The sequence below is a fragment of the Miscanthus floridulus genome, chromosome 9, assembly GCF_019320115.1.
Source record: "Miscanthus floridulus cultivar M001 chromosome 9, ASM1932011v1, whole genome shotgun sequence".
In the NCBI taxonomy this organism is placed as follows: Eukaryota; Viridiplantae; Streptophyta; class Magnoliopsida; order Poales; family Poaceae; genus Miscanthus; species Miscanthus floridulus.
In genome coordinates, this window is record NC_089588.1 from 127,544,294 (window position 1) to 127,688,472 (window position 144,179).

General features: G+C 46.4%; 1 long non-coding RNA gene, 2 other non-coding genes and 2 pseudogenes across 3 annotated transcripts; 1 reads left to right on the top strand and 4 right to left on the bottom strand.

Moving 5' to 3' along the window:
- Positions 1-7,266: 7,266 nt before the first annotated feature.
- Positions 7,267-12,487, bottom strand: LOC136484250 (probable E3 ubiquitin-protein ligase ARI8; annotated as a pseudogene).
- Positions 12,488-30,315: 17,828 nt separating this feature from the next.
- Positions 30,316-30,454, bottom strand: LOC136484580 (small nucleolar RNA Z247). Its single transcript, XR_010766091.1, has one exon. It is a non-coding gene; the product is annotated as a small nucleolar RNA Z247 (small nucleolar RNA).
- A 4,531-nt stretch (positions 30,455-34,985) lies between these two features.
- LOC136482931 (protein NUCLEAR FUSION DEFECTIVE 4-like) lies at positions 34,986-94,859 on the bottom strand (annotated as a pseudogene).
- LOC136482932 (uncharacterized) lies at positions 46,938-47,884 on the bottom strand. Its single transcript, XR_010765249.1, has 3 exons — positions 47,749-47,884; positions 47,183-47,659; positions 46,938-47,090 (listed from the first exon to the last, which is right to left on the bottom strand). It is a non-coding gene; the product is annotated as an uncharacterized lncRNA (long non-coding RNA).
- Positions 94,860-118,340: 23,481 nt separating the features above from the next.
- LOC136484434 (small nucleolar RNA R71) lies at positions 118,341-118,447 on the top strand. Its single transcript, XR_010765955.1, has one exon. It is a non-coding gene; the product is annotated as a small nucleolar RNA R71 (small nucleolar RNA).
- The last annotated feature ends 25,732 nt before the right edge of the window (positions 118,448-144,179 follow it).

Genomic DNA, 144,179 nt, shown 5'->3' on the forward strand with positions numbered 1-144,179 from the left:
GTGGCACACAAGTTAGTGACAGACAACAATATTGAATAAATGTCCAGAGCACTTGTCCTAGTTGCTGGCCTATACGTGTTCCTATCACCAGTTGTGATAAACAAGAGAGGAAACAAGGATGAAAGAAAACAAGTATCAAAGGTAGCAACGGATATGAACAAGGCAAAAGGTATCACAAACAATAGAGCTATTGAATGTTCCTTATGTGCTCCTTTTCGATATCTTCTATTCTCTTTTACTATTTTTTTCTTTTATTTTTTGTCCAATCTTTTTTTTCTTGCTTTTGCTCTTTTGATATTTTTTTCTCAGCAAGGAGCACACAAGAATAAACCACAAAAAATTTGAGCTCAATTGAATAAAAGATGTGGCCTATAGAAAATTAGGACTGTGCTCTAAAAAGCATACCAAAACTTGTGGGCCCAGAAACTCAATTTTCCTAATCGAATTTCGCAAATCTAATTTTTGGGAACCCAGCAACGCTGGGTTCAAATAGATTTAAAATTTTCTGGCGTTCTCCATAGATATAAAATTTGTCCCGTTTCGAGTTCGGATACAAAAGTTATGACTGTTTTAAGGAAGCTGCTCGAATCAGGGATTTAGTGGACACAAGATGCAAACCGATGGTGATACGGAATAGCGGCGGGTGAAGGGATCAACATAAACTAGAAAAGAACACAATCTAAACCAACAACAAGACTTTGACCTAGGAGACAAACTCAACAAAGCGGACTCTGAAACTGAATCATGCAAAGGCTATGACGCGGATGGTTATAGGATAGAAAACAAATATGGCATTGGACTATGGGATAAAAGCAAAAACACTCAAACTAAGGGTAAGATGCGAACTTGACGGTATACCTGAAGCTCTGATTACCACTTAATGGAAACGGGGATCCGATCTTCCGTCAAGATAAACAACGATTTGTTCAGAGAGCGACACACCGATCCGGCTTCAGATCACAAAGACCCAAACCCTGCAACCTTAGCACCATGTCTCCTCTGGTTATCAACCGTGTCACAAATCGGTTGACCTCGCCAAGAAGGCTAATCCATGCTGCGAATCGAAGAACACAAGCAAGAACAAGATAAAAAACAACTCAATTAAAGTGACAATTGCAGATGAATGATTAAGCACTCAAAGTTGGGGTCTTGCAAACCGATAACGGCGACTGTTCAATGACAGATTGATCTAAAACAAAACCCAAAACCTAATGTAGGTGGTGGCTACTGATTATATAGTCTAAGGGATGTCCAAGGATCCCTCTTCACGTCCTAAAGGTGTCCCAACACGTTACAAGGCCCAACGGCCCAAAAGACGACGACGCAGCGCCATGACAGATTCTGGATGTCAACTTGTTTCGATGATTTCCATTGATTCTGATGGAATTTTGATGTGGGACCACTTCCATTGGTTTCCTTATGAAATTATATTTCCATCCATATGTGGATCATCAAAAACGGAGTCCGGATGCGTCCTAGGTGTCCGTTTTATTGCAGACTGGTCCTGACGGCCGAGGCAGACTCAAACTCGGATTGGACTGGGCCTCTAGCTTGGCTTGGACGTCCTTTCTGGCCTCCTAAGGTGGTGGCCAAGGAGGAGGACGTCCAAGGCCATCTCTTAGGTGTTCTCCATCTTCTTGGGGTGTGCTCCAACTTGGGCCTGGGTTCCAAGGATGTCTAACAAGTCCATGACGACAGTGTAGCAACAGAATATATTGGTGATTTGGAGGCCTTGCCGACATGATATTGAGATGGGACCAGATCTATTTGACAGCTTATCAAACAAGCTTTCCATCAAGTGCTCATTGACCTCAATCGCACTCCGGATGGATGAGTTATGGCCTTCCCAATGAGGCACTGTCGGGCTGTCGACGAACCGAAAGTTCAACTTTGATGAACTTCCATTATGAAACACATTTAAACCTACAATCAAATAGTGACATGTACATGTGGAACCAAGTGAATTATAACCAAAGCCACTATGCAAATGTAGGAACAAGTGCACCTTATAATCATTGTTCGTATCCGAAGGTGACATGTGCTCATCATCTCCTATAGAGCAAAAACAAACACAGGCAAATTAGTACATGGAACATGAAGTACAGAGCAAAAGAGAAACCACTTAAAACAAGGAGATTGTTTGCTAGCTTCTCCTATTACAAGCTAAAGACCAGAGAATACTTTGTTCACTATGTCATCGGCCTGGGAAGCAAGAGCTACGAAGTTGGCGGCCTTGAAGAAATCCCTGACCAGGTGCTCATGATCCTCAGGGTGTTCGGTGGCTGGAAAACCATAGGGAAGAAGTCGAAGCTCGTAGCCAGAGTGAGCTTTTGCTGCAGCCAATGCCATGGCAGCACCATGATGAAGACCGTGAAGAGCAACCTCTCTGACGCGGTTCGAGACTGTCATACAAGCAAACCACCAGCACAGCACCCCTAGCGTTGATGAATCCTACCGCGTGCTCCGTAGCTGATCAGAGGCTTTCCAACTAGGCCAATAGATCTAAAAAACTCAAGAAAGGGATAATCAAGATCTTGAAGACAAAACTAAGAAGAAACAGAAAAGTGTGGTAGGAATCTCACCCATGATTCTGGCCTCGGCCTCAGCCAACCTCTCCCCTACCTGGTCGGTGGGTCTGCCCCTTGGGGGATCTTGATGGATGGTGGCCGCAATCCCCTAGAGTTTCTTGATCGGTCTCTGAGAGATCAGAATCAGAGGGTGGATGGACACTGAGCCAAAGTGGTCAGAGCTGATTTTGCGATGGAAAGGCTATCGACGAGCTTCTGGCCAGCCCGATCGATAGACGTGATCAGATCGCTGTTGTCAATCTGCTTCCTCGGGTAGCAGGGGAGCGAGCAGGCAAAGTGTTGATGTAGACAACCCTGGAAGTTGAGCGAAGTCAACCCTATGTTCTTAGACAGTGGGAGCATCCTGGGGTGCACCCTCCTAATGACGAAGACGCTGGCATGGTGACACAGACCCGTTAAAGGCCGCCTCGGCAGACCTCTTACTGTTCTCCATGCCTTTGAACCTATGGGAAAGCAAAATCACACCAAGGACATGGAAGGTTTAGGACAAAGCAGGTTGTTTTTCGATCCACAGCCATGGCCCGTATATATAGCCCGGGAGGTGAGAAGATAGGCTTCGCCGGGGTTATGGAATTAAAGTTAGAAATGGAAATGGGTCGACACTCCGGAAATTCAGGGGGCAGATCACGAAGAGACAACAGATTCAGACTTATTGCTTCCCATAATTACAAAATATCATGGGATTGATACGAAAGGTTTACATTAACTAATGATCAACCCACTAAGACTTCTTTGGATTGAAGGGAGTTCGGGTCTCCACAAGGCCGAAGGTCATCATGGACCAAATCATATCGGCCCGCTGATAGAATTGCATTAGGGGAAGAGGAAAGGCCGCTTGCTTAAAAGATGCCCATATACCCAATCGATTTCTTGGTGACTAGGAAACAATGGGAAAGAAAGCCGCCTACTGAAAGATACCCATTTCTCGGTGGCTGGGAAACCGTGGGAAAGAAGCATGTGGTATCCCCGATGGGCATCTGATGAAGCGAACAAGGGGAAGGTGTCCACACATTTTAGCCCTTACAAACACTAGAATAGCTTTGCGATCATGGTGAGAAAACTCAGGTGATGTCACAAGAATTCTTCTAACCGCAGTAGCTGATCCTTTTGCTCGACAAGGCACTGAAATGAGCGACACAATCAGCCTATGCACAAGAATTCTTCTAACCACTTAGGATCCTCATAGCAAGGAATTAGACCATGGAGGGTCTGGTAGAGCCAAGGGCTCTCGAGGAAGGAAGCAGAAGAGAAACATAACTGAGTCATTGAGTTGCTCTCAGCTAGAGTCGGATAAACATTTATTGTCGATCTAGGAAGATAGATCCAAGCACCCAGTGAAGCAATGATGCTCTCGTAAAGCTTTTCGAAGCATGGGCTCATAAGCAGGCAAAAACGGTGACAGATAGTAGACCCCAGATCAAGATTGTCTACCCATGACTACGGACCTATCGGGAGTACAGACGTGATAATTTTAGAATAAAATTACTTTTATCCCAAAATTGGGGGCATGTGTTTACACCAAAATTTGGGAAGAAGAACGTGGGAACTCGAAGCTTCCAAGATCGTGTCATCAAGGAATCGATTGCATAAGGGTCGATATCAGCTGATTCAAATGCAGCACTAGAATTAGCTCTCTTCAGATGGCGCCAAGCAAATAACGACAATGAGCCACGGTTGCCGTCGCGAAAAACATGTTGGACTCTACAAAAAGGGAAAGATTAGGGTCCAAGTTATCTTAAATTAGTAATGTCTTATCTTATGCCAAAGATTGTAATGAGTCAGTGCTTAAGAATGATTTATTCTTAGGTTCCGGGTATAAATATTGGACCGCGGCTATTGTAAAAAGACATCCAATCAATCAATACAAATTACTTTTTTTGGCTTTGGCCAACCCTTAGGAGTAGGAGTAGTGTAGATCTCGGTGAGTTCTTCAACAAGCAGGGCTGCATCGGTCTGACCGACCTCCGACTTGTCTGTAAGTACCATCATGTCTTATACTTTGGTTCGTAAGGCTGCATCGATCCGGTCGACCTCCACTGCGAAGCTCTAGTATAAGCTAGTTATCAATCCTTATCTAGTTCGAGTACGGCTGTATCGATCCGGTCGACCTCCACTGCTCGGATTAGATTAAGATCAAGTTATCGGCTCTACCTAAGAGTGGCATCCTTTGGATAGATTCAACAAGTTACCGATCTTGCTGATGTTCTTATTGTTATTAGTTTTCAGCAACATTAATCTGCCCGATTGAGATCGAACTAGATCAGCCTCATATCCTTTGAGTCCGTCGTTTGCTATGTTACAATACGATGATTCTTACTTTAAGCAACAGATTATGTTTCATTGGTTGTTCTACTTTGATCTTGATTATGCATAGTATGCGGTTAAGACATGTATGATCTAGAAGAGGTTTGCTGGTTAGTTAAATCTGGTCTACGGTTCGCTATTATGGCTGCAACGATCCAGTCGATCACCACTTATGGCACTTTAGATCAAAGGATGCTAGTTGGTAGATTTGTTCTCGATCAAATATGATCTTAACTGTTTGCTATGCTTGCATCGGCTAAATAGCTGATCGCCTATGCTTCAACGCCTACAGTATGTCTGCATGATTTTGTTAAATGTGGATAGATATGTTTACTTTAAAGGTTTGATTTGTTGTCTTTATCACGGCTGCCATCGATCTGGTCGGACCCCACTGTTAGAGATAGCAGATTAAGTCTGATGAGTTCATAGGTTTGTCTATGTTAAATAGTCGATTGTTCACATACTATAGTCCTTCTCCACCTGAATCAGCTATTTCAGTCGATCCGCTTGAGTTTTCATATATATAGCATGTCTTTCGAAAAGCCTATCAATGTATAGATGGTTTTATGGATTCTTGGGTTTTAGTTTGTTATTATCATCATAGCTGCCATCGATCCGGTCGAACCTCACTGTTGATGGTAACAGATTAGATTTCAGAGCATTTGTAGATCCGTTTGTACTAAACAGTCGATTTGTTCGCATGCTATATCCTTTCTCAGTTAGATTCATTGGCTCAATGTTTCCATGCTAGTCATATTTTATCTAGCTGATGATTTTACTTATATCCGCGTGCATTATACTTGTCATCATGCTCACTGGATCACCGGCATGGGTGAGTCAACCACTCACCAGCGTCGCCGACCACAGACTAACGTTGGCCGACCACACACTATGACCAGAGGTAGGACAACGGTGGTTCGTGGTTGGCATCACTAGTGTGTGCTCGGCAAACACTAGTGAGTGGTCAGAGATCTAGTGGGCCAACACTAGCTGCTCCCGAGCGGCACACTTGGAACTGTCTGGGCAAGACCAACATGTTCTACCTTAAATTACTGATAAACTTTCTGTCCTTATCAATTGCAGGTCAAATTGACTGGCACGCTCTCGGGAGGAATACACAGGGTCAATGGGTCCTGCGTTGAAGTCAAGCAGATCTCCAGCCTTGCTCCATCAAGCAGATCTTTCCGGCTTGCTATGTGTCGACATTTTCATGCCGAAAGTTTTTGACATCGTGCGCCCCGCGCTCTGCTTTTAGGAATGGGAGTAGAAACCCTAAGAAAGAAACTGGCCAAAGCCCCAGATAACTCTTGGGGTAATGACAAAGCCACTCGGATGACTTGAGCAATGATGAACGTGTGGTGGCACTTGTCCTCAAATTTCAATTAGCTATGGTGCTCCCTACATTACAAGTATTATTTAGGGATAATTGTCTGTTGGACATCGAAAGTGATGGTCCTTTGCTGGCGGACACCCACTTTGGAGCATTTTGCCAGAAGACACTCTGGTTCATTAAAATTAGGCCATAGGACACCGCTGCCCGATTATAGCCGATTGAGGAGAGAGAAAACTTCATTTTGGATATTCGGTGCCCCTGAACCACACTTGGGTCTGCCCCCAACCTGGTCTGGTTAGACCACAACACCGATCTATGGACTCAGCTCCTCTCTCTCTCTTTGTTTCACGTGGTCCGTGTCCATAGAGAAGGGAAAGAGGGAGTAGAGTCCATGATGGACAGGGCCCACCACCAGGCATGGCTTGCCCCTATTGGGTCAAGTGATGTGGCCAAGCACTGCCTTGCGTCGGTCGTCCTCATCCGCGTGAACGGAACAGAGAGAAGCGAGACAGAGGGGAAGCGAGAGGGAGAGAGAGGGGGGGGGGAGGAGCTAGGGAGCAGGGTGCCGGGGCAGGGGCATAGGTGTCGGCAGCGGCGCTCTACGCCCGTCTCCAACTGAGCGAGAGAGGGAGAGGGAAGGTAGGTGAATGAGAGGAAAGAGAAAGATGAGACGGAACAGGGAGAGTTGGAGAGCAGAGCGACTCCAGCCAATGATGACCTCAGCTCCGGCGAGGTGGCCGACAGCGTGCGCTGGTCAGGGCAGGAGAAGAGAGGGAGAAGTAGCAGAGAGGTAGAGGTAGAGCTGAGGAGAAGGGAGACGGAGAGAGAGAAGGTGGGTGTTTGTGCGTTAAGGTGTGTCCTGACTCCTAAACTAAGCTACTCAGCTAGTGCTTCTGCCTTAGACACTAGATTCTACATCTTTGATGAGGCGCATTTTTCAACGATTTTGGTGAAGAAAGAAACCATGGGGCAATCGCCACATCTCTAGCTCCAAACTACAATACAATATATTAACTACTAGATAAAACCATAGTTGTGGTTATTTAAACTCTAAATCCACCCCGTAACACTATACAAATGACTTTTCTTTAAAATTATCAAATTAATGATTTAGGAAACGTCCTAATCATCAGGTCATTGTATGCCCTTATTAACCCTCCCTACTTCTCTAGGCATGCTGCCCAGCCCCAGTGACCCAATCTTCCCTTGCATCATCATCACTGCCTAATTCTGTACCCACCATCTGAGGCAGCGGTTGTTGCTGGGGCTGCATTTGCTGCATATGTTGCTGCTGATTCTTCTGATGCTGTATTTGTTGCCTCAGTTGTTGTTGATGTTGCATTTGTTGCCGTAGCTGTTGCTGGTATTGAGGTTGCTGTTGCATTTGTTGCAACAGCTGTTGCTGTTCTTTTGGCGTAAATAAAAGTAGTGGTTCTTGGTGTTGAAGTTGTTGCTGGTGTAGTATCTGTTGCTGCATTGGCAGATTTTGAGTTGAGACTTGTGATTTGAACACCATCAAGTTCCAAGGAAAAAGGGCAATATTTCAACAAATGGAAACGAGCATGTATAAGTATATACTTATTTGACTATAATTAATATTACCCGCTGCTGATGCTGCATTTGTTGCATCTGTTGCTGCTGTAGGATTTGTTGTTGAAGACGCTGTAAGTTTTGCTGTTGTTGTTGATGTTGTAGCTGTTGCTGTTGGTGGTGTAGAAGTTCTTGTTGTTGCTGTAGCTTTTCCTGCTGCACTGGTGATGGCTGAGTTAAGACCTCTGGTTTGAACATCACCATGTTCTAGGGAAAAGAGCAGTATTTCAGTAAATGCATGTAAGTATGTATACATGTGACTACAATTAAGATTACCTTAGGGAAGAGCATGCCAATCATGCGGCCTGCTTTGTCAGACATTGAAAGTAGTAGAGTTTGCGATGGTAATTGTATCACAGCACACTGAATTGATGGTACTTAAAGATTAGAACCATATGAAATGATTTCCAAAAAGTTAAGTGTATGAGAAGACTATAGATGAACCATCAAGCAAATATAGAAGGTACTAAAAGATTAGAATCAGGCACTAACCAGCTTCTTCTCTTGTAGTTGTCCAAGAAACCCATGCTGATTTAAAGTCCGAAATATTAGAAAGTCTGTCTTTCCAACATATTGTCTTCAGAATATCCAAGGAAAGATATCACCAACAACACATTATAAGAAAATGTGATAATGCAATAAGTCTGATATTGAAAAGAATGGGAATGAGTTGAGAAACAAACTTCTTGTTCATATGCTCCTGAGCTATGAGGCGAACAATCTGCATAGTTTCTGGCCAGTCTGCTGCAACTCTGCATATGGAAAACAGTGGTTTCAGTTTCCTACTTAGTCTGTAAGCAAAACAAAAAATAGCAGAAAATGGTTCCACTAGAGGGGGTGGGGGGATTTTCTCTTTGCATTATGCACACTGGGCATCAAACTGTGTGTTACATAAGCATCAGCACGTACATACTACTAAGAAAAATGAACAATTCTAATACAACTCATTCCTGATAAGACAAGGGCAACAATAACATCAACTAACTAGGAGTATTGTTCTCAACCACTGTAATCAACATAAAACACTAATGGCATAGAGGTGCAAGAAAATGGACACTTACGTTTTGGACACTGTTCCACTCCAACTCTGTCAGAAATTAGTCAGAATTATTAGTTGCACGAATAAATGTCTTGATACTATAAATAAATAGTAAAAGAAAAACATAGCAAGATTGCATGACCCTAAAAGCACATGGGCTAAAGATCCCAGGTTTGAAGGTGAACACAACCCGTGGCTGAAAATGAGCTTGACAGCTACTAATCAGTCCATTTTAAGGGGTTTAAATTATTTACTAGAAGCATAAGCAATCAAAATTATACATTCAGGAGTTTATTCCAAAGCAAGAAAGTTGGTCAAAGATAACACAAGATTCATTTGAACAAGCTTTGCATGGAAAAAAGATATTTTTCCGTTCGATTTCATACAAACCTACAAAGAGTATAAAAGTGTCAACCATGTCTCAGGAATCAATCATTCAGCTAGTAATACTACAAATTCAAAAAGATATTGGATTCTTTTATAGTTTTTTTTTTTAGAAAATAACACATAATGCTCGGAAGTACAATAATGCAAATAGAGACTTACATCGAGTTTACAAATAAATACAGGCTGTCCTTGTCTTTGCCCGGATAAGGTTCCCTGTAATATAAATAGACTGGCAAACATCAGTTGTTGAAACCCCTATGGCAACTTGGCAAGCATACAAGATAATATGTGCAATATAACTCAGAATTTACATAATGGGTCAGTGTTACAAAAACTGACAGTGGAATCTGGAGGCCAAGGAGAAAGTTTATCCAGTGTTGATATATGCCACAATGTATTGACTGATAAGGAATGAAATGCATGACAGCTGATACAGCATACAACATTTAAGATAGCAATATGGTATACTGAAATATATCATGAAAACTAGCACAATTAATTATCATAGATCCTATGCTTTTTTGATATTAACACAAGTACAGGCTGCTGTACTGAACAAAGCTATGTCCTTCCAATAAACCAGAAGAGGGCCAAATTTTGTACTGCACAGAAACATATGGTCACAGCAGGGCCTAATAAGGCTCCTATATATGAGTGAAGTGCTCTGCACTACACTTAACATTTCTGTGTCACTGGAGAGTTTGGGATGTTGTCTAATGTACATGTAAATGCTAAAGACAGAGAACTCTTTACCTCCCAAATTTGGACATATTTTGGTGGCGGTTGTTGGGCATGGTGATGCATTCCAATAGGCACATTCATGGCAGAACTGAGGGTATTGATTCCTGCTTGTCGATTCATGCCCATGCTGTTAGGCTGAGAGGATGATTCAGCAATATCTGAATTGTCCCATGCAGTAGAAGTGTTTGAGCCAAAGGATCCAAGAGCTGTGCTCTGTACCATCTCTTGGGTACCAATTGGTTGTCCAGGTCCAGACATAGAGAAGGTGACAGGGGGCGTCGATGTCAAGCCACTTGATATCATGTTTGACATGTGGAATTGAAATGGTGTTATTGCTCCCATATTAGGCAGTCCCATCGAGGTTGTAGCTTCTCCGAAAAAAGTTGAGTTCATCGGTAGCATGGCTGCTGGTTCCTATAATAAAAATAAAAATAAAAATTGTAAAGGTACAATTAGAATAAAAATTAGAAACAGAAATGTCAATAATAGTGCAGCTTACCAGTGTAACAGTTGGAGTAGAAATAATGCCACCAACACCAGCTGTTTGTCTGCCCATCGTTGGTCCATTCACTGGAACATTCGAGTGTGGAATTTGTCAGCAATCAGCATGTCAATGTCAAGGTGGGCAGCAACTTTAGAATATACTATACTACTGTAACAAAGCTCTGTTCCATGGAACAAATGATGCAAACCATTCATCAGCAAGAATTTCATATGCACAAGAGCAATCCATTGCATTTACCTATGTGATCGAAATCGAATGCCGGCGTCACCACCACTTCCGGCAGGTTGGTCTTGAACGCTTTCACAAGGTTCCCCATGAATTTCCGCGTCACTCCGGTGAGGTTGGCGACCTTCTCCTTGTACGCCCTGAACGCCTCGACGGTGACGGTGGCGGACTCGCCGTCACCATTGGCACCACCGCCGAAGAGCTCCTTCCTCTCCAGCTCGGCGCAGCTGTGCAGGCACTCGAGCCACCGGTTCGCCTGGCTCTGCAGGTCGTCGAACAGGTCGCGCTTGGCCGCGTCGCGCTCCGGGTCAAGGAACAAAAAGTAGGCGTAGGCGTGCGCCCACCGCAGCACGCGCCGGCCGTCGGCGATCTGCCGGTACGCCTCGGTCACGAACCCGAGCTCCATCGCTGGAACGTCCACCATCCTGGCCATCCTCTCGAGCTCCGACCGCTCCAGCTCGTCCGCGTCCGCTAGCGCCTTCTGCAGCGACTTGCCGTTGCCCGCCCACCGCTCGTAGTGGTACAGGTACCTGTCCAGCGACGCCTTGGCCTGCCTCCGGCGCGCCTCCTCCTCGTCCGCGGCGGCGGCCTCCACCTGCTGCCGCTGGCGGTAGTCGTAGCGCGTGCAGCCTCGGTGGTTGTCCCAGGGGTCGAAGCAGAGCCAGCAGAACTGGTGGCGGCAGGGCGCGCCGCACGTCATGTGATTGCAGCCGTGGTTCTTCTCGATCGGCCGCCGGCACTTGGGGCAGCGCTTGGTGTTGGCCACCACCCAGTTGGCTGTCTCCGAATCGGAGGCGTTCTTGGCAAGCCACGCGCGCACCGTGCCGCACGACACCGGCCGGTGCGCCTCCTCGCCGCAGCCCCAGCAGAAGCCGTGCCTGCACCCGCAACAGAACACGTCCGTCGCCGCCGCCGCGTCGCCGAGGTACTCCACGGAGCGGGTGCACCCGGCGCCGCCGCACCACTTGATCCGCCCGCCGCTCTCCTCCACGTACGACCGGAGCCAGAACCGCGTGTACCGGGCCCTGTCCGCGGCGCCCGCCGCCACCGCGTCGACGAGCTCCCGGACGACGGGCGCCGAGCAGGACGGGTCCGGGCACCGCAGCGACAGGCACCGCGCGCCGTCGCCCACCGCCGCGGCGACGTACCCGCGCCAGCAGCCGTCGCAGTAGTAGTGGGAGCACCCCGCCGACCGCGTCCGCCCGGCGGGGTACGGATCGAAGCAGATGCCGCAGACCTGCGGCCGTGGGCTGCGCGCGTCGGGGACTAGGACTTGCTCGTCGCCGTCTTCCTCCGGAGCCGGCAGGCCGACGGCGCCGCGGACGCGCCGGTCGTCCGTGAACCACTCCTCCTGGACCCGCCCCACGCGCCACTTGAAGTGGCGCAGCAGGACGGCCGCGAAGCCCGTCGGGATCGACAGGACCTCGGCGACCTTGGCCGTGTCCGCCTCTTGCCGCGCGTGGACGTCGGCCTCGGTGAGCACGACGTACCTCTGCTCCCTGTCGCACGCCGAGGCGGCCTCGCCCTCTGATTGCTCGGCTTCGATGTCGTCGTACCCATACATGTACTCCTCGCCGGCGCCGTCGTCGTCAGCCGTTTTGGCCCCGTCCATGTAAGCGCCGGTGCCGTCGCCGCTCTCGCCGTCGTCGTTGGCCCCAGAGCTTGGGCCGACGCCGCATCTCTTGTTGCGGCCGCTCGTCTCGCCGTCGTCGTCGGCCGATCGTCGGTATCTCTTGTTGCACACACCGGCACCGCCTGCCGCCGCCTGATGCCATGCCGCGCCGCCCCGGGTTGCACTAGGCCAGGGCAGTGGGATTCTTGGCGACGGCTTGGACTAATCCTGGGCAGTAGCCACGGTCGATTGGCATCCTGTGTGCTAATTAACCGGGCGGGCATTCCTAAAAGCCGCTTTTTTATTAAATTATTAAATAATGAAATGGGTAATAATATAGGGATTTGATTTTGATGCCCTCTTTGTCATCTCGGTGACGTCAGCAGGCCAACAATCGATTCCATAATAATAATAAAAAGGGCACAAGAACAAAGAGACTATCGAAGCTTAGCTACGAAGCATGGTACTATATTATGGAGTAAGCACTTGGATATATTGGAAAACAAAATTAAAAACAACAAAGACTTGGGCACGGTCAATGGTGTGTCCACTGCGGAAGCTCGTCAGCTCGCAGTTCTCGCTTGCACGGTGTCTGCCAAAAATAAGACACAATAAAATTCTTGTTCTTTTCTCACTTGGCTTTTTGGGGGGTGACGACTGACGAGGCAGTGCTTTTCTTGGTTTAGGACGTGTTCGCTGGTCCGGTTCAGACCAGCCAGCCGGCTGGTTCATCTCTCAGTTTACTGTTTATCAAACCAGTTGAACAGTATTTTTTTTCACAACAATTCAGCCGGAACAGTATTTTCTTCAGACCAGCAAACGGGGCTGGAGCTCCATCATCAGTTGAAGAGATATATTTTTTTACTCTTTATTTAGTATAGGTTCGGGTTCTTTTGGAATCAAGGTTACTGTATGTAAAATGTAACCAGCCGGAAGGGCGCGAGATGAATACAGGAGTTGTTTATTGGAGATTTCTTCTTCTCCTCCTTTTTTATATTCTGTGTTTTATTTAGGTTATCCGGTGTCTTATCTATATGTCTTTTTGGTCATGCATGCATGTGCTTTTGTTTGTTATGATGATGATGTTCTTTTGTAAAAATAACTGTGGTCTGATGTATTCTCGGTTGACGTGAATGATCCAAGCACATAAAAATATATTCTTGTTATTAAAAATATATTCCAAACGAATTAATGATATCTACTTCCTCCGTCCTCATTTATCTGTCGTTTTAGCATTCTACTATATACAAGATTATCTGAATTTAGACATACATGATGTCTAGATACATAGAAAATATTTTAAATCTAGACACCTAAAAACATAGACAACTACGTCTGTTCGCTTGAGCTTATCAGCCAAATTTAACCCTATTTTTCATCCATGGAACAGCCTGTGACCCGGTGCTCATCACTGCCAAGTGCCACCTAATGACATGGCGCTACAAGAGGTCAGTCAGTGGATTCTTGGCAAGCGCTTGGACCAATCCTAGCCGGCCCACGAATCGCCACCCAATATAATTATTAATAATAATAATTGGACGTTTATCCTAGGAGCGACTCTAACTATGTGTTTGGATCGAGGGTCCATCCGGGTTGGAGTGGATTGAAGCCAATTTTCATGGTGTTTGGTTCGGAGTCCGCTAAATCTGGGTTTAGCTGGCTCGTCAGTTCGCAGTTCTCCCTTGCACGATCTCTGTCAAAAATAAAATACAATAATTCTTGTTCTTTTCTCAGTTGGCTTTTTGTGGGTGACGAGGCAGTGTCTTCTTGGTTTAGTGGCCAAAGCTCGCTCCATCATTCTTCATTCCATCATCTGTTAGTGAGATATATTTTTATTTTTATTTTTATTTAGATCCATTAGTTGTTAATAGTTAGCTAGATAATAGCTCATAGCTAATGTTAGCTACTATTACTAATTTAATCTAACTAGTGAGATAGTTGTTAGTTGGGTATTAACTAACAATTAGTTAGACTATTAGGTGGACCCGTTTGATCCAAATGAACTAATTATTGGTGGCTAGGAGTACTATTAGCTCCATGAATCTAAATAGGATTTTAGGCCCCGTTTGACAGAGCTTCCATCAGCTTCAACTTCTCTGACATATTCATTGTTCATGCACTATTTGCGAGAGCTCTTTTTCTCTCTCTTCTCTCGTAAAGCCCGTGGGAGCAGGTGAAGCTAGTTTTTTTTAGCTTCACCCGCTCCTGTTGACTTTGGGAGAGAATGAGAGAGAAGAGAGGAAAAGATCTTTTATGAACAGTGCATGCACAGTGAATGCATCAGCTAGTGGAAGCTCTGTAAAACGGGGCTGAATGCGTCAGCTAGTGGAAGCTCTACAAAATGGCCTTAATAGGTTTGGTTCAAGCTCTGTTCTATCTTCACTGGTTCTGTTGGAGTCAAAGCTACGTAACTAGCCGGAATGCCACGAGATGACTACATGACTTGTTTATTGGAGAATTTTTTCTTCCTCTTCTTTATTTTCTGTTTTTTAGTTATCCGATGTCTTGGCTATATGTCTTTTTGGTCGTGTTTTTTTTTTGTTATGATGATGTTCTTTTGTAATAAGGTCAGTCTCGTCGGTGGAGAGTTTCATTGCATTGTTTCCAAGACTGTCATGTCATACAGAATGAAATAAAACTCGGATGAAACACCTACTCTTAATGCAAAGCTTCGTTCTATAGTTTCATAGACATTTAATTATGTGACTCATATAGAGTTGGTAATCGCGCCAAGAGAGTTTCATCCTCATGAAACTCAATTCTTTCTCTTCATTAAAACTGTTGCCATGCCATCAAAATTGTATATATGGCAGGCTATTAAATGCAAATGAAACTCTCGTGAAACTCCCACTGAGACTAGCCTAACTATGGTCCGATGCATTCTCGGGTGATAATGGTCGAAGCCGGAAGCCCATAAAAAATTATCCTTGTTATTAAAACTAGCAAACATGCCCGTGGGTTGCAACGGGAGAAAAAGTGCTATATACAACTATTTATGTTTTCCTTTTTCTATAAAATTTGAGAGTTATAATTTATTTTGTGACGAAATCCAAAATATAAGCAAATGTTGGCAATAATATGACATAATTAAGCTTATATCAAATTAAAACAAGGTCCTTATAGATTTTTTCTCGCATTGCTAAGCACAAAAATATTTGCTCGTAAATATCAAGTTTTACGGATTCTTTTGAAGACATGTAATTTTTTAACTCAAATTAGTGTGGAATTAGTTATGGAAGCCAAGGACTACTATATCTGATGATTATGACAGAGGCCGCTCTCCATTTACCACATCGTTTCATTGTCGGCGATTGTGTCGAAGGCACATTTTTTTAGAGATAACAAACTACTCAAGATCTATTTTCACTATTTGACTTTTGGAATATCGACTAAATCAAGTTATTAATAACATGAGTTTTTCTTTTAATCAAAATAACATTAATAACTTGGTGGTGGGAATATTTATTTTCCAATCAAACTTCCAGAGTTCAAAGCCTGTATATTGAGTTGTTTTTATTCTTTATTTTTATTGTTATTATTCATCTATCTGTTTCTATATTTAGTTGAACGTGAAAATAACAGAATGGACACGTTTAGTTGAACGTGACTGGAAAAAAGAAATAAAAAAAGACATTGAAGCACATTTAACTGAACGTGATGAATAAAAATATAACTGTCTAAAAAATGAAAAAGACAAAAAAATCAGAAAAAAATTGTTGCCAATAAAATTCGTGGCCGACAAGGACACGGTCCCTACGGGAAAAAGAAAAACGAAAAAAAAAAATCATGGCGACACGATCTCTACGGCAAAAAGGGAAAAACTCGGAACGCTTTATGGACAAAACAGAAAAAAAAGACCCAAACCAAGAGAGTCTCTAGGGCAAAAAAAGAAAAAACGGAAATGAAAAACGTCGCCGATGAGGACACGATCTGTACGTCAACAAACAAAAAAAAGTCGGAACGTTTATGGAAAAAATAGAAGAAAAAGATCCAAACTAAGAAACTTATCGTGATTTAATATTATTAGGAATAGTTCTCTACTCTTATCTTTTTCTATTTGGATTTGGATTAGGATCCTTATTCAACTTCCTAATCAGATTCCATATCACACTATACAAGAGTTATTCGAACTCGTATAAGCACGGGTTATATTATATATATAAGTCCGGACCGAAGAAACTATCCATTGTCTGATAGTTAGAGGGAGACGGACAAAAAAAAATGAATGGACAAAAAAAATAGACTGAAATTTTACCTTTTTATTATTAGATATAGATATATGCAATGAAAATGTATTCTAAACGAATTGATGATATATCTATTTGATATCTTAACTATTTAGTTTTTTTTTTTTGTTGCAGCCACCACCGCCATGCTTATCGCTGCCAAGTGCCACTTGATGACACGCCGCACTGCGCCGCGCTTAAGGTCAGGCACTGGATTCTGGCGAGGGCTTGGACCAATCCTAGCCAGCATTGGATTTAATATAGGCCTGGCTCATATTTATTTAATTAAATAAAATAAATTTTCGCAAAGGGTGGGAAGTACTCGTGCACCGTTATAGAACTCTAGGATATGGCTACTACGAATCCATGTGATAAGCTGTGTGATGAATTTCATGCTCCAGGTTCATTAGGCTGTTTGGAATACTCCAAGGCAGTATGGAAAAACGCAGTGAATAAGTATATGAAAAGTGAAAACTAGATTCAAACCAGACATAAATTTAGCTGTTTGGAACTGATTTTAACATAATCTCTCTTGCTAGCTGAACGGCGAGTTGCTCGAGGCTCCAAGAAAGAGCAACGATCGACTGATTTGATTTTCGGGAAATCGATCCACTACAGTATTCCTAAGGAAATGGTTTGCTTCCTCCTTCAACGTCACCACGCTTCATTATGTGAAACCGTGAGATTATTCATAAAAGGTGTGCTTGCCTTCAGCTATGCACACGAGATAAAAAAAACAGCACCCTCCCTTCTATGTTGAGTTGCTCCCAAGTTTCCTATTCTGATCCTCTGCGCACGGAGGCTTGGAAGAGAGGCCTCCGGAACCACGCCCGTGTCTGCGACACCTGCTCGGGGTGTGTCGGGCGATCAGGTTTGTGGGGAACGTCTAATGCGACTACCCACTACCGATCTACATCGTCTTCTTCCCGGGTGTTCTTTAACCTGCGACGCCTCTGCTTCATCTTCTTCCTGGTGAATGTACGCGGGACTGCACTGCGAACACCTCGCTGCATCTATTGTGGTCCGCGACTTTGAGCAACGCACTATGTGGATTAGTGTGTTTGCTGAATGTATTCAATTCAGTAGAATATTTGCTATGATTAGCATGTTTGTCATATACATTTTTGTTGAATGTATTCACAGCACTGTTGCAGTCATCGTCGTGGCCCTGCACGCTGGATCTAGTAGGCACTGCTTCTGGGAGGGACGGGTCGATGCGCATCCGGCGCATCCTTGGTCGGAGCGCCGCCTCCGCTCCTGTTATGCCCGCTATCGAGCCTGAGGGTGCCCCTCTTGGCAAGCAGCGACGTCGGCTCCTCCTGGCAGGCAGCGGCGATGGCGATGACCCAGAGCCATCGAGCCACTACCTTCGGGCTCTATGCGGGCCTAGGAATTGCCGGAGTAGCCGTCGGCGAGTTGCGGTCACACCCCTACCGCTTCCTCTTCTGCAGCCACCACTGTTTGTGTTGAGTGATCATAGCTTCACCAGAGTTAAAAAGTGTGAGGGAAAGAGAGACATAAGAGAGGAGATATGGCAGTCTACCCCGCCGGGCCGCTGCGCCATCCGCCTACACCGCCGAGACCGCTGCGTCGCCAGCTCAGGGCCTTCGTGTGTAGACTTGCCTTTGCTGAGGCCTCCATGCCAGGGCCGCTGCGCTGACGGCCCACACCGCAGATTGGGAGAGAGAGGTTTAGTCGGGGAGCGTCGTCGACAGCTCTACTCGCGTCGCGTGGTTGGCGCTGTGGCTACTCCACGGCCCTCACTACTAGAAACAGTAGATATGTCGAGTGCCTGGTGGTTTGCTGAGTGCATTCCTTTGGGCACTCGGCAAACAATATCTTTACCGAGTGCCTACAGATAAACACTCGGCAAAATAATTGCACTCGGCAAAAAAACTTATTTGCCGAGTGCAGGAAATAAAACACTCGGTAAACAAAAACAAGACACTCGGCAAAGAATAGACACTCGGCAAAAGACCGCCACGTGTGACGACCATCAACCAGGTTGCCGGCCGTTAGCACTTTGCCGAGTGTTTTTATCTGGTACTCGACAAATAGGTTCATTTGCCGAGTGTTTTATCTGACACTCGGCAAAGAGAGTCTTTGCCGAGTGTTTTTATCTGGCACTCGGCAAAGTTTTGGTTTGTTGCAGGTTTTGGTTACCTCACCGTGCAGGGGAGGTGCTGCCAAAATTTACAAATGACACTATTATGTTCGTTTGTTGCAGGAGAGGCTATTGCAAGGATCATTCCCCACTGTCCTCGACTCGTCACTTTGCAGGATAGCAAGGTAAGGCATCCTACACCCCTCTTTCCATATCATGTTCGTATATCATGTTACCTGGCTAGGCGTCTCCCGTTTGAAAGAGATACGATTAGAAATAAGCAGATCTTTGCATATCTATAGCCGTATCTATTTCGAATTGTCCACACTTTTTGGATAGCCCGAGGATGTGTAGATGAAGTTAGTTTCCATGCTCTACTAGGATCCGAGACAGAGTTTCAGCAGCATCTCCCTATTGTTATCTGGATACACAATCTCTCTATCAGGACGTGTATTTGGAGAACAGCGGGGAGGTGCTGCTGAAATTCTATCTCGGATAGGAGTAGAGCATGGAAACTAACCCCATCTATACATCCTCGGGTGGGATTAGGACCTATCTTCACCTATTAGACAGTATAGGAACCTATAGATGCAATTGATTTTTATATTACTTGCTAATATGTTAGAGGATGGATGATCGTGAGTGGATGTACACGGGCCGCTCTAGTCAGGGTTCGTTGACCGATGAATGGATTGAGAAGACTGATGCTTTCTTGGAACTAGCATTTGCAAGGGTTAAAGGAGCGCATGCCACTTGGTGTCCCTGCAGCATTTGTGCAAACACGCGTTGACAAACAAAGTTGGTCATGGGTAAACATCTTTGCAAGAATGGATTTACGATGGACTATACCCGGTGGATCTACCATGGTGAATCCGATCGTGTGAGAGATGAGGTCATGAGACAACACATCGAGGATTATGATGCTAATGGCGAGGTAGGAGACATGTTAAATGACTATCATGAAGCACACTTCGATGAAGGGCGTAGGGAGGAGGAGCCAGAGACAACCATAAAGGCGTATTATGATATGTTGTCTGCGGCACAGCAACACCTTCACGGGCATGCCAAGGTTTCTCAACTGGTTGCCATTGCACGCCTAATGGCCATAAAGTCCCAATTTAGCTTGAGTCAAGAAGCCTTCGATGTTATGCTAACAGTTGTTGGTAGCCTGCTCCCTGATGGTCACATCCTGCCAAAGAGCATGTATGAGGCACATAAACTCCTTCGTGCACTTAAGATGCCATATGAGCAGATACATACTTGTCCAAAGGGATGCATCTTATTTAGGAAAGAACATGCAGAAGCAAAGTACCGTGTGAAGTGTAAATTGTCTAGGTTCCTGTAGGTAGACTCTGGTGATGGTTAGAAGAGGCAGCTCGCCATCCCCATGAAGATCCTACGGTACCTTCCATTCATACCGAGGATCCAATGGCTTTATATGACTGAGGAATCCATGAAACAGATGACATGGCATAAATACGAACGTCGATACAATCCTGAGAAGCTGGTGCATCCATCCGATGGTGAAGCATGGACAAGGTTTGATATGATTCATCGTGAGAAAGCTCTAGAGGCTCGTAATGTACGTGTTGCGCTGGCAACAGATGGGTTCAATCCTTATGGAATGGCGGCTGCCTCATACACTTGTTGGCGCATGTTAGTTATCCCTCTCAATCTCCACCCTGGCGTCCTCTTTCAACGATAGAACATATTCTTGTCGTTGATAATTCCTTAACACCCGGGGAATAATATGAGTGTGTACATGGAGCCTCTGATTGATGATTTAGTCCATGCTTGGGAGGAAGGGGTATGGACATACGACTGAGCTACAAAGACAAACTTCAAAATGCATGTTTGATACCAGTACTCCCTGCATGACTTTCCGACATATGGGATATTCTACGACTGGTGTGTTCACGGGAAGTTCTCATGCCTAGTATGCAAGGCGTCTCTGATGTTCATTTGGTTGACGAAGGGTGGCAAGTATTCTTCGTTCGACAATCATCGACAATTTCTCCCTCTTGACCATCCATTCAGACAAGACATCAAGAACTTTATGAAAGATGTAGTAGTTGAAGGCCCTGCACCCCAGATGATGATTGGTGTCGTGGTTCATGCTCAGTTAGACGCTCTCGAGGTTAATGATGAAGGAGATCATTTTCTGGGATATGGTGAGCAACATGCATGGACTCACAAAATCGTGCTTGTGGAACCTCCCCTATTTTGATGACCTTCTACTTCCACATAACATTGATGTAATGCACACTGAAAAGAATGTCGCCGAGGCAATTTTTGGTACAATTATGGACATTCTTGATAAGACAAAGGATAATGTTAAGGCTAGAGTGAATCAAGCGAGGTTATGCAATAGACCAAAGCTAGACATGGCGCCTCCCGAAGGCGGGAAGTCATGGAGAAAGCCTAAGGCCGATTTCATTCTGATGAGGGCCCAAAGGAGGGAAGTACTAGAATGGTTCCAAACATTAATGTTCCCTGATGGGTATGCAGCAAATCTGAAGAGGGGAGTGAACTTAGCTACTTTGCAAATCAACGGGCTCAAGAGTCATGACTACCACATATGGCTTGAGCGGTTACTGCCGGTGATGGTTCGAGGCTATGTTTCTGAGTATGTCTGGATAGTGCTGGCAGAGTTGAGCAATTTCTTCTGCCAGCTTTGTGCTAAGGAGTTATCTTGTATCGTGGTTGCAAACATGGAAAGAATGGCGCATGTGTTGCTCTACAGGTTGGAGAAGATCTTTCCACTTGACTTCTTCAATCCGATGTAACATTTGATTTTGCACCTCCCGTATGAGGCACGAATGGGGGGGGGGGCCTGTGCAGGGCCATTGGTGCTATTCAATTGAGAGATTTCATAAGGTTCTTTGAACTAAATATAAAAATAAATGCAAAATTGAAGCATCCATAGCAGAGGCATACATTCTGGAGGAGGTGTCAGACTTCACAACAAAATACTATGCTGACAACGTTCCTAGCGTGCATAATCCACCCCCTTGTTACAATGCTATCGAAGATGAATCGAACCTTAGCATTTTCCGAGGGCAACTAGGAAGTGCAAGTGGTGCGACTAACAAGACCTTGAAATATGAAGACTGGCGCACTATTATGCTATATGTGTTGACCAACCTATCCGAAGTGGAGCTGTACATGTTGTAAGTTCTCAACAAACTTTTTCTCAAGTAGTCACAATTCTATGTCCAACTCCCTTGTTTCTCGTTGGTACAGGGAATTTCATGAACAATTCTGGCGTGAATCAAGGGAAGCTACCCCGTAGGAAACTTCGACCCTTCTTAGAGAGGGTGCGGGAAATGGAATGCCCGATTTCATTTCTTGGTTCAAACAGAAGGTACTGTCCAATTTGGCTCGTACTTAGTTTGGCATTACAAGTTGCTCATACGTGCGAATAATATAACGAACTACCCTGCTTGAACTTGTAGGGACAAACCGATGCATCTATGAGTGCCGAGTTAAGACAGGTTGCCAATAGTTGTGCCTATAGGGTTAGGTCATTTACCGGTTATGACGTGAATGGATATCGCTTTCACACAACAAGCCACGAGCAGAGTCGACCCAATCAAAGAACTACAAATACTAGAGTTTTTACACAAGGCTTAGATGGGGTTGAGTATTATGGAAGAATTGAAGAAATATACGAACTCATGTTTCATGGTTGCAAACCTCTTAATCCCGTTATGTTCAAATGCCATTGGTTTGATCCTGAAGTAGTGAGGCGGACCCCTTATCTTGGGCTAGTCGAAATTTGACAATCATCTGTCTTACTAGGAGACGATGTCTACATTATGGCTCAACAGGCCACGCAAGTTTATTATCTCTCATACCCATGCCAAACTATAGACCGTCTTAAGGGTTGGGATGTTGTGTACAAGGTATCGCCACATGGTAAACTACCTGTCCCAAACAATCAAGATTACAACATAGACCCCAACACATATGACAGAGGGTTCTTTCAAGAAGATGGGCTCGAAGGGAGTTTTGAGATAGACTTAACCGAAGCTCAGGGTATGGAAGTAGACATTGAAAGTGGTGTTGACGAGGACGCCGGAGACGAGGTTCAGAATGTGAAGGACTTTGAATTACTTTAGTGATTACATCTAAGCAACGACGATGATGACGACATTCCTCCTTCGGAGCACGGGGGTGATTATATTGACATGCGTGATAGTGATGATGAGACTTATGATCCAACTAATCCTGATCATGATGATTATTTCTAATACATGTATGATCCATGCTAATTGATTTATTATTTGTCATACCATGTTATTTTCTAAGTATGTTTTGTTTATTTTGCATCTATTTCGATGTATGGTCTGTGCTAATTGGTTTACTCTTTTTAATTGCAGGTGATTGAATAATGGTGGGCGGTATGAGGAGGATAACGTCGCTTTACTCAAAAGCGATAGCGACGCGTAAAGGGTCCAATGCAGCTGAGGGGTTAAGGAAGAGACCTTAGGGTAGACCCAAGGGTCGAGGGAAGGGTGGAGGCAAGACGAGGCCACCGTCGTTTGTACCTTCATCGCCGTCTGAGTTACCTTCCGCTCACTCATCCTCTGAGGAGGAGGAGGTACAGGTGGAGGAGGAGGAGGCAGGGGTGGAGGAGGAGGCAGGGATGGATGAGGAGATAGGGGGTACCTCTTCCTCTACTTCGTCGCATGTGTGGTTGCGAGGTCCCTCAACCCTCCCGAGGCGACCAATACCTCTTGAGAGACGCCCACTGATTCGACCCGATGGAGACAAGTAAGTAACTTTAGATGTTATCACTAATTTTTTATTTGACATGTTCAAAATTACAATAGAAACTAATATTTTATCTTAATCACCTGGGCAGGGGTTGGAGGAAGGTCGGTGGGGGTGATCATGCATGCCATGTGAACGACATCCTTGGTATTTTGATGAAGGAAAAGTTCCCCGGCCTGGTGCAGTTTGGTGGAACTGTCGTGTCGGCCTACACATGGGCCCACTATGCCGCCATGCCCGACACCCCTGATCGGGATGGTAGGGTATTCGCCGACAAGGCGTAGCGTGTCAAGGCCAAGCTTTGGGTAAGTCTTTCTCGCACTACATTGCTCAATACATTGCATTGATTGAACATTCTTGAAATAATGACTGGATACATCGCGTCTATATGTAGGATTTCTTTAGATACAAGGAGGGGTACGAGGCCAAGGTGGATGTTGTGGCTGACAAAGCCACCAAGAAACTCATCAAGGACATGCACTATGGGGCGCGCATCCAGGCCGTGATCCAATACCACGTAGAAATTCTTAGAGAGAGGATCCCTAAAAGGATGACAAGAACCATGAGCTTGACCCCAGAACAATACCTGAAGGTAAATATAGAACAATAATACTTATTTTTCTGATATTAATTATGCTTAATTTCATCTTCTTATATGTCATATAGTTGATGACGTAGGTGCCTCCGTGGTGGTGCGCCTACGATCTGTAGTGCTAGGGCCCGGATGGTGGACAGGTAGTGCAACCCTGCATGGGAGGAGAATCACAACGCTTGCTGGGAGCGACGTTTGCTGATACCGGGTGCACCACACCATCAAGGCAACCTCAACCTCTCAGAATACATGGCTAGATGGGTACACAAATTCATTTCTTTATTCTAACGCTCAACTCTGCATAATTTCTAATCATATTGCTTTTTTTGCAGTCGGCGGCACATGGTGGCGAGCCTTGCTCCCAGTTCATGGCATATGCTTTGGCCCACAAGGGCAAGGCGACGTCCGACGTCGCCTACAACCCGGAGGATCCACCCTCAGCGTACAGCAACGAGTCCGTCCACAGCCGCCTCGATGGATACACATCGATGGCAAGGCTGGTCCATGGCCCAAAGTACAATCCAAGCGCCCATGACCTTGATGGAGAAGTGGTCATGAGGGTAGGAGGAGGCAAGAAGCATGGCCGGTTATGGATTGGCGATGGCACAATCGACACGCCCAATACTCCCACTCTCTCCCAGATTCGAGCACGGAGCATGAGTTCCAGTTCGGCGATACACCCACAGTCGGACTCTACACGATTTCAGATGAACGCACTCCAGGTTATTTCTGTTTTATTCATCGTTCATTGATTTTTACATACTTTTGCATTGCATTGTAACATTGGGATGAAATATTGTAGGCTCAGCTGGAACAAGAAACGAGGCACCGGGAGGAGCTAGAGGTGAGGATGGATGCTGAGCGAGCCCAGATATTTGAATATATGAGGGGTGTTTACACTACAATCGGTCAACTTCCACCACCGTTGTCAGTCTCTCCTCCTCAACCTGCTCCAAATACTGTTTCCTGGCACTGTGAGTCACTTCACAACCTTATAATCATCGTTTCTAGTTTATGCAGAATCAATCTTTTCTCCTTTGTGATGTGCGTATCTTTCTAGTTCTTTATTTCTAATTTATTTCTAGTTTGTAGTTAACCTTGTAATCACTGTTTCATTCTTAATCACTGTAACTTAGCTACTTTTAGTTTCCGCAGAATTAATCATTTTTTCTAGTTGCTAGTTTATTTCTAATACTTGTATGTTTCGTTCTCAATCACTGTGAATGATTTATCTCTTCTCCTTTGTGCAGAATCAATCTGTGGCATCGAATGAGCCTTATGACCGATAGTGGTCATAGTGATCACCGTGGTCATAGTTACTACGTTTATTTGCATTTCTGATGACCCTGGAGAGCGACTGTGAACTATGTACTTATGTACTTGTGATTCTAAAGTTTATTTGCATTTATGATTGTGAAGTTCATTTACATTTGTGATGTGGTCGATATATCTATATGAACTGCCTGTGATGCCTATTGTGAACTATCTATGATGGATGCGATGTTTATTTGAATGCGATACGTAGCTGTGACCGAGCCAAATAAACTGGCTATATGTGGTAGCTTTGCCGAGTGTTACACTCAGCAAAAGGGCTATTTGCCGAGTGCCATGCAAAATACACTCGGCAAAGCGGACATGTGGCCAAAATCTGTACATTCTAGGGACTAAAATGACCATCTTTGCCGAGTGTCTGCGCTGTGACACTCGGCAAAGAAGCCAAAATCTATACATTATGGGCCGGTCTTTGCCGAGTGTGCGGGATGTGACACTCAGCAAAGAAGCCATGTTTGCCGAGTGTCAGGGCCTGGACACTCGGCAAACAAGAGCATGTTTGCCGAGTGCCCAGGCCATTAAACACTCGGCAAACGTGCTGTGACTGTCTCCACGCCGTCACATTGCTTTTTTTTTATCGAGCGTCGGTTTTAGCACTGCTCGATAAAAAACACTCGGCAAAGAAACTTTTTGCCGTCACTGTGTACGCCGTGTGCTGTTTGCGGAGTGTAAAACTCGGCAAAGACTTTGCCGAGTGTTTTTTGGGCTTTGCCGTGTGCCGTGGACACCTGGCAAAGCTCCTGTTTCCCGTGGTGATGGAGAGGATTAATTGCCTAATGATGCACAACTTAAGCGTTTCTGTGTACTATATATATACTGAGACTGATGAGGCGCCTAGCTGTCCCATGCTTGTCACCTCAGCATTCTTATTCTTAATAACGATGATAATATAAAGTTAAAGAGGCGACAATGCCCGTCTTCAAGGAAAGAATATATATTATTATTACTACCACGCATCAACTGCAGTTGCCCTGTTAGGGGTCTCGGTTACATGTTATATATGACGGGAATTGCCCCCATCATGGCGTGTACATGGATCATAGGTTGTTACAACAGATTGGAGATCATATCTATCATCTCAACTAACTTGAGCTACAAGCTAGGAGATCTACAATAGAAAATATCTACCGTGTACAACAAGATCCTTATCATTTTACATCCCTCCGCAATCTCAGCCACTAACACTTGTGAGGTTGAGATTGTTTCTAAACTGCCGAAGCTTGACCACAGGAAGTGCTTTGGTGAATCCATCTGCAACTTGATCACCAGAATTGATAAACCTTATGTCCAACAATTTTTGTGCTACTCTCTCCCGAACAAAATGAAAGTCGATCTCAATATGTTTGGTTCTTGCATGGAATATGGGATTTGCCGAGAGATATTTAGCACCCAAGTTATCACACCAAAGCCGAGCCATAGAAGGATGAGGAACTCGCAATTCAGCTAATAGCTTCTAGATCCACATCATCTCTGCAGTGGCATTCGCTTAATGCCTTGTACTCAGCTTCAGTGCTTGATCTTGACACCGTTGGTTGCTTCCTGGCTGTCCAAGAGATGAGATTATCCCCTAGAAACACCGCAAAGCCTCCTATTGATCTCCTGTCGTCGACACATCCTGTCCAATCTGCATCTGAGAACGCACTAACGAGCATAGACTTAGATGGTCCAATTTTCAACCCAAGACGAACTGTTCCCTTTACATACCTCAGGATCCGTTTAACAGCGCTCCAATGGACAGAAGTTGGTGCATGTAAAAATTGACATACCTTATTCACAGCAAAGCTGAGATCAGGCCTAGTCAATGTTAAATATTGTAAGGCACCAACCAAGCTTCTATACCAGTGTAGAATCTTCCGGCCCAAGCTTGACACCATCTAAGACACTTAGCTTCTCTGTGCTTGACAAAGGTGTCTCTACGGGTTTACACTTGTCCATGCCAGACCAAGCAAGAACATCAGAGGCATACCTTTCTTGAGAGAGGACAAGACCTCCTTGCTTCCTTTTAACTTCAATACCCAAGAAATAATGCAGATCACCCAAATCCTTTAGGGCAAATTCTTGTTGCAAATCTCATAGCAATGCATTGGTTGCATCTTGGGAAGAGCTGGCCACGATGATGTCATCCACATACACAGGACAAACAAATTGTGACCTCCTTTGTTATAGTAGAAGAGAGAGGTGTCGGATTTAGATGGAGTAAAGCCCAACATCTGCAATTTTCCCGAGAACCGGGCATGCCACGCCCGAGGTGCCTGCTTCAACCCGTAGAGGGCTTTGTTTAGCTTACAAATATAATTGGGATGCTTCTTATCAACATACCCTGGCGGCTGTCTCATGTAAACTTCTTCCTCCAAAACCCCATGAAGAAATGCATTTTGAACATCTAGCTGGCGAAGAGACCAACCTCTTGAAACTGCAATAGACAAGACCAACCTTATAGTCGCTGCCTTGACTACAGGACTAAACATGTCCTCGTAGTCAATACCGTATCGTTGCTTGAAGCCTTTTGCAACCAAACGTGCCTTGTATCAGGTCAATAGACCCATCTGCCCTTTTCTTGATTTTGTAAACCCATTTGCAATCGATGACATTTCTCCCCTGAGACGGTGGAACCAGGTGCCATGTATTGTTTTGTTGAAGAGCATGGTACTCGGCATCCATAGCTGAAACCCAATTCTTGTCTTGCAATGCGTCACGGGCCGTGACTGGCTCACTTGTATCAGTGGTAGAGGTCATACACCATCTTACAGTGCCGTCGGTGTAGGTCTTGGGCTTGGTCACCCCTAGCTTGAAGCCGAGTGCCATGTACATGCTGAGGTTGAGACACCGTGGCCACATGACTAGGCGTAGAAGATGCAGCCGCAGCGGATGTAGCCAGAGCCGCAAGTGATCCGATCAGAGGATCCATCTCAGGCGGAGCAGTAGACAGGACGCCCCCACTTGGATCACCATGTGCCGGCACACCCTGCACACCTGAGACCGGTTCGGGGTTAGTCGATGTAGAAGATCCACCAGAGACCGGAGACAGCGCCCCGCCCGCACGGGCACCCAACAGCTGCGACTGTCGAGGCGCCCGATCCGAGGCTGATGCAACGGCGTTCGTAGGAGGAGCAACATTGGCCCCCGTGCTGTCACCGCCGGGGGAGCAAAGGAAATATGAACCATCGCCATGACCATTTTCAGCGCCGCTTGCACTAAAATTTTGCCCGTTGTCCACCGAATTTGATCCTGCACTTGATGAAAGGTTAGACGGCATGGTAGAACTCGACACCAAGTCATGTACTGATACGTTCCCGAGAGATGGATTTTGAAGTATATCGGGTAATAGATCAAGCTCGGCTCTCAACTGCACACCCACATTTGGATGCATAGAGGCAAAAGGAAACACAGATTCGTCAAAAACAACATCCCGTGAGATATATACTCGCCCTTGCGACGAATCTAAGCATTTGTACCCCTTATGTTTATCACTGTAACCAAGAAAAACACATGGTTTAGATCTAAATTGGAGTTTCTTCTCATTATAGGGACGCAGATTCGGCCAGCAGGCACAACCGAATGTACGAAGGAAACTGTAATCAGGTTGTTGATCAAATAGGCGAACAAAAGGTGTGTCATTATCTATGACTTTGGAGGGCAACCGATTGATTAGGAAGACTGCCGTAAGGAATGCCTCGTCCCAGAACTTCAGAGGCATGGATGAATGAGCTAGAAGAGAGAGTCCAACCTCAACTATATGCCTATGTTTTCTCTCGGCAACTCCATTTTGCTGATGTGCATGCGGGCACGAGACCAGATGAGTGATGCCAACACATTTGAAGAATGAGTTGAGAGCTCGATACTCCCCACCCCAATCGGTTTGAATAGCCTTGATTTGTCGATTAAATCTACGCTCAACAAGGTGTTGGAAATCTTGGAAACATTGAAAAACCTCCGATTTATGACGCAAGGGATATAACCAAACAAACTTACTATGATCATCAATGAAGCTCACATAATAATTGTGATGGCCAACCGAAGTTAGCGCAGGACCCCAAACGTCTGAAAAAACAAGATCAAGAGGGCTAGCTGATTTGCTAGTCGATCTTGGGTACGGTAACTGATGACTTTTGCCAAGTTGACAGCCATTACACACATGTTTATTGGACTCTTTTGAAAAGGAAATATTGTGGCGGCGAAGCACCTGCCTAACTACTGGTGTAGAAGCATGACCTAGCCTATTGTGCCATACGGACTCAGACGACTTGGTGATGCTATAGACTTCTTTATTCTCTGATGATGACTGGCTACGAAAGGGGATCAAAGGGTACAGGCCTCGTTCACATCTGCCTTGATGAAGAATTTTCTTCGTCGCCTGTTCCTTGATTAAAAAATGAGTGGGATGAAATTCAATGAAGGCATTATTGTCATGTGTAAGACGATGAACTGAAACTAGATTTTTTTAGCCTTTGGTACATGAAGAATGTTGTGTAAATGAATGGAGCTAGATGGGGAACGCAAAGTACGATGACTGATGTGAGTAATTTCCATACCATTCCCGTTGGTGGCGTGCACTTGATCACCACCATTGTAGCGCTCCCTGGTTGTAAGCTTCTCTAGCTCAGATGTGATGTGGTCGGTGGCTCCACTGTCCACGTACCAGTTGGTGTCAACACCATAGGAAGTGGTTGCCGATGATGCCGACTTTTGTGGAGGTCCCTGATACCTGTCATCATAGCGCTTGTAGCACCTGGCCGCGCCATGGCCCTCCTTGCCACAAACCTAGCAAATGACGCCAACTTGAAAATTGGAGGAGCGGCCACCATTGCGGCCCCCTTTGCCTCCACGATTGAAGCCACCACGGCTTCCTCCACCACCGCGACTTCCACCGCGGAAGTTGTTGTCGTTGCCACGACCTCCCTTGGCCGCCATGTTGGCTGATGACTGATAGCCACCACCGCCATTCTTCATCTCCATCCTGGACTCGAAGCTTGTAAGTTGAGTAAGAAGTTCCCCAACCGAGATTGGTTCGACGTGTGCTGCCACCGCCGAGACAACCGCATCATACTCACGGTCTAGACCCGAAAGAATGTAGGAGATCAGCTCTTCGTCTTCAAGCCTGCGACCAGCGGCAGCCATTTCATCCGCATAGCCTTTCATCTTGACGAAGAACTCACTGATTGATGACATCCCTTTGGACGCATTGGCCAAAGCCATCCGCGTGCTGATGATGCATGCACGGGATTGAGATGCGAACATTGCTTCGATTGCATCCCACGCTTGCTTGGCGGTGACCACCGTAGTGGGAACTTGCGCCGAGATCTCCTTTGACAGAGACGTCAGGAGAAAACTCAGGACCGTCTGGTCCTTAGCTACCCACGACTCATAGTCAGGGTTAGGCTTCATGTCTTCCTTCTCGTCCTCCGACTTGGCCTCCAGGAACGGTGACGGTGGGTTGGAGTTGGGGCCGATGAAGGAGAAGAGCTGCGCTCCCTTGAGCGCTGACGAGACTTGCAGCTTCCACATCGGGAAGTTCTTCCGATCCAGCTTCTCTGTCACAGAGAAGCCGAAGGATGGGACCGACGACGCACCAGACGAAGATGAGGCAAGATGGAACGCCATGGAGTTTCCCGTGTGGGGTTTGCTGGCTCTGGTACCATGTAAAACAGCTGAGAACGAGTTGCCCTGTTAGGGGTCTCGGTTACATGTTATATATGACGGGAATTGCCCCCATCATGGCGTGTACATAGATCATAGGTTGTTACAACAGATTGGAGATCATATCTATCATCTCAACTAACTTGAGCTACAAGCTAGGAGATCTAGTTCTTGGCTTCTTGCTTTAAAAATATACACAGCTTTATTCTTTACTCCAGAAGCAGAAGGTCCCCTAATTTTCAGTTGAGACAGTACAGATGAACGCAGAATACATTACCTAGATCACCAATTCACCGTCTTCGCTGCTGTCTCGCTGGATGACGTACATTTATCGTGATTAGAGAAACTACTCTATCGAACCATGCTCCTTCGTTGATTAGAATCTTTATTACAAGACCAATAGTAAAAGTTCGTGTAATACCTACAATTACTCAGGGTATCTCACCGCCCTGATATAAGAAAGGACGGATGTGAGAAGACCAATTAACTTTGATGCATGCATGCAGTGCACTGAGCCCCGTTCGCGTGCCTTTAAACCCGGCTTGATCCGCTTCTTTTTTCATTTGGAACAGTGTTTTTCTCTCACAGATTCCTCTAGATTCATCCAGATTCCTCCAGATTCTTCCAGAATTCCTCTAACCGAACAGGGCAAACATGCCCTATTCGCTTGGAGGAATTCTGGAAGAATCTGGATGTTGAGGGTCTGTCCAGCTCCTGGTGGGTCCAACAAAGAGCTTGTAGCACTCATGATCGTTTCCTATCTTGCATGTGATGTGATGCAATTGGGTACTTGTGCATGTCATTAGTGCAAATATTATGCGGTTCTCTTTTCTAGGAGTACTCAAGAAGAAACAAAAAAGCAGAAGAATAAAAGACAGCACGTGTGTCGCTGCCCCTTGAGTCATGTTCGGCATGTTGGTGCAAAAGCTAATTAAGTGGTAGATTTAGAGAGGCCGGCGGCAAGGGCCGGCGCGGCAGGGGCTGGCACGGCCAGCCTGCCCGCTTTAAGGGCCGACGTGGCATCCTGCCCGGCGCGGCCCGGCGCAGCCTCTTGGCCGGCGAGGGAGGAAGAAGATGTGTTTTTTTGTTTTGTTTTGGCCCCGGATATGTTTTCATAATTACATATGGGTCAGAGTTGGAGCTGTACCAAATGGTTTGGTGGGAGCTCAGCTCCACCGTAGAGCCGCTCCATGCTGCTCTGGAGTTGTGTTTTTAGAACTGGAGCCCTACCAAACAGGCCCTAAGATGTCGTCTCTAAAAATATATACACCCTTAAATGTCCTCCTCTGTGTTAATCTGGAGTTTATTTTCGGCTCTCCTTACTCCGTGAGCTCCCCCACTCAAATAAGGTGTAACGTTGCCCAAGTGGAGGGTGCTCTAGGAGCCTTGAAAATATAGTTCTTTTCAGTGAGAAGGTTTTAATCTTCATTTTCATCTTTGAGAAGTTGGATCCGAGATGTTAGTTTATGCTCCTCCTATGCCGTTTTTTAATTTGTTTCTTTCACAATTTTTGACCTATTCGAAGGATTTGACCTAGAGGGCGCATGGACACATGCATGGTACTTTACTGAAACATTTTGCAGTATCTGCTTCGTGAACTGGAGAAGAGGTTGACATGCCGTCTGTCCACGAATTTTTGGTTATTCTGCTTCCATCTTTTTTTTTTCCGAATTCTTGAACAATCTAAAAACTTGATCGGCCAAACAAGAAAAAAGCAAGCATGAGGAGAGATGTCTCCCTCCTTAGTCCTTGCTGAGCTGCTGTAAGCCTTACAGTAGGGGCCCCCTTTTTTTAGCTCAGCTGATCGATCGTCTTTGTTGACTGAGCAAATATCTAACCAAGTTAACAAATACTTGTGTTGCAAAAATATTATTTTTGTTCTATCCATTCTGCCAAAACTTTCATAGTGCTGAGGCTGGTTTTCAGGTTTCGGCCCGTGAACTTACCGGCCTGGACTGTTGGACATGTCGACGTGCTGGTCTAGGCCCTCAAATTGGGCCAACATGTCGTGGGCCTGGACATGGGCTGAACCCGGATCCCCCCTGCGGTTGCAACTATCAGCTCAAGTTGCATCTGCTCAAAAAAAAAAAAAAAAAAAAAAATCAGCTCAAGTTGCATTTATAGTTAACACTTCGTCTAGTACTCCAGTAGTGTGGCTGTAAACAAATCAGGTATGACGTCTTGATCATATTTAAATTTGGCCTCATCAACATGTTGACTACATAAGGTTCTGGTCTTTCAAACGAAATTCGACCATTTGAAGAAATTTTGTGGCATTGTTAGTACTTGCCGAGGAAAATCCGGAACTGAAACTGATTTTTTACGTCACCTCACTTCGTCAACCTTTGACCCAGTCAACACAAACACTAGTCATCTCATTGCCCTCCTCACTCGCTTCGCCGCTGCTTCCGGCAATCTAAGGTATTTACATAAAGAGATGGATCGAAGATAATTTAGGTGTTGTTTGGTCGTAGAATCCATCCCTTTGCAACCAACAAAGCTCAAATTGTAATTCCCAATGCTTACATGGTATGATATGAAATATCTCTTGTTAATGCTTGGACTATGTGAACTATTGATAATGGGAAGTTTTGCTCCCATATTGTGATTACTAAAACTCTATACGACCTTTCAAAGGCTTATGTATTTATGGGGCGCTTGGCAAGGCCCCTTGAAGCATATTCTCCATGAGAATCACCCCTCATAGGCAAACAACAAAATCTCACATAGGTTCATGGGGAGCAGACAAAAGTCAAATTTCTATTTACACTGTAAGCTAGGAGCTAAAAAAAACCCGATCATCACTGCTCCCTATTCAAAACCCACCAGAATCACTGTAAAATCAACTCTTGTATGCTCCCCACCCCGTTCTCACGTAGGAATCAACTAGAATCACTCCATCGAAGAATTAAGAAGTAGATCTCTACCAAACAGATCCTTAGAGAATTAGCACAAGGCGACGGCCAAAGAGATCTAATTCTCTCAAATCCATACTATAAATGCAAGGTTACCTGTAATTATATATATCATTATTCTTCTCTCTTGGTTTCCTTATAATATTTAAATCTCGGTCTATGTTGCACACTTGAACAATCCTAGTAAGGCTTCTTTGAGATCATCTTTGTTTGGCTTCATAACTAATGCCTTCATTTCAAATTCTAAGCTGTTCTGACTTTTCTAGATACGTAGCTTTTGATATGCATCTAGATATACACTATATCTAGACACATAGATTATACAATGTATCTAGAAAAGTTAGAACGACTTATAATTTCAAATGAAGAGGCAGTAGCAATTAGAACCCACAAAGCTATTCCCCTTATTTCTAAAAACAACTTTTATGTGGAACTCTCCCAAAATCATGATTAAGTATCACTTGGTTTCATCTATGGGAAAAAATAGTCTTTACCAGCACAAAGTGGTTCAACCCAACTTTTAGATTTGAAATCTGTGAGAATGTCATCCTTCGGGTTGAAGTGCCGAGGCTTTGTTTGGTTGGGCTTATGAAAAGTGCTCCTACAGGCAAAAGGCAGAAAGCCAACCAAATAAGTGAAACTTGAAGTTTTAGATCTCATCGAGCACTATAATTTTCATATAAAAGTATCTTTTCCAACCACATACAAGAAAGATATGAAAGCACTAGTACGTAATTAATATGCCGATGAAACTTTACATTATTTTTTGACAACCTTAATGATATTAAATGACAAAATTCAAAACTTTATAGTTGTAGATCTGGTCGAGTGCTACAACTTCAAGTTTGTACGCGATTAATATGTTATTGAAATTTTATAATATTTTTTCACCAGCTTAATGATGTTAAATGAAAAAAACTTAAAACTAGAAAGTTATAGATCTCATCGAGGGCTACCATTTTTATATAAGAATCATTTTCGCCCGAGGTCATGTGAAACAGATACGATTTTTCTAAGATTGAGCCTTTTCGCTGACATTTCGGTCCATATGTCACATCCTTGTAAGCGCCGAGTCAGCAATGCCACATCAGCTACCGGATTTGGGAAACGTCCGTTTGTACCTAGATGAGACCCAAACTAACTTCAAAGATCCAAAAATATATTTTCAGACTTTAGAAATCTATATGACATTTACATATACTCTAAACAAATCAGGTGATGATGTCTTGATCATGCCTAAATTGCAATATTTTACTAGGTTCTAGTCTTTTAAACGGAATTCAACCATTTGAACAAAATTTGTGGCATTGTAGCTTTGACATAGTCAACACAAACACTAGTTATCTCATTGACCTCCGTTCACTCTACCTCAACTGCCCTCCTCGCTCGGCCGCTGCTCCGCCGCCGACGGGCCACCATCAGCCAGCGACTCCTTCACCACCACTCCGTCCCTGAACTTGGCGTATATGTCACCCCTGTAGAAGTCCCTGGTCCTCCACACGAGCACCAGCTAGCGACACGAGCGCGCCGCCCACCGTGGCGGCCGTGATGACGAGGAACGACGTCCGGAAGCACTCCGCACCGAAGCAAGCCTTGTCCCCAGCGGCGGCGCCCAGCGACCCACCGCCGTGCTGCCTCGCAGCCTCGGCGTCGTAGAGCCGGCCGGCGACGCGCACGTTGAGCACGTAGGCGCCGACGGGGCTGGCGACGGCGCCCAGGTTGTAGAGCGTGGGGTAGCGCCTGAGCCCTAACAGCTCGGAGATGACGGCGTACATCAGCGGCCACTGCGCACCGAAGCAGAAGCCGATGAGCACCGACGCTGCGTAGAGCGCGCCCGGGACGCCGAAGGCGATGAGGAGGTGCCCGGCGCAGGACGCAAGGAGGACGAGCGTGAGCGCCAGCGGCCGCGGGAACCCGTACCGCGACAGGAGCGCCTCGGAGGCGTACCCGGCGGTGACGCGGCCGGCGTAGTTCCACACGCTGATGAGGGAGACGAAGGCGTCCACGCTCTTGGGCGGGTAGCCCAGCGACAGCCCGATCTGCCCCAGCGCCTGCGGGATGGAGTCGTCCACGCCGTCCTCCGGCGGGCTGAACGTGTGCCGCAAGAAGGAGCCCAGGCAAGAGGAAGCCGGTGGCGTATCGGTAGTAGTGGTGCTCGCTGGCTCGGCCAATGGCATGGCGGTGGATTTCTCAACGACCGTCACCATCACGGCGGGCGCGTGACTCGGAGTGTCCTCGACCTCCTTTTTGATCCGGTACTCTTGCCTGACGACGACGGCGAGGGGGAGGAAGAGCAGGACGAGGAGCCCGGTTGCCGACGCGGCGTAGGCGGCGCGCGAGAAGCTGGCCTGCCTCTGCACGACGATCATGTCGAGGATGTACGTGGCGAGCGCGACGGAGATGTAGAGCAAGCAGAGGAACACGTCGCCGTCTCCGGCACGGCTGCTCGTGCTCCTCTTCGGCCGGTGATGATCCGGAGGCATGACGCGGACGGTGACGAGGAACACGCGGAACGGCGGAGCCGGAGCGCGGTCACCGCAGCGAGAGCACAAGCTCTGGAACACACACACGAAAGTGGATGAACACGAGGAAATGGACTGCGCAACTGCCGCAGCTTTTCTGGGACGTTTTCATTGCATTACATAGACGGATACATGGGCTTGAAGCCTTGAAACCCGACCACCCCGCCGCATGACGAGCTCCACGATCTCCTGCTTTACCGGATCGATGACCGTGGGAATGCGCAGCGCGATGTCACGACGGGGAGACCCACCTGGCGGTCACGGCGTGAGCTAGGCACAGCACCAGCCACCCGCAATTCTACGCCATCTAATACAAACTACTGAAAACGTAAAAACAATAGTTCCAACGAGATTACATCAAGGTTTAAACTAACTTATTCAAGCTAACAAATCACCCCCTTAATCTTATTGGACTTGAACGACGCCCAGTCTTGATCTTAGCTCCACGAATCTGATCCTACTCAAGGGCTTTGTCAGGATGTTCGCCAGCTGATCTTTAGTCCCCACGTGATCTACATCAACCACGCCTCTCTCAATGCAGTCACGGATGTAGTGATAGCGAGTATCTGTGGGGGTATAACCCCACGGCAATGGACATGGGCCGCACCACCAGAGACGGTCCAGCCCACAAGATCAAGACGTGTGGTGCAAGACACTGCTCGGCGTGTACCACACAATTTTAGGAAGTGATCTTAAAGATAAAGAAGGATATGTTCGGATATGTTGGATATCGTATTCCTTGTAAATACTTACCATATAGCCGAATAGATCTAGATCTAATCGACCTGTAACCCTACCCTCCAACTATATAAGGCGGGTAGGGACCCCCCTAAAAAACATCTCATATCATCTCGCCTCATAATACAAGACACATGACGTAGGGTATTACGTCGATCAGACAGCCTGAACCTGTCTAAATCGATGTCCCTGCGCTTGTGTCACACTACTACAGAATGGACTTGTTGTCCTCGGGCAGTAACGGCCTTTAGTCCCGGTTACCGCGCCGGGACAACGATCCCGGGACTAAAGGTGGAACCTTCAGTCCCGAGTCATCGAGCCGGGACTAAAGAGGGACCTTTATTCCCGGTTGGTGTTACCAACCGGGACTAAAGGTCCTCCAGCCGAGCAAACCTGGCCGCACCCTTTAGTCCCGGTTGGTAACCCCAACCGGGACTAAAGGTTCCTTTTCTTTTTCTTTTTTTTGTTTAATTTGTTTTCAGTTCAGTTACACATATTTGTTTAATATATAATATGTTTTTATGTACATATTCTACGTTGCTAATATAAATACACGCACGCATATAATTACATCTAATTCTCATCTCGAGCATTATTATATTCGAATAAAGTATGAAACTATATATATTATAGATATATATGTATATATACAACACTTTCATAATCTTGTTCTCGAAAATAACGATATCAATAAACATTTAATTTACATCATTAGTTCCTTAGATCAAAGTAGAACTCGCCGTTGGGATTTAGCACTTTTTCTAGAAGATATCCTGCTATTGACTCTTGAACTGCTTTCAGATGGTCTTTTTGCATGACCCTTCGTTTCAACCATTCAGTCTTGCATTTGAAATAAAAGGAAAAGTATTAATATATATATATATATATTCATTTAAAAATAAATAAAAAATTGATATATACGTACTCTGAGGACATCTTCAGGAGTTCTTCTTATGTATGCAGTGATAAATTCACAAACGTAGTATCCACACAAGTTATTACCTGGTTCCTGCCGCAAACACCACTGTACGAGAAGAAGATTATTCTCATCATCTCACACGTAAATTGAAGTACGATATAGTAATTAAACACGTGGGGAAGTATATATAGTACAACTTACTGGTATTTCAACTACATTAAGTGGTGCCTTGCAATCCTTGCGGTGTTGCCGAATAAACTCTTTCCAAACCCTGTGCGACCAATAATGTACGATCGTTAATAAATTATGGCAAAGTCTATTCAATAATAGTTGTGCGCGAGAGATCGAAATTACCCCTGGATAATGTCTATCATATCTTGGTATAGTGCTCGCTCTTTTCTCAATGAGTCCAAGATTACTAACTGACTTGAGTTTAACTCAATGACAATGAGTATCCAGTGAAACCTGCATTGGTTTATACACACACGTACATGCATATAAGTTGTATTGATATTACATAAAATGTGTAGACTACATTATTATTAACACTTACTCAAAGTTGTACGGGAAAAGTATTGTTGTCTTGTCGTGCTGCTTCACGAAGAACTTCATGATATTCGTCTGTGCTTCAGATACCCAGTGCTCCTTGACAATAATATAGGTTTTGAATACGATATAAGGATCAATGAAGCCAACACTGGTGTCTTGTATTCTTTGGAGCTCTGACATCTGGAATCTGTATATAAATATAAGTTACATGTGAGGATAATTATATACACGTACGCATGGAAGTGAGTTTATTAAATAAAAGTAAGAATCACTTACAAACAAAAGGAGCTAATGATTGATTTGTCCAGAGCGTCCAAGTGGAATAGTTGATGCAATTCTTCGAAACTAATATGTAAGATGTCATCTCCACGGAAGTAATGATGGTCTCTAAATCTGACAAAGATCCACTGCTCACCCCTGCCACACGCCTGCATGTACCACTTGTTGAGCAAGTACATTTGCAGTACCCAATTCATTCAGAGCCGCAGGGTTGTACAGACTTTTGCCAAATTTATAAGTCTTCCAGGTATCAACTTCCAGGTTCTGGATTGGAGCTTTGCCCGTCACTTGATCCAAGGTTAAACCAGTTTGTTCAAAAAAATCATTAAGGTCTTGAACCGACACTTCTCCAGAGTTGTCTGGTCGATAGACTTCTATGTTGGAACCATATTGATTAGCAACAACAAGATTTTGCATTGGTTGCTTCTGTTGTCCGAGCTGTGGGACATCCTTCCCTGATGCTCTTTTCCTTTTCTTATGTGCATCATGTGACTTCATGAGGGAGCGGTCATAGTCTGATAGTGGCGGTGGCTTACGAACTTCAAGCATCTTTTTCTTGTGAGCTTCGACCTTCTGCCTCAGCTGATCTCGTGGTATGTAAAAGTACGACTTCTCCTTAAGCTTCGCTTGTCTCTGCTTTTGGATATCTATAAAAAAATCTTTCACTTTTTTGCCTTCTTCAGCTGCTATTTGCTCATCAGTCTTTTCAGGAAGTATTTCTTGAGAAATAACTCTTTTTTTGGGTCTTCTTTGCCGCCGGGACCTTAGACGTCTTTGTAGTGCGTCGCTGTGGAGGTGGTGGGGGCGGTGTTGGAGACCGGCGTGGAGGCGATGAGGCCGGTGTTGGAGTCCGGCGTGGAGGCGTTGGAGATCGTTGTGGAGGCGGTGGGGCCGGTGTAGGAGTTGGAGATCGTTGTGGAGGCGATGGGGCCGGTGTAGGAGTTGGAGATCGCCGTGGGGATGAAGTCGTCTCGCCCCCCGCGACGCTGTGATGAGATGGGGAATGAATGATTGGGCTAGGCTGGGGGGAGACCCTGCTACAAAAACAAGTTGTGGTCAATTATTTTTGAAGCCAATATAAAATTAATGGAAAAATAATATTTCATTCACTATCATTCGTACCTAGGGTGAGGTAGGGGAAGCGGTGGCGCCCCAGGAATGATGATGAAGCGTTTGCGCCATTGAATAAATGTCTTCTCTGCTTCTCCTAGTGTCTTCTCCCCATCACCGCCTTCAATGTCAAGAGGAACATTGCTGTAACCTTTGAGCACTCTATCGACCGAGACGCTAGCATATCCAGGTTGAATAACTGACCCATGGATTCTTGGTGTCTTCGTTCGGTCTATTGGAGATACAACCCCGACAGCCACCATGATTGATGCATTATTACCATCTGGAATGTGCAGCTCACATGTTGTTAGAGGCTCGGTAATGTCATCAACAGGGAAGCGCAACCCAGCATCACCTTGAATAACTGGCAGCTCCGTGGAAGCACAACTGCTTTTCATCTGACCAACGGGGCTAATGGTGACTCCCGACGTCGATTGCATTTGACTCATTGCTAGCTGCACTTGCCTCTTGATCTCCTCCTGCATTCTTGCCTCAAGAGATTTTTCTCGTTCACGTGATTCAAGCAATGCTTGTCATGACTCATTAACAAATTGCTCCAATACACGGATTCGGTCTGCCTCCTCATCCTTCTTTCTCTGGCGGCTTCTGTAGGTATCCCTGTCTGCTGGGAATGCTTGTAGCCACGGAACCGCCACATAGCCTCTTGTTCGACCACCGTGTTCGGGATTCTCTAGGGCATATGTCAATTCATCCTTTTCTCTGTTGGGCTTGAAAACACCACTATCAGCTTCTTCCCTAGCACGAGCTAGTCTCTGTGTTGCTCTCTCAATTTTTTGGCCGAAAATTAGCTTGCCAGTGTCTGGGTCTAGGCTTCCCCCCATGAGCGTAGAACCAATTCTTCGCGCGTTGAGGCCAGTTCTTCTCTATTGTTTCAGGTATGATTCCCTTGGCAGTAATCTCTGCTTCTAGGTTCTGCCACTTGGGAATAGCACTCCTATAACCACCTGATCCCATGCGATGATGGTATTGCTTCTGTCGGGCATTCTGCTGATTCCTCATCACACGTTCCTCACTCTCTTGAGATGTCTTGTATTGTACGAAGTCATCCCAATGGGACTCCAACTTGACAAACGCCTTAGCATTGAAATTCAGCGTTTCATTCTTCAAGATAAACTTTTTATACAATGTCTTCTTCCAACTCTGGAACAATGTTGCCATCTTCTTCATTGTCCAATCCCTCACTAGCTCCTTCAAAGCATCATCTGCTTGTAATGTGAAATGCTGAGTGATATCTCTCCAAGCTAGGTTCTTGTCACGATCAGATACAAAACTAACATTAGGAGCGGATATCTTCTGCTTCCATTCATGAGCACTAACTGGGATCCTATCCCTTACAATGAACCCACATTGATTGACATATGTCTGAGCATGTGGTCCCAATGGTTTGCCGGTGTCGGTGTCGAATTCTGATATTACTGAAACGGCCCTCTAATGGCTTTTTTGGCCCTCGGACTTTCCTACTCTTGCCGGTGGTTGATGTAGATCCAGAGACCGGCTACATGAGTAGAAACACAACGATTAACAACAAATATACGTACGCATGCATCTATAAGAGATGATAGATAATCGAATATACCTCGCCAGTATTTTTTTGCGCGACAATTTGTTGATCTTCAACCACCGGCATATTCAGGATATCATCATAATCAGCAAAGTACTGACTCGTGTCATCTACATCCACATTGGTGCCGGCGTTGATAATATTCGCCATTATGTCATCATTCAAGTTATCATCCGGAGCAGCCATTTGTATCTTCAAGATAACACATAGATAGAATTACTATGGCACATAACATAAGTACATGTGATAACACATATAGAATTACTAAATCCAATTAAATATAATAACACATAATATTTCATAAGGATAAACAATAATAAGGTATAGGCTTTGGAATCGAATAAAAAACACTTTCGATCCAAAAAACATGGAAATAAGTACATGTATATATACATATAGAATGATACAATTTTCTCTCTCTCTCTCAACACATAGAATAAGTGCATATGTATATATCTCTAGATATGCATGTGATAACACATAGAATGTCTCTCTAGATACAATTTTCTCTCTCTCTCAACACATGGAAATAATTAAGTACATGTATATATACACATAGAAATAATTAAGTACATATATATGTATACATATAGAATCTCTAGATAGAATTAATTACTAAATCTAATTAAACCTAACATATATACATAGATAGAATTTTACTAAATCAAAATTAAATCTAACACATATAGAGAGAGAGATAGAATAATTACTAAATATATCAAAAACTATAATAAAAACTATCTAAAAAAACTATCTAAATAAAGTACTAATTAAATTTTAATACATTTAAATCTAATTAACATATATCAAAAACTATCTAAAAACTAAGAATAAACTACTAATTAAATTTTAATACATTTAAATCTAACATATATATCAAACACTACCTAAAAAAACTATCTAAAAAAACTATCTAAAAAGTATCTAAAAAACTATCTAAAACAGGCTATGGATGGCCTGCATGGCGGCTGGGCGTGCTGGCTGGCCACGGGGCCGAGCAGAGCCGCGCGAGGACGACGTACGGCGGAGACTCGACGGCCGCCGGGCGGGGCTCGACGACGACGGCGGCGCGGGCGCGGCAGAGACGACGATCGAGGCCGGGCGGGGGTAGACGACGACGGCGGCGCGGGTGCAGCAGAGACGACGAGATCGACGTTGTAGATCGAAAAGTAGAAGATGAACCGGTCGATATATATAGGCCGAGACCCTTTAGTCCCGGCTTGTAACACCAACCGGGACTAAAGATCCTTTAGTCCCGGCTGGTAAACCGAACCAGGGACTAAAGGTCCAACCCTTTAGTCCCGGCTCGGCTTACCAGCCGGGACTAAAGGATCTTTAGTCCCGGTTGGTGTTACCAGTCAGGACTAAAGGTATTTTTGGGCGGGCAATTCCGCCCACCCTTTAGTCCCGGTTCCTGGCCTGGGCCGGGACTGAAGTCCTGAAATTTTTGCAGCCCGCCAAAGTGTTGTTTTTTCATTAAGGATTGTAGATCTTGATGAGCTGCTCAAATGAGACACTAAATGACCTCAGATGAAAAATCTCTGAATACCAAGTTTGATCATCTCAGCAAGATCTACAATTGTTACATAGCTCATTTTTCCATTTGAGAAAGTTTTATCAAACACTAGTCACAAATTCTTGATTCTCATATAGACTTTCTAAAACTATGTCACACTACTTAGTGAAATTTGAACTACATTTTGTTCAAACTTTCTCAAATGAAAAAATGGCCTATATAAGGATTGTATATCTTGATGAGCTGAACAAACTTGGTATTCAAAACTTTTCAATTGGAGACAATCTAGGGTTCCGAAAACTAGTTTGTATGCGTCGAAATTTAAAAATCACAAATTTGAACCGTCCAAACTATCTCAAATGGAAAGTTGACCAAAACAACAATTGTAGATCTTGATGATTTTAACAAACTTGGTACTCAAAACTTTTCAATTTGAAGTCATTTAGAGTTTAGAATACTAGAGTCAAAGTGTTGTTTTTTCATTTGACCAAATTTGACTTGGTCAAACTTGCTCAAATGAGACACTAAATGACCTCAGATGAAAAATCTCTGAATACCAAGTTTGATCATCTCAGCAAGATCTACAATTGTTACATAGCTCATTTTCCCATTTGAGAAAGTTTTATCAAACACTAGTCACAAATTCTTGATTCTCATATAGACTTTCTAAAACTATGTCACACACTTGTGAAATTTGAACTACATTTTGTTCAAACTTTCTCAAATGAAAAAATGGCCTATATAAGGATTGTATATCTTGATGAGCTGAACAAACTTGGTATTCAAAACTTTTCAATTGGAGACAATCTAGGATTTGCATCGTTGTATCATGCGGGCACAACAGTGAATTTTTTCTTGACGTATGACCCTTGGTTATGATCTTGTCGTAACCATGGAGTGTCTTCATCATTTAACATGATGCTTGGATCTTTCTTCACTATGAAGGGTGGAATTCGGACATTTCTTTCATAATCTTCTGACATGTCTGACTTGTCTTCAATTCCCACTATATTTATTTTCCCAGAAAGAACTATGTGGCGCTTTGGCTCATTGATCATTGAGTTGATGTCTTCGTTTTTTCCTCTCTTTGATTTTGTAGACATGTCTTTCACATAGAACATCTGACTCACATCGGCAGCAAGGACGAATGGTTCGTCTTTGTACCCAATATTGTTGAGGTCCACTGTTGTCATTCCATACTCTTTGTCGAGTGTTACCCCTCCTTCGGTCAGCTTCACCCATTGGCACCGGAACAAAGGGACTTTAAAATTAGGTGCGTAGTCTAGTTCCCATATATCTTCTATGCGGCCATAATATGTTTGTATACTCCCATTTGGATCTGTGCCATCTATGCGAACACCACTATTTTGATTGGTGCTCCTTTTATCTTGGGCAACTGTGTAAAATGTATTCCCATTTATCTCATACCATTGGTACGTGAGGATATGCCATGATGGTTGCCTAGCCAACAAATACAGTTGCTCATCAATATTGTCATCGCCTTGACATTCTTTTCGCAACCAACCACTGAAACTTTCCATGTGCTGACGCCTAATCCAAGCTTCAGTCTTCCCTGGAAACTTGGATCGTAAGAACTCCTTATGTATCTCGATGTACGGATGCACCAACGACGAGTTCTGAAGAACTGTGTAGTGTGCTTTATTGAAATAATCGTCTTCCATGCCAATATAAGTTTTCTTCCCTAAAGTTCCTTTACCACTGAGTCTCCCCTCGTGTCGCGATTCGGGAACGCCAATCGGGGCAAGGTCAGGAATAAAGTCAACATAGAACTCAATGACCTCCTCTGTTCCATAGCCCTGGGCGATGATTCCTTCAGGCTTAGAACGGACTTTCACATATTTCTTCAAGACTCCCATAAACCTCTCGAAGGGGAACATGTTATGTAAGAACACAGGTCCAAGAATACTAATCTCCTTCACCAAATGAACTAGGAGGTGTGTCATGATATTAAAGAAGGATGGAGGGAACACCAACTCAAAGCTGACAAGACATTGAACCACATCATTCTGTAGAGTAGCTAGTTCCACTGGATTGATTGCCTTCTGAGAAATTGCATTGAGGAATGCACATAGCTTCACGGTGGCTAGACGTACATGTGGAGGTAGAATTCCTCTTAAAGCAACTGGAAGCAATTGCGTCATAAGCACGTGGCAGTCGTGGGACTTTAAGTTTAGGAATTTCTTCTCTGGCACATTTATTATACCCTTTATATTGGAGGAGAATCCCGATGGGACCTTGATGCTGCTTAGACATTCGAACATGCTGTCCCTCTCTTCTTTGCTAAGCGTGTAGCTAGCAGGACTTAAGTAATGACGTCCATCATCTGTCTTCTCTGGATGAAGGTTGTCTCGTTCTTTCATGCCCTGCAAGTCCTTGGCGTGCTTCAAGTGAATCCTTTGGCTTCCCGTACACACCCATGAATCCTAACAGGTTCACACAAAGATTCTTTGTCAGGTGCATCACGTCGATTGCGTTGCGGACCTCTAGGACTTGCCAATAGGGTAGCTCCCAAAAGATGGACTTCTTCTTCCACATAGGTGCGTGTCCCTTAGCATCTTTGGGAACAGATTCGCTCCCTTGTCCCTTTCCAAATACTACTTTCACATCCTTGACCATTGCGAGTACATCTTCTCCGGTTCGGTTATGTGGCTTCTTCTGGTGGTCTGGCTTACCTTTAAAATGCTTACCTTTCTTTCTTACTTGGTGATTCAAAGGAAGGAATCGACGATGGCCAAGGTACACGACCTTTCGACATCTTTTCAAATATATACTGTCAAGGTCATCAAAACAATGTGTGCATGCATTATATCCTTTGTTTGTCTGACCTGAAAGATTACTTAAAGCAGGCCAATCATTGATTGTTATGAACAACATTGCTCGTAGGTCAAAGTGTTCTTGTTTGTACTCATCCTAGACACGTACACCTGGTTTGTTCCATAAAACTAGAAGTTCTTCAACTAATGGCTTCAGATAGACATCAATGTCGTTGCCAGGTTGCCTCAGACCTTGGATGAGGATCGGCATCATAATGAACTTCCGCTTCATGCATAACCATGGAGGAAGGTTGTAGATACATAGAGTAACTGGCCAAGTGCTATGACTAGTGCTCTGCTCCCCAAAAGGATTCATACCATCTGTACTTAAGGCGAACCTTAAGTTTCTAGCCTCATTTGCAAACTCTGGAAATTCCCTGTCTATCGCTCTCCACTGGGACCCATCAACTGGGTGTCTCAGCATATTGTCTACCTTACGGTCTTCTTTATGCCACCGCAACAACTTTGCATGGTCTTTATTTCTGAACAAACGTTTTAAGCGTGGTATTATAGGAGCATACCACATAATCTTGGCAGGGATTTTCTTTCTAGGACGTTGTTCACCCTCGACGTCACCAGGATCATCGTGCCTGATCTTATACCGCGCTGCTTTACATACCGGGCATTCATCCAAATTCTCGTATTCATTGCCATGGTAGAGGATGCAGTCATTAGGACATGCATGTATCTTCTGGATTTTTAATCCCAAAGGGCAGACAACCTTTTTTGCTTCGTACGTAGTGGTGGGCAATTCATTTGGCTTCGAAAGCATCTTCTTTATGAGGTTCAATAAATTCCTAAATGCCTTGTCGGATACACCATTCTTTGCCTTCCACTGTAGCAATTCCAGTGTTGTACCCAGCTTTTTTTGCCCCTCTTCGGCCGTCGGGTATAGCAACTTCCTATGATCCTCAAGCATGCACTCGAACTTAACTTTCTCTTTTTCACTTTCGCATTCTTGTTGTGCATCACGAATGGCATCGCCAAGAGCATCACCGAGATCATCTTCTGCCGCTACCTCTTCTTCATCTCTCCCCATTGTAGTACCATCAAAGGCACCATACTGAGCAATAATGTCATCAATGTCTAAATCTTCTCCTTCACCTTCTTCCATCATGACCTCGCTTTCTCCATGCTTAGTCCAACATATATAGTTTGACATGAAACCTGACTTAAGCAAATGTGAATGAAGACTCATTGAGCTTGAATATTCCTTTAAATTCTTACATATGGCACATGGACAGCACATGAAACCATCCCGCTTATTTGCCTCGGCCACACCTAAGAAATAGTGCACGCCCTCAATAAAGTCTTGGGAGCGGCGATCGGCATTGTACATCCAATGGCGTGACATAATCTGCATTACACGACAAATTATGAAAACCTTGAACATAATTAAGTATTTTATTACACAACATAGATGACACACACACGGTTGATTAATTAACTAAGCCTGGCTACAACGTAAGCAATCCCAACTATCACTAAACAAACTAAAACTACAATGCACTTCAGTAACATAATTATTTCGTGATCGTACGCAACTAAAACAGACAAATCATTCTTCTGTTGAATATCAATAAGCTTCTCCTGCTGTCTCACTGCCTCATCATCAGCAGCCGCTACCTCAAGCGCACCCAAATTCTGCACGTATGTAGCATAATCTTCCTCCCAGTACCAACCATCGCATCCATTGCCCTCCCACTGAAATTAAAGCCAAAAAATATTTAGTCAAAAATATTCAAGAAAAGCATGTCAATTAGCCATAATAATAAAATGCGTAAGAAACTTACATCGTGATCCGGGCACTTGTAGAAAACACGACCCTTGTTGGGTCCCTGTCTCTTGACTCGGTACTCCATCACAATCTTCTGCTTACACTTGCCGCAGATAATGAGAGGGAGTTCTGGCCTCAGTCGTTTCGCAACCGAACGAAAGGCCGAGGATCTGGTACCAGTTGTCATCTACTTTCTATACTTATTTTTGCAAACTAGTGTAAATTTCACATTTTCTAAAATGATATATTTAAACAAAACTAGTACTGGATTTCACATGTTTCAATAAATAACCATCCGTACTAGTTGACCTTGCTTACGTGATCATCTCTGGCGAGCATTTCTCCACAGGACGGCACCGTACTTGGCCAAGGAAGAGCTCCGATTCTACGAGGAAGGGAACACGGTCTTCCACGACCGTTGCCGCTCTCCCTCGTAGAATCAAAGCTCCTCCTTGACGTCCGTTACCGCTCGGCAGAGAACATGCTCGCCGAGATGAACACGGTCCGCAAGTTCAACTAGTACGGATTTTCTATAATTTTCTAACTATTTTCTAAGTTTTTCATTTCATGGAAAATTTAATTCTAAAAAATAAAAGGCATGATTTCTAAGTATTTCATTTTATGGAAAAAATAATTTAAGTGACCTGCTCGATATCGGCGAGCTCGCGGGCGTTTAGGTTGCCGAGGATAGTAACATTTGTAGATGACATTTGTAGGTCTGAAGTTATCAAATATCCATCAAATTATAGCTCAAAAACATGTTTCAATAAATAACCATCCGTACTAGTTGACATTGCTTACGTGATCATCTCGGCAAGCATTTCTCCACCGGACGGCACCGTACTTGGCCAAGGAAGAGCTCCGATTCTACGAGGAAGGGAATACGGTCTTCCACGACCGTTGTCGCTCTCCCTCGTAGAATCAAAGCTCCTCCTTGACGTCCGTTACCGCTCGGTAGAGAACATGCTTACCGAGCTGAACACGGTCCGCAAGTTCAACTAGTACGAATTTTCTATAATTTTCTAACTATTTTCTAAGTTTTTCATTTCATGGAAAAATTAATTCTAAAAAATAAAAGGCATGATTTCTAAGTATTTCATTTCATGGAAAAAAAATTCTAAGTGACCTGCTCGATATCGGCGAGCTCGCGGGCGTTTAGGTTGCCGAGGATAGTAAACATTTGTAGATGACATTTGTAGGTCTGAAGTTATCAAATATCCATCAAATTATAGCTCAAAAACATGTTTCAATAAATAACCATCCGTACTAGTTGACCTTGCTTACGTGATCATCTCGGCCAGCATTTCTCCACCGGACGGCACCGTACTTGGCCAAGGAAGAGCTCCGATTCTACGAGAAAGGGAACACGGTCTTCCACGACCGTTGCCGCTCTCCCTCGTAGAATCAAAGCTCCTCCTTGACGTCCGTTACCGCTCGGCAGAGAACATATTGGCCGAGCTGAACACGGTCCGCAAGTTCAACTAGTACGGATTTTCTACAATTTTCTAACTATTTTCTAAGTTTTTCATTTCATGGAAAAATTAATTCTAAGATCACGTAAGTCGCCGGGGACGAGGATGGCGCGTGCTCCAGCGAGGACGAGCGGGGCGTGATTTTGATGAACTAATTTAACTTTTGTTTATCCAAACATATATGCAAATCATCATGTGATTTTGAGCTAAAAATGACATATAAAATCATAATAAAGTCCAACATATAAAGTTACACATGCATCTACATCGCAAAATGAGACAAGCTACTAATAAAACATAAGAGGATTAAGTTTGTTACCTCCAAAATCGAAGAGCAACACCAATGGAGGGGGAGAGAGCAAGAACAACAGCAAGCTGAAGAACAGAGGCAGTGAGTTTGAATGGAATGGCTCGGGCTCGGGGAGGAAGAAATGAGCTGGATTATAGGCCGGGATAATTAGTCCCGGTTAGGGGGCCAAACCGGGACTAAAGATTAATCTTTATTCCCGGGGCATCACCCAAATCGGGACTAAAAGATTTAGTCCCGGCTGGTATTACCAACCGGGACTAAAGGTATTTAGTCCCGGTTGGTAATACCAGCCGGGACTAAAGATCCCTGCCCCGCGGACGACCGTTGGGCAGGGACCTTTAGTCCCGGTTGGTATTACGAACCGGGACTAAAGGGTCCTTTAGTCCCGGAGGCAAAAAATGCCGAGGCTAATGCCAAATTGGGACATTGTTCTAAAGTCTATTCTCTAGTAGTGTCACCATCCGATTCCTATTACGCGCACCTCCACCGATCATCTACTACCGTGGGTATAACACTCGGTAGACTGCTGACTAGATTTTGTCGACAGTATCAATGTGCTTGCTTCTATCATGATACACTGGGTTCTTGCTTAGCTCTATTGCTGACATGTTATCCACCATCAACCTGAACTTCTGAGCAGTTTCTTTGGTTATATCAGCAATCAGCATACTAAGCCACACACCTTGGCTGGCTCCAAGAGCTGCAGCAACATATTCAGCCTCACATGATTATAGGGCCACAACTTTCTGCTTTTGAGATGACCATGTCACTGGATTCATGCCCAGGAAGAACAGAATGCCAGAGGTACTCTTCCTGTGAACCAAGTCTCCAAAACAGTCACTGTCTGTGTATCCTAGCAAAGACAGTTCAGCTCCATCTCCCTTCTTGAGCTTAACACCATAGCCAAGTGTTCCTGCAATGTATCTGACAATCCTTTTCACTGCAGACCAATGCTCCTTCCCTGGGCTTCCATGAACCTGCTAACCAGCCCAACCGCAAATGACAAGTCAGGTCTAGTGTTGACTAGGTATCTTTGGCTCCCAATTATGCTCCTGTACCGAATTACATCTGTCTCAGTTCCTACTTTTGCAGTGGTGAGCTTAATTTGTTGTTCCATTGGTGTACCTATGGGATTGCAACTAGTCATCTGACATTGCTCCACTATCTTTGCTGCATAAGATCTCTGACAGATTGTGATTGCTTTTTCTTCTTGTCTGACCTCCATGCCCAAATAATAGCTAAGCAATCCTAAATCACTCATGCTGAATGTCTGCATCATTTGCTGTTTGAATTCAGTAATTTTACTCACACAGGGCCCACAAATGATCAGGTCATCCACATACACTCCCACCACCAGCAGAGAGTCACCAGCTCCTTTTCTGTAAACAGCATGCTCCACCTTGCACTCACTGAACCCCAAAGAGACTAACTCTGAGTCCAATCTAGCATATATTCCAAGCTCTGGGAGCTTGTTTGAGCCCATATAATGCCTTGTTCAGCTTCAACACTTTCCTTGCCGTTTCTGAGTTTTGGAAACCAGGTGGCTGTTTCACATATACCACTTCTTGGAGATCTCCATTCAAGAATGCTGATTTCACATCCATATGGTGTACCTCCCAATTTCCATGTGCTGCCAAAGCTAGCAAAACCCTCACAGTCTCTAGTCTGGCCACAGGTGCAAACACCTCATCAAAATCCACCCCCTCTTTCTGAGCATATCCTTTTGCTACAAGCCTTGCTTTGTGCTTCACTACATTTCCTGTTGCATCCCTCTTCACTTTAAACACCCATTTCAGTCCTATAGCCTGATGACCATTTGGCAAGTCTGACCAAAACCAGGTGTTATTATCTTCAATGGGCTGAAGTTCTGAATTCATGGCCTCTCTCCAACAATGTTCATTCAAGGCACTCTCCACACTCACTGGTTCATCAGCTGCGAGTAAACATAGCCCACTGTACTCAAAGTCATGTATCTCTTCTGTTGAGTCAAATAGATCAGATAGTGACCGATACCTCAGAGGTACCCCATCTGTATTTTCTGAATTTTCTGAATGTGGACCGCCATTCACAGCTGAGGCTGCGCCAGCGCTTTAGGATTGGGTCTGTGGTGACACAGGTGTTGTAGGAGACTGTGGTGAGTGTGGTGGTGCAGCACCTGCCACTGGACTACCACTATTTGAGCCTGAATCAACCGGTTCATCTATTGTCGGACCAGCTACAGTATCCTGATACTCAACTGTAAACGTTTCCATTGCATTCCATAGACGGATACATGGGCTTGATGCCCGACCACCCCGCCGCATGACGAGCTCCACGATATCCTGCTTTACCGGATCGATGACCATGGGCATGCGCTGCGCGACGTCGTGACGGGGAGACCCACCTTGCTGTCACGACGTGAGCTAGGCACAGCACCAGCCACCCGCAATTCGAGGCCATCTAATACAAACTACTGAAAGCGTAAAAACAATAGTTCCAACGAGATTACATCAAGGTTAAAACTAACTTATTCAAGCTAACAATGGCGGCGGGGAGCCAGGCGATGAGCAGGACGAGTGACTGGGCGTCGCGGCCGCCGTAGAGGGCGAGGTAGATCTGTGCGAGGATGGCGTTGCTGAGGCTGACGTAGCCCTTGAGCAGGCCGAGCACGGTGCCACGGGCCTCGGGGATGTTCCTGACGCACGTCACCAGTGCGCCGGTGCCGGCGAGTTGGCGCCCGCGCAGACGTAGGCGCACATGAGCTAGAGCGACGGCGGCGGCGGTCGCTCGGTGCGACCGGGGCGCGAGGGAGAGGTAGACCATGAGGTAGCCAGCGAGGTTCATGGCGGCGCCGACGGCGAGACGGCCTACGACGGGGCCACCTCGCTGAGCAGCCCCACGGGGACACCCACGTTGCTGCCTAGGTCCTTGAAGACGGCGAGCGTGGTGACGGCGTGCTGGTCGTAGCCCAGAGCCGACTTGAGCGCCCAGGAGTAGATGCGGAACGCGTCCGTCGCGCCCGACGCCGACAGGATCAGCAAGCACGCCAACAGCATGTACCATCGCCCGGATAGCACCTGTCGGGCGAACCGCGCCGTTGTCAGCACCTCCGTCGCCACGCCACTGCTGGCGGCCACGAATGCGAACACCATGGTGCGCCAAGTGTATACACGTACGTGCGTGTGCCGATGTGCGTCGTGAACAAACGAAGTGCAAAGCTGCAGACCCAACTGTAAATGTTTTAGCTGACTGATTGCTGTCACTGGTGTTCCAGTTCCATGCCCCCTCCTCTTCAAACACCACATCTCGACTGATGCAATTTCTCTATGGAAGGATCTAGGAGCCGATAGCTTTTTGTTCCTGCTTCATAGCCTAACAGAACAATTTTTGTGGATCTGTCTGACTGCTTCCCAACACCAGGCCCAATCTTCTTTACTCTCAAATGATCAAATCGTGGTTTCTTGCCATGCCAATGCTTCATATTGAGTTTTATCTTGCACACTCTTTGTTGGAGATCTGTTCAGCAGATAAACAGCTGTTGTGACTGCCTCTCCCTAGTATTTTGATGGCATGTTGGGGGTCCTTAAGTCCTAAAAATAACCGCCAACACTCACATAAAATGAATTCATATGAACACCAGACTTAGGATTAGGACTAATAACTAACCAATTCCACGAGTTTTGACGATTCATCATTTGCAGGAGGGCATTTGTGAAAATACACATAAAGGGCTAAGAATGTGGAAAGGAACAAAGCATAAATACCTGTTTACGCAAGCACAAAGGAGAGATGCCCAATCACCAGAAGAATCAGGGCCCAAACAAGTGGAGAATAAGCCCATAACCAAAGCAAATCACCTCAACTCCACGCCAAACCCCAATGGGCCAAGACACAAAACTCATGGGAGGCAACCCACCGAAGATGGGCGTGTTTGGGCCTGTCACACCCAATTTTAAGGATAAAATTGAATGCACAAAACTCGTGTGTGTCCAGGGATCAGTCACATACACAAGCTGACAAATTACATAAAGTATCATCACGGTGTCTCTTACATCAAGATTAATAATATAACTCAGTCTTACATCACACAGCGGAATATAAAAAGATAACTCTCTCGTGGAACTCCATCATAGGGAAGGTCAACTGGTTGACCACAAGCCTAATAATCCTCAGGAAATTCCTCATACCCGTTGTCATCTGTTACCCATCCGGGATTTTTATCCAAATAAAGAAAATAAACAAGCGTAAGTACTTCCCGTACTTAACAAGATAACATGGGGTTATGCAGCTCAAAAAGGATGACACTGGTTTACTGCAGTTAGCACTTATTCTCATGAATATACTGGGATCGGCTATTTAGCCGATTTCCTTCTATATCGGCTCTCACAGCCGTACTTTCGGAACTGTCTGGCAACACCGGTAAGTTCCGCCCATAATTACTGATGAACTTTCTCTCCTTGTCAATTGCAGGGTCAAATTGATTGGCACGCCTCGGGAGGATTGCGCAGGATCGACTACCCCTGCGCTGAAGCTAGGCGGATCTGCTCCATCGAGCGAACCCTTCCGGCTTGCTGCGTGTGTCCTCGGCATGGGACGAAATTATGTGTCAACACTAATGCTTTTGACGCCGAGAGGCTGCCAAAGTATTTGATGGAGATTACATTCCCAACTCATTGTGTTGGTAATTACAGCGAAGGATTGCCCTCACCGAGCTCGGTGAATTGATAATCTGCCTCCACGGGTAGAAACTCGTCGCGATGAAGAGAAAAGTCATGAACACCTCGTCTCGCTATAGAGGCTGTCGATTTGATCTCATGAGCAAGCATCGTCCAAGTACTACTTGTACCGCTAATTGTTGCAGATGTACTACTATATAATCGTTCACTACACGTCTAGTACCGACGAGGTTAGACGAAATCATGGCCAAGTGCTGATGAGGCGAGGTCACAATTCCATCGACACGTCCCAATTAATGGGATCGAACACACGTTGCTGGGCACCGACGATTCAAAGACAACTCACACACGTCCGTGTTAATAAAGGCTGGTGTACATGACTGGGCAGGCGAAAGTCACACCCTTCATTATCAACTATTCCGTTTACTCCGACGTGGCGATGGCGATGTGACGATCGAGCTTCGGCGACATAAAGCCACCCATAATTACTACGCCATATATCGCATATGGCTCATGACGATCAATCGAATATTTGACGACCATAAAGCGCAGCTTAATCGGAGGTTTTCTGCAAGCTCGTCTTGCGGATGTAATTAACCGGACGCGCCTAACAGGCCCCGGGAATCGGCGAACTACGCAATTTTCTACAAGTCAGACCTCTCCTCAAGCATGATGCTGAAGACGGAAGAATACATTTTTTGTTGATCATGTATTTTGTATATTCAAGAAAGAATTAATGAAATATGTGGTTCTAAAATAGGTGTGCATGTGTCTTTGTGCATATTATTATTTTTATTTATGTCTTCGTTCAGTTTCGACCCTACAATACCTCAACGGATTCGTCCGCTAAGTGTTCGTGATACTTATGGTAGAAAGTCTTTTGATTAGTTAAGCTTACTCTTATTTGCTTGCGGGTTCGTCGTTCGTTCTTGTAACAGATACTCTAGTAGAGGGCCCTGATAGAGCGGATAACCCTGATCAACGCTAGAGTAGTAGTCGATAGCGTAGACGTGGTGTCCAGGCTAGAGGCTACCTTCATGTGTCTCATTCCCCTTGGTTGAGGGGTAGGCGGTAGGTTTCCCTTGTAATCCCCCACGTTCGGTTTCGGCGTAGAGCTAAAGGCCAGAGGCGTCTGGCAGACCAGGTGTAAGCCGGTGCCCGAAGTGAGCAAGTAGAAGTAGAGTTTATCTTACCAAAGACCCTAAAACCATAGGAATCCATCTCTACCTGTCGGGTTCATAAACCCGGGGTCCCTCGTGGACCGGCTTCCCCGCAAAGGCTCGGCCCAAGCAGACAACATGCAACTCTTGGGCCGGCCCAAGTATCAGAACGACAGGCCAGAAGGGCGATCCAATCACCGACTGGAAGGCCCGGCTGAGGAGGAACGACACCTACTTTCCGACTCCGTCCCACCTCTCCGACCAGAGCGCTCGCTTCGGTCTCAAGCCCGCCTCTGGACGGCTTCTCCGACCGAAAGGCCTGGAAAGAGCACTACTTCTGACTCCAACCCCACGTCTCCGACCGGGGTATGCAAAGACCCTGCTCACTACTTTTCTCCAACTAGCGCAACCAGAGCCGACTAGGACCTACCGACCAGGGACGCCCGCTCGGAAAGGACCAGGGAACAGACGGAGAAAAGCAAGGCAAGGCGCACAAGTCAAACCACGATACCAGGGACCATACCCTGTACACCTACAGGAACAGTACTCTGCAACCGCCTTTACACAAACAGTGTTGTAGGCGCCGACATTTTCCTCTACAGTATTGTGGGCGCCATTAACTCCCATATGTAAGCCCCCCCCACATGCCACCGGGCATCGACAGTGTTGTGGGCGCCGGCATTTACCGTACCGAGTGAACATGGTGAAACCCCTCACATGCCTCTGGGCATCAACAATATAGCAGATACCGACATCTGCCATACCCAAACAAGACGACGTAACCTCCCACGTGCTTCCGACATCCAACAGTGTTGTAGACGCCTACCATCATCCTGTACCTGCCGGCATGGGCAACAAGGTTTAGAAGCATACGTACTCTCTACCTCTCACTTGTAAAGCCCTCCCCTTCATCTATAAAAGGGGATGCACTCTCTCCCAAGAAACTCAATTGATTCAAGTTCATCCAAGTGATTCCAGATTCATTAGATCGATCAAGTTCACTAGCTCACAACCACAGAACCACCAGGTTCGGACCTCAAGCACACGCTTGAACACTTAGCTCATAGCGAAGCTCCTGTCGCTCTCGGCCCTTCCGACCGGAGTCGACCGAACCTCTTGTACACCCCATCTTTCTACTTCTCGTTTGTGACCCCACTGCAAACTTCGAGCACCTAGGCTCAGGAATAAAGTCACCGACTGACTCAAACTGGACGTAGGGCACGTTGCCTGAACCAGGATAAACCCTGTGCCATTGAGTGCTAGGCTACCTCCGATCACAAAGTACGACAAAACTACAAATATTCACTAGTTGGTCACTTTCTGCACCGACAGTTGGCGCCATCCGTGGGGAAGACGCTGTACGTTCAACACTTTTTGGTCATCCGGTGGCCCACTTTTCCGCCACCTTCGCCACGGCGGGCTCTGGCGATACGATTCGCTTTGGCTCACTGGAGTTTCCCGCGCTCCCACCTATTGGGATGTGGGTTCCACCCATCTTTGAGCCATCCCAGGCCTTCCTTCTCGGAAGCCTAGACTTTGTCGTCGATCGGCTTGGCGTACTACACCTCCGTGAGGAGGCACTCATTCGAGCACCCGTCGAAGGAGCCCCCTTCGTTAGCTCTAGGACGCGCGACAACTTCAATGACGCGACATCTACGCTTCATTCCAAGCAAACTCTTTGCTCAAACCCCGCTGTGAGTAATGTATATGCTGTTATTTACTTACTATTCTCTATCTTCCGCCAATTATCCGGAGGGATCCCGTTGTCTCCGTCGCTACGGTCATACGACCGGTACCCCTATGGCCTCGCGTCTCCTTTGGACGTGTATGCTCAGGGGCTCCAAAGGATGCCGGTGCTGCCCCCTCTCACGTCCGAATTTGTGGGGATGGTGAGCTATGCTCCTACCTATTTCCTCGACCTCATGGATGACAATGTCGAGAGTAACGGCTCCAGCATCGGCGATGTGGCACCTAGCCACCGTCCCCCCGGGAGTGCGCTATGACAGATGCTCCGGGACAGCCACCGGCGGTAACGCAGTCCTCATAGACTCACGCCCCACCAGATCCTCGTGCGGAGACCCCTGAGCTCGCACGGGAGCACGGCGAGGAACCACGACAATAGTGGCAGCACCAACCACCGACTACGCCAGTGCGCTCGGCGCACCACGCTGCGCCCCGTGCGCATAGACCGGTGAGCGGTGCCCGGGGTCACGTCCGTCGGGTCCAGCACAACACCATGGATAGGGGGAATGATCCCCCATAGTTTGCTTGGGCCAATCAGAACATCATCGCCGCGACAATGCTTCTACATGGCCTGTCTGAGCCGAACGACCCTCATGAACAGGCGATCCACCGGAACCTCCAGGCACTAGTGGAGACCGCCGCCGTTCAACAAGCGAAGAGCTCCATAACGCGACGCTGACTCGTGGCCTCGCACCTCACCAAGGGAATGGGGACGCAACAGATGGGTCGCTCCACCCGATCACTGCTACAACCGCTAAGCGTGGCATAGGAGGCCACATTGGCACCTCATCTTGACTTAATGATCGCTCCGCACCGTCTGCCTGTATACGCGCGGCTCGAGCCGAACCGGGACACACACAGCAGCGACCGGAATCCCAGCCCTGATGGCCCAGGACCACGGACCTTTGTCCAACACCTCCAGCAAGCGCCGCTCCCACCGTGCTCCAACGGAGGCTAGGGCAAAGGTAAGGCCAAGCGCCAGGATCAGGACGAGGGCCCCTCCACGTAGAGGGGGAAAAAGAACAGAAAGGATCGCCGCCAACCGGCCAACTCCACGTTGGTCTCCACGGCTGATCACGCGGGCACGCAGGCCCAGCAGGACCCTCCGGGCCACTTCCACGAGCTCATGGAGCGTCCGTGCACCAATCACGACTACCCCGTCAAACACCTCTACAAGGATTGCCAGCTCCTCAAGTGCCTTCTGCGGCAGGCCAGCAAGCCAAAGGAAGAGAAAGGCGAAGAAGCAACGACCGAGAAAGGGGGCGTAGCGGGCAAGGATCTGGACGACTGAAGGTTGAAGTGATCCGACCGGACGCCTACCGACTGAAGGACAACAACGATGACATTCTCTCTGAACGCTTGGAACAGCTATGTCGTTTTTCTTCCCCTAAGTTTCAGTCTTACCATTGTTTACTTAGCGTATGCTCCTATAAAAGCACCCCGACCCGAACACTTTTCGGCCCGGGGCGCTCAGGGGCTCCACTAGGGTACACTACTACCTCTCTATTTTGTTTACTATCATATGGTGAAATTCCTTCCTACCCGATCAAAAGGGTAGTTCGTTCCTTTAATTTGCCTTATGTAGCTTTGCTTTAAAACATTCCGACCGATTGCACCCCGCCTTTTCCTACGGTTATGAGCATCTGAGCCTCATGGGCCGTGCCTCGGGCTCCCAAGGTTGCAGCCTATAGGACAAATGGGTAGGTACGAGAAGGAAAGAATAAAAAACAATATTATGCTAAGGGAAAACTAAGGAACAAAAGGGAACAAGCTTCCCCAAATGGAGTGACTCCATCATAGAAAATGAAACCAACTATAGTCATTAAGCACACAGGAACGCTTACACGGGGGCTCCCCCATGAACTTAAACTTTTTATGTTCACTAAACTACTTATACTTTACAAGCTATTGGGCCGGCTCGGCGGCATCTGCTGTCGGTCCGACCGGCGAAGGCGCGGGCGGCTCACTCCCCGGCGGCACAACATTCAGCTCGGTCGAAGCCGAGGCGATGTCCATCTCCGACCCAGGCTCCATGCCATCCGTAGGCTAGGCAACGTCCTCCCTAGGAACACTTTTGGCCATGTCTTCATGGCAGACGTCCATCACCCACTGAGCAGAGACTTGCTCTACCACTGACCTTGTGTGCGGTAGCAAGCTCTCCCCGATCGATTGGATGTCCTCCATGCTCAAGCCTTTAGCATACCCACTGCAGATAGTAGCGAAGTCTAGGTTAGATGATGCATTGCCACCAAAGTCAACACCCCTGACACTCCATAGAACAGCCCGCTCGTGATATGGTCCCAAACCGCAACCGAGACCTCCGCCAACTGGACGGTAGGCGCGCTAGTGCTTAGCGCCGACCCGAAGACCTCCAAGATGATGAGCTAGGCAACATTGCAGATCTGGTCAAGTTCCCCCTCGAGAGCACGATGCTCATCATGGACTTGGCCAGCTCCTCTGCATTCTGGCTGAAAGTCGCCTTGATCGTCTCTAGGTCCCGCTCCAGCATCTTCACCCTTCCATCCAGCTCTGAAAGAAGGGCAACAAGCTCAGAAAAGGTACATACCGACGTGGAAGTTCTCAAGGGTGGAGAATTCCTCCGCCTGTCGAGCCACCTACTCGCGCAGCTGGGTGCTCGCCTCCTCTGTCCCCATCACCCGGCCCCAAAGCACGAGCACTTCTCGGTCTGCCTCCGACCGGGCCTTCCGCTCTGACTCTAGGGCCTTCCGCGCCAACTCCAGGGTGTTCCGCTCAAACACCAAGGCGCTTCGCTCTGACTCAAGGGTCTCCAGGGATTTCTAGAGCGCCACCTCGGTGTCCGCTAGGGATGTCCACAACCCTGCCTCGGTCTCCACCTGGCGGGCCTTCGTCACCTCAAGCCCTTGCTCAGCGGCGGTCGCCCACTCTGCCTGCACGCTGCCCCTCTGCCGTGCTGCGGTCGCCTTAGCCATCTGATCCAGGGACTCATGGGGGAGAGGACTCTAGCTTGACACTCAAGCTCAGCCACCCGGGCGTGCTCTATTCGGAGGAAGCGGGATTTATGGACGACATCCCCTTTAGACTCTATGAAAAACAAGCATGCTAAGGCAACCAACAAAAGATTCAGAAGTCAAGGACAAGTATGGGAAACTCACCTCCGTGGCAAGCTACAGGTCGACCTCGACTAACTGCTGAGTGGACTTAACCTGCTCCTAGGCGTCTCTGAGCTTCGTGGATAGGTTGGCAAGTTCGGACACCGCGGCAAGTCCTTGCTCCCCAAGGATGTCCCAGAGTTGACACTCCTTGGAATCATGAAGGATGAACCACGCCTTTGTCGGGTCCTCGAGGTAGGGCCACTCTAGGTCACCCTCCGGCAGCCCGCTAGAGGGCCCCACCTCTGACCGAACCACCGCCAGCTCCCGCGATGTTGCCAGCAGCTCCGCCACGACATCCGCCTCATCGTTAGATGGGATATCCACCACCTCGGTTGCGCGGGCCGCCGCCAGACGTTCTGACTCCATCCTAGCACGTCTCCCCCTAGCGCCTTTGGCTTTGACCGCGAGGGTGAGCCGTGTAGCTCCCCAACCGGTGAAGCAGGAAGCTTGGTCCCCCTCGTCTTCCGCCTCGGCTGGTGGAGAAGGGGCCATGAGAGTTACCTCTGACGCGACCTCCGCCGTCAGCATCGGGATCGCCGCCAATGCCAACGCCTCTGCTGCCACCGTACTTGCAACCGACCCGGGGGGCACCACCCCCGGAAGGGAAGGGTTCGCTGCCACAACCTTGTTCCCCCCACCACTCGCCGCAACGCAATGTAGGGTGGGCCTCCAAGTCTCCTGCATGGGGGTTGGGGCGATGCTCAACCCCAACATTGCCCGGCCACTGACAACTTGGTGCTGGTAAGTCACACTCCAAAAAGACTCAACAACAATAGGTCAAAAAGAAACAAAGAAAAATGTACCGGGGGGGGGGGGGGGGTGAGCGGCATGACTCTGAAGGGAAGACCCGATGTCGACGGGCCCTGCAGGGGCAAGGACCGCTCCCAAGCTACGACCCGTGCCCCCTCGCTCAGTCGAGGGCGGAGTCATCCCAATCGGCTCCTGCCCGGCCTGTGGGTCGCCGCACCCCTCGGCTCGGGACTCCCCGACCAGAGCAGCAGGCAGGGCATCCTCCGGCTGCGAGTCACACACTGGCACCGGTTTCAGCAAAGCACGGGTGCCAGTCCGCTCCTCGGACTGCCCAACTTACTCGGCCGCATCGCGGCAGGCGATGACAGGACCGGTGACGCCACCGAGGGGCATGGTGACTGCATCTGCTTTGTCTCCCCATTCGCCGATGGTGTCCACGCTCGCCGCACGCTTCCTCGGCACGGGAACCCCCATAGCGCCTCTCCGCCTCCTGCTCACCACCAGCGGACGTCGCGGCTGGGTCGCGACGCTCTGCCGAGGTCACAATGACCTCCCTACTTTCCTCCTCGGAGAAAACCATGTCATCCACATCCGTGGGATCCTCTGATGCGAGCTCTGACTCGACGCCGCTCCTACGTTCCCCGGCCTTCATGCGCCGGACGATCTCCTGCTCCTTCTCTTGCTTCTTCCGAACCTCCCTGGTTCTCTTCTTCTTCCTGGTGTCCACCGCCTCCTTCTAGGCAGCCTACCAGGCCATGCCCTCCGATCCCTTGGGAAGGTGCGGTCGGGACTTGCAAACTCCAAGCCCCTACGGAACGGGTGGCTCAAAATAAAAAATAGGAAAAGCAGAGGAAGAAGCATGGACTAAATAGAAGGGAGCATACTAGTCTGGACACGATCGCGGAGTTGAAAGGTGCGGGCTTCCCATCGACCCTCTCTTTGGGCTTCAGCTGCAGCACCCGGCCAAGGCGACTCCAGACCTCGTCGTCCGGCAGCTCCTCCAGCGACGCACAGTCTAGGTCTGATGGGCCACTGTACATCCACATCGGCCGCGTCCTCTCCGCCAACGGCACAACCCGGTGGTGGTAAAGGGTGTGGAACACCCGCACCCTGTCAAGGCCGTGCCGCAAGATCTTCTGGAGCTCCTCCTCGATGATCTCCACCCTTGTTCTTCTCCTTATGAGCACAACCCCACGACCAACTATCCTACTTCTCCGGCCTCCCGCCGGTGAACACCGAGAACAGCGCCTCCGCCATATTCCTGATGTATAACCATCCTCCTGCCACCCCCTGTTGGAGTCACAGGGGATATACGTGGGATATAAGCCTCCCATCCTCGGTTTCCTCTGTAGGGCAAAACCCCCCACTAGCGCAATCTCGGCCGGATTCTCCACCGTCAAGGCTCTCCTAGAGAACAACCACGGAAGAAGTCCGCGTGTGGGCTCCATCCCGAGGAAAGCCTCGCAGACGGTGACAAAGCTAGCATGCGCAACACCCCCGTCGGATTAAGGTGCTACAGCTCCAGAGCCCACTCATTGAGGAGCCCATGCAGGAACCAGTGCGTGGGGTATCCTAACCGCACTCATGGAATGGTGAGAAAGGACACCACCTCAGTCAGGCCGAGGTTTGCAGGGAACGCCTCCCTCCTAGGAGCCCTCCAGATGCGCCACCCGCCTTCCGGCGGATAGGAACACCTTCGTGACGAAAGGCCCTTCAACACCGACTCTCGCACTGGTGGATGAACCTCGCAGTTCTGACATTTGCGCTGGAGAATCAGCAAAAGGAGTTGTGAGTTTCTTTTTTTCTTCTCCCTTGCTCTCCCCCTTTTTCTTTCCTAGAACCGCCGTGGCTCTCAAGAACGCTCTCAGCAAAGAAGGAAAAGGAAAGGAGGCGGCAGATGAGGAATAGGTGAAAGAACATGGCAAAAAACCTTCTCCCTTCTCCTACTTATGGAAAAGGGTACACCAGGTTAGGGGAGGGCGCGCCGATCTAGAAAGATGAAACGGTGGAGCGAAAAACTCTCTCTTTCCATTTAATGCAGATGAGACCGGCCCTGACCGATGAGATGTGCCCTGCCCGACGGATTGGCTCTTGATCAGATGGGACGTGGCCTAGGTATGGCCCACCACTACCGCACACCAGCCACTACCGCACGCTGGGCACAAGAACCAAAGCGCCACCACACACAGGTGGCTCTCTACATCCCCAGGCGGGGCTTAGAAAAAGCCCAAAACGAATCTCTACCAGGAGAGACCATCGGGCTTCCTAAGTCGATCGAATGGCAAAATGGCCTATATAAGGATTGTATATCTTGATGAGCTGAACAAACTTGGTATTCAAAACTTTTCAATTGGAGACAATCTAGGGTTCCGAAAACTAGTTTGTATGCGTCGAAATTTAAAAATCACAAATTTGAACCGTCCAAACTATCTCAAATGGAAAGTTGACCAAAACAACAATTGTAGATCTTGATGATTTTAACAAACTTGGTACTCAAAACTTTTCAATTTGAAGTCATTTAGAGTTTAGAATACTAGAGTCAAAGTGTTGTTTTTTCATTTGACCAAATTTGACTTGGTCAAACTTGCTCAAATGAGACACTAAATGACCTCAGATGAAAAATCTCTGAATATCAAGTTTGATCATCTCAGCAAGATCTACAATTGTTACATAGCTCATTTTCCCATTTGAGAAAAGTTTTATCAAACACTAGTCACAAATTCTTGATTCTCATATAGACTTTCTAAAACTATGTCACACACTTGTAATCAAACTTTCTCAAATGAAAAAATGGCCTATATAAGGATTGTATATCTTGATGAGCTGAACAAACTTGGTATTCAAAACTTTTCAATTGGAGACAATCTAGGATTTGCATCGTTGTATCATGCGGGCACTAACAGTGAATTTTTCTTGACGTATGACCCTTGGTTATGATCTTGTCGTAACCATGGAGTGTCTTCATCATTTAACATGATGCTTGGATCTTTCTTCACTATGAAGGGTGGAATTCGGACATTTCTTTCATAATCTTCTGAACATGTCTGACTTGTCTTCAATTCCCACTATATTTATTTTCCCAGAAAGAACTATGTGGCGCTTTGGCTCATTGATCATTGCGTTGATGTCTTCGTTTTTTCCTCTCTTTGATTTTGTAGACATGTCTTTCACATAGAACATCTGACTCACATCGGCAGCAAGGACGAATGGTTCGTCTTTGTACCCAATATTGTTGAGGTCCACTGTTGTCATTCCATACTCTTTGTCGAGTGTTACCCCTCCTTCGGTCAGCTTCACCCATTGGCACCGGAACAAAGGGACTTTAAAATTAGGTGCGTAGTCTAGTTCCCATATATCTTCTATGCGGCCATAATATGTTTGTATACTCCCATTTGGATCTGTGCCATCTATGCGAACACCACTATTTTGATTGGTGCTCCTTTTATCTTGGGCAACTGTGTAAAATGTATTCCCATTTATCTCATACCATTGGTACGTGAGGATATGCCATGATGGTTTCCTAGCCAACAAATACAGTTGCTCATCAATATTGTCATCGCCTTGACATTCTTTTCGCAACCAACCACTGAAACTTTCCATGTGCTGACGCCTAATCCAAGCTTCAGTCTTCCCTGGAAACTTGGATCGTAAGAACTCCTTATGTATCTCGATGTACGGATGCACCAACGACTGAGTTCTGAAGAACTGTGTAGTGTGCTTTATTGAAATAATCGTCTTCCATGCCAATATAAGTTTTCTTCCCTAAAGTTCCTTTACCACTGAGTCTCCCCTCGTGTCGCGATTTGGGAACGCCAATCGGGGCAAGGTCAAGAATAAAGTCAACATAGAACTCAATGACCTCCTCTGTTCCATAGCCCTGGGCGATGATTCCTTCAGGCTTAGAACGGACTTTCACATATTTCTTCAAGACTCCCATAAACCTCTCGAAGGGGAACATGTTATGTAAGAACACAGGTCCAAGAATACTAATCTCCTTCACCAAATGAACTAGGAGGTGTGTCATGATATTAAAGAAGGATGGAGGGAACACCAACTCAAAGCTGACAAGACATTGAACCACATCCATTCTGTAGAGTAGCTAGTTCCACTGGATTGATTGCCTTCTGAGAAATTGCATTGAGGAATGCACATAGCTTCACGGTGGCTAGACGTACATGTGGAGGTAGAATTCCTCTTAAAGGAACTGGAAGTAATTGCGTCATAAGCACATGGCAGTCGTGGGACTTTAAGTTTAGGAATTTCTTCTCTGGCACATTTATTATACCCTTTATATTGGAGGAGAATCCCGATGGGACCTTGATGCTGCTTAGACATTCGAACATGCTGTCCCTCTCTTCTTTGCTAAGCGTGTAGCTAGCAGGACTTAAGTAATGACGTCCATCATCTGTCTTCTCTGGATGAAGGTTGTCTCGTTCTTTCATGCCCTGCAAGTCCTTGGCGTGCTTCAAGTGAATCCTTTGGCTTCCCGTACACACCCATGAATCCTAACAGGTTCACACAAAGATTCTTTGTCAGGCTGCATCACGTCGATTGCGTTGCGGACCTCTAGGACTTGCCAATAGGGTAGCTCCCAAAAGATGGACTTCTTCTTCCACATAGGTGCGTGTCCCTTAGCATCTTTGGGAACAGATTCGCTCCCTTGTCCCTTTCCAAATACTACTTTCACATCCTTGACCATTGCGAGTACATCTTCTCCGATTCGGTTATGTGGCTTCTTCGGTGGTCTGGCTTACCTTTAAAATGCTTACCTTTCTTTCTTACTTGGTGATTCAAAGGAAGGAATCGACGATGGCCAAGGTACACGACCTTTCGACATCTTTTCAAATATATACTGTCAAGGTCATCAAAACAATGTGTGCATGCATTATATCCTTTGTTTGTCTGACCTGAAAGATTACTTAAAGCAGGCCAATCATTGATTGTTACTGAACAACATTGCTCGTAGGTCAAAGTGTTCTTGTTTGTACTCATCCTAGACACGTACACCTGGTTTGTTCCATAAAACTAGAAGTTCTTCAACTAATGGCTTTAGATAGACATCAATGTCGTTGCCAGGTTGCCTCAGACCTTGGATGAGGATCGGCATCATAATGAACTTCCGCTTCATGCATAACCATGGAGGAAGGTTGTAGATACATAGAGTAACTGACCAAGTGCTATGACTAGTGCTCTGCTCCCCAAAAGGATTCATACCATCTGTACTTAAGGCGAACCTTAAGTTTCTAGCCTCATTTGCAAACTCTGGAAATTCCCTGTCTATCGCTCTCCACTGGGACCCATCAACTGGGTGTCTCAGCATATTGTCTACCTTACGGTCTTCTTTATGCCACCGCAACAACTTTGCATGGTCTTTATTTCTGAACAAACGTTTTAAGCGTGGTATTATAGGAGCATACCACATAATCTTGGCAGGGATTTTCTTTCTAGGACTGTTGTTCACCCTCGACTGTCACCAGGATCATCGTGCTTGATCCTATACCGCGCTGCTTTACATACCGGGCATTCATCCAAATTCTCAGTATTCATTGCCATGGTAGAGGATGCAGTCATTAGGACATTCATGTATCTTCTGGATTTTTAATCCCAAAGGGCAGACAACCTTTTTTGCTTCGTACATAGTGGTGGGCAATTCATTTGGCTTCGAAAGCATCTTCTTTATGAGGTTCAATAAATTCCTAAATGCCTTGTCGGATACACCATTCTTTGCCTTCCACTGTAGCAATTCCAGTGTTGTACCCAGCTTTTTTTGCCCCTCTTCGGCCGTTGGGTATAGCAACTTCCTATGATCCTCAAGCATGCACTCGAACTTAACTTTCTCTTTTTCACTTTCGCATTCTTGTTGTGCATCACGAATGGCATCGCCAAGAGCATCACCGAGATCATCTTCTGCCGCTACCTCTTCTTCATCTCTCCCCATTGTAGTACCATCAAAGGCACCATACTGAGCAATAATGTCATCAATGTCTAAATCTTCTCCTTCACCTTCTTCCATCATGACCTCGCTTTCTCCATGCTTAGTCCAACATATATAGTTTGACATGAAACCTGACTTAAGCAAATGTGAATGAAGACTCATTGAGCTTGAATATTCCTTTAAATTCTTACATATGGCACATGGACAGCACATGAAACCATCCCGCTTATTTGCCTCGGCCACACCTAAGAAATAGTGCACGCCCTCAATAAAGTCTTGGGAGCGGCGATCGGCATTGTACATCCAATGGCATGACATAATCTGCATTACACGACAAATTATGAAAACCTTGAACATAATTAAGTATTTTATTACACAACATAGATGACACACACACGGTTGATTAATTAACTAAGCCTGGCTACAACGTAAGCAATCCCAACTATCACTAAACAAACTAAAACTACAATGCACTTCAGTAACATAATTATTTCATGATCGTACGCAACTAAAACAGACAAATCATTCTTCTATTGAATATCAATAAGCTTCTCCTGCTGTCTCACTGCCTCATCATCAGCAGCCGCTACCTCAAGCGCACCCAAATTCTGCACGTATGTAGCATAATCTTCCTCCCAGTACCAACCATCGCATCCATTGCCCTCCCACTGAAATTAAAGCCAAAAAATATTTAGTCAAAAATATTCTAGAAAAGCATGTCAATTAGCCATAATAATAAAATGCGTAAGAAACTTACATCGTGATCCGGGCACTTGTAGAAAACACGACCCTTGTTGGGTCCCTGTCTCTTGACTCGGTACTCCATCACAATCTTCTGCTTACACTTGCCGTAGATAATGAGAGGGAGTTCTGGCCTCAGTCGTTTCGCAACCGAACGAAAGGCCGAGGATCTGGTACCAGTTGTCATCTACTTTCTATACTTATTTTTGCAAACTAGTGTAAATTTCACATTTTCTAAAATGATATATTTAAACAAAACTAGTATGGATTTCACATGTTTCAATAAATAACCATCCGTACTAGTTGACCTTGCTTACGTGATCATCTTCGGCGAGCATTTCTCCACAGGACGGCACCGTACTTGGCCAAGGAAGAGCTCCGATTCTACGAGGAAGGGAACACGGTCTTCCACGACCGTTGCCGCTCTCCCTCAGTAGAATCAAAGCTCCTCCTTGACGTCCGTTACCGCTCGGCAGAGAACATGCTCGCCGAGATGAACACGGTCCGCAAGTTCAACTAGTACGGATTTTCTATAATTTTCTAACTATTTTCTAAGTTTTTCATTTCATGGAAAATTTAATTCTAAAAAATAAAAGGCATGATTTCTAAGTATTTCATTTTATGGAAAAAATAATTCTAAGTGACCTGCTCGATATCGGCGAGCTCGCGGGCGTTTAGGTTGCCGAGGATAGTAACATTTGTAGATGACATTTGTAGGTCTGAAGTTATCAAATATCCATCAAATTATAGCTCAAAAACATGTTTCAATAAATAACCATCCGTACTAGTTGATATTGCTTACGTGATCATCTCGGCAAGCATTTCTCCACCGGATGGCACCGTACTTGGCCAAGGAAGAGCTCCGATTCTCGAGGAAGGGAATACGGTCTTCCACGACCGTTGTCGCTCTCCCTCGTAGAATCAAAGCTCCTCCTTGACGTCCGTTACCGCTCGGTAGAGAACATGCTTACCGAGCTGAACACGGTCCGCAAGTTCAACTAGTACGGATTTTCTATAATTTTCTAACTATTTTCTAAGTTTTTCATTTCATGGAAAAATTAATTCTAAAAAATAAAAGGCATGATTTCTAAGTATTTCATTTCATGAAAAAATAATTCTAAGTGACCTGCTCGATATCGGCGAGCTCGCGGGCGTTTAGGTTGCCGAGGATAGTAACATTTGTAGATGACATTTGTAGGTCTGAAGTTATCAAATATCCATCAAATTATAGCTCAAAAACATGTTTCAATAAATAACCATCCGTACTAGTTGACCTTGCTTACGTGATCATCTCGGCCAGCATTTCTCCACCGGACGGCACCGTACTTGGCCAAGGAAGAGCTCCGATTCTACGAGAAAGGGAACACGGTCTTCCACGACCGTTGCCGCTCTCCCTCGTAGAATCAAAGCTCCTCCTTGACGTCCGTTACCGCTCGACAGAGAACATATTGGCCGAGCTGAACACGGTCCGCAAGTTCAACTAGTACGGATTTTCTACAATTTTCTAACTATTTTCTAAGTTTTTCATTTCATGGAAAAATTAATTCTAAGATCACTGTAAGTCCGCCGGGGACGAGGATGGCGCGTGCTCCAGCGAGGACGAGCGAGGCGTGATTTTGATGAACTAATTTAACTTTTGTTTATCCAAACATATATGCAAATCATCATGTGATTTTGAGCTAAAAATGACATATAAAATCATAATAAAGTCAAACATATAAAGTTACACATGCATCTACATCGCAAAATGAGACAAGCTACTAATAAAACATAAGAGGATTAAGTTTGTTACCTCCAAAATCGAAGAGCAACACCAATGGAGGGGGAGAGAGCAAGAACAACAGCAAGCTGAAGAACAGAGGCAGTGAGTTTGAATGGAATGGCTTGGGCTCGGGGAGGAAGAAATGAGCTGGATTATAGGCCGGGATAATTAGTCCCGGTTAGGGGCCCAAACCGGGACTAAAGATTAATCTTTATTCCCGGGGCATCACCCAAACCGGGACTAAAAGATTTAGTCCCGGCTGGTATTACCAATCGGGACTAAAGGTATTTAGTCCCGGTTGGTAATACCAGCCGGGACTAAAGATCCCTGCCCCGCAGACGACCGTTGGGCAGGGACCTTTAGTCCCGGTTGGTATTACGAACCGGGACTAAAGGGTCCTTTAGTCCCGGAGGCAAAAAATGCCGAGGCTAATGCCAAATTGGGACAGTGTTCTAAAGTCTATTCTTTAGTAGTGTCACCATCCGATTCCTATTACGCGCACCTCCACCGATCATCTACTACCGTGGGTATAACACTCGGTAGACTGCTGACTAGATTTTGTCGACAGTATCAATGTGCTTGCTTCTATCATGATACACTGGGTTCTTGCTTAGCTCTATTGCTGACATGTTATCCACCATCAACCTGAACTTCTGAGCAGTTTCTTTGGTTATATCAGCAATCAGCATACTAAGCCACACACCTTGGCTGGCTCCAAGAGCTGCAGCAACATATTCAGCCTCACATGATTATAGGGCCACAACTTTCTGCTTTTGAGATGACCATGTCACTGGATTCATGCCCAGGAAGAACAGAATGCCAGAGGTACTCTTCCTGTGAACCAAGTCTCCAAAACAGTCACTGTCTGTGTATCCTAGCAAAGACAGTTCAGCTCCATCTCCCTTCTTGAGCTTAACACCATAGCCAAGTGTTCCTGCAATGTATCTGACAATCCTTTTCACTGCAGACCAATGCTCCTTCCCTGGGCTTCCATGAACCTGGCTAACCAGCCCAACCGCAAATGACAAGTCAGGTCTAGTGTTGACTAGGTATCTTTGGCTCCCAATTATGCTCCTGTACCGAATTACATCTGTCTCAGTTCCTACTTTTGCAGTGGTGAGCTTAATTTGTTGTTCCATTGGTGTACCTATGGGATTGCAACTAGTCATCTGACATTGCTCCACTATCTTTGCTGCATAAGATCTCTGACAGATTGTGATTGCTTTTTCTTCTTGTCTGACCTCCATGCCCAAATAATAGCTAAGCAATCCTAAATCACTCATGCTGAATGTCTGCATCATTTGCTGTTTGAATTCAGTAATTTTACTCACACAGGGCCCACAAATGATCAGGTCATCCACATACACTCCCACCACCAGCAGAGAGTCACCAGCTCCTTTTCTGTAAACAGCATGCTCCACCTTGCACTCACTGAACCCCAAAGAGACTAACTCTGAGTCCAATCTAGCATATATTCCAAGCTCTGGGAGCTTGTTTGAGCCCATATAATGCCTTGTTCAGCTTCAACACTTTCCTTGCCGTTTCTGAGTTTTGGAAACCAGGTGGCTGTTTCACATATACCACTTCTTGGAGATCTCCATTCAAGAATGCTGATTTCACATCCATATGGTGTACCTCCCAATTTCCATGTGCTGCCAAAGCTAGCAAAACCCTCACAGTCTCTAGTCTGGCCACAGGTGCAAACACCTCATCAAAATCCACCCCCTCTTTCTGAGCATATCCTTTTGCTACAAGCCTTGCTTTGTGCTTCACTACATTTCCTGTTGCATCCCTCTTCACTTTAAACACCCATTTCAGTCCTATAGCCTGATGACCATTTGGCAAGTCTGACCAAAACCAGGTGTTATTATCTTCAATGGGCTGAAGTTCTGAATTCATGGCCTCTCTCCAACAATGTTCATTCAAGGCACTCTCCACACTCACTGGTTCATCAGCTGCGAGTAAACATAGCCCACTGTACTCAAAGTCATGTATCTCTTCTGTTGAGTCAAATAGATCAGATAGTGACCGATACCTCAGAGGTACCCCATCTGTATTTTCTGAATTTTCTGAATGTGGACCGCCATTCACAGCTGAGGCTGCGCCAGCGCTTTAGGATTGGGTCTGTGGTGACACAGGTGTTGTAGGAGACTGTGGTGAGTGTGGTGGTGCAGCACCTGCCACTGGACTACCACTATTTGAGCCTGAATCAACCGGTTCATCTATTGTCGGACCAGCTACAGTATCCTGATACTCAACTGTAAACGTTTCATTGCATTCCATAGACGGATACATGGGCTTGATGCCCGACCACCCCGCCGCATGACGAGCTCCACGATATCCTGCTTTACCGGATCGATGACCAGTGGGCATGCGCTGCGCGACGTCGTGACGGGGAGACCCACCTTGCTGTCACGACGTGAGCTAGGCACAGCACCAGCCACCCGCAATTCGAGGCCATCTAATACAAACTACTGAAAGCGTAAAAACAATAGTTCCAACGAGATTACATCAAGGTTAAAACTAACTTATTCAAGCTAACAATGGCGGCGGGGAGCCAGGCGATGAGCAGGACGAGCGACTGGGCGTCGCGGCCGCCGTAGAGGGCGAGGTAGATCTGTGCGAGGATGGCGTTGCTGAGGCTGACGTAGCCCTTGAGCAGGCCGAGCACGGTGCCACGGGCCTCGGGGATGTTCCTGACGCACGTCACCAGTGCGCCAGTGCCGGCGAGTTGGCGCCCGCGCAGACGTAGGCGCACATGAGCTAGAGCGACGGCGGCGGCGGTCGCTCGGTGCGACCGGGGCGCGAGGGAGAGGTAGACCATGAGGTAGCCAGCGAGGTTCATGGCGGCGCCGACGGCGAGACGGCCTACGACGGGGCCACCTCGCTGAGCAGCCCCACGGGGACACCCACGTTGCTGCCTAGGTCCTTGAAGACGGCGAGCGTGGTGACGGCGTGCTGGTCGTAGCCCAGAGCCGACTTGAGCGCCCAGGAGTAGATGCGGAACGCGTCCGTCGCGCCCGACGCCGACAGGCAGCAGGCACGCCAACAGCAGTGTACCATCGCCCGGATAGCACCTGTCGGGCGAACCGCGCCGTTGTCAGCACCTCCGTCGCCACGCCACTGCTGGCGGCCACGAATGCGAACACCATGGTGCGCCAAGTGTATACACGTACGTGCGTGTGCCGATGTGCGTCGTGAACAAACGAAGTGCAAAGCTGCAGACCCAACTGTAAATGTTTTAGCTGACTGATTGCTGTCACTGGTGTTCCAGTTCCATGCCCCCTCCTCTTCAAACACCACATCTCGACTGATGCAATTTCTCTATGGAAGGATCTAGGAGCCGATAGCTTTTTGTTCCTGCTTCATAGCCTAACAGAACAATTTTTGTGGATCTGTCTGACTGCTTCCCAACACCAGGCCCAATCTTCTTTACTCTCAAATGATCAAATCGTGGTTTCTTGCCATGCCAATGCTTCATATTGAGTTTTATCTTGCACACTCTTTGTTGGAGATCTGTTCAGCAGATAAACAGCTGTTGTGACTGCCTCTCCCTAGTATTTTGATGGCATGTTGGGGGTCCTTAAGTCCTAAAAATAACAGCCAACACTCACATAAAATGAATTCATATGAACACCAGACTTAGGATTAGGACTTATAACTAACCAATTCCACGAGTTTTGACGATTCATCATTTGCAGGAGGGCATTTGTGAAAATACACATAAAGGGCTAAGAATGTGGAAAGGAACAAAGCATAAATACCTGTTTACGCAAGCACAAAGGAGAGATGCCCAATCACCAGAAGAATCAGGGCCCAAACAAGTGGAGAATAAGCCCATAACCAAAGCAAATCACCTCAACTCCACGCCAAACCCCCATGGGCCAAGACACAAAACTCATGGGAGGCAACCCACCGAAGATGGGCGTGTTTGGGCCTGTCACACCCAATTTTAAGGATAAAATTGAATGCACAAAACTCGTGTGTGTCCAGGGATCAGTCACACTACACAAGCTGACAAATTACATAAAGTATCATCACAGTGTCTCTTACATCAAGATTAATAATATAACTCAGTCTTACATCACACAGCGGAATATAAAAAGATAACTCTCTCGTGGAACTCCATCATAGGGAAGGTCAACTGGTTGACCACAAGCCTAATAATCCTCAGGAAATTCCTCATACCCGTTGTCATCTGTTACCCATCCGGGATTTTTATCCAAATAAAGAAAATAAACAAGCGTAAGTACTTCCCGTACTTAACAAGATAACATGGGGTTATGCAGCTCAAAAAGGATGACACTGGTTTACTGTAGTTAGCACTTATTCTCATGAATATACTGGGATCGGCTATTTAGCCGATTTCCTTCTATATCGGCTCTCACAGCCGTACTTTCGGAACTGTCTGGCAACACCGGTAAGTTCCGCCCATAATTACTGATGAACTTTCTCTCCTTGTCAATTGCAGGGTCAAATTGACTGGCACGCCTCGGGAGGATTGCGCAGGATCGACTACCCCTGCGCTGAAGCTAGGCGGATCTGCTCCATCGAGCGAACCCTTCCAGCTTGCTGCGTGTGTCCTCGGCACTGGGACGAAATTATGTGTCGAACACTAATGCTTTTGACGCCGAGAGGCTGCCAAAGTATTTGATGGAGATTACATTCCCAACTCATTGTGTTGGTAATTACAGCGAAGGATTGCCCTCACCGAGCTCGGTGAATTGATAATCTGCCTCCACGGGTAGAAACTCGTCGCGATGAAGAGAAAAGTCATGAACACCTCGTCTCGCTATAGAGGCTGTCGATTTGATCTCATGAGCAAGCATCGTCCAAGTACTACTTGTACCGCTAATTGTTGCAGATGTACTACTATATAATCGTTCACTACACGTCTAGTACCGACGAGGTTAGACGAAATCATGGCCAAGTGCTGATGAGGCGAGGTCACAATTCCATCGACACGTCCCAATTAATGGGATCGAACACACGTTGCTGGGCACCGACGATTCAAAGACAACTCACACACGTCCGTGTTAATAAAGGCTGGTGTACATGACTGGGCAGGCGAAAGTCACACCCTTCATTATCAACTATTACGTTTACTCCGACGTGGCGATGGCGATGTGACGATCGAGCTTCGGCGACATAAAGCCACCCATAATTACTACGCCATATATCGCATATGGCTCATGACGATCAATCGAATATTTGACGACCATAAAGCGCAGCTTAATCGGAGGTTTTCTGCAAGCTCGTCTTGTGGATGTAATTAACCGGACGCGCCCTAACAGGCCCCGGGAATCGGCGAACTACGCAATTTTCTACAAGTCAGACCTCTCCTCAAGCATGATGCTGAAGACAGAAGAATACATTTTTTGTTGATCATGTATTTTGTATATTCAAGAAAGAATTAATGAAATATGCGGTTCTAAAATAGGTGTGCATGTGTCTTGGTGCATATTATTATTTTTATTTATGTCTTCGTTCAGTTTCGACCCTACAATACCTCAACGGATTCGTCCGCTAAGTGTTCGTGATACTTATGGTAGAAAGTCTTTTGATTAGTTAAGCTTACTCTTATTTGCTTGCGGGTTCGTCGTTCGTTCTTGTAACAGATACTCTAGTAGAGGGCCCTGATAGAGCGGATAACCCTGATCAACGCTAGAGTAGTAGTCAATAGCGTAGACGTGGTGTCCAGGCTAGAGGCTACCTTCATGTGTCTCAGTTCCCCTTGGTTGAGGGGTAGGCGGTCGGTTTCCCTTGTAATCCCCAACGTTCGGTTTCGGCGTAGAGCTAAAGGCCAGAGGCGTCTGGCAGACCAGGTGTAAGCCGGTGCCCGAAGTGAGCAAGTAGAAGTAGAGTTTATCTTACCAAAGACCCTAAAACCATAGGAATCCATCTCTACCTGTTGGGTTCATAAACCCAGGGGTCCCTCGTGGACCTGGCTTCCCCGCAAAGGCTCGGCCCAAGCAGACAACATGCAACTCTTGGGCCGGCCCAAGTATCAGAACGACAGGGCCAGAAGGGCGATCCAATCACCGACTGGAAGGCCTGGCTGAGGAGGAACGACACCTACTTTCCGACTCCGTCCCACCTCTCCGACCAGAGCGCTCGCTTCGGTCTCAAGCCCGCCTCTGGACTGGCCTTCTCCGACCGAAAGGCCTGGAAAGAGCACTACTTCTGACTCCAACCCCACGTCTCCGACCAGGGGTATGCAAAGACCCTGCTCACTACTTTTCTCCAACTAGCGCAACCAGAGCCGACTAGGACCTACCGACCAGGGACGCCCGCTCAGAAAGGATCAGGGGAACAGACGGAGAAAAGCAAGGCAAGGCGCACAAGTCAAACCACGATACCAGGGACCATACCCTGTACACCTACAGGAACAGTACTCTACAACCGCCTTTACACAAACAGTGTTGTAGGCGCCGACATTTTCCTCTACAGTATTGTGGGCGCCATTAACTCCCATATGTAAGCCCCCCCCACATGCCACCGGGCATCGACAGTGTTGTGGGCGCCGGCATTTACCGTACCGAGTGAACATGGTGAAACCCCTCACATGCCTCTGGGCATCAACAATATAGCAGATACCGACATCTGCCATACCCGAACAAGACGACGTAACCTCCCACGTGCTTCCGACATCCAACAAGTGTTGTAGGCGCCTACCATCATCCTGTACCTGCCGGCATGGGCAACAAGGTTTAGAAGCATACGTACTCTCTACCTCTCACTTGTAAAGCCCTCCCCTTCATCTATAAAAGGGGATGCACTCTCTCCCAAGAAACTCAATTGATTCAAGTTCATCCAAGTGATTCCAGATTCATTAGATCGATCAAGTTCACTAGCTCACAACCACAGAACCACCAGGTTCGGACCTCAAGCACATGCTTGAACACTTAGCTCATAGCGGAAGCTCCTGTCGCTCTCGGCCCTTCCGACCGGAGCTGACCGAACCTCTTGTACACCCCATCTTTCTCCTTCTCATTTGTGACCCCACTGCAAACTTCGAGCACCTAGGCTCAGGAATAAAGTCATCGACCGACTCAAACTGGACGTAGGGCACGTTGCCTGAACCAGGATAAACCCTGTGTCATTGAGTGCTAGGCTACCTCCGATCACAAAGTACGACAAAACTACAAATATTCACTAGTTGGTCACTTTCTGCACCGACAGTTGGTGCCAGTCCGTGGGGAAGACACTGTACGTTCAACACTTTTTGGTCATCCGATGGCCCACTTTTCTGCCACCTTCTCCACGGCGGGCTCTGGCGATACGATTCGCTTCGGCTCACTGGAGTTTCCCGCGCTCCCACCTATTGGGATGTGGGTTCCACCCATCTTTGAGCCATCCCAGGCCTTCCTTCTCGGAAGCCTAGACTTTGTCGTCGATCGGCTTGGCGTGCTACACCTCCGTGAGGAGGCACTCATTCGAGCACCCGTCGAAGGAGCCCCCTTCGTCAGCTCTAGGACGCGCGACAACTTCAATGACGCGACATCTACGCTTCATTCCGAGCAAACTCTTTGCTCAAACCCCGCTGTGAGTAATGTATATGCTGTTATTTACTTACTATTCTCTATCTTCCGCCAATTATCCGGAGGGATCCCAGTTGTCTCCGTCGCTACGGTCATACGACCGGTACCCCTATGGCCTCGCGTCTCCTTTGGACGTGTATGCTCAGGGGCTCCAAAGGATGCCGGTGCTGCCCCCTCTCACGTCCGAATTTGTGGGGATGGTGAGCTATGCTCCTACCTATTTCCTCGACCTCATGGATGACAATGTCGAGAGTAACGGCTCTAGCATCGGCGATGTGGCACCTAGCCACCGTCCCCCCGGGAGTGCGCTATGACAGATGCTCCGGGACAGCCACCGGCGGTAACGCAGTCCTCATAGACTCACGCCCCACCAGATCCTCGTGCGGAGACCCCCTGAGCTCGCACGGGAGCACGGCGAGGAACCACGACAATAGTGGCAGCACCAACCACCGACTACGCCAGCTGCGCTCGGCGCACCACGCTGCGCCCCGTGCGCATAGACCGGCAAGCGGTGCCCGGGGTCACGTCCGTCGGGTCCAGCACAACACCATGGATAGGGGGAATGATCCCCCATAGTTTGCTTGGGCCAATCAGAACATCATCGCCGCGACAATGCTTCTACATGGCCTGTCTGAGCCGAACGACCCTCATGAACAGGCGATCCACCAGGAACCTCCAGGCACTAGTGGAGACCGCCTGCCGTTCAACAAGCGAAGAGCTCCATAACGCGACGCTGACTCGTGGCCTCGCACCTCACCAAGGGAATGGGGACGCAACAGATGGGTCGCTCCACCCGATCACTGCTACAACCGCTAAGCATGGCATAGGAGGCCACATTGGCACCTCATCTTGACTTAATGATCGCTCCGCACCGTCCTGCCTGTATACGCGCGGCTCGAGCCGAACCGGGACACACACAGCAGCGACCGGAATCCCAGCCCTGATGGCCCTAGGACCACGGACCTTTGTCCAACACCTCCAGCAAGCGCCGCTCCCACCGTGCTCCAACGGAGGCTAGGGCAAAGGTAAGGCCAAGCGCCAGGATCAGGACGAGGGCCCCTCCACGTAGAGGGGGAAAAAGAACAGAAAGGATCGCCGCCAACCGGCCAACTCCACGTTGGTCTCCACGGCTGATCACGCGGGCACGCAGGCCCAGTAGGACCCTCCGGGCCACTTCCACGAGCTCATGGAGCGTCCGTGCACCAATCACGACTACCCTGTCAAACACCTCTACAAGGATTGCCAGCTCCTCAAGTGCCTTCTGTGGCAGGCCGGCAAGCCAAAGGAAGAGAAAGGCGAAGAAGCAACGACCGAGAAAGGGGGCGTAGCGGGCAAGGATCCGGATGACTGAAGGTTGAAGTGATCTGACCGGACGCCTACCGACTGAAGGACAACAACGATGACATTCTCTCGGAACGCTTGGAACAGCTATGTCAGTTTTTCTTCCCCTAAGTTTCAGTCTTACCATTGTTTACTTAGCGTATGCTCCTATAAAAGCACCCCGACCCGAACACTTTTCGGCCCGGGGCGCTCAAGGGCTCCACTAGGGTACACTACTACCTCTCTATTTTGTTTACTATCATATGGTGAAATTCCTTCCTACCCGATCAAAAGGGTAGTTCGTTCCTTTAATTTTCCTTATGTAGCTTTGCTTTAAAACATTCCAACCGATTGCACCCCGCCTTTTCCTACGGTTACGAGCATCTGAGCCTCATGGGCCATGCCTCGGGCTCCCAAGGTTGCAGCCTATAGGACAAATGGGTAGGTACGAGAAGGAAAGAATAAAAACAATATTATGCTAAGGGAAAACTAAGGAACAAAAGGGAACAAGCTTCCCCAAATGGAGTGACTCCATCACTAGAAAATGAAACCAACTATAGTCATTAAGCACATAGGAACGCTTACACGGGGGCTCCCCCACGAACTTAAACTTTTTACGTTCACTAAACTACTTATACTTTACAAGCTATTGGGCCGGCTCGGCGGCATCTGCTGTCGGTCCGACCTGGCGAAGGCGCGGGCGGCTCACTCCCCGGTGGCACGACATTCAGCTCGGTTGAAGCCGAGGCGATGTCCATCTCCTGACCCAGGCTCCATGCCATCCGTAGGCTAGGCAACGTCCTCCCTAGGAACACTTTTGGCCATGTCTTCATGGCAGACGTCCATCACCCACTGAGCAGAGACTTGCTCTACCACTGACCTTGTGTGCGGTAGCAAGCTCTCCCCGATCGATTGGATGTCCTCCATGCTCAAGCCTTTAGCATACCCACTGCAGATAGTAGCGAAGTCTAGGTTTAGATGATGCATTGCCACCGAAGTCAACACCCCTGACACTCCATAGAACAGCCCGCTCGTGATATGGTCCCAGACCGCAACCGAGACCTCCGCCAACTGGACGGTAGGGCGCGCTAGTGCTTAGCGCCGACCCGAAGACCTCCAAGATGATGAGCTAGGCAACATTGCAGATCTGGTCAAGTTCCCCCTCGAGAGCACGATGCTCATCATGGGACTTGGCCAGCTCCTCTGCATTCCTGGCTGAAAGTCGCCTTGATCGTCTCTAGGTCCCGCTCCAGCATCTTCACCCTTCCATCCAGCTCTGAAAGAAGGGCAACAAGCTCAGAAATAGGCTAAAGGAAAAAACCAACACGATGAAAAATAGAAAAGGTACGTACCGACGTGGAAGTTCTCAAGGGTGGAGAATTCCTCCGCTTGTCGAGCCACCTACTCGCGCAGCCGGGTGCTCGCCTCCTCCGTCCCCATCACCCAGCCCCAAAGCACGAGCACTTCCCGGTCTGCCTCCGACCGGGCCTTCCGCTCTGACTCTAGGGCCTTCCGCGCCAACTCCAGGGTGTTCTGCTCAAACACCAAGGCGCTTCACTCTGACTCAAGGGTCTCCAGGGATTTCTAGAGCGCCACCTCGGTGTCCGCTAGGGATGTCCGCAACCCCACCTCGGTCTCCACCTGGCAGGCCTTTGTCACCTCAAGCCCTCACTCAGCGGCGGTCGCCCACTCTGCTGCATGCTGCCCCTCCGCCCGTGCCGCGGTCGCCTTAGCCATCTGATCCAGGGACTCATGGAGAGAGGACTCTAGCTGACACTCAAGCTCAGCCACCCGAGCGTGCTCTATTCGGAGGAAGCGGGATTTATGGGACGACATCCCCTTTAGACTCTATGAAAAACAAGCATGCTAAGGCAACCAACAAAAGATTCAGAAGTCAAGGACAAGTATGGGAAACTCACCTCCGTGGCAAGCTACAGGTCGACCTCGACTAACTGCTGAGTGGACTTAACCTGCTCCTAGGCGTCTCTGAGCTTCGTGGATAGGTTGGCAAGTTCGGACACCGCGGCAAGTCCTTGCTCCCCAAGGATGTCCCAGAGTTGACACTCCTTGGAATCATGAAGGATGAACCACGCCTTTGTCGGGTCCTCGAGGTAGGGCCACTCTAGGTCACCCTCCGGCAGCCCGCTAGAGGGCCCCACCTCTGACCGAACCACCGCCAGCTCCCGCGATGTTGCCAGCAGCTCCGCCACGACATCCGCCTCATCGTTAGATGGGATATCCACCACCTCGGTTGCGCGGGCCGCCGCCAGACGTTCTGACTCCATCCTAGCCACGTCTCCCCCTAGCGCCTTTGGCTTTGACCGCGAAGGGTGAGCCGTGTAGCTCCCCAACCGGTGAAGCAGGAAGCTTGGTCCCCCTCGTCTTCCACCTCGGCTGGTGGAGAAGGGGCCATGAGAGTTACCTCTGACGCGACCTCCGCCGTCAGCATCGGGATCACCGCCAATGCCAACGCCTCTGCTGCCACCGTACTTGCAACCGACCCGGGGGGCACCACCCCCGGAAGGGAAGGGTTCGCCTGCCACAACCTTGTTCCCCCCCACCACTCGCCGCAACGCAATGTAGGGTGGGCCTCCAAGTCTCCTGCATGGGGGTTGGGGCGATGCTCAACCCCAACATCGCCCGGCCACTGACAACTTGGTGCTGGTAAGTCACACTCCAAAAAGACTCAACAACAATAGGTCAAAAAGAAACAAAGAAAAATGTACCGGGGGGGGGGGGGGGTGAGCGGCATGACTCTGAAGGGAAGACCCGATGTCGACGGGCCTGCAGGGGCAAGGATCCGCTCCCAAGCTGCGACCCGTGCCCCCTCGCTTCAGTCGAGGGCGGAGTCATCCCAACCGGCTCCTGCCCGGCCTACGTGGTCGCCGCACCCCTCGGCTCGAGACTCCCCGACCAGAGCAGCAGGGCAGGGCATCCTCCGGCTGCGAGTCACACACTGGCACTGGTTTCAGCAAAGCACGGGTGCCAGTCCGCTCCTCAGACTACCCAACTTACTCGGCCGCATCGCGGCAGGCGATGACAGGACCGGTGACGCCACCGAGGGGCAGTGGTGACCTGCATCTGCTTCGTCTCCCATTCGCCGATGGCGTCCACGCTCGCCGCACGCTTCCTCGGCACTGGGAACCCCCATGCGCCTCTCCGCCTCCTGCTCACCACCAGCGGACGTCGCGGCTGGGTCGCGACGCTCTGCCGAGGTCACAATGACCTCCCTACTTTCCTCCTCGGAGAAAACCATGTCATCCACATCCGTGGGATCCTCTAATGCGAGCTCTGACTCGACGCCGCTCCTACGTTCCCCTGGCCTTCATGCGCCAGGACGATCTCCTGCTCGTTCTCTTGCTTCTTCCGAACCTCCCTGGTTCTCTTCTTCTTCCTGGTGTCCACCGCCTCCTTCTAGGCAGCCTACCAGGGCCATGCCCTCCGATCCCTTGGGAAGGTGCGGTTCGGGACTTGCAAACTCCAAGCCCCTACGGAACGGGTGGCTCAAAATAAAAAATAGGAAAAGCAGAGGAAGAAGCATGGACTAAATAGAAGGGAGCATACTAGTCTGGACACGATCGCGGAGTTGAAAGGTGCGGGCTTCCCATCGACCCTCTCTTTGGGCTTCAGCTGCAGCACCCGGCCAAGGCGACTCCAGACCTCGTCGTCCGGCAGCTCCTCCAGGTGACGCACAGTCTAGGTCTGACTGGGCCACTGTACATCCACATCGGCCTGCGTCCTCTCCGCCAACTGGCACAACCCGGTGGTGGTAAAGGGTGTGGAACACCCGCACCCTGTCAAGGCCGCTGCCGCAAGATCTTCTGGAGCTCCTCCTCGATGATCTCCACCTTGTTCTTCTCCTTATGAGCACAACCCCACGACCAACTATCCTACTTCTCCGGCCTCCCGCCGGTGAACACCGAGAACAGCGCCTCCGCCATATTCCTGATGTATAACCATCCTCCTGCCACCCCCTGTTGGAGTCACAGGGGATATACGTGGGATATAAGCCTCCCATCCTCGGTTTCCTCTGTAGGGCAAAACCCCCCACTAGCGCAATCTCGGCCGGATTCTCCACCGTCAAGGCTCTCCTAGAGAACAACCACCGGAAGAAGTCCGCGTGTGGCTCCATCCCGAGGAAAGCCTCGCAGACGGTGACAAAGCTAGCAATGCGCAACACCCCCGTCGGATTAAGGTGCTACAGCTCCAGAGCCCACTCATTGAGGAGCCCATGCAGGAACCAGTGCGTGGGGTATCCTAACCCGCACTCATGGAAGGTGAGAAAGGACACCACCTCGTCAGGCTGAGGTTGCGGGAACTCCTCCCTCCTAGGAGCCCTCCAGTGCGCCACCTCCTTCGGCGGTAGGAACCCCTTCGTGACGAAGGCCTTCAACACCGACTCTCTCACGGTGGACGACCTCTAGTCCGACATTTCGCTCTGAGATCGCAAAAGGATTTGTGACTTTCTTTTTTCTTCTCCCTTGCTCTCCCCCTTTTTCTTTCCTAGAAACCGCCGTGGCTCTCAAGAACGCTCTCAGCAAAGAAGGAAAAGGAAAGGAGGCGGCAGATGAGGAATAGGTGAAAGAACATGGCAAAAACCTTCTCCCTTCCTCCTACTTAAGGAAAAGGGTACACCAGTTAGGGGAGGGCGCGCCGATCTAGAAAGATGAAACGGTGGAGCGAAAAACTCTCTCTTTCCATTTAATGCAGATGAGACGCGCCCTGACCGATGAGATGTGCCCTGCCCGATGGATTGGCTCCTGATCAGATGGGACGTGGCCTAGGTATGGCCCACCACTACCGCACGCCAGCCACTACCGCACGCTGGGCACAAGAACCAAAGCGCCACCACACATAGGTGGCTCTCTACATCCCCAGGCGGGGCTTAGAAAAAGCCCAAAACGAGATCTCCGCCAGGAGAGACCATCGGGCTTCCTAAGTCGATCGAATGGCTCAGAAGAACACACCGAGAGACAGGTAGGGAGCAAAAAGGATGCCCCATGTAGGCCATGCCGACTCCAGTCATGAACGACGAGCATAGGTCCCGGTCGGACATTTCCTACTAGAGCTCTTCAAACCCCATCACTCGAGTCATCAAGGTAACACTATCGACCCCCTCTATTTCTTTATAAATCATTTCATACATCCATATGCGCATTCATTCCATACGCCCGTGCCTCCTAGGACAATTCGGGCCCTGAACCGCCCGGGGGCTCAGGAACTAAGCATCGCACGTGCAGCGAAATGCATCACAACGCTCCGTGTTGCATCATAAAGCGGCGGTTGCCTCATTCGACATGAGCAACCAACTGAGCCAGGGGAGAAAAACATAGATGAGCCCCATGTGGCCCTCGCCTAGTCTAGCAGACAGGGTCATCTCAACCTTCTCAGTTCGAATCCTGAACCTCTTGCCAAGCCCACAGAATCTCCATCGAGGGGAGGCCGTTAGACCACCCGGGTCGGTCTCCAAAATGACCCAGGCATCTGTCGGGTTGCAGGTAAAGGAGCAGTGGAATGTCACAAGAGGGCTATGCTAACCCCATCACAAACGACGGACTCAGATAACACTCGATCATACCTGTTAGCGAACTCACCGAGCGCGTCACTCGAGCCCGAGCGATCAGGGACAAGCGACAAAACTCAGCCCCTTCGGTTGTGAGGAACCGAGGATGGGGTAACATACATAACTCACACCGACCCCTACTAAAGCCCAACATGGCTCAGGGGCTTAAGACACAAAATGCCTGGGTCTATGACCCCGAACTTGCCCCATCCGGCTACGCTTTGACTGCGCTCCAAAACTTCCTAGGTCTGTGACCCTGAACTCGCCCCATCTGGCTATGCTCTGACTACGCTCCAAAACTTCCTAGGTCTACGACCCTGAACTCGCCCCATCCGGCTATGCTTCGACTGCGCTCCAAAACTACCTGGGTCTGCGACCCCGAACTCGCCCCATCGGGATCTATGAGCTCCGGCTCACCCGATCCCAAACTAAACTAAACTAACTACCTCAGTTGCGCGGGCCGCACCAAGGCCAGGATCCACGACTCCGACTCGCCCGATCCCACGACGCACACCGACACTGGGATAAGCGAACTATGTCTTGTCCGATCCCTAAAAGTCTAACTGCCTCGCCCGATCCCACGACGTGCATCGACGCCAGGATCCGCGAGCTCCGTCTCACCCGATCCATAAAACAACTAAACTGCCTCGGCTGCGCAACGATGCCTTGGTTAAACAAAACTCTGTCTCAACTGAAGAACACACACACATGCCCGCTAAACAAACACCCTCCAGATGGTTCTGCCCGAACCGCCTAGGGGCTCGGGGACTACACCCGCGGGTGCGCTCGCGCGCACCCACCGATGAAACAAAAACCTCCCACGTTGGCAACACGGAAAACCCCCCAGATGGTTTTGCTCGAACCGCCCGGGGGCTCAGGGGCTACACTCGTAGGTACGCTCGCACTGCACCCGTTGTTGAGGCAAAAATCCCCCAGACGATTCTACCCAAATCACCCGGGGGCTTGGGCGCTCCTATCGAATTCATAAACCCTAGGGTCCCTCGCGGACCGACTTCCCCGCAAAGGCTCAGCCCAAGCAGACAACACGCAACTCTTGGGCTGGCCCAAGTATTAGAACGACAGGCCAGAAGGGTGATCCAATCACCGACTGGACGGCCTAGGCCGAGGAGGAACGACACCTACTTTCCTGACTCTGGCCCACCTCTCCAACCAGAACGCTCGCTTCAGTCTCAAGCACGGAAGGCCTAGAAAGAGCACTACGTCTGACTCCAACCCCACTGTCTCCGACCGGGGAATGCAAAGACCCTGCTCAGTGCTCTTCTCCAACTGGCGCAACCAGAGTTGACTGGGACCAACCGACCAGGGACGCCCGCTCGAAAAGGACAAGGGAACGAACGGAGTAAAGCAAGGCAAGGCACACAAGTCAAACCACAATACTAGGGACCATACCATGTACACCTACAGGAACAATACTCTACAACTGCTCTGACACAAATAGTGTTGTAGGCGCTAACATTTTCCTCTACAGTATTGTGGGCGCCATTAACTCCCATATGTAAGCCCCCCACATGCCTCCGGGCATCGATAGTGTTGTGGGCACCAGCATTTACCGTACCGAGTGAACATGGTGAAACCCCTCACATGCCTTTGGGCATCAACAGTATAGCAAATACCAACATCTGCCATACCTGAACAAGACTGACGTAACCTCCCACGTGCTTTCGACATCCAACAGTGTTGTAGGCGCCTACCATCATCCTATACCTAACGGCGTGGGCAACAAGGTTTAGAAGCATATGTACTCTCTCCCTCTCACTTGTAAAGCCCTCCCCTTCATCTATAAAAGAGGATGCGCTCTCTCCCAAAAACTCAGTTGATTCAAGTTCATCAAAGTGATTCCTGATTCATTAGATCGATCAAGTTCACTAGCTCACAACCATAGGACCGCCAGGTTCGGACCTCAAGCACACGCTTGAACACTTAGCTCATAGCGGAGCTCCTGTCGCTCTCGGCCCTTCTGACCGGAGCTGACCGGACCTCTTGTACACCCCATCTTTCTCCTTCTCGTTTGTAACCCCATTGCAACTTCAAGCACCTGGGCTTAGGAATAAAGTCACCGGCTGACTCAAATTGGACGTAGGGCACATTGCCTGAACCAGTATAAACCCTGTGTCATTGAGTGCTAGGCCACCTCCGATCACAACGTATGGCAAAACTACAAATATTCACTAGTTGGTCACTTTCTGCATCGACACTACCCTTGCCAACTCTATCCATGTGTTGTACTTGGACGAACTAGCTAGAAAGTACACCCATTCCTTATGGAAAATACGATACTCTGAATACTTCCGGGTGAAGTGCTACAACGGTAATTCCGTGCGCTTGCGGATTGTTTCTGTTTGCGTTAAGAAATACCAACATGACACTCCTTTACTTTTCAGCATGCACCTAGCCATCTCCACCACCGTTTGGTTTCTACGCTGAACCACCCCATTCTATTGGGGAGAGTAAGGGGTGGTTGTATAGTGTTTTATGCCATACTCATTGCAGAAAACGTTAAAGGAGATTGAGTTAAACTCACCACCACAATTTGTTCTTAGTGCCTTCAGTCTGCCCTCCTAATCAACTTCAGCTCTCTGCTTGTTCTTTTTTAGGCAAGCCAATGCTTCATCCTATGATCTCAACAGTTCCACATATATCTACTGAAGTCATCAACAACTAGCATAAAAAAACTCAACCCCATTGTAGGTGATCTTACCTGACCACATAGATCATCATGAAATAGGTCCAAGCCCTTTCCTGCTCTGTAAGAGGACACCTTTGGAAATGGTGTGCGATGTTGTTTCCCCAGAGTGCATCCATCACACACTTGCTCAACTCTATCAACCACTGGAATACCGTCCACCAGCTACTTCCTTCCAAGATCTCGAAGAGCTTTTAAATTCAGATGCCCATATCTGGCATGCCACTTCCAGGCTTCATCATCCAGTTTGGTCAGTAGACAAACATGTGGCACAATTCCAAGTTTGACTATGTACAAACGATTGCCAGTGCGTGGAGCCTTAACTAACAATTTTCTTTCTTGATCAAGAACATATAGGAACCCATTCTCCAAAATTACTTTGCATCCATTTTCTTCTAACTGTCCAAGACTAACAATGTTGCTTTTCAGTTTTGGAATGTAATAGATATTTGTCATTACCTTATGCTCCTACTGACGGCCCTCTAGGACCAGTGAGCCGAGACCACAGATCTCAACACATGATCCATCGCCAAAAAGCACTATGTCGTCGATACCTTCATCAACTTGAGACAATGGCCATAGATGCCACAATTGTGGCATCTCCCCTTGCACCGCGGTGTACCTTCAGAGGTGAGCTTCACACCACCTATCTATCCTGAACAGCCTGCATCAGATCGAGATGTTGCCTTCCCTTTTCCCTAACTACTGCCTCCACTGCCTCCCTCCTTGTGAGAGTTAACATGGAAACGATTCTTGTGTTTCTCAAGCCACTCTTCTTTAATGAGCAGTAGCCAGCCAGCTTTGTCAGTGATCTGCTCCACTCTATCTTCAAAACGATCTTCAGCAGCATGAAGGCATCCCACCAAATCTTCAATCGAGATGGTCTTGACATCATAGATCATCTCGATCGAGATGGCGACTTGATTGAAGCGAGGTGGAACAACACGCAGAAATTTCTTAACCACACGGGTATCATCAAGGGTCTCACCGAGTAATTTGAAGTTGGCGACGAGATTAATGATTCTCATCCAAAAGTCTTCAACACTCACCCCTTCTTTGAATTCGATGTTCTCGAACTCCTTCAAGAGCTTCTGCACATTCACCTCCTTCACTCGATCCGCTCCAATCCTCATCATCTTCACTGTTTCCCAGGCTTCCTTCATAGTTTTCTTTGCGCCTCGAGTTCCCCACATCTCCTTGGGCACCGACCACATCAATGCTCCCATAGCCTATCGATCTTGGGAGCGCTTGACGTTGGTACCTGGATCAATTCCTTCATAGATCTCCATCTCCTCAAAATTGATTTGCATCAACATCTCCCACTACGCATAATTGGATTGAGTAAGCATTGACCATACAAGAGAACTCTCCTTGATGCCTGATGACACCATGCTAGAACTTGGTCGCATGTCGCCCATCTCCCTTCTCATCGGCAGCCTCCGAGGGTTCGCCTTGAACTTCTTTAGCGCCAGCCATTGCGGTGGGCTGATCGAGCTGCTATAGAACATTCACCGTGCCTCTGATACTAGTAGATGGAACCCAGCCGTGGCAGTCGGTCCCAGGAACGAACGACGGCGCCGGAGCACGGTCACCGCAGCGAGAGCACGAACTCTGGAACACACACACGAAAGTGGATCAACATGATGATATGGACTGCACAACTACTGTAGCTTTTCTGGGATGTTTTCATTGCATTACATAGACGGATACATGGGCTTGATGGCCGACCACCCTGCCGCATGATGAGCTCCACGATATCCTGCTTTACCAGATTGATGACCGTGTTCATGCACTGTGCGACGTCATGACGGGGAGACCCACTTGGCGGTCACGGCGTGAGCTAGGCACAGCACCAGCCACCCGCAATTCGAGGCCATCTAATACAAACTACTGAAAGCATAAAAACAATAGTTCCAACTAGATTACATCAAGGTTAAACCTAACTTATTCAAGCTAACAATGACGATGGGGAGCCAGGCGATGATCAGGATGAGCAACCAGGCAGTCGCGACCGCCATAGAGGGCGAGGTTAGATCTGTGTGAGGATGGCGCTGCTGAGGCCGATGTAGCCCTTGAGCAGGCCAAGCACGGTGCCACGGGTGGCACCCTCGGGGAAGTTCCTGACGCACGTCACCAGTGCGCTGGTGTCGGCGAACGCCTATGAGTTAGCAGCCCGCGTAGACGTAGGCGCACATGAGCCAGACCGACGGACAGCGGCGGTCGCTCGGTGCGACCAGGGCGTGAGGGAGAGGTAGACCACGAGGTAGCCAGCGAGGTTCATGGCGGCGCCGATGGCGAGCATGGCCCACGGCAGGGCCACCTCACTGAGCAGCCCCACGGGGACGCCCACGTTGCTGCCTAGGTCCTTTAAGAAGGCGAGCGTGGCGACGGCATGATGGTCGTAGCCCAGAGCCGGCTTGAGCGCCTAGGAGTAGATGCCGAACGCATACGTCGCACCCGACGCCGACAGGATCAGCAGGCACACCAACAGTGTGTACCATCGCCCGGAGAGCACTTGGCTGGGCGAACCGCGCCGTTGTCAGCACCTCCGTCGCCACGCCACTTGCTGCCGGCCATGAACGCGAACACCATGGCAGTGCCAAGTGTATACATGTACAGTGCGTGTGCCAGTGTGCATCATGAACAAATGAAGTGCAAAGCTGTAGACCCAACTGTAAATGTTTTAGTTGACTGATTGCTGTCACTGTTGTTCCCGTTCCATGCCCCCTCCTGTTCAAACACCACATCTCGACTGATATGCAATTTCTTTGTGGAGGGATCTAGCAGCGGATAGCCTTTTTGTTCCTGCTTCATAGCCTAACAGAACAATTTTTGTGAATCTGTCTGACTGCTTCCCAACACCAGGCCCAATCTTCTTTACATGAGCAAGACAACCAAAGGTTCTCAAATGATCAACTCGTGGTTTCTTGCCATGCCAATGCTTCATATTGAGTTTTATCTTGTACACTCTTTGTTGGAGCTGTGTTCAACAGATAAACTGCTGTTGTGACTGCCTCTCCCTAGTATTTTGATGGCATGTTGGTGGTCCTTAAGTCCTTAAAATAACCGCCAACACTCACATAAAATGAACTCATATGAACACCGAACTTAGGATTAGGACTTATAACTAACCAATTCCATGAGTTTTGGTGATTCATCATTTGCAGGAGGGCATTTGTGGAAATACACATACAGGGCTAAGAATGTGGAACGGAACAAAGCATAAATACCAGTTTACGCAAGCCCAAAAGAGAGATGCCCAATCACTAGAAGAATCAGGGCCCAAACAAGTGGAGAATAAGCCCATAACCAAAGCAAATCACCTCAACTCCCCGCCAAACCCCCATGGGCCAAGACACAAAACTCATGGGAGGCAACCCACCGAAGATGGGCGTGTTTGGGCCCAGCCAGGGTGCAGCCGCACCCCACCAACCAGCCCAAACAGTCCCATCTCACGCGGGCTACCTCTTATCGACATTCCAAAGGTGGTTCCCTGAGTTTGGTCTTGATTCAACGTACTTGGAGGTCGGTTTGGGGTATTATGAGAGGATCATGGAATATTCCATGCATATTCACTCCCCTCTCCACTATAAAAGAAGGCCTCCACCCCCTCCTCAAACAACACACCAAGGAAGAGAGCTACACCAAATTTGAGCATCACTCCAAAGGGCTTAGGCCCTAGCCAGCTAGAGTTGAGTATTATGGAGAGATGTGAGGGAGACTATGGGGAAGTGTCGGACCGGTCGGCGGTCTCCCTAAGCTTGTACCACGATGAACACATGTACCTCAATGAATTCGTCCGCTAAGTAAATGTTCATGATACTTATGGTAGAAAGTCTTTTGATTAGTTAAGCTTTACTCTTATTTACTTGCGGGTTCATCGTCCGTTCTTGTAACAGATACTCTAGTAGAGGGCCCTGATAGAGACGGATAACCGTGATCGATGCTAGAGTAGTAGTCGATAGCGTAGACTGTGGTGTCTAGGCTAGAGGATGCCTTCGTTTGCCTTGTTCCCCATAGTTGAGGGGTATGCAGTAGGTGGTGACAGCCCTGTCCGTCCCTTGTAATCCCCCACATTTGGTTTCGGCATAGAGCTATAAGCCGGAGGCACCTGGCAGACCAGGTGTAAGCTAGTGCCCGAAGTGAGCAAGTAGAAGTAGTGTTTATCTCTCCAAAGACCCTAAACTCACAGGAATCCATCTCTACCCTTGCCAACTCTATCCTTGTGTCTAGGTGAGAGGCTACCTTCGTTTGCCTCGTTCCCCACAGTTGAGAGGTAGGCGGCAGGTGGTGATAGCCCTGTCTGTCCCTTGTAATCCCCCACGTTTGGTTTCGGCGTAGAGCTATAGGCCAGAGGCGCCTGGCAGACCAGGTGTAAGCTAGTGCCCAAAGTGAGCAAGTGGAAGTAGAGTTTATCTTTCCAAAGACCCTGAAACCACAGGAATACATTTCTACCCTTGCCATCTCTATCCTTGTGTTGTACTTGGACAAACAAGCTAGAATAGTACACCCGTTCCCTGTGGAAAATACGATACCGTGAATACTTTCGGGTGAAGTGGTACAACGTAATTCCGTGCGCTTGTGGATTATTTATGTTTGCATTAAGAAATACCAACAAGCATTTCTGGTGCTGTTGCCGGGGAACGGTTGCTGTATTTTCTTCAAACCTTGTTCATCCTCGTATCTTGTATCTTTTCTTTTCATAAAAACAAAATAGATATTCCTTTTTCTTTTTCATTATGAAGCCAACTTCATATCAAAACCTTTATGCTTCAAAGGGCGAGTTCCTTGAGCCATCACTTTCCCCAAAACAAAACTGTTCATCTATCAGTGAACTTCATTCTAGCTTTATAGCCATGGTTCGGGCACAACCTTTCTCTGAGAATGATAACAAAGACCCATGTAATCACCTACGAGAGTTTGAGGAAATGTGTTCATGCCTGAGTATCTCTGGCATGACACAAGAAACTCTTAAGTGGAAATTGTTTCCCTTCTCTATCACGGGGAAGGCGAAGCAATGGTACACTCATGCCGAAGAAAGTACGAATGAGGACTGGGATGAACTTATATACACGTTTTGCCTTGCATTTTTCCCTATGTCCCATATCGTCTCTCTACCAAGGGCGATCCTCAGTCTTTGAGCAGTACAAGAAGGAGTCTATTGGTGCAGCCTAGGCCAGGTTTTTAGCATTAATACACTCTGGCCCAGACATGTTTTTACCCAACAGTGTGTTGCTACATCTCTTTTGTTCGGGTCTCGACATGGAGTCTGACTTATGCCTTGACATGACTGTCGAAGGCCGTTTTGCACACCAAACTATGACAGAGAAAGTAACATTCCTTAAGCGCCTTATAGACAATCATACTTCCTCCGTCATAAAAACCAAACCCCTCTAGGTAAAAGTCATGTCAAGTTTTGAGGAGCCCTCATCAGCCAAATCCAAACCCATACCTTCCTTATACCTAGATTTGACTCATGAGCCCTCACCCGAACCACGAACGCCGAAGGAAAGAGTAATTCATCCTTCAGAGTTCCCTATCAAATTCAAGGATTACGGCAATACTTCAAAACATTTTTGGCACAAAAAACCTACACTTCCTTCTAAGGAAGCCTCCCCTAACGCGGAACCATCAAAGGAATGGTTAATGGAAGTGAAACACTTTTCCAAAGCAATTTGCGTTCTTTCACCTTCCATGACCATGTCTTGTTCGTTAAGGGGAACTTTCATAGAAGCCCTGCACAACCCCATAGTCGGGACTAGTATCGTGTCAGAATTCCAAGTTTGACGTGTACAAACGATTGCCAGTGCATGGAGCCTTAACTAACAATTTTCTTTCCTGATCAAGAACACATAGGAACCCATTCTCCAAAACTAGTTTTTCATCCATTTTCTTTCAACTGTCCAAGACTAACAATGTTGTTTTTTAGTTTTGGAATTTAATAGATATTTGTCATTACCATATGCTCCTGCTGATGGCCCTCCAGGACCACTGAGCCGAGACCACAGATCCCAACGCATGATCCATCGCCAAAACGCACTGTGTCCGTGGACACCTTCATCAAGTTGAGACAATGCTGAATGGGAGCCTATCATGTGGTTGCTGGCCCCTGTGTCCAGCACCCACACACCATCTTCACACTGCACTAGCACAACTGTCTTCTTCGAGAGATGCATAGTTTGCATTGGCACTCTTGTGATGATGTTTGTCGCCGACATCAACAGCGCCGGCTGATCCACCCCCACCACTACAACATTCGCCTCCTCTCACTTCTATTCTTTCTTTTGCTTCTTTGGTCGTTTGTAGTCTTCTGCCCAGTGGCCATAGATGAGACAATTGTGGCATCTCCCCTTGCACCGCGGTGTACCATCAGAGGTGAGATTCACACAACCTGTCTAACCTGAACCTCCTGCATCAGATCGAGATGTTGCTGTCCCTTTTCCTTGACTGCTGCCTCCACTGCCTCCCTCCTTGTGAGAGTTCACTTGGAAATGGTGCTTGTGTTTCTCAAGCCACTCTTCTACAACGAGCAGTAGCCGGCCAGCTTTGTGAGTGATCTGCTCCACTCTATCTTCAAAACAATCTTTAGCAGCACGAAGGCGTCCCACCAAATCTTCAACCAAGAGGGTCTTGACATCACAGAACATCTCGATCGAGACGGCGACTTGATTGAAGCAAGGTGGAACAACACACAGAAATTTCTTAACCACACGGGTATCATCAAGGGTCTCACCGAGTGATTTGATGTTGGCGACGAGATTGATGATTCTCATCCCAAAGTCTTCAACACTCTCCCCTTCTTTGAATTCGATGTTCTCAAACTCCTTCAAGAGCTTCTGCACATTCACCTCCTTCACTCCGCTCCGCTCCAATCCTCAGCGTCTTCACTGTTTCCTAGGCTTCCTTCATAGTTTTCTTTGCACCAAGAGTACCCCACATCTCCTTGGGCACCGACTGCATCAATGCTCCCATAGCCTATCGATCTTGGGAGCGCTTGATGTGGGTACCTGGATCAATTACTTCCCATATCTCCATCGCCTCATAATTGATTTGCATCAACATCTCCCACTCTGCATAATTGGATCGAGTAAGCATTGGCCATACCAGAGAACTCTGCTTGACGCTTGATGACACCGTGCTAGAACTTGGCCGCATGTCGCCCATCTCCCTTCTCATCGGTGGCCTCCGAGAGTTCACCATGAACTTCTTTAGAGCCAGGAGGTCATGTTGGGCTAATTGAGCCGCTATAGAACATTCAGCCGTGGCTCCTGATACCAGTTGTTGGAACCCTAGCCTTGGCGTCCGGTCCCTAGAACGAACGGCGGAACGGTGGCGCCGAAGCGTGGTCCCCGCAGCGAGAGCACGAGCTCTAGAACACACACACACACGAAAGTGGATGAACACTATGATATGGACTGCGCAACTGCCAGTAGCTTTTCTGGGACATTTTCATTGCATTCCATAGATGGATACATGGGCTTGAAGCCCGATGACCCCACCGCATGTTGAGCTCCATGATCTCTTGGTTTACCAGATCGATGACCGTGGGCATGCGCAGCGCGTCATCGCGACGGGGAGACGCACGTGTCGTTCACTGTGTGAGCTAGGCACAACACCCGCCACCCGCAATACTACGCCATCTAATACAAACTACTGAAAGCATAAAAACAATAGTTCCAACGAGATTACATCAAGGTTAAAACTAACTTATTCAAGCTAACAACGGCTGCGGGGAGCCAGGCGATGAGCAGGACGAGCGACCGGGCATCGTGGCCGCCGTAGAGGGCGAGGTAGATCTGCATGAGGATGGTGCTGCTGAGGCCGACGTAGCCCTTGAGCAGGTCGAGCATGGCGCCATGGGCCTCTGGTAAGTTCCTGAACACACGTCACCAAGCTCGCCGATGCCGGCCAACGCCTGTGAGTTGGCGCCCACGCAGACGTAGGCGCACATGAGCCATAGCGGCGGCGACGGCGGTCGCTTGGCGTGGCCAGGCGCAAGGGAGAGGTAGACCATGAGGTAGGTTCATGGCGGCGCCGACGGCGAGCACGGCCCATGGCGGGGCCACCTCAGTAAGCAGCCTCGTGGGGACGCCCATGTTGCTGTCCCAGGTCCTTGAAGAAGGCGAGCATGGTGACGGCGCGCTGGTCATAGCCCAGCGCTGACTTGAGCGCCCGGGAGTAGATGACGAACACATACGTCGCGCCCGACGCTGACAGGATCAGCAGGCACGCCAACAGCATGAACCATCACCGGGAGAGCACCTGGAGGGCGAACTGCGCCGCTGTCAGCACCTCCGTCGCCACGCCACTACTGCCGACCATGAACGCGAACACCATGGTGCGCCAGTGTATACACGTACGTACGTGCGTGTGCCGGTGTGTGTTGTGAACAAACGAAGTGCAAAGCTGCAGACTGCTGTGTCACCTCACATGCATAAAAAGAGTTTGACTCACTACTACAAAATAGCACTTCACTACTGACGTCAGTCACTGCCGGAATTAGGAGAACCAGTAGTGTTGACCCTTCACTGCCGGTTCTTGGCTCTGAAAACAAAAAATTGATTTGGGATGTGACCAAACTGGCAGTGATGACAACTATCACTGTCGGTTTGTGTCTCTAACCGGTAGTGGCTTGACAGACACATATCACTGCCGGGTCAAGCCAAGAGACGACAGTGATTGGACACTATCACTATCGGTTCTAGCGAAGAACCGACAGCGATAAGCCTACAACACAAAAGGCTGCAGCCATCCTCTCTTTCCTCCTCTCTTCCATCCTGAGAACAGAGGCGCACGTTTGGGCCCTTCCCTCCATTGTTGCGGCTGCTCTTCACCATGAAGCTAGCACTTGGATTTTGAAGAATGGCTTGATCTTTTTGCTTTAAGGTTAGTAATAAACATCCACTCCTTTAATTTTGTTGTTTAATTAGCTTCGTTTTGATGGCTACATTGCTTGATTCTCATTCTAGTTCTTTCTCCATTCTAGAGAGCACTTTTTCAATTGGACATTTGTACAAGGCTAAAATTATGGTGAATCCATCATCTAAAAGGTTGGTGTCTATGAACACATTTAAATTCCTAGCTAATTATTCCATGGTGGTCAAGATCATCATTGTTAGTATGTGATGCTATAATTAGTTCTTAGAAGTAGAGTAGATTTTTTTATGAATTTATTGAGAAAATTAATCTATGTGTCACATAACAACGCATTGTTTGGAGCTACATTGTTGTTCATGATCATGTCTCCAATTTTAGACATTTTTTTAATTATTGTCTCCATTTTTATGTGGCATGGAGTAGAATAATTGTTCTTCATTATTAGTGTAATAAATTTTTATGGGGCTGCATTTTTCAATTTATATGGGCATTGTTTGGAGCTACATTGTTGTTCATGATCATGTCTCCAATTTTAGTCTTTTTTAAAATAAGTGTCTCCATTTTTATGTGACATGGAGTAGAATAGTTGTTCTTCGTTATTGTGCAATAATTGTTTTTTACTATGAATTTTCAATTTACAGGGCCCAGGCTACCAATTTCAATTTTCCAATAATTAGTGTACAATAATGTTTTCCAAAAATGGTACTTTCGAGCTACAATTGTTGTTCATGAAACTCGATTTCTTATTAATTCTTTGTAATTACTGTCTCAATATTTTTTTATGCAGAGATAGATCGAGAGTGGATGCATCTACCCCTGAACTGGACAAGTAGTACATGCATGGCATCAGCCAGTTTATCACCGATGCCAAAGCCCATGCTGGGAATGGGAACCATGTCTTCTGCCGATGCAAAGATTGCAAGAATCAAAGGAACTTTTGTCAAATTGAGTCTATACGATCGCACTTGATTACCAGGGGGTTCATGTCCAACTATATGATATGGACTATGCATGGCAAGGTTGGTGTGAATGTTCCACAGAAAAACGATGATGATGTGGACATGCCTGACGTAGCCATCTACGATGCTAACGAGGAACCCAGTGTCAACACAGAACCTATGGCCATAATTAATAATGTGTTTAGGAACACGCTAGCTGATGACACCGAGGATAACGATGGCATTTCTCAGCTGCTACGTAATGTAGAGACCGGATGTCTTAGTGAAAGACAGCTGAGAAAGCTAGAGAAAATGGGACAAGATGACAAAACACCATTGTATAAGAATTATCCAATGAGCAAACTGGAAGCCGACATCATGCTGTTAGAGTTCAAATCGACAAATGGATTGAGCGATAAAGGCTTCGATTAGTTGTTAGGTATAATAAGGGAAATGCTCCTAGAAAAAAACAAGTTGCCAGAAAAGACATACTTGGCCAAACAAATGATCTGCCCCATCGGCCTCGAGGTTGAAAAAAATCTACACGTGTTCCAATGATTGCATATTGTACCGTGGAGAAAAATACAAAGATTTGGACAAGTGCCCCATGTGTGAAGCTCCACGGTACAAGGTAAGGCCGTCATATGAGGGATACCAAGTCCAGAGGAGGTCCTGTAAAGGTCGTTTGGTATTTCCCTATAGATCCTCGGGTGCATAGGCTGTTTGCATGTGCAATGTCAGCCAAGTTGTTGCGTTGGCATGGAGAAGAGCGTAAGAAAGATACAATGATGAGGCACCCTGCTGATGGGCATGACTGGAGGACTAGTTAATACTATGTTCTACAAGGACATCGGTGGAGAGATAAGGCACCTTTGGTTTGCTTTGAGCACAGATGGGATGAATCCTTTCGACCAGGTTAGAAGCAATCATAGCACCTAGCCAGTGACGCTCTATATATATAACCTTCCACCTTGGGTCTGTATGAAGTGGTCGTACATCCAGATGCCACTAATGATCCAAGGGCCAATACAACCTGGGAATGATATCGATGTGTTTCAGGAACCAGTGATCGATGAACTAGTAGAGATGTTTGAAAAGGGTGTGTCGGATGTTTGGGATGAGTTCAAAAAGGAACATGTCATGATCAAGGGAGTACTTATCGCTACAATCACCGACCTGCCAGGTCGAGGTTCATTGTCCGGAGAGAAGTCAAAAGGCTATACTAGATGTGTTGAGTGCTTAGATGACACTGATGCGGTAAATCTACCAAATAACTCAAAGATAGTTTATATGGGACACCATAGGTTCCTACCTAAGGATCACCCTTACCACAGGAACAAAAAAGATTTCAACAGTAGTATTGAGAAACGCTTAGCTCCAAAATATCAAGACGAGCATGCGATACTTTGAGAACTCAACAACCTAGAGGTTATCCTTGGGAAGGGGGACAATACAATAGCAGCGCCTGATGAGAGCATTTGGAAGAAAAAAAATGGTTTTATGGAAACTACCTTACTGGCCATTTGTAAGTGTACGCCACATGTCTTGATCCCATGCACATCACGAAAAACATGTGCGCTAACATGCTTAACACCATGATGGACACCGGGGGACATCAAAGGATTCACTAGTCACACACCTGGACATGCAACACTTGGAAATCAGGAAGGAGCTGCATCCCGTGGAGCTAGAGAATTGCTAGTTCGAACTTCTAGTTGCAGTCATGGACATTGAAGAAGGAAGAAACGCATGCACTTATTGTTGGGAGTATGCCCTAGAGATAATCATAGAGATGATTATATTGCCTTGTATCCATGATATATTATGAGTTCATTGAATTTCCATTAAAGACAACCTGTATCGATTAGTAATTATGTGAATTGTTTGTGAAACTCTTTTACTTGTATGGTTATTCTAATGTTGTCCCTGGTCAGAGTTCGTGTGAGGACACACATGAATAATGGATCAGCACATTATTAGTTGATGACTATGTTTCACAAGTCATAGACATGGAGATGTCAAACTAATAATGTGGGCACATGTATGACATGGGGCTGGACTGACCCAACGTGAGATGTTGTTATTATCTCTATTCACATCATGTATGTTATGTCCTTAGACCTGAGATTGTTGTATGTATTCAAGATGTGAAATGACCTACTCAGGGACTATCAAACTGCTACTCCGTAACACGGTAGTTATAAAGGTGGTTTTTTGGGTTTGTCGGGAAACATGCTATGAGACATAGACAATCATGAAGGAATTTGCCCCTCTCTATATGAGAGAGATATCACTGGATCACTCTAATGATTAGATCAAGAAATGCATGGCCGTGCTTGGGTTAAGTGTTAACCTATGAGTTGGACCAAATATCGTGAGGCGAGGGAATAACAAGTATATGGTTTTGTGGTGGTTCATCGGATATGATCTTTGCGTACGCATAGGAGTTGACATGCCTTTCTAGAGGCTGCTATCAACTAATGGCCGAGTAGGAGTACTCGGGCCTTGTCTCTCAACTAGCAGTCTGGAGGCACTGACGCTTCCTCCCTGTATGTGTGGATACCTCGGAGGTGCTGCATCTGGAGCACAAGGACGAACTGCACGAAGGGGACAGACGTACGGACGACCTGGCAACTGCATGGCACTGCTACGACACGTACGACTACATCGAGTCGCTTCTACTGCACCTGCACGTCTAGTGGTAATCCCGTGATCTATAACTAGCAGTAGATCCTGGTTTATGAGGTCGAATTTTTTTTGTTTTTCGGCTAGCGTAGCATCCTCATAACCCTACAGTGGTATCAGAGTGGGTTACTACTGTTGTTATAGGTTTGGATGAGTGCGTATGGAGATATGTGCGGTTGTAGATGAGTCTCTGATCATGGTTCGTGATTTTACCTGTGTTGGTCTTGTAACGATCTACTCATACCGGTCGGAATTCCGCCATCCGAGTTAAGTGATACATGTAAATCCAGTCATGGCAAGATGGAGATCAATCAGATTGATCGAATCAAACCTAGGTCAAGTGCCGAGCGCATGTGATGCCCAACTATGATAGATTAGATCTACTTGCCGGGCGCCAGGGTGCAAGAAAAAGTGTTGTTCGGTAAAACTAGCCATAACTTTTGCATACGACCTCGGATTGAGACGAACTCTAAACGAAAATTGTAGAGAATTTTTTTACATCTGATTCTCACCGCCTTTGGCGGTTTCTGATGAAGACTAGGCCCGATCTTCTGAAAGGTATGATAGCGTCGATTGGTGGAGACTCGACGTTCACGATCTAGGTTTCGAACCAAGACTGATTCAGACCCCCCGCAACCATTACACCACTGCTCCATTGGTTATCAACTACGCGAACGCGATTGACCTCGCCGAGAAGGCTTTCCTGCAAGCGAATCGAGAACACAAGCAAGAACGGGATGAACGCAATCTAAAATTGCAAATAAATATGAGGCTTATGAAAATAAGAAGGAGTTCAAGTATTTATTCGAAAGGACTAATCGCCACAGGCGAACAAGATCAAGAACTGGTGCCCTGGTTCATAGCAAGCAGCCTTGGCGGCACAGTTGCAGTAAAACGATGTCTGTTTCACTGAGGAAATCAAGAACTAAACAAAACCCAAACCCTAAGAAGAGCGATGACTGCTATTTATAGAGTCTTGGGCATCGCCCCCCTGGATGCGCCCCCTAATGGGCCCAAACACGATACACGGTCCAACGGACCAAAAGACGGTGTCGCAGCATCCTGACAGATTCTAGACGCTGACTTGTTTTGACTGATTCCCGTTGATTCCGAAGGTCTTTTGACATGAAACCACTTGGATTGGCTTCCTAATCAAATTAGCTTTCCAACCATATGTTGATCATTGAAAACGGAGTCCGGATACATCCTGGGTGACCAGTTTAAGGCAGGACTGGTCCTGGAGGCCGAGGCAGACTCAGGGGTGGATCCAGATCGGGGCTGCTGCCCCGGGCTGAGCTGCTGATTCACGTTCAAAACAGTCTGATCTTGCTTCCTAGGCCTCCTTTTGTCTAATTAAGATCATAGTTTTTTAGGCTTAAACACCACATATGTTAAAGGGGCTATATGGACTCGCCTCGGGCTGCAGCCCGGGCAGCCCGGGCCCTGGATCCGCCTCTGGGTAGACTCGAACTTGAGTTGCTTTGGGCCTCCACCTCGGGGACTCGAACCGAATTAGCCTCGGACCTCCTTCTTGACTTGGACACCCTTGCTGGCCTCCTACCCCTCCATACCATGTGCCAAACATGGTCATATGCATATGTGTCATTTCCTCCTCATCCTCCCCTTCTTGACGAAAAGCCGTCCTCGGCGTCGATTGTACTTGAAACTGATCCTGCACAACATAAAGGAGAACGGGGTTGCTGAAAACAAAGGTAACTGAAATAATTGTGAGAAGGAACGTGACCATGTTTCCAAGTTTGTAGCATGTCATCTCGCATAAAAATTTCAGCAAGCATGTAGACTCCATGATCCGAATGCACACGATGTATGTCAACACTATCCTGTAAAAGATTAGAACTAACCAAAGATAATGCAGGAATAGATGATCTAACAGACATAGGTAGCAACCAACAATGCTCCCCTTCTTGGAAGTGAACTTGTTTCTTTGAGGAACATGAGAAAATGTTTGTATTATTATGGCTGCCCTCTAAACGATCATAATCTTGTACAACAAAAGGAGAATTCATATTACTACGAATGTATACTCGATGTATCATATATTGTCCCTTATTATTATATTTGCCAATAACATGATATGTATGTTTAGAAAACCAAGGCAAATCAACATATTTAAATAGGCTCTCCTCCAAACAATCTAGGTTACACAAAACATCAAATTCAATGTAACCCAAAGTATGTAAAGAAGACAACAGTTTGAACTCATCAGTTTTAGTAGCAATATGAATAACATGTTTATTTTCAGCACAAGTGACTGGTTCCAAAACATGTAAAACTGAGGCATCATCAACCAATTCATCTTTATCATAAGGAACTTCAAGCAAATTATCATGGGACGGAGATAAATCAAGAGAGGGTTCCACTAACAATTGCTCTATGATAGCATGGTTTGTGGAAGAATTTAGTACATTAAAACTATTCTCACCTTCCATGAGTGTAGCACCATGGGCATTACCTGTGTTCTCAGCAGGAGTAATAGGTGCATTGTGAAGTGATGGTTCTGAATTTGCATATGAGGTTGTGAGTTCCTCATTTTCTTCCATGTCATCCTCTCGCTTATGTACATTATCCTGCAGAAGGTTAGTCATAGCAAGAGGAATAACAACAGACTCATCCTCTAAATGGTGCACCTCAGCATATGAAGTCAAAACAGGAGGTGGATTAACAAAGGTTTCTCGCATAAGAAGTTTCATATCATTCCAAGTTTGAGGTTTATCAGAAGGATCTAAAGACTCCCACCAAGATAAAGCAGAATGTCGCAAAACACTAACTACATTTTTTACCTTCCTCCTTGGACACATAAAGCGAGTAGCAAATATGTTATCGATGGTAATTTCCCACTCCATGTACTCATCAGCACCTATACCATCATAAGTCGGTGGATACGAACAACCTGTCATTGTTAGAAGATAGCAAAAGACAACACAAAAGTATTATCCCTACCAACTACTTAGGTTGTGGACAAGGAAAAACAAGGCACTCAACTCTCAAGCGTCTTACCACGGTCTTACAAGTGTTCTTACCAAAGCAACAGGCGGTGCAATCGGTCGGTGACTGTGATACCGTTGTAGCTTGAGTGTAACAGTTGCAAGGCGAACCTGTACTTGGTTAGAAGAAAGTGGAGCTTAGGACAGGCACAATATAGTAGCAAGGAATAGCAAAATTCACAACTGAATAGCAAAACTAAATAAGTATCCTAAGTACTTGTCTTAGTTGCTGGCCTACTCACGTTCCAAGTACTAGATGTATCAAGTGATGTGAACAGCAAGAATATGATTAGGAACAAGGTAGAAATCAACATATGCAAACACAGCTCAAATGGCGCTCTCTATGTGCTCCTCTAGATATTGTTCCTCTTTTGCCCCTCTCTTTTTTCTATTTTTTGGGCTGTCGTTGTTTTTTTTGAGAAATTTCGACTTTTTCTTTTTATTTGTTTGATATTTTTTCTTCACTTAGGAGCACAAAATAAGTAACCACAGAAAATATGAGCTTAAACAAGTGAAAGACGTGGCCTGTGGAATTTCCAGAAGATGTGCTCGAAATCGACAAAAACCTTGTGACCACGAAAACAGGATCTTGTGACCACTTTTTGACCAAAATAAAAATCTCCAACCCTAGCATTAGCAAGGGATGGACAGATCCGAAAATTTTTTCTGATCGATTTTGATATATGGAACGTCGAAATCCGAGTTCGTATGCGAAAACTAGACCAGTTTTAAGAACGGACTCCGAATTAGAGGACAAAACGGGAACAATGTGCGCAAAATTGGTCACGGCAGGTAAGGATTTGATAGGAAACAGTGAAGACAAGTGTAACAAATAAGATGGCGTGGACTAGGGTTTGATGAATACAAAGGAAACTCAACAAGACTTGGAGATGTTCACGGATTATGATGAAAAACAAAGGGGAAAACACAAACTGGACTAAAAAACGATCTAAAACCAGCAACAAGAACTTGACCTAGGGCACAAACTCAACAACGCGAAACAGAGACGAAATTGCATGGCACAATGATGCTATAGGATAGGGAATATTTAATGATGTATTTTTTTTTGCTTTTTGTGGACTATAGGTAATGCAAAAACAATAACAATCTAAAGGGGAAAACAAAGTTATACCTAACAGGCAACAAGGTCTCTGATACCACTTGATGTAGACTAGGCCCGATCTTCTGAAAGGTATGATAGCGTCGATTGGTGGAGACTCGACGTTCATGATCTAGGCTTTGAACCAAGACTGATTCGGACCCCCCACAACCGTTACACCACTGCTCCGTTGGTTATCAACCACGCGAACGCGATTGACCTCACCGAGATGGCTTTCCTGCAAGCGAATCGAGAACACAAGCAAGAATGGGATGAACGCAATATGAAATTGCAAATAAATATGAGGCTTATGAAAATAAGAACGAGTTCAAGTCTTTATTCGAAAGGACTAATCGCCACAGGCGAACAAGATCAAGAACTGGGGTCCTGGTTCACAGCAAGCAGCCTTGGCGGCACAGTTGCAACAAAACGATGTCTGTTTCACGAGGAAATCAAGAACTAAACAAAACCCAAACCCTAAGGAGAGCGATGACTGCTATTTATAGAGTCTTGGGCGTCACCCCCCTGGACACGCCCCTAATGGGCCCAAACACGATACACGGTCCAACGGACCAAAAGACGGTGTCGCAGCACCCTGATAGATTCTGGACGCTGACTTGTTTCGATGATTCCCGTTGCTTCCGAAGGTCTTTTGACATGAAACGACTTGGATTGGCTTACTTATCAAATTAGCTTTCCAACCATATATGGATCAGTCGAAAACATGGAGTCTGGATGCGTCCTGGGTGACCAGTTGAAGGACATACTGGTCCTGGAGGCCGAGGCAGACTCGAACTTGAGTTGCTTTGGGCCTCCACCTCGGGTACTCGAACCGAATTAGCCTCGCACCTCCTTCTTGACTTGGACACCCTTACTGGCCTCCTACCCCTCCATACCCTGTGCCAAACATGGTCATATGCATAGGTGTCATGTCCTCATCAGTTTCACTGAAATTAGATTTGTGAAAAATGGCCGGGAAGATGATGTTTTCGGCGTTTTAAGATTAGACGTCGGAATCGGTTAACTCTGTTTTGCAGGAATTTATGGACTGGTATAGCCCTTATGTATATGTGATGCATGTATGCAATTAATTCATGGCTTGCATGTCGTGAGTATGACAATATGGCTGGATCCACAAAGATATTGTCAATTTGATGTAATGGCCTGTGTACGAAACTGTGATGATCCTATCCACGACTATGTAATTTTCTTCACTGCCTTGCGTTAGTGATAGCTAGTCTTGGTGGACTCATCACTGAAGGATGGCATACATGGATCATGGAGATGGAGATCATCATGAGGAATGGTTCGATGGAGATGGAGATCCCCAAAGGAACAATGGGCTATACCATGTCATATCTGTGTTAATGCCGTTCTTACTATGTTCTACTTTCATGTGCGATAATGTTTTTGTCTACATGCGATGGTGAAGTAGAACGATCCCTCGGCAATGTTTAAGTTAAAATGCTTCCCCATATCCTTGCACTGTCATGTGTCTTGTACAATCGGTGGTGGGTCTATGAAATTAGGGTGCCACTAGTTTTCCTTGACTAGACAGGTTCGTATCGGATACTTACAGCAGAAGGGTTGGTTACTTGGACAAGGTCATCCTAACGGTTAGGGACCTTGGAGCATGAGTAGTTGGGCACCAAAGCATAGAGATGCTACCCAACAACAAGAGTCATATGTGATATGATTAGCAAAGAGTTGCTTACCAATCTACCATGTCTTCTAGCGGTGATGCTAAAGCTCATGAGTAGACTTGTTAGTTGTGGGTCTTGAATCACTAAGTTTCAAGAGAGGGATATTGATTTTAGTGGGAGTAGATTCTATTAAAGGTTTAATATTGTTTACTCTGTCTTGGATACATTGTCTTAGTATTTTGCATTACTTTTGTTGTAGATAAATGGCGCCTAGCAATCAACCATTTACTTTGCGTTCAATTCTTGAGAAAGATAAGTTGAATGGAACAAACTATGCAGATTGGATCCGCATCCTGAGAATTGTTCTCAGGGCTAAGAAAAAGGAAGAAATTCTAGACACCCCATTACCAGAAGAGCCTGCTGATAATGCACCTGCTGCAGAGAAAAACGCTTACAAGAGAGCATGTGATGCTGATCTTGAAGTGAGTTGCCTTATGCTTGCTTGTATGGAACTAGATCTGCAGTTGCAGTTTGACAATAACCATGCAGCGCACGATATGATCGTGGTGCTCAATGATATATTCCAGACTCAAGCTAGGACTGAAAGGTTCAATGTCTCAAAGGCTTTTGCTGAAACCAAGCTAGCAGAGGGTGCACAGCAGTTGGGCCACATGTGATCAAAATGGTTGGTTACACTCAGAGGTTGGAGAAGCTAGGCTTCCCAATTGGCCCTGAATTAGCTACTGATTTTATTCTCGCGTCTCTTCCGCCCAGCTATGGAAATTTCATCACGAACTACCATATGCATGGGGCGGAGAAGGGCTTGAATGAATTATGTGGCATGCTTAAAACAACAGAGGCTGATATCAAGAAAGGTGCTAACAGTAGCCATGTGATGGCGGTCCAAAACAAGCCTAAGTTTAAGAAAAAGGGCAATTCTTGGAAGAAGAAAAAGGGCAAGGCTAAAGATGAGATCTCTAAGCCAAACCCACCTGCGCCCAAGGCTGGACCACCTACTAATGCTGAGTGCTTTCATTGTCATGGGAAAGGTCACTGGAAGAGGAACTGTAAGTCCTAGAATCCATAAAGGATCGCGGCAGTATAGGTACTCCCACAGCTTGTACACTTGTTGTTTATGTTACAGACATTTTCCTTGATAATTCTTATATTAATTCTTGGGTATTTAATACCAGATCGGCCGCTCATATTTGCAATATGATGCAGGGAATGATAAGAAGTAGAAGCGTGGAAAAGGGAGAAGTTGATTTTCCGCGTGGGCAATAATGCAAGAGTTGCTGCGTTGAACAGTCGGGACGATGCAACTCCACCTCCCGTCAGGATTTATTATGGAGTTGAATAATTGTTATTTTGTTCCTAGTTTAAGTCAAAACATTATGTCACCTTCATGTTTGATGAAGGATGGTTATTCATTTGCGAGTAATGATAATAGTTGTGTGATCTCTAAAAATGTCATGTTTGTGGCTTCTGCATCCATTGTGAATGGGTTATTTATTTTAAATCTTGAAGATGCTCCTATCTATAATATAAGTGCTAAAAAGCCTCGGCTTAATGAGTTAAGTCCTACCTATATGTGGCATTGTCGTTTAGGTCATATAAGTGAGAATCGCATGAAGAGGCTCCATTCCGATGGGCTTTTAACTTCGTTTGATTTTGAATCATACGAGACATGTGAGGCTTGCCTGCTGGGCAAGATGACCAAGACACCTTTCACAGGTTTTCCTGAGAGGGCGGCAGACTTGCTGGAACTCATACATACTGATGTGTGTGGACCAATGAGTACGACAGCAAGAGGCGGATTCCAATACTTCATAACCTTCACTGATGACTTTAGTAGATATGGCTATGTCTACTTAATGAGACATAAGTCTAAGACATTTGAAAAGTTCAAGGAGTTTCAAAGTGAAGTAGAGAATCAACGTGGCAAGAAAATTAAGGCTTTGCGATCTGATCGTGGAGGCGAATATTTGAGCCACGAGTTTAGCAATCATCTAAAGAGTTGCGGAATTGTTCCACAGCTTACGCCACTTGGAACGCCTCAGAGAAATGGCGTGTCCGAGCAATGTAATCAGACTTTGTTGGACATGCTTCAGGTCTATGATGAGCCAGTCAGACCTACCGTTATCATTTTGGGGATATGCTCTAGAAACAGCCGCTTTCACATTGAATAGGGTACCGTCTAAGTCCGTAGGTTAAGACACCACATGAGATGTGGACAGGTAAGAGTCCCAGTTTGTCTTTTTTGAAAATTTGGGGTTGTGAAGTTTATGTCAAATGACTTATGACAGATAAACTAACACCCAAGTTAGACAAATGCTTTTTCGTGGGATATCTGAACGAAACTTTAGGGTATTACTTCTACAACCGATCAGAGGGCAAAGTGTTTGTTGCCTCGGAATGGTGTTTTCTTAGAGAAAGAGTTTCTCAAAAGAGAGAAAAGTGGACATAAGGTGTATCTTGAAGAAGTTGAAGATGAACCAGTTGGGAAGGACTCTACGAGTGATGCTAATGTAGCAGAACAAGTTGAGATATCCAGTGGCAATAGAAACACCGCCACAACCACGAAGGTCAGCAAGAATCCATGAGTTGCGTGGGGATTTGTTATTGTTAGACGATGATGAACCTACGACTTATGTGGAAGCAATGATGGACCCAGATTCCGAGAAATGGCAAAGTGCCATGAGATCCGAGATAGATTCCATGGGAAACAATCAAGTTTGGAACTTGGTTGACCCGCCTGATGGGGTTAGACCCATAGAGTGCAAATGGATCTATAAAAAGAAAAAGGATATGGATGGAAAATGTTCACATCTATAAAGCTTGACTTGTTGCAAAGGGTTTTCGGCAAGTTCAAGGAATTGATTACTGACGAGACTTTCTCACTGGTAGCGATGCTTAAATCTATCTAGATCATTCTAGCAATAGCTGCTTATTTCAATTATGAGATATGGCAGATGGATGTTAAAACAGCCTTTCTAAATGGAAATTTGGATGAGGACGTGTATATGATACAACCCGAAGGTTTTGTTGATCCAAACAATGCTGAAAAAATTTGCAAGCTTCAGAAATCCATTTATCGGTTAAAGCAAGCATCTCGAAGTTGGAACATTCATTTTGATGAAGTGGTCAAAGGGTTTGGCTTCCAGTCAGAATGAAGAAGAACCTTGTGTTTACAAGAAGGAAAGTGGGAGCGCTGTTGTATTTCTGATCTTGTATGTGGATGACATATTATTGATTGGGAATGACATTCCTATGTTGCAATCCGTAAAGACTTCACTGAATAATATTTTTTCTATGAAGGATTTAGGAGAAGCAGCATACATTTTGGGCATCAAGATCTATAGAGATAGATCGAAGAGGCTTATAGGATTAAGCCAAGATACGTACATTGACAAGGTGTTGAAACTGATTCAACATGGAACAGTCCAAGAAAGGGTTCTTGCCTATGTCACATGGTATGCGCTTTAGCGATAAACAGTGTCCTTCGACAGCTGATGAGTGGAAGCGCATGAGTAAGGTTCCATATGCCTCGGTAGTTGGTTCCATCATGTACGCCATGATATGTACTCACCCAGATGTCTCATATGCTCTAAGTGTTGCGAGCAGGTACCAAGCTGATCCAGGAGAGAGTCACTGGACACTTGTTAAAAACATTCTAAAGTACTTGAGAAGGACTAAAGATGTGTTCCTAATCTATGGAGGTGAGGAGGAGCTCATTATAAATGGTTACACCGATGCTAGCTTCCAAACTGACACGGATGATTCACAGTCTAAATCAGGTTTTGTGTTCATAATAAACTGGTGGTGCTGTAAGTTGGAAAAGTTCCAAGCAGGAGATGGTGACTGATTCTACAGCAGAGGCCAAGTACATTGCAGCTTCTAGAGCTGCGAAGGAAGGTGTTTGGATGAGGAGGTTCCTCATTGAACTTGGTGTGTTTCTGAATGCGTCCAACCCATTGAATCTACATTGTGACAACAATGGGGCAATTGCGCAGGCTAAGGAGCCAAGGAATCACCAAAAGAACAAACATGTACTGCGAAAATTTCACCTCATTCGAGAGTTCGTTAGACGAGATCAGATCAAGATGTGCAAGATACACACAGATTTGAATGTTGCAGATCCTTTGACAAAGGCTCTTCCACAACCTAAGCATGAGGTGCACATGAGAGCTATGGGTATTAGATATCTTCGAGATTAACTCTAGTGCAAGTGGGAGATTGTTGGGAGTATACCCTAGAGATAATCATATAGATGATTATATTGCCTTATATCCATGATATATTATGAGTTCATTGAATTTCCATTAAAGACAACCTGTATCGATTAGCAATTATGTGAATTGTTTGTGAAACTCTTTTACTTGTATGGTTATTCTAATGTTGTCCCTGGTCAGAGTTTCGTGTGAGGACACACATGAATAATGCATCAACACATTATTAGTTGATGGCTATGTTTCACTAAGTCATAGACATGGAGATGTCAAACTAATAATGTGGGCACATGTATGACATGGGGCTAGACTGACCCAACGTGAGATGTTGTTATTATCTCTATTCATATCATGTACGTTATGTCCTTAGACCTGAGATTGTTGTATGTATTCAAGATGTGAAACGACCTACTTAGGGACTATCAAACGCTACTCCATAACACAGTAGTTATAAAGGTGGTTTTTCGGGTTTGTCGGGAAACATGCTATAAGACATAGACAATCAAGAAGGAATTTGCCCCTCTCTATATGAGAGAGATATCACTGGATCACTCTAATGATTAGATCAAGAAATGCATGGCCGTGCTTGGGTTAAGTGTTAACCTATGAGTTGAAATATCAGTGAGGCAAGGGAATAACAAGTATGTGGTTTTGTGGTGGTTCGTCTGATATGATCTTTGCGTACGCATAGGAGTTGACATGCCTTGCTAGAGGCCACTATCAACTAATGGCCGAGTAGGAGTACTCAGGCCATGTCTATGTGTGCGTGAACCCATAGGGTCGCACGCTTAAGGGGCTAGAAGCCTAATTCAGGATTGGATCCGAGTTAGACAAGGCTTAGGGTTACTAATGGGCGTCCAACTCGGGAGCTCATTAGGGATGCCTATAAATAAGTGGGGTGGGCAACGGGGCTAGGATCCACGCTGTTTAGGCAGCCATCGCCGCCCATCCTATGCCCTGTGCCTGCTGCTCCCCACGGACCTAGCAGTCCGGAGGCGCGACGCTTCCTCCCTATACGTGTGGATACCTCGGAGGTGCTGCATCTAGGAGCACAAGGACGAACCGCATGAAGGGGACGGATGTACAGACGACCTGGCAACTGCACGACACTACTATGATGCGTACGACTACATCGAGTCGCTTCCGCTGCACCTGCACATCTAGTGGTAATCCCGTGATCTATAACTAGTAGTAGATCCTGGTTTATGAGGTCAATTTTTTTGTTTTCCAGCTAGCGTAGCATCCTCATAACCCTACACTTATTTCTTTCTTCAATGAACTCAAAGTCCTGAAGGGCTACTGTGCGAACCTAAAGAGGCTAGTGAACATGAGATAACTCAAGTTCAACTATGGCCCTATGAAGGCCCATGACTGTCATGTCATTATGACTCAGCCGCTCCATGTTGTCGGGTCTAGGAATGGCCCAGCAGTGATGTTGCCTCATCATTGTCGGTTTAGACCTTGCAACCAGCAGTGATGAGCCATTGGGATAAAAGCAAGGCACGGGGTGAAATTTTCCAAAGTCATTTCAACCCCGCACCAACCCCTCCCCCCGCGCTGTCGGAGCACCACCCTATGTCGACAGGCACCACCGCCCCCCGCGCACCCATCCACCGCCCCTAGCCCCCGTGCTCCTCTTCTTCGACACCGATGCTCATGCGTCCCCTCGATGCATCCCCGTTAATCCCGTGCCAGTGCCCATGACGCCGTCCACCGCCCCACATCGTCGTGTGCCCTTGTTTCTCCTCCACGATGCCGGCCGTGCCGCTCCTCCTCCACACCTGCACTCCCATCGCCGAGGCCTTTAGGAGCACACTGGACAACTGCTTCCCCATCCCCCATGGTGAGTGCGTGGCTCACTGCCTGCTATGTGTTTGATGAAATGCCCGTTAGGTTAGCTGAGGCCAACCTAGGCTCTGCCTCCCCTTCCTTCTTGCATACGAGCTTCAATTGCATACGAGAGTAGATTGTGGTGGAATGAATTGTGTGTGTTTTCATACTGTGGTGTGAATTGGAAGTAATAGTTTGTTAAAATTTGTTGCCCGGTTAACATGCACTGGAATTCAGGTACGAAGTTATATCAAAGACGCTTGGTATAATATAGAAGGTGTAAAATTGCAGTACATGTATTAATTTGCAGCAGCATGTGTTATCTCACGATGGTTTTGTTGATGTTGTATCCTAGTTGGTGTCATTAGTAGACTAGATAGGAACTGGTTTTGTACCTTTTTTTATGACTTGGGTGACCACTTGCAATGAGTTAGTTTTCTGTGTAGCTTCCCCAACTAGGTTCCATCTCATTTTTGGAATTGCTGCATCATTTTGGTGTTTGTGTTTGATGCTAAGTTTTGTTCTCTTTAAAATTGCAGTACATGTTTGTAGTTGTCCATAGCCAAAACTAACTATGATCGTGTCACAGCCATGACTCATCGTCGCCTGTTACCCCATCGCCGAAGAACAGATCAGCAACAAGAAGCGGCTAATATCGTTGGAATGGGAGAGCCGCATAATCCGACAAACGGTGACGGTGTCAATCAGGACGGTGAGAACGAGCAGCCATGGACCCCGTCCTGGCCTGCTCGAGCTGGGTCAAAATGACCAAGATGGCCAGGTAACTTTGGTACCATGTGACTATGTAGCCACATGCGCCCATGTGACTAATCAATTGAGAGGGTCATAGCTTACTTGGAGTCTCCAGTAGGAGCCTCCGCCTGGCCGAGGAGCGAGAGGGTTTGGGTAGCAGGAAGGCTAGATCCATGCGAGGCGTGTCAAAGATTCTTGTTGGTAGGAATGCACACTGGCACATCACTGAGTTCGATGAATTCGGGATCCACTCTCACCGTCTATAGCTTTGGCCAAATACAAGACTATCCTCAGGGTTACTTGTAAGGGACTTCATCCCGATTAGATATAGGAAGTGGATTGGGAAAGATAATGACCTATGGAGGGTCCCCTGAAAGTGAGAAGGATTACATATGGGATATCAAGATCCTAGAGTATTTCACTTTCCCAACAGAGTATGACAAGGAGGTAGTCAAGAAAAAAGCAAAAGAAATCATGGGGACATGCTTCAAGAATTTCAAGGGGACATTGTACAAGCATTTTGTCCTCCAAAATAAAGAGCCAAATTTGGATGGTGGATAGTTTAGCAAGCAGGACTTATGGCAGGATTTCAAGGAATACAGGTTATCCGAGGAGTACTTACAACTGAGCAGGAAGAATAAGGAGAACTCACAGAAAGCAACGAATCCTCATCATCTTGGCTCTCGTGGCTACACCAAAAAGATGCCTAGAATTTGATGCAGAACTTGAAAAGATGGATCGCCTTGCTGAGGAAGGCGTTCAGGTTGAGACCGCCCATTGGGATTCAAGATCGGTAATATACTATATGGGGAGGAATGTACGCCATGTCGAGGATGGGAGCTTTAGCTCCACAAATCCACCCATGAGCGAGCTCATCTAGAGGATCTCCCAGGTGATTGAGGAGGTGAGGCAAGGGACTTGCACTTCTAATAGGGAGAAAGACGTGCTCACCCAAGCACTCGGAACCAAGGAGCACCCTAGTCGCACTAGAGGAACCAGTGTTGTTCCTTGGAAACTAGCATTCTGCGAAGAATCTCACACTTACCAGAGCCACTCGAGTGGTAGAGCAGAATAGGAGGCAGAGTGTTTGAGGCGACTAAAAGAGATGAAAGACAGAATGGACGCATGGATTGAGGCGACTGTTGAAGCATGAGTCTAGCAAATTTTGCTGTCCAAGAGGTCAGGAGTACCACGAAACCCTACTCCTACGGCCTTTAGCCCATAATTGAGGGGTTGTAGCTGCAGCGGAATGACCTCGCTCGACGAAGAAGATGTGAACGTGCCTCATCTGGTGGACGGCATCACTGAACCCATCAATGTCAAGTTGTACATCTGTCAGGAATGGAGAAAGGACAAGGTGGCGCTCGGCTAGGCCTGGCCTACGGGAGATGGGACCATTAATGGCCGCCCAATTCCACAGGGGTATGCTTGCATCACCATAGACAGAATACTTGATAAGAAGTATAACAAGATACACATTGAGTACCACGCAGTGGAAGATAGGCCGAAACTTGGTCATAACAAGGGCTCTCAAGTGGCCTAGCGCAAGCGCTTCATTAAGCTTGACCATCAATTGTCCTCTAATGATGAGGACGACTACGAGTCTTCGCCCACCCGCAATGATCACTCACCATCTCCCAATAGAGATCACTCCCCTGCTCATCCCTTGCCATCACCCCCGAGAAGATAGAGGTATCCTTGTATTCCTCCTCGTCCAACTCCATCTTCATCAGTCCCGAGAAAAGAGAAGACTCCTCCTTCTCCTCCTCCAACTTCATCAGCCCCGGGAAAATAGAATTCTCATCGTCATCCTCCTCCTCCTCCTCCACCTCAGCCCAAAACAAGATCAAAGGCATTCTCGCAGTCACAGAAAAGGTCCTTGGATTTGGTCACTAATGCTCCCAAAGTGGACCAACAAAAAAACAAAAGGTCGTTCAGTGGCAGCATTACAAACTTGATGAAAGAAAATTTTACAGCACACATCTCGAAGGAAGATTGTGTTAGTTTCTTTAATCTTTGTGCCTCACTTCCTCAGTGTTTGTTGAAGTCCGAATTCGAAAGGCGAACACAGAATCAGTACGCTACAATAAGAGCCGAAGAAATACACAATGAAGATTTAAGGAAGATACAGAAGTGTGTCGAAGATAACCTCGAATTAACCATGGAAGAGGCTGCGAACATCTATTATGATGTACAAGGGACAGAAACACTAGCAATGAAGTATGAAAGGGACAATCGTTTGGTTCTCGACGACGAGTATAAAAAATTGACAACATATATGCGCCATTTGCATGAATATTACATGGCTCAAGCAACAGAGACGGAGGACTTTGGTTTTGAGGTTATTATCCGTTCGCCACATGTTTTTCATTATCCTGAAGAAGTGAAGTTCGATATTGAGTGGGAGTGCTTGTTCCAGCTATACCAGAAACGTCTCTCGATTCACAAATGTTGACGTTGTGGACTATGTAAGTACTCTACATACGTGATATTACAATTAACTACTCTCTCAAGACACAAATTGTTAACTTTTGAGCACTTCCCATGATTTTATGTAGGTGTATAGCAAAATTTTGCATACTAAAAAGCAAATAGGATAATATAGGCTTCTTGGACCCCGGACGAGTCAATGAGAAGACATGTTTAGGCCTCCATGTATGTGACATGGAAGACCTAAAAGAGAGATTGATTGCTATTTTTTATGAATTCAAGATGAAGAACAAAACCCACATATTTCTAGAATACAACTGTGAGTATGTGTTCTCGGCTTTTAATTTTATGCTTCTTTTTTCGTTAAGATTATTCAATAATTTGGATTCTGTGATTACAGCAACCATTTCGTCTTCATTTGTGTCAATCTTGCTAAAAATCTGATCGAGGTGTGGGACTCGAAGAAAAAACCATTTCATCATCTGGATGCACCGGTGGCAGTGCTGAATTAGTAAGCGATCCTAATAACATATTATTTTCTAATCACACATACCGCTTTATGATATTTCTCCTTTTAATGTTGCATAGTGTTCGAAAAAGACATATCGTTGGACGCAGGTCCCATTCAAGGTCGTCGAAATGAAGGGGAAGTACCTAAAACAGCTGGCGGGAAACAATGAATGCAGTTTTTATGTAATGTGGGCAATGCTTTGCTACATCGGCGGGAAATCAGAAGAAGCAGATAAGTTGGTGTGTATAATCCCCATTTTATTTATGCATGTTAATAATTTAATAAAATAATTTTCTGATTCCTCTTTGGATATCATCTTTTTTGAATGTCAGCTCAAGAAATATAACCACGAAATGCTGTTAGACATGAAGATCGTCGCACTGCAATCGTCGCTGGCAAAATTCATCTTAGCCAAGGTATTGGAAAAAGATGGAATATTTTCCATTGCACAATCCGTGAAGTTCAAGGACCAGTATGATCCAGAGTGGCTCGCTAGATTATTATAAGAAGTCCGAGAAGCATGCTTCATCTTATCGAATAATTTCTTTTTTATTTTGAGGGATCAATATCTTGATAAGAACATTTGAACTGTAACCATAACATTTGTAATGTTTAATATTGATGGACCTATCGTCTACGTAGCGTATATAAAGCGAAACCCGATTCCACAAAAAAATATAAATTAAAATAAATTACAAAACAATAAAATGTGAACGGGCCATCACTGCCGGTTAGCAACAAACCGGTAGTGATGGACAAGATGGTACTGCCGGCTTGAGCCACAAACCGGTAGCGTTGGCTTAGACATCACTCCCGGTCTTGTCCCAAACCGGCAGTGCTGGTTACGACAACACTGCCGGTTAAAGACACAAACCGACAGTGATGTTCGAGGTTATAGTGCCAGGTGGTCTCATGAACTGACAGTGTTGGTAGAACTGAACTCTACCGGGTTGTGTAAAAGAACGACAGTGAAGTTGCAGAACACTGCCAGTTTGTAGGAAACAACAGTGATAGCTAACCCTCGTCACTGCCGGTTTGGTTGTGCTGGTTTAAAATCCGGCAGTGATGGGGTATTTTGAACTGGTATTATTGTCCTAATCTGGGGTAGTGACTGTCACTTGCTATTATTATCTTGTCATTAGGAAGCTGTCATGGCCGCATCATGGCATACATGGTGTCTATAGTTATATCCATGGGCCTGCACAGAGCCTTTTCGTCCATGAGAGCCTGACTGACACGAGCAAAGAAAGACAAGGTATTCAGAAAATTCAATTTAGGCCCCGTTGGGTTGCAAGAAACGTTTCGGTTTCTTGGCAGAATCAGGAGAATAGCTTCCAAACGGGATACTAGAGCTCAGAATCGGATCGAAACTGTTGCGGCGTGGGGGCGACCGAGCCCAGGTGATGCCTCCCCCTGACTGCCTTCCGCGGGTCAATTCCCTGTTGGGCCTAGGCTGCGTCTGCGCGTGCTTGAGCTCAGTTATGTCAGGTTGGTGGGCTTTTCCATTTAGTGCTCGCGTAGGTTGGCTTTACGCTTTGTTCCTTTGCGCATTTCGAGCACGTTTTCTTCGTTATTCAGCTTTGTGTCCTACAAGACACATATTCTTCAATATATATGGAAATATGTTAATATAAATAAAATATGTAAGTAAGATAGGATATTTCTATCTTATTTGGCGGTTGGATTTGGCTTTTAAGGACCACCAACGAGATCCCCCAAGCTGACCATTTGCTCGTCCCGAGCAAAAGCTAAGACATAGGTTGTTGATCAGGAGTTGCTACAATGCCGATCTCATTTCTATAGTACCATGTGTATAACAAAGTATTCTACCATGAGTTGAACAAGTTGGTATTTATCCACCCTTTTTACTCAATCCCTGTGGAGCTATTGGCTTTTTTGAGTCTTGGACAGTTGCAAGATAGAACGGTCGAATAGAATCACTATTCATTCATTATTTGATCATTCTTTCTTTCCAGAGATTTTTAAAGTTTTTCAAATAAAAGCAAGTTCAAAACACTTGGCAAATTCACTAATAGGCTTTTGTTGTGCTTTTGAGTACGGATGATAAAGAGGCATACTTGCATCACATGATATTGCTAAGTCAAAAACTAGATCCAAGGAGATGCAAGTCATACGCTTTGATCAAGAAGTGTAAGTGTGGGGAATTTTAGTCTTTTTGATTTGAACTCCTTCTTGCATGACTCTCTCCCTTTGCTTTTGTTTTGAAAATATGGGCTATCTCTTTCTTTTTTTTCTTTCATGCTTTTTAGCATGGATTTTCTTTGCTCTCTTTTTTTCTCTCATGCTCTTTAGCAGCGATATATATTTTTTCTTTTCTTCTTTTTGCATAGCCCATATTTTCTTTGCAAAGGAGAACTTTTGAGAGATAGGGTCATGACACATGGATGGAGTATTTTTATTTGGTGGATGGACGACATGTTTTTGCGTAACTCTTAGTGTAAGAGTCAGCATAAAAATATATGGAGTGTACGTGAATCTTGATCATGGGTGCATGACAAGAATCTCGACAAGGGTCACAACAATTTGACAAAGCTCAACATGATAACAAGTAGCATATGAGTAAAGTTTTTACAGTGTATAACATCATATGGCTTTGGTAGGACATGTCATCATTGAGGAACTTTTGAATTTTAGCATTTTGAAAAATAAAAACTCTGGATGTCAAGTTTCTCTAAGAACGGAGTCATAGCAAATTCCATTGTACTATATCATAACTCGCAACAACTTTGACAAGGATCATGCATTCGCAACTCACAAGGTTTCAAGTTTTTAGGATGAGAATTTTTAGCCAACAAACTCAAATCTTAGAGAATGCTAAGTTATAAACTAGGTACAAGAGAAATATAAGACAGAGAAACTACTCATCATTTCAACAAGGAGGAACTAAAATATCCTTACTACACATAGAAGAAAAGAATTAAATGTTTTAGTTCTTTTTAATCATATTTTAATTTCTTGGTCTTTTATCATTTTTCGACTTTTTCAATGCAATGTAATAACGAATAGAAATGCAAGAGTGCAAGATACATGTTACTTCTTAAGTGGGGGTCCTCCCTCAAGCTAGCTCGAGGCCTATGGTCCAGGGTTGTACCCCTGTGGCCACCAATAGGCCATCATGTGGTCGTTCTGTTGCTTCAGTAGCGCGTTCATCAGGCAGCTATTTGAGCTAATTAGGTTTCAATAAGAGGAAGTTAAACCTTCTATTTTTATATTGATATTTTCTAGCATTTTATCATTAGACATAAGTTTCTTTGAAAAATTTTCATTTATTTTTGCTTGACCTAACACTAAATCTTTCAACGAAGGTTGGTTTGAATTGAAATTCAAATTTGATTCAAGTTACCTCCTTGAAATGGTGGGCGCGACTGGTTGTTCCACCCATTACCTGCTTGCGGACGATACCTGTTGTTGATGAAAGATGCTTCTTCATAGGTCTCGGGGCAGTCATTCCCCGTGTGTCTGGCATTTCCGCAAACATCGCATGTCATTTGCGGGTCTAAGGCTTGGACTGGTACTGTACATTGCTTCTTTCTTGGTGGCATGCTCATCCAACCTTTTCATGAGGAGGTCCATTTTGGTGGCAAGCATATCCGTTTCCTTAATGGTGTGCATGCCCTTCTGCTTTGTCTAGAGTCTGTCTTCGCTCTAGCCTTGGTTGGAGACCATCTTTTCGATCAAAGTCGTAGCTCCAGTGGATCATGAGTGATAGGAATGCTCCACCAGTAGTAGCATCAACATGGGATCTTGATGTGGGTGTTAACCCATTGTAGAAGTTCTAGAGTATGAGCCAATTCTCCATCTCATGGTGTGGGCAAGCAAGGTTGTATTCTTGCAGCCCCTCCCATGCTTTGGGGATGGATTCATGTATGTTCTGTTGAAAGTTTGAAATTCTTCCCCTCAGGGCATTGGTTTTGCCCGTGGGGAAGAACTTCATGAGGAACGCCGTGGAACATTTGGTCCATGTGTCAATAGCTGTTCGGTCCTTGTAAAACCACTGTTTTCCCTTCCCGAGGAGGAAAAACGGAAAACAGACGGAGCCTGATGATCTAACAGTTGACTCCCTTGATGATGATGGTGTCACAAAGCTCTAGGAGCTATATGAGATGAGCGTTGGCGGCCTCACTAGGCAGTCCATAGAATGGACTTGCCTACACCATCATGATTAGGCCAGTTCTGAGTTTCGAAGTTCGTGTCTCCCACATTGAAAGTGGCCCCAACGGGCACGTTGGTAACAGTGGGGATGGAGAACTCATGGAGGGTCTTTTTGGCCATCTCGGTTGAAGCGGATGGTGTTGAAGTGAGAGGTTCAGTTGACGGCAGAGTAGCTTCAGGAAGAATGAGACGATGTTGGAGCTTCCTTCGTAGTGACTCTGGATTCTCGATGAAGTTTGTCAGGAAGGCAAAATCACTCATACAGTATCCTATTTTCATCCACAATAGGAGAAAACAAGAAAAATTAGCCTACAGGAGCAATGGCAACTATACATGCACATCATCATGAACATATCCTAATAGATAGTTTTAACCAATGCCTTCCCTGGCAGCGGCGCCAGAAATGCTTGTTGGCATTTCTTAGCATCATTACTAGGAATATATTCCCAGGCAATGACACAAAAATGCCTTGGTGGTAGTTCTTTACGTTTATAATAAAGATCCACAAGTGCACGGAATTACCATTGTAGCATTTCACATGGAAGTATCCAGGGTATCGTTTATTTATATTTTCACAAAGGAAGGCATGGTGTAAAAGTATCTATTTGGTGCATGAACAAGATAATACGACTATATAATAGACTGATGTTCATGACAGGGGTAAACATGATAGGTTTTAAGATAGAGTGACACACACAAGCCATCTCTCGGGGATAGAAGAGAATAAATAATAAATAATAAAAGAATGATCCTAACAGGAGAAGGCATATCCTAATACAGCTATGAAAAGAATAATGGGTAATCATACAAATACATGGTTAAGACCTAGCTCTAAGCATACAGATGGATGGAGAGACCATCGAGTACTAGTCTGCCAGCAACCTCATGAGGCAATTTAGTACTCCTATATGAATACTTGAATGTGGGGGATTACAAGGGATGGATAGGGCTATCACCACCTGCTTGCCTACCCCTCAACCGTGGAGCACCATCACATCCGAAGGTTCCCATATACCTGAGCACCACACTCATGTATAAAGAAACTACCCTTATCGCTCGGGACTCCGACCCTATGGATCGACAAGCATAGGGCAAGGGCAAATCCGAAGGAACGACTAACCGCCACATCAACTTAGCTCTAATTCTAACCTATGTTGTATGAACGATTAAGCATAAAGTTTTATATGCTAAATGCATAATATAAGAACTTTGCTCTAATTCTATAACATAGCAATATTGATAAAGTGAGAACAAGAACATGTAAGAATTCCTCATATTATTCATACCAAGAACTCTCCAAGATCCAAGCTCTCCAAGGTAGCTTCTCCTAGCTCCAAATACTAGGAAAAAGTAAAAGAGTACAAGTGTCGAATGAGAGAGTAGCTCAAGGTGTGGTGTGTGTTGTGAGTGACAGCTCCCCATACTTATATGAAGTTAATGACTGGTTTGGTGGGGAATATGCGGGGGAATCTTCCCAAACCACCCTCCCTGGCCTTCAATGCACCGCCCTACGCATAGTGGGCCCAAGAGGCGGCAACAGGGGTGTGGCCACCCCCCTAGTGCAACCGCCCCTGGATAGCGCCTCCCCCCAAGTACCTTACTGCTGGTGGGCTCCTAGCTAGGGTCTGGGCCATGGTCTTGTGCGCTTTAGGCCTGGATTTGCAAGGTAGGTGAGCTTCTTCCTTGTTTGTGTGTATAGAATCTGCTTTACAGCTTTCTCTGGTTGCGCATTTTGACTATATTTCCACCGTATTCATGTATATGTCCTGCAAAATGTTGATCTACCAATACATGTGGAAATATGTCAATCTAAATAACATATGTGTGTAATCATGCTAGTTTATCCTTTGTATCTTATTTGGCGGTCAGATTTGGTCGAATAAGGACCACCAACAGTTGTTGTGACTCTTTTGTTCGGGTCTTGACATGGAGTTCGACCTATGCCTTGATGTGACCGCTGGAGGTTTGTTAACACACAAAACCATGATGAAACAAGTGAAATTCCTTGAAAACTCCCTAGACAAACACACTTCTTTCATCATGAAAACCAAACCCCTCCAAGTGAAAATCATGTCAAACTTTGAGGAGCCCTCATCAGCCGAATCCAAACCTGTACCTTCCACTCCCTTAGATTCGACTCATGAGCCCTCACCCTAAACCACGAAAACCGAAGAAAAGAGTAATTAATCCTTCAGAGTCCCCCATCAAATTTGAGGATTATAGAAATACCTTGAATCGCTGTTGGCACAAAAAGACTACAACTCCTCATCGCTCTCATCCTTCTAATCTTCCTGAGGAATCTTCCCCCAAAGTAGAACCATCAGAGGAATGGTTAATGGAAGTGAAATGTTCTTTCAAAGCAATTCAGATTCTTTCACCTTCCATGACCATGCCTTGTTCGTTAAGGGGAACTATCATAGAAGCCCTTCACAACCCCACTGTCGAGGCTAGTATCATGTCACAATTCCTTGCTAAAACACTCTTGGGTAACATGCCACTAGTCTCAACCAACAAACTCTTCAAAAGCCCATCAGGACTCATCTTCGAGTGTTGTGGGATTCCCAAGGCTGTGCTAATTACAATAGACAAAATCGAGGTTCACTTATACTTCCACATCTTTGCCATCCTCGATTTTGATGTTCTCATAGCCTACCCTTTTGAAAAGCTTTTCCTAGAAAATCTTCCCATGGGAGCCTTAATGAAAAGTTGGGAAAGACTGCTTTCACCACTCCTATCTCTTGCCTAGAAAGTCCAATGGCGAAGCATCATCTCAACCATGATCGATTCGAGGAGGTGAAGTTCGTATCCCCGTTCATTTCACCTAAGCTTGCTTCTCATCCTTATGAAATAGAACATCCATCACCACCCTCACTCGAACCTAAACCATGTCCCTCTAGCCATCAAAACATTGTTCTTGATATTGGTCCAGATTCAACCTTGATCCTACATGATATATCTCCTAAGAAAGAAACTCCTGTGCCATGGACAATCCCAAAGCATCGACTCTGGAGACCAAAGAAAAGGATTCCACAGATGAGCATGAAACCTTCTCTTTCAAAATCCCTCAAGATTCATGCTCACTTTTGGAGTCTCAAGAGTTCGTTTTCGCTTAAAACCACGTGCTCCTATGAGGACCCCAACCATCTCTCAATCCTCGTTCATAAACTTTTTAGAAGGATGGTTGTGGATGCTTTTGTTTATCATAAATATTGCAAAACTTGTAGATGCACTATGGCACTAACCTTGAAGCTTGAACGATGATGCTAAATGCTTGGTGGTAAAGCTGGGAACTACACCACCATTGATAGCTTCAAGATGAAGTTCCCACTGGTCAAGCTTATGACTATAAACTAATCCTTGCTGGACATACCCTGGATTATCTAATAAAAAAAGACACAACTTTTCTTATCAATAAAAGCAATAACATGCTATCAAGTTAGTATGCACCTTTGGGTATTCTTGGTCGCTAACCATTTCAGGTTAAGATTAAGAAGAACAAGGGAAATACGATGCTAGAAAATATGGGAGCTGCATCAACTATATACCATGATGCTCTTTGTTGGTGGAACACATTCAAGAGGAGATCCCGACACCGCACACTTGACTTTCACACAAAAGTCCAAGTGTGGGGGAGAGAGTCTCACTACAAGATTCTATACACACCATAGGCCATCCTACTTAATAAAATGATGTCAGCTCTGCCTTGCTAATAAAAGGAAAAAAGGAAAGCTAAAAAAAGAGAACAAAAAAAATATGATATAAAAAAGAAAGAGAGAAGAAGAGAGAGAAGGAGCCGATTCACCCCACAATGGCCACCATAAAGCACAAATGTACCACGGGACTTCACCCAATATTGCTTTCATGCGCATGCAAAGCCTTGGCCCACTATTCATCTACTACCATGTAGCACTCGGTTTTAAGAACAAAACCAGATACGCACCATATGTGAGCCTAGGAAGTCAAATCTCACATATAGCTACAAATAAGGATAATATCGAAAGACAATGCTCAATATATAACGTACTTAGTATAAAGGATATAACCTTAGACAGCAAACTACGGAAAGACAACTCTGATCTTTGGGTGGAAGACTCTAATTCCACAGGGAACAACTGATTGGTTGATCACAAGCCTAATTCCTCCAAACTCTAGCAATCTGGTACCCACCCGGGATTTTTATCCAAATATTTGAAAAATAAAGCAAGCGTAAGTACATGTCATACTCAATAAATATAACATAGGGTTCATGAGGCTCAAAAGGTTGACACTGGTTTACTGCGATTAGCTTTTAATTGTCACAATTTTAGCATAAGAGTAGCAACAAGTTTATCACAAAGCCCATATAAACACATGATCAGGTAAACATGAATAATGAATAGCATAAACAATTAACCATTAGTGAGCATCTTTATCATCCATATCATCAGTGTTCATCATCTATTCCATAAGGGTCTAAGGCCACTCATGACCATGAGCATGGCTGATATACCAGTTTTACACTCTGCAGAGGTTGCACACTTTCACTGTGAGTCATGATTTACCCTTTTGCCCGAGGTGATTAGCCTCTTGACCCACAACCTAGGAAGGTCAGTAGGGTTCACTATGAAGCCTTTCAAAGGTTTGTCTAACAAGTTAGGGCCGCTAGATTAACTCAGCAAACAGATATAGGAACCTCCCTAGTCTAATGGCACAATGACATGCAGCCTATAGACATAAGAGTAGAGGCTGTCCTATACCCAATTCGGCAAGCCATTCTTACACCATAAAGGTAACCTCTAACAAGCTAGAAAAGATCCTCATACTTGACTAAAGCTAGAGCCATGTAGCCCTCACAGTTGTATTGTAAGTCCTGGATGTTCGCTTATAGATAAGTCCTTAGGTAGAGGAATCTAGAGCACCATAAAAACAACCCAATGCTCTAGCCCCCTTGTTCCATGTTGCTAAAAAGCATCTTTTAGTGTTTATTGCATAATCCATTAGTCAAGTTACAAGATCATGGCTTTGGTTGAGCACTAGTATCATACTAACCAATGCATAAACCCATAGGAATTAAGGTACATGATAACAAAGTACTAGGAAACCCTTAGTGGTAGTCAAGGTAGACACATGCAGCATGAACTAAATGATTAAAGGTGTATAGGACAACAAGGATGATCCCATGCTATACTTGCCTTAAACTTAGATCCTTCTTCTAGTCCAAACCTTCAATGGAACTCCTTGATCAACATGTAAAGCTCACCGACTGGACAATGACCATAAAGCACCACACAAGCATCCATGCAATCATACACGAAGCAAACAATAGAACTAAATTAGAACAATACACCAAACATAATAAACAACAAGTAAAAAGGTTTTAAAGTTGTTTTACATGTTGCTACGAACACACAGACGCGAAAAAACACTCTAATCGAAGCTATAACAAAGAAGTTATGAATTAAACAAGATTTCCTTTAATAAAATAATAGATTAAATCTAATCTCGAATTTCAAAAGTTGAAATTATATTTATCAGCAAGATAAACATGTAGATTACTGCAATTACGAATCGAACGCAACTTGAATGAATCAAAATGGAGTTAAAACGAAGATTTTATGGCCTAAAGAAAACTAGTGGCAAAACTGTAAATAGGTGAAAACGTATTTTGGATCTAACCAAATAAACTACGTTTTCAGAATATGAAAACGTATTCTAGAAGTGCGCCATGGACTATAGGTTAGATTATTCCAAAGCTAAGGGTCTCTTTAGCAAAAGTGCAGGGACTGGCGGGTTCTATACTAGAAAATGGCAGGGGCTCTTATGCAAAACTAACCGGCCGAACCGATACGGGCGAATCAGGACCACTGGATCGAGAGTGGACGATGTAGACTAGATCTAGCGGGGAGAGAGAATGTGGCCGCCGGATCAGAAAGAGGAGGCGGTGGCGCCCTGGTCGGCGACGAGAAGTTCGTCGGCGTTTCTTAGAGAAGGGCCTACGGGTCACGGATTCACGAGCTGAGGACACTGGGAGATAGAAGAAGGGAGGGCAAACTCGGCTAGGTAGCTTACCGTGGTGCATAGCGGATGGAGGTGGCGCTGTGCTTGGTGAGGCAAGCGGCTCATCAGCGGCTAGGGTTTTGCAGCACTGCGTCGACTCGGTGAGGCTACGACTGTGCTGAGGGTTATGCGGGGGTAGCGGTGTGGTGTGGGCTCGGTATTTAAGGCCGGGAATAAACGTGGGGTGCACGCCAAGGAATGAAACAGGGTGGCGACTGTAACACCCTAAAATTTGCATCACTTTTAAATAGGTGAATTGGATTTATTTATGCAATAGTGTGTGCATGCAACATAGAAAAATAATAAATTTTATCAAATTAAAATCAAATATAAGGTTTACCTACATGTTTATGCATTCATGCTGCTGCATATTATTTTTGAATTGCAGTGATTTGAAATCAAAACTTCAAATTGATTTGAATTTACATTTCAAAATTTTGTTTGGAAAATTAGAAAAGGAAAATGAATTTTTCATCCTTCCCTTCCCGGCTTTCGGCCCACAGCCAGCATTCGCACTGGCCTACCTCTCTTCTGCTTCGGTTCTCCCCCGTAGCCCAGTGATCACCGGCCCAGTCTCGTCCGCAGCGTTCCACTTCTACCGCAGCGGCTCGGTCGTGGCCTAATAAGCCGCGCAGCTACCCGCGCCCTCTCCTCTCTTGCCCTGAGATGCTAGCAACCAGGTCCTTCTCGTTAGAGTCATCTCCTTCCTCTATCACGTGTTTCAGCCAGACACCGCCTCCACCACCGCCGAGTCCCCTTTGTCTACACTACGCCTTGCCGTGCCGCCCAAGCCAAACCGTCTCATAAAAATTAGTTGCCCGCCTCAGTGCAACGCCTATCTCGAGCTTCGGAGCCGCAGCTATCATCGCATCGTGCCGAGCCTCATTAACCTAGTGCCGCCACCAATGCCATCTATTTTGTTGAGCCGCACACCGCCGCAGTCCCGCCTACGTTCACGAAAAGCCCTTCGGTGAGTCCGTCGTCATCTCCTCTGTCTCTCTCTCCATGCCCTTGATTCACTCAATGGTGGTCCATAGGCCATGTTTTCGTGCGCGCCACTCACTTCCAACCATGGCACTGCCGTGCTCGGTCCTATTCTAGCCAGCTGGCCACGCCAGCCCTCTCCCATCCGTCCGATCTAACATCAAGGGCCAGGATTAGAACATACCCTTTTCGCTTGTAGTTTTGCAAAAAGGACATTACAACTATTCAGATCTCAACACGCCATCCCTGTACTTTTGCTAAAGAGTCATTGATCTTTTGCTAAATAGAACCCACAGTCCTTATTTCGGTTTAAACTCAGATTTTAATTATTTTAAATCTGAAAATCAAGTTTCATCTATTTACAAAATTGCCACTACTTTCTCTAGGCCATAAAATCTTCATTTTAACTCTGATTTGGTCTGTTCAACTTGTGTTAGGTTCGTAATTCCATGATCTACATGTTCATACTACTGTTAAGTATGTTTTCAACTTTTAAAATTTGAGGTTAGATTTAATCTATTATTTTACTAAAGGAAATCTTGTTTAATTCATAACTTCTTCGTTTTAGCTCCGATTTTTGTGATCTTTGCGTCTGTGTGTTCGTAGTGAGATGTAGGTTCGTTTTACAAACTTTTCATCTTGATTTTATGCTGACTGATGTACTATTCTAATCTATAGCTTTTGTTTGCTATGCATGAGTGCTTCTGGATGCTTGTATGTTGCTGTGAATATCGAGTATAGACGGTGAGCAATTCATGGGTGACCAAGAGTATTGCTTTGACGAGCAGGAATTGTAGGAGCACTTTGTGCAAGGCAAGTATAGCATGGGATCATCTTTGTTTTCTTATTAACTTTAATACATTAAATTCATGTTGCATGTGTCACCTTGATAGGGATTTCCTAGTATTGAACTTATACCTTGTCTCCTACGGGATATGCATTGGGTAGCTTTGCTAGTGCTCAATTAAACTATGATCTTGTAACTTGAATAATGTTATATGAAATAAACATTAAAAGATGCTTTTTTAGCAACATGGAACAAGGGGGCTAGAGCATTGGGCTATTTATGGTGCTCTAGATTCCTCTCCCTAATGACTTATCTGTAAGCGAACATCTAGGACTTACAGTATAGCTGTGAGGGCTACATGGCTCTGGCTTTAGGCTCAGTATGAGGACCTTTTCTACCTTGTTAGAGGTTACCTTTGTTGGTGTAAGAATGGCTTACCAAATCGGGTATAGTCCGACCTCTGTCCCCATGTGTATAGGCTGCGTGTCAATGTGCTATCGGGGAGGGAGGCTCTACATCTATTTGCCGAGTGAATCTAATGGACCTAACTTGTTAGATGGACCTTTGAAAGGCTTCATAGTGACCCCTACCTGCTCACCTTGGAAGTGTTTTGGGAGTAATTAACCCGTGCATATGGGTAACATGACTCACAGTGAAAGTGTACAACCTCTGCAAAAGTGTAAAACTAGGCATATCAGCCGTGCTCACGGTCATGAGCGGCCTTGGACCCTTATGGAAAAGATGATCACTAAGAATTATTGGTTTATGCTATTCATTATTCATGTTTACATTGATCATGTGTTTTACTTTGGGGTTAAAACAACTTGATGCTACTCATATGCTAAAATTGTGACAATTAAAAGCTGAATGTTGTTAAACATGTGTCAAGCCTTTTGAGCCTCATGAACCCCATGTTACACTTGTTGAGTACAACATGTACTTACGCTTGCTTATTTTCATTATTTGGATATAAATCTCAGATGGGTAATAGATGGCTATGGTAATGACGACTTTCCTGAGGATTACTAGACTTGTGGTCAACCAGTTGTCATCATGTGATATGGAGCTTCCACGAGAGATATTTTATTTATACTTCCGCTATATTTATGAGAAGAATATGTCTTAATATTCATGATGCAATGAACACTTGTGATGATACTCTCTATAATTTGTCGGCTTATGTGTGTGACTGATCTTGGGGCGCACATAAGATTTTGCATCCCATTTTATCCTTAAAATTGAGTGTGACAGATTGGTATCAGAGTTGTGTTGACTGTAGGACACAAGCCTAGTTAGCAATGGTTGTCTTATCTTCTTTTGCTTCACTTATTTCATGGTTTCCATCTCACCGTTGTTATTTGCTAAAGTTTTATGCTTCTTTTGCCTCACTTGGTTATGAAAATTTTGCTTCTAATCTAATTAAATCTAATTATGTAGATCTCTCGTGCCAATAAGACCGCTCGCATCAGCACCGGAGGCTACTACCCACCTCGTGGCTTGGAGCCACATGAGGAGGAGGAACCCTAGGAACAAGAAGTTGATTCGCCAACACCTGCACCTATGCCTAAGCCATTCTAGGAAGAGCCTGAAGAAGAAGAACCTGAAGAAGTGGAGGTCGTTGCATTGTCTAATGATGATAATGATGAGGAAGATGCTGTTCAAGAGGATGAGCCGATCCCTCCCCTAAGATGGACTACGAAGGTCTGGTACAAGCCGGGGTGTGAATCTTTCATCTCACACCACCGACTTATGGGGATTCTTCAGACCTACTATGGTGATTGGGACACAGCTGTGGAGTATGTCTGCACCAAGCGTACGCATCCTCTGGAGGACACTTATTGGAAGACTAGGGTTTGCATCTCCATCAGGGATGATCAGAAGGACACATATCAGCTGGACTCGAACTATGCGCATCATGCTCACTGTGCCACCATGGAAGATATCATAGAAGATGCAGCTGCTGTAGCTTGCATGGGTCTCCGTGGTCGTCGCTTTGATGACATGAAGGAGGATCAATACCTGCTTCCTCCCTCGCCAACACCCTAAATTGGAGTGGGCAATGATGGACCCTCATGGCATGGATCCAACTACCCAAGTGATGGTGCACTTTGGCTGTGAGTCAGTAGCGAAGATTCGGCGACTAGAAGATCAGTTGAAGGCACAGCAGGAAACCCTTAAGAGATACCGACAAGTGATAAATGAGCAAAGGGTGTGCCTCAACTTGCCAAGGATGTACAAGGAGCTTCCCCATAAATTTCGCCCATAGGTGTTGGAGTCCTTTTTATGTAATAAGATGTTGGTAGAACGGGTCAAGTTGAGTCAAGTCGAGTCTAGAAGTGTGGTGTGAACTTTGGTGTGCTTAGTTGATTTATTATTATGTTCATGTGTGAGTTAGATTTTTGTTATGAGTGCTGGAACTTTGGGGGCATGTTTGCAAGTTTCATAGTTAAGAATATTAAAGTTTGAGTCAATAAATAAATAGTTGGGTTTGGTACATCGTGTTCTCTCGGATCTGTTTTTCATAACAGTCTGCCCTTCTCTCAAAGCCAATCTAAATCTACTTGACCAAAAATTATGGAATTTTTATGGGAACAACTAGACTTATGTATCTTTATAATTCCTCTAGAATCACCCCTATACCTGATCTGGTTTAAGAGATATAGCTGTTTTAAGTTAAAGTTTCTGTGCAGTCTGGATCCTGGAACAGTTCGGTTGTATCCTATTTTTGAGTAACCTAACGACAGAATATGGAAATGTGGTCTGAATAAAAGTTGTAGATAATTTCTTAAGCTTTCCAACAATATAAACCACGCATCTTTTGGATATATGAAACTCGAGATATGACTATTTTACCAAGCTGCTGATGTTAGAACTCGTCCAGAAATTTTTTAAAATGTATTCTATATCTTCATAAGTGCATATAACTTGGAAGTCTCTAAATTTTGAATATTTGTGTTAGTTGTCAGATGTCTAGAAGAGGAAGAGGCCGAGGTCATGGAGGTGTTCCCCCATTTCCACCACCACCACCACCACCGCCACCGACTATTGAGCAACTTCTGGCAGTGCAGACACAGCTTATGCAAGCTCTGGTGCAGAATCAGCAGAATCAACGAATTGGTGGAGCACCGTGTGACAAGCGTGGTGAATTCTTGAAGGGCCGTCCCTCAGTGTTTTCTCATGCTACTGATCCACTGGAAGCAGATGATTAGCTTCGTGCAGTGGAAAAGCAGCTCAACATAGCGCAGTGCGATGACCAGCAGAAGGTGTTGTACGCGTCAGGACAACTTCAAGGAGAAGCTCAGGTCTGGTGGGAGGCATTCGAGTATGGACGTCCCACCAATGCTCCTCCTATCTCCTGGCAGGAGTTTAGAGAGAATTTCCAATCCTACCGCATACCTGAAGGATTGATAGAGCTCAAGCAGGAGGAATTCAGAGCTCTGAAGCAGGGATTTATGTCCATAGCTGAGTATCGTGACAAGTTTGCTCAGTTGTCACATTACACTCTGAATGAGGTGGCTAATGATGCTGATAAGCAATGCCGCTTTCTTAAGGGTCTGTACGATGGTCTGCAACTCCAGCTTATGTCTAATAAATACCCCAATTTCCAGATGCTGGTGAATCACGCTATTGTTGTTGACAACAAGCGCAAAGAGATGGAAACCAAGAAGAGGAGTCTTCAGGGACAGGTCTGTGGTAGAACCTCCCGAAATAACGCACTTACAGAGGCGCTCGTCTTCCACCAGACACTAAGCACCCAAAAGCAAGCTACAGCAGGAGGGTTCCATCAGGCACACCTCAAGGGAGAGCCCGAATAGTCCACATTTTCCCCAAGGATCCAATAATGAGAATGAGTTACAATACTTAGTCCATTTTATACATCCAGAGTTCTTAGAAATACATTGTTACATTACCAAATTCAGAGTGCGGAATATTAAACAGCAGAATGATAATAAACATCTATCGATAATGAACAAGGATCCATCTGTGCCCACTAGAAGAATCCTTCACACAACGGGTACTCCTCAAGTTGAACCTACAACAGTGGTAAATAAACCCTGAGTACACAATGTACTCGCAAGACTTATCTGACTAGTGGGAATAATTTCCCGACTCCAAGGGATAAGATAAGCTTTGTGGTTTGCTGGGTTTCTTTTTGCAGAAAACAATTCTAGTAGTGAATCCTTATTTATGTTATTATTAGCGGTCATGATTCATTTATTATCTAGCCATTCTATGTAAGCACCTGTTCTACTTTCAAGCAAGTGTTGAGTAATCAGTTCCATTTCATCACCTTTCATCTTTCAGTTCTTACTACGGTGCTAGACTGTAGAGAAGCCGTATCGGAATGCCGACAATTCGCAAATCAATGCCCCCAACTGGGTACCCCAAAACACATGCCCCGCTTGTACCCTAGGCACAAGCAAGACCAACCCATCACTCTCCTGTCATGGGGTCCAGGTCCTCGTCCAAACTTGGACTCTAAGCCCCCGCTTCTGAGTCTCAGACTCAGTGCGGTGCTTAGACCTCCACCATCGCTACCTTAAATTAGTCGGTCCGGAAAGAGCCAGAACCCATGACAAGAGAGCAACAAGTCTTCCATGCACCCATACCCAAGTATGTGCTCAGGATAATAAGTCTGTGACTTGCCTAGAACCCAATTCAATGGTTGGTCCTTAACCAACACAGACAGAGAAAAGTGTAACCAAGCTATGCCCTGATTAGCCGCAGGACACAACCTCTTACACCCACTAATACCCAAACCATATACTTGCTTGGTCTCCATTTTCCTTTCCACCATTTTATCATGAGTGATCATAATTTTCACCTATTGTGAGTAACGATAGGTTACTCATGCTACTGATACCCTGAGCATAATAGCTACTCGACCTACACTAGTAGGACTCATAGGTAAGTATATCTATGCATGTAGTGTTCATAAAATGTCTATAACATAAATGCACATCACATGTATATATTCCATGATCATTAAAAAATAGGGGTTATACACCAGGGCTTGCCTTGGGCAGGCGGTGTGTCAACAAAGTCCAGCAACGAATAGCTCTAGGGGCTCCCTCCTGTACGAGAACCTCCTCCCCGTACTCTTCAATGATCTCCTCGAAGTCCTATTTGTACGCACAAACTCTACCAACTCATTATCTACATGCCTGAAATGATGATGCAACACTTAGTAATACGGCAATAGCAACTCTTAAAATAGAATACATCTGTCAAGCTACTAAGCTAGTTCTACCGACTAAGGTGCTAAGCTACCTATTGTTACCACTAACAAGTATGAAACATGGCATGTACTATCTTAGCAACTAAAGGCATTCTTACTCTTAATACCGATTTACTCTATATATGATAAAATAAGGAGTACTAGCTACTCTATATATGATAAAACAACGACCGGCATGAACCACGGGCGAATGCGGAGCATGAAGCCATAGTACAGAATATAACTCCAGAACAAGAACGAGTCAGTAGTGCACAATACGACACGCATGACACCTATGGATAGTGTATCTGCAAGCAACACGAGCGCTACAGTGCACAAATAGGATATGCATGAATGCACGTCCTATATGTCCTTTCACTGTTGCCAACATATAGGGCAACCGTTCTCAGATTTTTGGCACATCGTTCTCTCCCTGTAGCTAGTCGATACTATCAGACTATGCTCGGGGTCAGTGTACCTGCAGAAAACTTGATTAAGGCTACCTAAGTCAGCAGAGTGCCTTCTATCCTGAATACATAACCATAGTAATATGGCTACTTATATAACTTCGCATAAAAACGTCCTATTCATTGAAAAGAATTTGTTGTCAAATTTTATTTTAGAAAAAGTTTTGAAGCTTTATTTCCTCATTTATACTCTGATACCACCTGTGGTAGAACTGTCTAATCTAATGCCTCCCTGGAGTACTTGTCTTCCATTAGACACTAAGTACTCAAGGGAGGACACCAAATTATGTAGTTCCGTCGAGCACACCCTAGGGGAGAACCTAAAAATCCACATTTTTCCATCAGGATCACAAATGAGAGAATAGAGTTTACATCATTCTTAACCATTTCTTACATCACTTTCTATGTAACATCAGAGTATAATATTTATCATTTATAATAGCGAAATATGAACATGTGATCAGAGTTATGAACAATTTAAGTTAACAGCGGAATATAAACATGTGATCAAAATTACAGCAGGAATAAATATCTATTCATGGCCTGATGAAGCATTGATATATAAACTATGACAATAGATTATAAAACTTTTATTTATAAAAAAAACATTTAGTAAGAGTTATAAATAGAAACTACGATCGCAGCGCAAAGGAATCCTCGTTGAGCCCACCAGGAGGTATCCACACACAATTGTCAGCTCTAGCATCCTCCTTTCACCTGCAACAGGGGAAAATAAACCCTGATTACTCAATTGCACTCAGCAAGACTTACCCAACAGGAGGAAGAAAAGGCTCTAAGGATATGCAAGGCTATCTGGCTTGTGGGTTTATTGCATCTGCAGGAGCATTACTAAAAGTGCGTCCTTATATTCGATTTTTATTAGCAGTGCATTAGTACATCTACTAACCATTCTATATAAGCACCTGTGCTACTTTCAAGCAGGTGGTAAGCAATCAGATTTCCTTTTACCATCTTTCATCTTCCAGTTCTTACTACGGTGCTAGATCGTAGACAAGTCGTACCAGATTGTCTAGCGATTCACGAATCAATACCCCCAGCTGGGTACCCCAAAAACACACGCCCTGCTTGTACCCCAGGCACAAACAGGACCAACCCACTACTCTATCACGAGGTCTAGGTCCCTATCCAAACTGAGACTCTAAGCCCCCGCCCCTAAGTCCTGGACTCATTGCAGTGCAAGGACCTCCGCCCAAAAACCACCCTGATAGTCGGTCCGAAAAGAGCCAGAACCCATGACAAGAGAGTAACAAGTCTTCCCTACGCCCATACCCAAGTATGTGCTCGGGATAATAAGTCTGTGACCTACCTAGAACCCAATGCAATGGCCGGTCCTTAACCAACACAGATAGGGAAAATAGTGTAACCAAGCTATGCCCCGTTGGCCGCAGGACACAATGTCTTACACCCACCAATACCCAGACCATATCCCTGCCCAGTCTCCATTTTTCCTTTCCACCATTTTATATATTCCAAGTGATAATAGTACAGTAATATATTCCCTATCTCTCACGAGTGACAGGCAATCACTCGACTTCTATCGGAGTCCTGTATCATAGCACTCTACACGATCTTGTCATACTAGTAAGACTCATAGGATAAAGATATATATACAAGTGGGTTTCATTCAACTCCTTAAAACTTATTGCACAAATATAATTTAAAGTGCAGAAAAGTAGGTGTTATGCACCGGGGCTTGCCTAGGTATAATATAACCAGAAGTTAGCTTTGCATCATGGTGACATGATCTCCCAAAAGCACCATTTCTCCAGCAACTCCCGATGACTCCGTGATCCATCGATGTCCCTATTATGATATGCAATGCGAAGACGTAATTAATCCACTGCAACCGTGACTCATAAAATACGATTTACGCCTCTCAAGTTAACGAGCTAGTACTAACAACGACCGTACTTAGTCTACATATCCATGTTGATGATTAAAGCATTATTTCCCAACAATTATTTTAGTTATACAAACCCAAGTTGTTTGTTTATTTTATTCTTTCGATTTAATCTTTATTCGAAATAGGGCATCATTATCTATCTAGCAACTAATTATTCTGGTGCTACAAAAATTACATTGAGCAGCTAATAATATTAGTAATTTACTGTAAAATTTTTAGGGTCAACACTATCACCGATTTATCACAGAAATTCCTACAAGTTCACATTTTAACTCTATTAAGCACGTTAAAATAATTAGAGCAACCCTAGAAACATTTTCAAGCTAGATGAACCAATTACACTAATAGCTAGATCATGATTTTAAGAGCTTAACAAAATTAGTTTTACCATTTTTGGACACCTACACAATTTTATTTTAAATTTACAAATTTACCTTATAAGCTAACTTAGAAATTGCTCTACAAATTGAAACGGGCCGGCGTCAACAACCTCAGCCTAACACGGAACGGGCGCATGAGGTCCAGTAGCGCCGGCGGCCTAGACGGGCGGGGTGCGCACGCGGGTGTGAGCGACACAGGTGCGGCGGTGACCCCCACGTGGTCACGGGCGTGGGCGGCCCAGGCGCACAGTCAGCAGCAGGCCAGCCAAGCGCGCGGGCAGGACGCGTGCAACCACAGGCTGTGGCCCACGGTACAGCAAGCGCGGCGCAGGCGACGGCCCAGGGGGAAAAAACCCAGCGACGGCGGCGCCAATTTGTAAAGAGGCCCCTGTACTTTACTTAAATCAACCAGCAGGACACAAAAACTATTTATGTGAGTCACTAATTTCTCATCAAGAACCCTAGAAAGATTCTATCCTTACCTTACCTTTTCTCTCTCCCAAAAATAGAGCATGGAGCAGAGGGCACCAGTCGGCGGTCAATCCTGACCGGGAATGCACGGCGGTGGTGAAAACCCGCTAGTGAGGGCATGGGAGCCAACGCGACCACGGGCTGGTCATGGCAAGACCCGAGCCGGCCCCTAGCAGCATGCCCGCGCGAGACAATGTGGTGAGCATGCCGGCCAGGTAGGGATGGAGGGACGGCATCTAGGGCATAGGCAGCTTCGTCCGCATGCATGGGCGGCAATAGTATGATCGGCACGGCCGGTGGAGCACCCACGGCGAGCATTAGCGACAGGGGCAGCTCGGCGGGGATGACTACGGACGGATGACACGACAGCAGCTCAGTGGGGCTCACGCGCTCATGCGAAAGGGAAATGATAGGTGGGGATGCAGTGGTGGCACGGCCACGGCGGGGACACTACGGTGGCACGGACAATGGAGACACAGTGTGGGATCAGGCAAGGCATGGCAGCCAGCAGCGTGCGACGCCGGGAGGAAGAGGAGGGAATGCTGGTGCTACACGTGGAGGAGCGGGGAAGTAGGGGAGAAGTGCGGGACACATGGGCTCGAGCGTGCTCGAGATCCGCCTTGGTGGCTGCGGGGGCACCGACGCACAGGACACGGGAGGAGCCTTGGTGTGAGGAGGAGCGAGGTGAGGCAGAGCCATGGATGTTCACATGCGCTTGCAAGGGCCGGATGATGGATGACGTACGATGCAGCGACAGAGGACCAGGGTGGAGTCACACACAGGTGTTGTTGGGCTACGACTGCGGAGGCAGCAAGAGGGCTACCATGCCGGTGTGCAGGGCGCACACGAGCAGTGTGGAAAGCAGCAGCGACAAGACAAAGGTGTGGGAACTCGGTGACTTGGAGCTATGTTGGCCAGCCATGGCAGACAGAAGAGGTAGGCAAGGACTAGCAGAGGCAGACAACCGCTCGACCTCGGCGTGCTCAAGAAGGAACGCGGGGAGAAGGAGCAGTGGGGCGTGGGCATGACAGAGCCATGTGCTCCCATAAAAATTTGGACAAGACGCCAGTGAGGGAGAGAAAGACAATGGTGCAGGCAAACCGAAACGCTGGGATGTAGAGAAAAGAAAGAGCAAACGATGACTGGACAACATAGCGCGACGCAATTAAATTGAATGACTGATGCCGAGCAGGGAACACACCACGTCGCCTAGCAATCAGGACGGCAGTGAGGTGCCTTGTCACCCTAGAAGCCAGGACCGATGGCTACTAAGTGATGACTGCAAAGCAGCACAGATGTATGATGGGGTAGATGGATCAAGAGGCGAGGAATGCGCCACGATCATCAACGGCGACGTCACAATGGCCACAAGACCCTGCACGCAGCCCACGTCTCGACATGGATAACCAGCATGAAATTAGGATGCGGTAGCGGCAGCAGGACAACCTGCTGAGAAGCGGCGTCAGCAGCGCAGCCACAGAGGTGAGATTGGCAATGAGGCCAGCGCGCAGCAAGGCAGCGACGAGGCTAGGCATGCACACAGGCATCCATGAGTGTGTTGTGTACGTGCGCGGCGTGCGTGTGTGTTGATGTAATTTTTAACATGCCTAAAGCGAATTAATTTTAACAACTACGCCCTTCATACACTAGTCCATATGTCATACTAACCTATAGAAAAAAAACATCTAGGAACTAATTAACTCATTGTTCAATATAATTCACCAAAATTGATACTTTTAAACATAAGTTAAATTTTAATATCTGAGAAAATCATTTTGGTAAATCCTCTTAGGTCTAAATCTTGGTGCTAAGCGAGTGCGTAACACCAAAGGTGTTACAACCAACCCCCCTTAAAAAGAATCTTGTCCCGAGATTCGAAGTAAGAATTGGAAGAGGGGAAAACACAATTACATTTCATAAATTAGAAATTACACGAAAGATTACACGACTTCGAATACTAAACCACACAGGGATTTGGGATACCTTGCTAAGAGTAACCTAATACTACCGAGACTTAATCCAAAAGTCGAGATAGACGAGGACAATGGAGAAACAACAAGATAATGATTATCCAAAACATGGCATATGACCAACAGATCCAGAAATAGGAGATTGAGAAGTCAAACATCGCGAACCCTAAAACCAAACTAACAAACGATGGACTTGAACTTCTTCGAAAACTAGATCCTTTCTTCTTCCCTGATTACACCATCACCTCAGACTGACGAACCTAGTTCCTTGGATGACGACTGGATCCCGTAGCTCTACTCCGAAGTCGAGGGAAATGGGGATGAAGAAGAAGAGCAAGGACCAAGGGTATCTTATAGTGGCGAACGGAGGTGGGGCGCAACACACTAAAAGTAGAGACGGCATGGATGGAATACAAAGATGAGTCATGCCGTGGGGATAAACTCGGCCATGGTGCGCTTCCTACATGAGCGACAGAGGGGAAAAATAAAGGAGAGGAGAGGGGGTCCGCTCAATGAGGCAGGCGTGCGCACAGCCGTGTCCCCAAGAGAAGAAAAAGGAGAGAGGAAAGTGGGGGGGGGGGGGGTCCAGTACTAGGACAAGAGCATGGGGTCGAGGGCCGACCGGATGCCAGAGAAAAGGAAAAGTGCACAGTGCATAAGGACAACGACTGCGGCACGATGCCATGGCAACATGAAAACAGGGCTAAAGGTCTCGACACATACGGCATTTGCAGGGCACGCAGCAAAATAACCTAGTATGCGTAATGTGGTCAAACTAAGCGTAGGGCTCGGGACATGACATCCACTCAGGCTTTTACAATCACTCCCGACTACCCACGGCTAACTTTCCTTACTACTCTTCTTTTTCCCTCCCTTCCTTGACCACATCCATCTTTCATGTAGACTAAAACCATGTCATATGTTCTTCCTCAAAAACCACCTTCTCTTGTTTACTAGAGAGAACACTTTTGCATCAACCCGTTGTGGATTTCCCGTTTGAACACTCAAATATTTCAAAAAGAATATTTGTAGCAAAAGCGGTATGACGGTGTAACTTGGTAAAGGTACTTGGTCAACAACCTCGATACCAGCGCGTGTCGAGCAGTGCCATCATGTGGTAGCTGTTCCACAGGGGCCCTCAGTTTCGTCGTGACAGCATAAGCTATTAACCAGGCAACTACTACCAACTTACACGCAATGAAGGCGGTGGGGTCATAGACCACAGAAGCAGAGGAGTATTGCAAGGGAAGATTCAAACAACATAGGTTCCCTTTGCAACAAGGGACAAGGAATTCAAATCCAACGGCGGATTTGGTTTAAAGAAATTCAAGTGTTCTACAGGGACATCCACAATTAGTCGATATAGTGTCCAATGTTCTCCAATCACGACTGGTCTGCTGACCTTTGAATGGTAACTTCTCTTGTAACCCTCTTAATATCGTCTTTGAAAACTCTAAGCACATCTCACGACACTTAAGGGTAGATGGACGCAATAAACACCGCGAAATAAACAAAATGCATATTCCAACGGTCTTATACAGGTACATCATACAGGCATCTAGTCTCCCATTCATGAAACATAATTCACCTTCCCTACTGGTGGACAATCTCAACACTACGGACAAAAATCAACGGCAAGAGTACAATTTCGGAGGACAGCGATGAAAAACACTACTACTACGGGTTTAGCATCCCAAGGCAACTAATCTACTCCAGACCACGCATCTTCATTCCCGAGCTCAAAGGATTCTTCTACCATGCTGGCTATGGATCTACCTCCACTCTAGGCAATGGTTGAGTGAGAGGAATCAAGGGTTCTACATCTGACACTTCCGACAGTGGAGGTGCTGGCGGCACTGCAACACCGGTTCTCCATCTTTCTGGTGGGTGGATAGGGATCCCCTCCAAGATCGAGGAATCCTACCTTTCAACAGCAGTATCCTCCGCTTGGCCCTAGTGACCAGGATGGCCTCTCCCAACTGATGGACATGCTAATCTTTAGCCTCCTTTAAGGCTTCCAATATGGTAGTCTCCTGACTCTCTGCAGCTACCACAATAGCATGCGCTTCAGCAAGCTGCACCTGGAGCATCCTAGAGAAGATCTCAGCTTCCTTGGCTCAACGGAGGCACTTCCTCAGTTCCAAGGCTTGCCGGTCATACTACTCATCCAGAGCAAGTAGGTACATGGTCAAGTGCACCATGGTAGGACTATCCTCTTGCGCATCCCGCCCTTGCAAAGCCTCCATGCGAGCCCTCCATGCTCGTCGATTCTTTTCCAAAGGTGGAAAGAACCTCATAGGGGTACGAGCAATGGGCTCTTCATAGATCTGGCAAAGGTACCACAACTTTGTGGCCACAGCCTGGTAGGTGTCGATGAGGCGAAACTCGATTGCGGTCACATTCCAGGCTTCAGTGAAGTCAGGGAACTCTTCACTCTTCCCTATGTAGACGGTAACCTCACATCGCTCAGTGCCATGCTTTTCATACTCACAGCCCTCATACTTGGGATGATCTTTGACTCTAAGCTTTTGTAGGGTGGCATGTAGGATTCTGGGAAAACCCTCAACATTCAGGCAGTAACTACTAACCTAGGCTCCTACCATTCCTGGCTATGGGAGGTATGACCCCAGATACCCACGGCAGACCACATGGGTTGCGCCCTTAGGGGTGGCCCAACCCACAAGACGAAGCCTTGTGGGGCACGACTCTGGTCGGCGCCTTTCGCAAGACATCTGGAAGATATCCTAAAGATACTACGAGATCTGTTAGGATAGTATGATCCCAAGATTCCTGTAATTAGTTATTACTTTCTGGTTATCTCTCAGATCTAACTGACTTGTAACCCTGCTCCCCGGACTATATAAGGCGGGCAGGGACCCCCTCCAAACTTACGCAATATCATATGATAGCTAATACAAACCAACAGACCACAGGAGTAGGGTATTACGTCATACTAATGGCCTGAACCTATCTAACTCGTGTGTCTCTGTTGCCTTTTTGTTCTTGATCTCACGCTCCTCTACCGATCAATCTACCTTTGTAGGATACCCCTTAGAGGACTGCCAATGATATTCTATCGACAGTTGGTGCGCCAGGTAGGGACTTGCGTGTTGTTTCCTTGTTGAACAAGATGTCTTTTTCCACAGGCTCTTCATCCCTCCCGTGGCCTGGCCATATCTTCATGGTCGGATCGATCTCTTGGATCATCAACGCTAACGGAGTCAGAGAGCTCCTCGAGCTGGCACAGGTCAATTCTGTGTTGATCATCCCCGCACCTATGACTGTAGATCCGATCTTGGAACCACCCCAAGCTATCCTTCATCAGCAACTCGCCACTTGCTTCCTCGCTACTAGAGGCAGATCAATAACGATGATCTGATCGTATCCATCGATTGGGTCGGTCCGAAGCTCACCGATTGCCTCTCCATCGCCGAATCGGCTCTGGACACTCTGGTTCAGCGCCGACCATCCTCCGATCTAGATCTATTAGAGGCTGCTCAGAAAACTCCAGGAGTTGCGGCTCTGTCCTTCAGGCTCACTAATGAAGCCGCTACTTACCAAGACACCCTGAGGGGAAAGTTCGCTGACCAGGTGGGAGATGCCCATCCACTCGCCGACCAGCTCACCGTCCAGCCTCCGCCAGCCGTTAACATGCTACACATAGGCTGGTGCCCGGGAGCGTCCCTCCAGACCATCCCAGAGGAAAATCTGGGCTCTGGGTCTCAGGGCTCTACGGAGACCCTCGCCGAAACCTTCATTGAGCAACTCCTTCTCCCACCCTTCGGGGGTGGCGCGATCTTCAACGTCAGCGTCGACAGCCCTCCTCGGAACAGCAAAACCTAAGGAGGAATGTGTCACCCGTGAGAACCGAAATGTCAACCTCACACAATGCTGAGCAAACGAGAATGCCCTCGTGATGGTCGAGCAGCATCTCGACTCGCAAGGAAGGCCACTCCAACGCAACCTTGACGAAGAGTTTCTCCGCGTTGATGGCCAAGACATCTTCAAGACCCCAAGCGCCAATCTGGCAGTGGCCACCAACGAGTTCGCCTTCCTCCCATAGACACCCAAGCTCGCCAAGGTCGCTGCCATGCTTAAAGCGGCGCACTGCTAGGTCAATGAGATTCAATAGGATCAGAGACCTTCATACTCCACTACTTCAATGCACCGGTCAGTCGCCACAAGAACCGATCACTGCCAAAGTCGCTTCACCGACCAGCACCGCAACGACAGGAAACCTCTCTAGGGTGGTGCTAGGGGCAACCGCGCTGAACATCACCGCCAACATGACCAGGATGTCTGGGTGCACCTCAATAATCTCCAAGATGCACGTTGACATATCGACGAACGCCATTTTGGTCGCCATGAGGATGAAGTACGCCGCTGCCAGGAGTATGAGCAAGAGTATGGCAACCCGGACTCAGCCCTTGAGTCAATCACTGGTGGCAACGCTGTAGATGATGGCACCGACAACCCCAAGGGGCCCCCGACATTCACAAGGGCGCTCCAAACACTTCAGTGGCTTCGTGGTTTCAAAATCACAAGGGTTGAGCCCTACGAGGGGAGGATGAATCCAACATAGTGGTTGTAGGCTTATGCCACTGTTGTTCACGCCGCCAGGGGAGACACCAGTGTCATGGCGACCAACCGTCATGAACTAAAAAAACTAGCCTTGCCTTGGAATCCATCGGATCCTGGGATGAGCTGAAAAACTCTTCACTGACAACTATATGGCTACGTGTACACGACCAGGAACTAAGCATGATCTCAACCGCATCAACCAGTAGCCATCCGAGCTGCTCTGCAGCTACATCCCACACTTTTCCGAGATGAGGAATTCTATTCCAAACATCATGGAGGATGAGGTCATCACCGCTTTCATCCGAGGACTTCATCACCGTGAGCTTCGCTCTAAGTTCAAACGTAAGCCACCCACGGGAATCGGCGAGATGATCACAACTATCAACCAGTACATCAATGCCAAGGGAGCCGAGGTGCACTTCAACAAGGATGCGGGCACTCATTGCCCAACATGCTGCTACGACGATCGCCGCCACTACGACCGCCGCCAAGATGACCGCGGTTATCATCATGACAGCGGCTGTGATCGGCCAGAAGGATCCAAGACTAGTTAGAATCGCCGCTATCGGCCAGACCACATCGTCATTGCAGTCAATGAACCTCATGCCAAGCACAACTATGACGAACAGTATAAGAAGATCCTCAACAGCCCGTGCCAGCTCCATAAGAATGCCAAGCACAAGATGAAGAACTGCCTCGGTTTGGCTAAGGAGTTCTAGGACAAAAAGCTTGACGATGACGCCAACGATGGAGCCAGAGGTTGCCGACCTCCTAGGGGCAATGACAATGCCTTCTAGGACCATGACAAGGTGGTCACCACCATCTTCGGGGGCCTCGCCTCCACCGAGAGCAGAAGAGAGCGGAAGCTCACCACATGGCGGGTGCTCAGCGTCACTACGGAGGGCGCTGTCGCCAACCCTAGCTATCACCCATGGTCCGAAGTCCCCATCACCTTTAGCAGGGCCAACCAGTGGGTGGACATTCCCTATATAGGGTGTTTCCCCCTCATCCTTGACGCAACCGTCCAGAAGGTGCTCTTCAGAAAAGTGCTCGTCGACGGTGGGAGCACTCTGAATCTCCTCTTCGCCCGAGCCCTAAAGGACCTGGGCCTCAGATTAGCGGATCTCACACCCTTCGACTCCTACTTTTGGGGTGCGGTACTTGGTAGGGCCTCCAAACCGCTTGGAATGATCTCCCTACCAGTACAGTTCGGCACAACAAGCAACTACCGCGTCGAGCACATCAACTTCTACGTCACCGATTTCAACACCGCCTACCATGCCATACTTGGTCGGCCAGCTCTGGCCAAGTTCATGGCTGTACCGCACTACGCATATCTGGTGCTGAAGATGCCTTCGCCTATAGGAGTTCTGGCCATGTCTCCATCGTCCGTGCTCTGCGTTGTGGATGGTCGGCTGCGGTTCCTTGGTTACGCCTATTCCTCATAAATGTGCATGGGCTCCGCGCTCGACATTATGGACTATGGGCTAGCCATGGCCATGGGGTTCAATAGCAAACCAAGTTCTTGGATGCTACTTGTACTACATATAATTGCGTTATGGTTAAAACTGAGAAGATCTTTTTGCCGAACTACAAGCAAACTGCATAACATGCACCTTATAACATTTATCACATACATAAGTGTTTTTTGTGCTATCGCGCATTCTAAGTACATTGTCCAGAAATTACAGATGATAATCTCCGAGCATATCACTGAGCTTCGCCATCGCCGCTCGACTCACCAAATAGGTCAATGTCGCCGGCCAGCTTTCTCACCGCATCCTCCACCTCATCCTCTAGTTACTGGGTCTCTGCCTCGCTCAGCCCTTCGGTGAATCCGCCCCCTATCACCTGAAGGTCAATGGATGGATAGTGGGACCGGACCACCACAAGGGCATGAGTAATGCTGGTAACAATGACATCGCGATTGAAGTTCTTGAAGCTCTCCCACGCTGTCTTGCACCTTTCCTTGACGATGTCTGGACGCGGCGACCTACCGTCGGTTTGAGGATCCGCCTCCAGGTCGATGCAGTCGAGCACTGGTTTGACTCCGGCAACTATGGCGTCAAACTTGTCCCTTTGTGTTTAGGCATCCTGCTCTAGCACATCGAATTGCGCTTTGACCCTCTGATGGTAGTCTACAAGCATTACACAGTTCCATCAAGAAAGGAAACTACTTCAGCATTAACTCCGACCAGGGAATACTTACCGTTCAACTCCTCGGCCAGTTTATCTGCTCGCCCTGTCTCCTTCACCTTTCCTCTTAGAGTTGTTCGAGGGCTTGGTGCAGCTGGCCGAGCTCCGTGTTTTGCTCTACAAGCACAACAGTCATTGCTAAAAATATGGTTGTTCAGCAATACAAAGCACATTCATCGATATACCGTACCTGCTTTTGCTTGGATACACTTCTGAGCTGCTTGGAAGTCTATTCTAGTTGCATGGAGGCACTCGCCAACTCCTTAGACTTGCACCGTAGCTGCTCGGACGCAGCCGCTAGCTGCTCGGCCAGGACCCCCTTCTGGTGTTCTAGATCTCACGCGTTGGACCTAGTAAGGTCTCGCTCGCACCGGCCTCTCTGGATGTTTCTCTCCATCAGGTTCATCGCCTCTCTGAGTTTTTCGTTCTCTTCGGCGAGGGGTTCCATCCTCTTTATCAGCTGATGCCGC